The 144,179-nt window shown below is 48.3% G+C and overlaps 1 protein-coding gene across 1 annotated transcript; it reads right to left on the minus strand.

Annotated features, from left to right (window-relative positions):
* Window positions 1–21,294: 21,294 nt before the first annotated feature.
* On the minus strand, window positions 21,295–114,159 carry LOC117056871 (heparan sulfate glucosamine 3-O-sulfotransferase 4-like). The gene is made up of 3 exons (XM_033167559.1): window positions 113,548–114,159; window positions 26,222–26,897; window positions 21,295–22,497 (listed from the first exon to the last, which is right to left on the minus strand). The coding sequence occupies exons 1-2, from the start codon at window positions 114,117–114,119 to the stop codon at window positions 26,261–26,263; spliced, it is 1,209 nt and encodes a 402-aa protein (XP_033023450.1). The 5' UTR covers window positions 114,120–114,159; the 3' UTR covers window positions 21,295–22,497; window positions 26,222–26,260.
* Window positions 114,160–144,179: the final 30,020 nt, after the last annotated feature.

A 144,179-nucleotide genomic window follows, 5' to 3' on the forward strand; every position in this document is an offset into this window, starting at 1 on the left:
ATCTTTGGGGGTATTTCAGGAGCACAGTATCCAGAAAACTGAAATGTCTGTGTTGAGCCTAAAGGAGAGGAGGGTGCCCAAGGCAAATGGTTGCAAAAAGTATTTTGGATGGATTGACAATGTGGGGTGAATCAGGAACGGTTTTTCTTTTCTTTTCCCTAGTTCTAGTCCCCATCCCAGCAGGAGGGTGTGAGATGCTGCTGGGAGTTGTTAACTGACAATAAATTAGGCAAGCACCTTTCGCTAGCAATCAATGTAAAATCCCAGAGCCATGGCTTCTACTTTAGTATCTACACTCTGTCTTCCCCAACTTGGTGCCCTCCAGATGTTTTGAATGACAGCTCCCACCAGCCCCAGCCAGCACAGCTGTATGAGGCTGGTGCTGGTGGGAGCTGTAGCCCAAAACATCTGGCTGTCACACAAGGCTTGGGAAAGCTGACTGCATCCAGCCTCCTTTTTCATCTCTTTCCTGACATTGGCATTCCAGTGGTGTTCCCTCTTTGTCTCCTTGCTAAGTGCCAGAAGTTATTTGAGAAGAGTCTCTTCCTGCTCCGGAGGACTCCTGCCTGTCTGACCCCCTTCCCCTTCCCCCGGCCTGTGGTCTCATCCTATTTCTCCCCCTGCCAATGCCTTTCCCCTTTATTTACTTCTGCTTTAATCTGCATATTATCAGCCAGTGCAAAAGTCCTCCAGAGGAATGCCTGACAAATGATGCCGGTTTTTACAAAACCCTCCATACTCTCCTCTCTTGCTGCCTTCTAATTTGTGCTGGCATTATAACTATGCATCAATAGACAGGCAATATTATGTTAAGAACATGATAAAATGCCAGCAGCTTCATAATGGCACCAGCCAAATGGTAATTTCTGCTTCAGAAATTGGTCATTTATTTTGCCTGGTCCGTTCCTATGTTCAAATTAGATGAAGTTTAATATACTGTAAAATTGAATGTATTCTATCCTTTTCAACCAGCCTGGCATGTGTGCTGTGATTTATGGTCCCCACAAACCTTCAAATGTTAAATAACCTCCTTTCTGAGGTGTTGCCTCTCGTGCCAAACACTTTAAGTAACAGGCAGGCACAATTTTATGAGCTTCCTCTGCTCAGCCGCCACTTTCCTTGGCCCACATCTCAAACACCAACACCACCAGAAGCAGCATTTAACACACGAGATGGAGCTTTAAAAGCAGCTATATTAATTGGTACATTAATTTTCTCCTATTAACTGTAATTGGGAGGGAAGCAATTCTTTCCCAAGCAAGGGCTGTGATTTGTGATTTACATGTTTAATGGTGTCACGAGAAAATGGAAAGTGCCTGGAATATGTGAGTTCTTTCCCCAAGAACTTGGGGTATGAAGTGGTGAGGGATGTGAGGCTTGTAGCACTTTCCCCAGGTGTGCCCTTTGAGCTTTCTTCACTCACTGTAGGTGGCACTACCTGCCCCTGGGCAACAACTACACTAGAAGTGCCATCTAGGAGAAGCAAGCAGGAGATTTAAATGGAAGCGAGTGGAAAGAGTGTGTGGGATAAAGTGGTGAGAAATAGCAACAGTGAGCATCCTGCCTCTCTTGCTTCTAGCAGAAGATGTCTGCAAGGAGATGTGGAGATGCTGTGCAGTCAACTCTCCTCTGCTGGACCAGGCAGTCAGGGCTTGCACTAAAAGGCTGTCTTTCCTTTCCCAGCAGGATGGGAGAGATTTGGGTGTATGTACAGTCCCTGCCACCCCTGTCAAAACTAACAAACACCCATCCAAGTCCACCTGGAGGAAACCTGAATGAAACCTATAATTAACCCACCTGGTGTGCAGGAAGGCCTTACATTATGGCCTTCTTAGCAATGTGCTCCTCAACTTATTTTTTAGCATCCCTTCTTGCCTTCTTGCATTGCGCTGGCCATAGACTGGGCAAAATGTCATTCAGACAAAATGAAGGAAGCCTTCTTGGCTCAAATAAAGTGGTACTTTGGGTTACATACGCTTCAGGTTACATACTCCGCTAACCCAGAAACAACGCTTCAGGTTAAGAACTTTGCTTCAGGATAAGAACAGAAATCGTGCTCTGGTGGCGCAGCGGCAGCGGGAAGTCCCATTAGCTAAAGTGGTGCTTCAGGTTAAGAACAGCTTCAGGTTAAGAATGGACCTCAGGAACGAATTAAGTACGTAACCAGAGGTACCACTGTAGCTTATTTGCCTCTGCTCATCAACCATACTGACGTCCTCTTGGCCCTGGTGGTACTTTTCCCAATCTGTTGTTTCCTTTCCCACTGAGCTGCTCTTATTGTGGTTTGATAACAACACCCAAACATTTGGGAGAGATTTGTCTGTCTTTCTCTTTCAGTTTCCTTTTTTACCGATCCCCTCATTTCTTTTAAAGGAAAATGTGACCACATTGGATTTTCTTGGCAGTTGACCATTTGCATATATTTTGGGTTTGATAGCAGTAATATTGCCTATTCCCAATTGGATCAACAACACTTACATCTTGCACCAGGTCCTGGGCACCACTTAATATTAATTCCAATGTCACTGCACCTCTGGTGAGTTCTAGGGCACAGCCATTTATGGTATTCAGAGACTTTACCTCTTTGTCATGACTGGAACACATAAGTAGCCAGTCTATGCTACTGAAAGACTGCACTGTGAAGGTCCCACTCCTCATTTCCCTCACGCAGCAACAACATTGCGAAGTAGGCTAGCCTGAGAGACAGGGAGTGGCTCAGTGTCATCTGGTGAGCTTCATGGCTAAGAGAGGATTTGAACTCTGGTCAATGAGGGGAGACTGTTGGGATTCCCAGGCAGGGTGTGTGTTCAAGGCTGGCTCTAGGAGGGCCCTACAGGTTGCCACTGTGGACACAATCCACTCTTGCTACAAGGCATGCCTGGTCTGGTGATCAGCCCATCCCCAGGAAGACTCCTCGCACTAACAGGTAAATCGCTGGGGGATTGCAAGACCTTCGTTCCCCCTCAGGCCTTCTCAGTTGTGGCACCCAAATCCTGGAACTGACTCCATCCACCATGAGACCCTTCCTTGCCTGTCTTTAGAAAAAAGATGATGCTCACCCTGTTCCGATGGGCTTAACACTACTGGATGACATGCTTCCATGACCATTGTTTTCCTGATCCCTTGTTTTAATGTCCCTTTCTTTGGAATCATGTTGTTTTAAATTAGTATTATTATAGTATCGTTGTGAATTGCATGCACATTTTAAAACATTTGTTTATTTCTGAAAATGACGCCTGATCCTTCCCAGGGTGGTCCTCAAGAGAGTGAAAATACCACTGCCCCCCCACCCCCATCTAAAACAGCAGAAAAATAGAACTCCAGGAAGTAGGCATTCAGAACAATGCAGGAGAGTTAATAAATTAGCATTGCTCACAGGCCTGGGGGAGCGGGGAAAGAAAAGTATTTGCCCGGCAATGCCATGGTGGCAAAGTGGGCATCAGGAGCAAGAAGGGCATCAACACAGTTGGGAAACCATCACTGCAAGTGTCTCTCCCTGTCTGCCACCTGCTTTGCTGCCAGTGTTGGGGACACCCTAAAAAGAGCCTCAGACGTAGATCTCCTCACACAGGGCAAGGCAGTCCAGCACATACCTGATTCCTAAGCCAGGCCAGTCTTTAAAGGCAAGCAGAACCAATAACTTGAACTGAGCCATAGTTGATGGTGCTGAACTCAGCTGAGGGAGCCCCTGTGCTGCTCATAAGAACATTGGAAAAACCTGGTCACAACTGGATCAGGCCAAAGAGGGAACCATTGATACCCTTATCCTCCTCCATTGTCTAATTCATATTGGGCTAAGTTGGATCTTCCCTTCCCTTGTCCTTGTCCTTGCATAGCCATCTCTAATTGACCAGATTTAAATGCCTTGAACTTACAAATTGCAGTATTCAAAACGTCCAGATAAGAATCTCTCTGCATGAGAGATTGAAACAAGACACCTCAGTCCAGCAGGAATTAACATGTGCATGAAGATAAAGACAGCACAGGCGTCAAATGGGGTTTACGAGAAGACAAGGGGAAAGATGCAATGCCAAGAATTAAGCAATGCTGCAGCCTTCACCAAGCTGATCCCCAACCTGATACCAGAAGTTGTGGGTTACTACAACTCCCATCAGCCACAACAAATAGGACTGCGTGATGCTGGGGCTGATGGGCACATCAAGTTGGGGGAGGCTGAAGTTGGTTTCCAAAGGGGTCCCTCAAAAAGCAAAGGCAGCCAAGTTGCTCCCTAAGAAAGTGTGTGTGTGTGTGTGTGTGTGTGTGTGTAACAAATCAATCATCAGACAACATCTTTATTAGGACCATCTGAAATGTCCCAGAATAGTGAGCCAACTCTTCCAGTGACAGTTTCACAGTGATGCCTTCTGAGCGTATCACTTCTCTGGGCCAGGTACACATTTAGAACAGGGGCCTTTGTCCTCCCTCCCTGTTTGTTTTTTAAAATTGGATAATTGATTGGTGACCTTTACCTGCTTTTTGTTCTGTTTGTTCAGGCTCCTCATATTTCTGGCTGCCTGATTTGTATTTCTGGCCAGACTTGGCTGTGTAGCATGTGCCTGTATGTTGATTTCCACCTGAGTGCACTAGCAAATGCCCTTTCGGGTGCCCCACCCTGTCCCTGGGGACAGTTCCCCAATACACCATTCCATCCTAGAAACCAGAAACCAAACTCATTTGTGCACCTGAGATGGGGCCTGGAAAACTCCTGTTATTTTATTGGTGCCCCTGGGACTTCAGGAGCTCTGGTTGTTGAGGGGCTCCTCCCTCACTCCTTGTCATGACAACCCAGGAGACCAGCAGTGACCAGGAGCCACAGTCAGGACTTCCGGTTTGCCGCGGAACGCTCCCGGTCGCTTGCTACGGAGCTCCGATAGCAAGCACTCTCTGGCAGGGTTAGAAAAGGGGGCAGCTAGGCTTCGCAACCCCCCTAGGGGTCCAGGGGGGCTCCCTGGATCTAATAAGGACCTGCTGAGGCGTTGGAGGGGTTCCCGAAGTGAAGGGGACCATAGACGCCGAGTCAGCGTTCCTACCCCGGAGAGGAAGCCTGTTTCTGGGAGAACTCAGGCGGTCAAGCCCCCAAGGAAAAACTCGCTGGAAAAGGTTAGTTTTGGAGGAGCCCGGTGACGTTGGAATCTCCCCCCCCCAAAAATAAGAACAAGCTAAAAGCTTTGGCTGAGCTGACGGGAGAGGAGCAACAAGGCGACCAAAGCCGATTTTTGTGGACTCCAAATAGCGGAAAAAAGACTATCTATCCGGCGTTAACACTATGATTTGTGAGCGGGGGAAAATCTCTGGGCTTTTTTTCGTGTAATGCTCCAGAAAATAGTGGGGAAATTGTCGTTTCATGGTTGAAGTGGACAAAATGCTTGCATGGTACGTGCTTACAAGTATACATCTTGGGAAGAGTGGCGATACGACCAATGAATAAATAAACGGTAAATTTTGGGGATACCCAGTCAAATAGACTTAACTTTCGCCAGTAAGGAGTGCAATGGAACTTATTAATGGATGAGCTTGAAATGCCTTAGTCTGTCCTAATTCCCGGCAGCACTTTTTGATGACCCCAACTCTGGGAAAGTAATATTTTATCCCCTAAAAAGATATTGGAGGAAGAGTCATACCTTGGCAAAGGAAAGCCCCAGAGGACAATATATTTAATACTACTTCTGGATCATCGGGGCCGGTATAAGGGGCAGCATTTGGGAAGAGAAGGGGGGAGTAAGAAGAGTTGGATGTGGGGAAGATAAAGTGTTCCCTCCAGAATAATAATAATATTAAAAAAAAAGGAACAGACGGAATATCTGGATGAAGGCGACGACAATAGTGACTTTGCGATTTCTTTTTGAATGGTGATGCCATTGACTCATAAAGACACCAGAAGGGCCTAGTAAGAAGTAAATGCTGCCTCCACAGGAAAGAAAGTGAACAGCAGTGGGGGCGAAAAGGTCTCTCTGGAAAGAGGTGGAAGATAGAGAGGGGCCAGCCGGCAAGGAATACTTATATGCTGTGTTTGACTCTTATGGGCTGATTTGGGTAGTTCTGGCTGAAAGTGGACGTTTATACAAGACTGTACTAGGACCTCCATCTTTGTTACCCTCCGCCATCCTCGGGGATTACAGGGTTTTCGTTATTGATTCTTGCACTATATTGTCTCTTATTTTTAAGTGCCGAGGTCAAACCTTTTTCCTAATATATTGATGATATGTCGAATTTGAATAAGAAATCTACAAATCCAGCACAAGCGACGGGAATTTCGAACCTTAACAGAAGAAACTCGACGCAAGAACAGGAAATGAATTTAGAAATGAAAGAACTCCTTTTGAGTCTGAAAAAAGACTTAGCGGATATAAAAAAAGAGATGAATGAGAATACAAGGTCAACAGACCAAAAGCTGGATAAAATGGGTCAAAAGATAGATGATAATGCAAGAATGGTTACAGAAATGACGGGAAAAATTAACGAATTGGTTGTAAAAAACTTAGAAATATCTAAGTCAGTACAAGACCTAAAAGGGAAAACAGGGGCCTTGGAAGAGGGAGTAAAGAAAATCCAGAAGGAAAATCGAGAGAAAAAGGGGGAAACAGAGAAAATTAAAAAGAGATCGCAGATATGAAAGAGACTCATGAGGCGGTGCTGGATGCAATTTCGATGATCGAAATGCATCGCAGAGAAAAAACACTGAGGTTCAGATCTATTCCAGAAGAACCCGACGAAGCATTACAACAGAAAGTGATTACAGAATTAGCTAAGTGGATGGGAATGGAGGAGGGGAGATGGAGGGTAAAATCGAGAGGGCATTTAGAATTAAATCAAGATCGCAAAGGAAAATAACTGGCCGGGGGATTGTCTGGTAACATTTGTCAGCATGGAGATTAGAGACAGAATCTTACAGACATGTAGTAAGAAAAAATTTAGAATTCAAGAGTCTGAAGTGATTATACATAAGATAGTCCCATCTAGACTTTTGAGGAAGAGGGACAAATATAAACCCTTAGTCGAAGCTCTTAGGAAAAAATCAATAGTACATAGATGGGAATTCCCTGAGGGAATCTCGTTTTTCTTTAAGGGCAAGAGGAGGAGATTCGTTACTTGGGCCGACGCCGAGAGATTCTGGAGGACTTATAGAGAGGAGTTGGGTGGTAAACGACAATTGGGAGGAGGGACAGATGAGGCTAAAAAGTCATCAGAGGAAGAAGAGCCTTAAATCTCGTCCAGATGGACTTCCGGCTGGCGACGCCATAGCGGGTGGTCGGGGCTGCTTCGGCTGCGAGGCGCCCGATCCATCCCGGGGGTTAGGAGCCCCGCAACCGCAAAGCGGGGCTCCGGTTGGGGTGCGGGAAGAGCGTCCCGCACCCTGGGCTCCCCGGCTGCGCCCACGGAGGCTCCGAACCCTTCCCTTGCCCCCCCTGTAAAGGGGGAGTGGGGGTGAAGGGACAACGGAGCCGGGCTTACGGGGATATGCCCCAACCGGGATGTAAATGCGGCGACAAAGCCCGCGGTGAGCGTCTTAGTTCTACCTTTGAAGAATGGAGCCAAAGGAACCCGGTGGTCGTGAGTAACTAATTTGACCAGAAATCGAGCTTTTGGAACGATCCGGGGGGAAGGAGAAAGGCAGCCTGCCTTCTTCCCTTCGAGTTAAAGAAGCTAACCAATTTGAGCAACTGCTGCTACAGGACTGCTACAATGTGCTTAAAATTGATACATGAGACTGGCAAACTTTTTTCTTGGGAAGTAAATTAGTGGAAAATATCTCCATTTAAAGTTGCGGTATCTGCGCTCCAGTTTAGGAAAATGGCGATGAACAGAGAGGCAGGAGTAGAAATTTGATACCCACTTCCTCCCCCTCTACCAGTATGCTGGGCTTCGTCCTTGAACTGGTACTGAACTCTGGACTAACGGACGAACAGAGGCTCACTGCTTTGAAGGTGGAACTGCTGTACAGGAAAGTCAAAGTCTTGTGTGGGGGTCTGAAAGAGAACCAATTGCCCACAGAGGAGGCTTTTAAAACTTTTAACACTTTGGAAGAAAGTCTTGCCAAAGAGCTGAGAGGATGTCTGGGAAGATGGAGAGAAATGAGTGAGCTACTTCGGAGAAGAAACTCGCCTTTTGGGGGTGGCAGTCCCAAGGCGACGGTAAGATTTGTTATATCCAGTCCCCGAGGTGTGAGCTCGGGGGCCAGGGACAGAGAATTATGGTTTTTACAAGAAGAAAAGGAATGCTACAAAGAACCGGAGAAGCTGAGAGACGACGAGATGGACATCCTGGAGCTCGTGGCAAGGAGAGTTTTGGACTGTGCCTGGATCTGTGGACGCTTGGAGAGGGAAGCCACAGGGAAATTCAGTGTTGATGCCACCAGGAGAAGAATAATGGACAGAGGGGGTGTGGGGTGAAACACTAAGTAAAATTTGAAGTAGCCTGTCATGGAATTTTGAAATCGGAGGGTGAATACTGTCAACATCTTTCTGTTTTATTTTTTGTTTGAATATGAAAGGAGATATTTGTTAGTACTATGTTATTAGCAGCAGTTTAAAGGATAGAAGAGATATGATATAAATGATTGTGAAGATTTCAATGGAAGAAGAATTATGATGAGATATTACTACGGGATGCATTGTTAGTTAAATGTTGAATATATATTGTGTGTAACTATTAATTAAATTTGAATTTCAGGAGAAATGGTTATAAAATAGATTAAGGATATGAACTCGAAGGAGAAAGGGCAGGGGAAGTCAATGGTCAAGATATGGAAATAGAAATTTTCTTTTTAAAGAAAAGATGCAACAAGAAACTTGACACTGTTGTATTTGTTTTATCAATGTATTCGTTTTGTATTTGTTTAATTGTAGGTGTGGGTGTGGGTATATGTTGTTTAGAAAAAGGTCAATAAATTCTTATAAAAAAAAAAAATTAAATCTCGTCCAGATATAGTGTCTGGTTGAGCAGAGATCAACCTAGTGGTTGCTTCTTCTTGATTCTTTCCTTTTTCTTTTTCTACTATTTTTTTTTCTTTCGTTTACCTCATTTTTTTAATACCTTACTTGCCTTTAACGCTCCTTACTCTCATTATTCTGATTTTACCTCTTTAAAAAAAAAAAAAAAGTTGTTTACTCAATAAAGGAATTAATGGAGTTAAAGATTGTTATGTGGAATGTAAATGCTTGAACGAAAAAAAGAAAAGGAACAAGGTAGAGCACATTCTCAGTAAACAGAAATATGATTTGATTTGCTTACAAGAGACGCATATTAAAAACAACATATCAGAGTTTATCCAGCAAAAAACTTGGAATTGATTTTGTGGCCTCAGGTACGTCTAAAAAAATGGCGTGGTAATTTATGCAAAACCATATCTGGAACCTAAACTAATACATACAGATGTGCAAGGGAGAGTTGTGATTGTAGAGATAACAGTTCAGGGGGAGAGAATTAAAGTAATTGGGTTCTATGCACCAAATGAAAAAAAAGTCAATTTTTCCATAAACTTAGTAAGGAGCTGGAAGGATGCATTGGAGAAAAATTATTTTTTTGGGAGACCAAAATGGAGTGGTGTATCCAGAATTGGACAGATCCGTAAAGACACCAAAAAAAAAGCAAATCAAATTACCAACATCTTTTTTTTTAATTGATTTGCTAAGTTTAGAAGATGCATGGAGAATTAAAAACCCATTAAACAAAGATTTTACATACTTCTCATACCCCAACAAATCAGCAGGAAGGATCGACGCTATTTGGTTAACTAAAGACCTGACAATCAAAATTCGCAAAACGGAAATACAGCCCAGGACATTATCGGACCACAGTGCAGTACAGGCAGTCCTTAGTTGGGAGAAAAGAAAAGTAACTAGATGGAGGCTAAACGAGTCATTAATCAAGGATGAAAAATAATCGAAATGCAAAAAAGACATTAAAAGAATTCTTTGAATTTAATTTGAATCAAGGCACAGAGTTAAAAATTGTATGGGATACCAGCAAGGCTGTACTGAGAGGTTTTTTCATTCAGCAAAGTATAATCCAAAGAAATTAAGGAAAAAGAAGCAAGAGTTAGTGGATATATAAAAAAGAAGGAGAGGGAACTGTATGAGAAACCAGATAGTGCAGAGATCCAAAGAGATATAAAAGTTATGCAATCACAATACTCAATGTTAATCAATGAAGAACTAGATTGGAAATTAAGATACTTAAAGCAAAAATATTTTGAACACGCTAACAAACCAGGAAAGTTATTAGCCTGGCAACTTAAAAAGAGAGGCAGAGAGAATCATAAACAGAATTAAAGTGGAGGGGGAAACAGTTACAAATCCCAAAGGAATTGAGGATGGATTTGTTAAATTCTACAGAAGAATATAGTGAAGGGAAGGAGACACCCCTGGAGATTAAAAATTACTTAAAGCAGAACTGTTTACAAAAACTTACTAAAGAACAAAGAGAACTATTAGATGCCCCAATAACACCGTATGAGTTGCAAGTGGCAATAAAAGAAAATTAGGAAAGTCACCGGGACCTGATGGCCTATCACTTATATTATAAAAAACTAGAGGATATTCTATCTGAGCCGTTAAAAAACGTTATGAACAATATTTTAATAGAGGGATCTATGCCGGAATCCTGGAGCCATAGTTATATAGCTCTAATCCCTAAACAGGGAGGTGATCCTGAAATGATGAGCAATTATAGACCAATTGCCCTTCTGAATAACGATTATAAACTCTTCGCAAGTATAATGGCAGAAAGAACAAAGAAAATTCTATTGACATCAATCCACGAAGACCAGGCCGGATTCCTACCAGGGAGGCACATATATACCAATACTAGAAATAATAAACCTACTGGAGTATTTAGACTTAAATATCAATAACAAGCAGCCTTCATGGCCGTAGACGCGGAAAAAGCGTTTGACAGGGTATCGTGGAGATTTATGCTAGAATATTGAATCACATGGAATTTGGAGAAGGCTATGTGAAGGGAATAGAGGCAATCTATTCTAAACAGAAGGCCAAGATTATAATAAACGGCAATCTTACACAAGATTGTGAAATAAAAAAGGGGTTAGACAAGGATGCCCCTTGTCTCCATTGATTTTTATATTAACATTGGAAATCTTATGTAAACGAATAAGGGAGGAAAAAGATGTAAAAGGAATAACACTGGGGCAGAGAAGCTATAAACTTAGGGCTTTTGCAGACGACTTAATAATCACCACGGAGTATCCAATCCAAAGTTTGACGAAGGTCCTAGAATAATACAAGAAATGGCAGGGTTTCTGGCTTTAGATTGAACATAAATAAGACCAAACTACTTGTTAAAAACCTATCGAAGGCTCAAAAGGAAGAATTGGAAAGGGTAACACAGATCAAAATCTATCCCAAAATAAAATACTTAGGAATATTGATAACGGCAAAAAATAAACTTATATAACGACAACTATATTAAATGCTGGATTGAAATTCAAAAACAGATGGAGATATGGAACAGGTTGAATCTATCTTTTTTGGGCCGTATTGCAGCAATTAAAATGAACGCGTTGCCAAAATTAATGTTTTTGTTTCAGACAATCCCAATTATAGGTAAAACTAATAATATCGAGAAGTGGCAAAAGGAAATCTCAAAATTCTTGTGGAAGGGCAAAAGACCGCGAATAAAACATAAGATATTGATTAATACGATTGATAAAGGCGGTTTTGGCTTGCCAGACCTCAAGATTTATTACGAAGCGGCATGTTTGGTATGGTTAAAGGACTGGTGCTTGTTAAGAAATTGGGAAATCCTGGACCTAGAGGGACACGACCTACGTTTGGCTGGCACGCGTATCTGAATTATGGTAAAGTAAAGGTACACAGAGGCTTCTGCAGTCATATTATAAGGAACGCACTCTTCAGAGTTTGGGATAAATACCAAAGATATTTAGAAAGGGCAACACCAAAATGGATCTCCCCGCTCGAGGCCACAGCATTAAAAAGAATAAATAATCAAAAGGAAGAGTGGATCACATACAATAATCTGTTAACAGAAAGGCAAGGGAAATTAGCACTTAAAAACTATGAGGAGATTAAAGACCAACTCTCAACCTGGCTGGATTACTTTCAAATTAACGAAACTTTTAAAAAAGACAAGATTTGCGGGTTGGGAAAGAACCTTCTATATTTGAAAAGGAAGTGTTAAATAGGAAAATAAGCTAATTTCCCGCATATAAGATCTTGCTAGACTACGAAGTAATGGACGAGATGGTAACGGCTGCCATGACTAAATGGGCCCAAGACTTTGGGTATCCAATTTTGTTCGAGCAGTGGGAAAAGCTGTGGCAGGTCAATTTAAGATTCACCGCAAACTATAATATAAGAGAAAATATGATGAAGATGGCACATAGGTGGTATCTTACACCAGCCAGACTTGCCAAAATGAATAGAAGTCTTGCAAATGTCTGCTGGAGATGCGGATCTGAATATGGAGACCTAATGCATATGTGGTGGCGATGTGTAAAAATCAAAGTTTTTGGGGGGAGGTATACAGTGAAATGAAAAAAATGATGGCAATTTCTTTTGTGAAAAGACCAGAAATTTTTTTATTAAGTATGGTTGACAAGGTGATCCCAAACAAGTTGAAAGAAGTCTTTTGTATGCAGTTGCAGCGGCAAGAACAGTTATAGCAAAAAGATGGAAAGAGCAAGAAGCGCCAACGGTTACTGAGTGGCAAATCAAACTACAAGAATATGCAGAGATGGCTCTGTTGACAAACAATCTGAGAGGAAATACAAAGCAGAACTTTACTGGCAAATGGGAGGTGTATAAAAATACGTGTTAAAATACAATAAAAGTACTGGTATCATGCCTGCATTCGAGGAGTGAAGGGAATGAAAACAGCCTGAAGGAAAAGAGATGGGAGCAATGTAATGTCTAAGAATGCATGGTAGAAGGGAGTCAAGGAAGTGTGCAGGGTTGTAAGCATTCACATTTATAGCGGTTTAAGCAAAGGGATTTCTCAGGAAGACGGGGAATTTCCCCCCTTTTTTTTTTTCTTCCTTTTTTTTCCATTATTTTTTACTTTCTTTTTTTTTTTTTTTTTTTTTTTTTTCTTTCTTCTTCTTTCTTTTTCTTCTTTTTTCACGGTGTGTATCTAACTTCTTATTTGTTTGCTAGATGGTTGTATAGTATTGTATATGTATAACAAGTACATTATATTGTGTTCAAAATCGGAAAATAAGACGCATACAAGCAAAATGATTACTGTATGTAACTTTATTCAAGATTGTACTTATGGTGGAGTTTTCCTTTTTTGGTTGTATCTGTAAAATCTATAATAAAAAAAAAATTAAAAAAAAAAGGAGCCACAGTCAGAGGCTACTGTGTTCCTGGCTAATGAGCTGGTTCCTGGCCCTGATCCTGATGCTCACAACCTGAGGCCAGTAGACAGGACCCCACTTACATCAAACCCCACAGCACCCAGGTCCATAGAACTGGGGTACAGACACCTAGGGGAACCTTTCCCTGGGCCTCAAGGTGCCAAGTACACCAACACTCCTGTGCCAGTCTAATGTTGCAGGGATCACACCAGACAAGAGGTCCTTGAGCACAGAAGTGACTGTCCTTAAGCCAGACTTTAGTTTGTCTAACGTGATCAGAGCTTGAGGCTGAGGTTTAGAAGGGCTCAGTTTGCTTCCAACCCTTGTCAGAGGAAGTTGATCTCTTGGAGCTCTCCAAGGTCCTGCTTTGCTGATACTGCACTTCCTTGACCTTCAGCTGTTTCACTGGATCAGAACCGGGCACTCCTGTTGCACCCATCTCATGTCTCCTTCTGCCTCTGCACAGCACAGGCAATGCCAGCAGGAACCCAGAACCATACATACCATTCAACGTTCCAGTCCCAGAGCTTCCTTGACCTTTTCTCTGTGTTTCCCACCACCTGAGATTCTGGGCCAGCAACTGCTTGTTCAACCTCTTCCTAGTTCTGTCCTGATGCTGCTTCTGTGCAGCTCCAGCAAATCTCACAAGACCTGGTTGCCACATATAGAAATGAACCACAAGTCAGGTATGACCCCCCTCCCCTTGTGGTGTTGGGCTTGCAGCCCCAGCCTGGCTCCTTGGATTCCCCATCCTTCCCCTCTGACCAGCAGAGTCACCCCTCATTTGTGAAGAGAGAGAGTCCACGAGACATTTCAAGAGAGCCAGTTAAGTATTGTGGTTGGTCTAGAGTGTTAGACTTGGACCTCAAAGACCAGGTTCAAATCCTCTCCTAGCCATGAAGTTCACTGGATGACATTGAGTCACTCACTGTCTCTCAGGCTAGCCTACTTCACAGTGTTGTTGTAGTGAGGGGGAAATGAGGAGTGGGACCTCAAAAGAAAGTGGAGGGTGTCTGTCTATAAATAATGAGAAAAAAAGGAAGTTGCCCCAGAGTTTCCCTGTACAATCCTTTTGCTGCTGGGAAGAAACCAAATGAAATACAACCCAAGGGGAGCTTCTTCTCTAAGGGATATTTGGGGTGTGTGCAAGGGATCTTCATTGGCATTATGGCTGGGGAGGGAGTGGGTAAACCTCCCCTCCCCCTGGATGGTGGCCCCGATACAAATTGCCACCCTGCATCAAAAGGATCCTTTTCAAGTATGCCAAGAAAGTCATGCCCCTCCTTCTCTTGTGGTTGGTCCCATCAGGTTCCAGAATATCCATCTCCCCCACTCCCCACATGGCCAGGTATGGGGCTGTCTGTGGGCTCTGAGCTGGAGCTGTGCTGGTGCCTTTGCAACCCTTCCACAGAAACATCTTGCATCCAGTTAGTAAAATATGCAGATTAGCTGCATAACTGAAGAGCTGCACATTAATTAATTCAGGAGGTTCACTGTTCCATAACATTAGAAAACCCACATGGCAAGACGGAGCTAAAAATTAGCTGGTGCCGAGAAGTGTTTCCTTTGGGGAAAGGAGACAGCGCGAATGGACTAAATATTTTACAAAAGATCAAATTTGTCTGTTGCTCATCTCAAAAACTTTCAAGTCAGTTGCAGCAGCCGGTTGAGTTCCTCCGCTCATCAGCCCACCCCAAGGGATAAACCTCATGAGTGGAGAAGGCTGGCTGGGAGCAACAGGGTTTTGACTGAAGAGTAAGCAGCTACTTCTTGAGGACGAGGAGGCTAAGAGGTGCACTCCAGAAAATGATCCAGGGGCAGAGTTGGAAAAGAGTTTACACACACACACACAGAAGAGAGAGGAGAGAGAGAGGAGAGAGAGAGAGAGAGAGAGGGGGCCTGGGACCCCTTTGCTGCATGTGTTGAGAGAGAGAGAGAGAGAGAGAGAGAGGAGAGAGAGAGAGAGAGAGAGAGAGAGGCCTGGGACCCCTTTGCTGCATGTGTTGTCTCCTCCCAGCACTCTCTTGGATGGGTTTTTAAAATGTTTTCATTGCAATAAGTGGCCAACTCCCAGGAAACTGCGATCTACTCACAGAGTTAAAAACTGGCAGTGATCTCCCCCCCCCTTGGGGGGTTCAGGTCAAAGTTGTTGAACTTTTTCAGGGGGGAGGTAAGATGTTGAGCTTTTTTTAAACAGCTTCTTTGGGGGGGAACCAATGATCTACCAGTGATCTACTGCAGACTTCCAGTGATCTACCGGTAGATCATGATCTATGGGGTGATGCCAAGGATGAAGGGCAAGAACCCAGCTGCCTTTGATAGCTCAACTACTAGAAGGCCAGGAAAAAGGCTGTCAATGAACGGACATTTTGAGGGGCTTCACTCAGGCACAGAGGGCCACATCTTGAGCAAGCCAAGGAGAGGCAAGCCCAAAGCAACCAGGATGGGTTCAGAGGGTCAGCCAGCACCAGTTCTAGGTAAAGCATCTCTCTCTGTCATACCCACCAACATGCCACAGAGGAAAATCAGAACGTACAACTTTGGGGCTGTGCTCTTGCTGGAGCCAAGTGGACTTGCATGAGAGCATATCCCCCCAAACACATGTCTTTTGGGACTGCACTCCCACATGAGTTATGTAACTTGCATGAGGGCAACATTCTAGCAGGGGCCAGGTGACTCATCCATGAGCACAGACCAGAAATGGGCATCTTTGGGGGCCATCCCAGGATCCAATCAGAAACTGGGATGGCTTCTGTAATTCTGGGGTGACCTGCTTAAAGCAGGACATTTGAGGGGTATGTTCTCTTGACCTCTTTGCCAGCAGGCTGGAGGCAAGAGCTGTCCCTAAATTCTCATAAGCAGGAGGAAGCAGGAGACCTACCCCAAATATCAATATAACCCTGGGAGTGATGGAACGCAGATGAGGGGCACTGTATGCCCCCCTGAGCCAAGACCTCTTATTAATCCCTGGGCAACTCACTGGCAGGCCCTTCTCTAACAAGAGGACTCAACGTACTTTGTTCTGATCAGTAGCCACACCTTTTGCTTTGAATGCCGAGTTGCCCCTTTGGCCTCACTGAAATGATCATAGTTGTGAAAATCCTCCCGCTGATCGCGCAAATACATCTGGTGACGAGCCTGGCACCCCCCTGGCGGTCGGTGTTTGCAACCCCCGGCGGGCGGCGCTCGCATGCCCAGTGGGCGGTTTAATGCAATGGCGGTCAGATCTTCACGATTGGCAGGCAGTGGGTGCAGTCAACAACTTTGGGTTAAACAACTCTGGACAACATTCCCAAATATTGCAATGTGGGGTGTGTGTGTGACAAAAAAATAAAGATTCGCACTGGGTACCACCTGACCTTGCTACACCTCTGCCCAAATGGCAGAGGGGTTGGCTCCGATCAGACCACCCTCTGGTGCAGGACACACCTATCAGCTGCACTGGCTAGGAGCACCAGTCTATTTCCAGGCCAGTTTAAAGTGCTGGTTTAAACCTTCAATACCCTATCTGTACAGCTTTGAGGCCAGGGTACGCAGGGGTATGCATACCCCTAAACATTTTGTGAATCTAAGTTTGGCCTCATTGAGGGGCAGTATTTCAATATGAGTAGGAAAATGAGAGTACCCCTAAACATTTTTTTAAAGAAAAAAAAAGCACAGATGATGATGATTATAATATCTGCCTGCCTATCGAGGGAAAGAGGGTGGAGATTTCCATTTCTCCTCCTGCCTCTCAGCTCCCTGCAACAAGCTAGCCCTTTAGCTTCCTGGTTGCTGGGGTTCCTGAGGGTGACGATAGCCCTAGCTAGTTCAGAGGATCCTTTAGAAAAAGATGAAGGTATTGTAGGATCCCTTCTGACAAAACCAAGGCAAAAGCCTTTCTGTTCCCTGAATGTAGGCACAAGATGGTTCTGTTTCTGCTGCCTCTGCTATGGTACTTAAAGCACAGAGAGTTGCTTGTTGGTGTTGCTGTACAGGCTTGCACCTGCTGCATATGCGCCCACCAGGGCTGAATCCATCTGGCCACTCATATATGGACTCAATGGATTTTAGGGGCTGGTGTGCTGGTCTGGGATTGCAAAAACTGAGCGGGGGTGGGGGTGGGGTCTCAAGCTTCTGGCAGACCACATCCCATGGAGACAGGGATGTATTCCATTTGGTGCATCACAAATTGTGAAGATCTGCTCTCCAAGAAATTCTGCTAAGATGCTTGACACAACTCCCTGAATTCTTTGCTTTTCTCACAAGCTGCATTTCTGTACAGCAGCAGACAGCATTTTCCCTTAGGCTCAAGTTCAGGAGCAAGTGGAAATGCCCAATCAATCATCATCATAGAGTTGGAAGGGACTTCAAAGTTCCTCCAGTCCAACCTTACCTGCTCAGTACTTGTGTACATCTAATGAAGTTGAGTATTATAAAATACAAGACAGACAAAAGAAAGTACTTCTTTATGCAGTTCAGAGTTAAAGTATGGATCTCGTTCCCACAGGAGGCACTAAAGGCCAACAGCTTTAAAAGAGGATTAGACAAATTCATGGAGGGGAAGGCTATCCATGGTTATTGAGCCATGATGGCTATGCTCTGCCTCCATGGTCAGAGGCAGCAATGCTTCTAATTACCAGTTGCTGAAAACCACAGGCAGGAGAAATGCTCTTGTGCTCAGGTCTTGTTTGCTGGTTTCCCACAGGCCACACAGCCACTGTGAGAACAGCAATCTGGACTAGATGGGCCATTGGTCTCATCCAGCAGGCTTTTCTTGTGTTCTTAGTTCATGAGATCCACTGATAGAACGCCTCTACTTACAACCTCTGAAGAGGGAGAACTGGCCAACTTCCCAGGCTTCCCTGCTCCACAGCTTGTACCATTAGGACATCCTTCCTCATGTTTTGCCTCAATCCCCTTCCTAGCAACTGAGGCCCTCCAGATCAGGACCTGCCCTCTGGAGCAGCAGAAAACAAATTTGCTCCTTCAACTTCCTGATATTACTTCAGATTTCTGAAGACAGCTATTGCACTTCTTAATCGCCTCTTTTCTGGGCTAAATATACCAAACTCTTTCAACCTTTTCTCATAGGACTTTGTCTCCAGATGAAAGGGAATAGAGAAGTCTTGTGACTCACCATCCTATTAAGGAGAAGAGACACTATTTCTGAAAGGAATTTGTCATTTGAAAGCTTGTTAGGCAGGAAGCACGGCCAGTCCTGCTCCATTTTTGCAAGCTCTAAATCAGGGGTAGCCAACCAAGTGACTTCCAGATTTTTGGACTACAACTCCCATCATCCCTCATGCTTACTGAGGCTGATGGCAGTTGCAGCCAAGCCTGCTCTAAATCATAGGCAGATTTAGGGCAGTGTGAGCACACACCAGGCGTGCAGCTGAGGAGGGTGCCTTCCCAAAGCCCAGTAAGTGCTTGTCTGGCTTTAGGAAGGAGGCATGATGGCTCTGACAGGGTCCTAAAGTCTTCCTTCCTCCTTTCCAAAGCCGGGCATGCACTTACAGGCTTTGGGAAGGAGGTGTGAGGGCTCTAGAACCCTGTCAGAGCCTCATGCCTTCTTCTCAAAGCCTTGCTTGGCTTAAGCCAGGGCTGCAAGGGCTGTGGGGAGGGCATCAAATAGCCCCACACAGGGTGGCATATTACAAATTTCCATTCTACCCTTTTGCATTTGGCTCCCAGGCCTGAGATTCCCCCAACCCTGATCTATACTGAGCGCTCAATTATCTGAGGCTTATACCATAAGCATCTGGCAATGCTCAAATGGAAAGAAAGAGAGGGTGGTGATGTATCTGCATTGGATAGGACAAATATCACGGGAAACATCCATCCCAATCCTGACTGAGTGGCTGAGCAAGGTATGTACTTCTTCATAAGTGTGGTTCATGCCATGCATGAATCAATTCAACAGACATTCTGAGTCTTGTGGCCTTTGTCATTCAAGCTCAAATGTACACAGATTTCACTTCCCACTTCTCAGGACTCTGTTGCTGTCTCACCCAAGGCTGGTGCTCTTTGTGGGAGGTGGGGGAAGAAGCTTTCCTTATAGCAACACCCACACTTTATTTTGGCCAGCGGCTCCAACTGTGGGGCACCAGCCTAGGCAGGAGGGGGAAGGGAGCCAGCTTTCTGCTTGGCACACTGATGGCAGAGCCCTGCAAAGCTTTCAAGGGAACAGCAGGTGGGCACAGCCCTCTGTCTGATTATCTAAAAGTACAACGGCCCTTGCATCTTCAAAGGGCACACAAAGAGGAGCGTTTTCTGACTTTTCCTTGCTTTCATCTTAATTCTGGTGATTATTTTGTACAATTGCAAGGATCCGTCCGACTGAAGCTGAAAACCTTACTGAAAATATTTATTCTGAGGGGGTGTGCCTGTTTGCCTAACAATGCCACCACATCATCATTAGATATCTAATTGAACCTCTGGTGACTTTTTAAATGTGTGGCAGAGGTGTGGAGTGGCTGCAAGGAGAGTGAGTGCCCTCAGAGATGCTACCTGAGCAGGAAGGGCTTTGGCACCGAAACCTTTCTCTTTTGCCTAATGAATATTCCACCCTGCCTTGGTAACACCCACCGCTAATGGTGCTTAATGGTGCCTGTAATTGGTGTCTCAAGTTATTCAAAAGTAAATTTACTAGAAAATAATTAGCAATTTTATAGTTCACTACTTCTTCATTTTGTTGATTAAAAAAAAAAAGAGGGGGAGGGAAACCCAGTTGCTTTTTATCAGATGACACAATAGCATGAGGTTGTGAAATAGCTAATCCCAGCTTCCTGAACCAGGCTGTGTGGATGCCAGACAGGAAACCTCCAAACCTGACCTTACCCACCTGACCTTACCCACTTTCCTTTTAGCCAGGAAGTCCAGGCAAAGGCATCACCACAGCTGCAATCAGATGCCCCACAAAACCCAGCTGTGGAAGATTTTGCATGCCTAAACTTCCATCAGCTTCAGAGTGGACAGTTCATGAAGGACCTGCTAAACCACAATTCCAGAGCTGGTTGGCAGGTGGAGTCACAAGTCACCATTATGGCCATGGCTCCTCCTCACATGGATTTATGAAGCTGAACAGATGGAGAGCAAAAGCGGGCAAGCAGCCACCACCATCTACCCATTGCACTCTGGGAAGCTCAGATCATGCAGAACTGTGGTTAGTGCCAATCATAGCTTGGTGTGATGTCAGAGTTGAGTCTCACTGAGATGAGGTGCCCTTTCCTGTGCAGGGCAAGGAGGCAAGCAGCTCCATTGCTTGCATCAGGAGCTGAAGAGGCAAGATAAGGCAGCTGAGAGGCTGAGGTGGCCAGGACTGGGTTCTGATCTCCACTTGGCAATGAAACTCACAGTGCTCCCCCCTGGTTACAAAGGAGTCCCAGTCTTTTATTCTTGTTGCCCTGTCTCACAGGGTTAGTGGCAAGAACGAAGAAGGAAACTTTCCTGAGCACTTTTAGAATGTAAAAAGAGCCTGCTGGATCAGGCCAAATGGGCCCATTTAGTCCAGCACTCTGTTTTCACAGTGACCAACTAGATGCCCTCCCGTGGTTTCTAGCAACTGGCATTCAGAAGCACTGCAGACTTTGGGAGAAATAAGAGGATGGAGACGTGAGACATATGTAGGATCAGTGCCATGGTTCCTCCTTGGACCTCTCCTCCTGCCTCTCCCCACACCTGTGGTTCTGCAATCAAGGTCCAGCTCTGTCTAGCAGAAAGGGCAACAAGGCTTCCTTCTGTTGACACAAATAGCCCCAGCTAAAATTAAAAAGGGTGTGTGTGTCTGTTGTGCTCTGTACTCTTTCGCTACCTCATATTTCGCTACCTCCCTTCCTCAGGTAAAACAGAGAGTGGCTTTGTCAGTTTTCCTGCTGGCCGATTAAATCCCACCCCTCCCTGGAAACAACAGTGGCAAATGCAGCAAGCCCAGCCCTCACCCACCCCCTGCCCACCTCATAAAGGGAGCAGAGAAAGGCAACTGCCATGACAAGGTTTTTATTGTTTAGTCAGGTTTGGCTCCAGATTCACGCTTGGTATTTCCATATCTCTCAGGTAGAGGGTGATGACACAGAGGAGTGGGGGAGCCGTGAAGACAGCGAATGGATGGAAGGGGGAGGCAGCTTAAGCAATTTAGCTCCTGGGCGATGAATGCTCCCATTGTCAATCTCTGAACTCCCCCCCTCCCCCAGCTTTCCAGGACAATGACTCATCCAGTCTCTGTGAGTAGAAAATTAAATATAATTTATGCTTTGCTAATTGAAATCAAATACAAAATTCAATCTTCTGTGTGCTGGGAATGCTGACATTTAAAGAGGGGAGGCAAAAGCCCAAATCCAAGGGAGCGCTTTCTGAGCTGGTGGCGGATGAGGAGGTCTTCTAGCGTAGCAAAAGCGGATGGGTGGAGCTGAGGACTTTCACCAGTGTGGCTGATGCAGGCCAACTGCCTGGAAGAATAAATCCCCCAGATGCCACCAGCTCTTTGCACTGGGAGCTCACCAGTATGCTCAGACTCCAGGCCAGCAACTTCTCCACAGAGGTGGAGGGTGGGTCACATGAACGGTAAAAAAAACAACAACACACACACACACACGCACGTAAATAGCCCCACGTTTTTTTGTGCTTGGGAAGAACACTGGGATGCTAGTCAGATTTCCTGAATCTCTGGGTGGGCGAGACCCAGGCCTTCCCTTCCCTTTGGCCTTGTGGGGCCGCTCCCGAAATCAGTCTCAGGGGTTCCACCCATATCAAAAATAAACATCTGAATGTATGGTGCAGGATGCAGGGTGTGTGTGGAATGGCTCTTGCCCTTCACTCTCATCAACTGGGTGTTTCCCCAGCACAGTGGCCACCTCCTGCTGCAATGGGGACCCTGGACAGGAAGAAGCTCCTAGCATTTCTTGCCAAGGTCTCAGTCACTCCTCCTTCCGCTCTGGATGCACAAAGAGGATCAGTTGACTCCACCAAGAGTGGCCAAAGAGGGTCTTCCCTTGGCATGTCCTTTATGCTCAGGATCCTGCTGGTCTGGAAATGTGGGGCAGAAGGAGGCGATTGTCCAGGTGCAAAAGGGATGGTGTTGCCCCCATCTTTGTCCATTGAGCAAATTCCCTTCAATTGTGGTGGCCAGTTCTGGACCCAGATTTCAGGCTAGGCAAGTCCAGCCCTTTCCCCAACTCAGGCAGATTCTGTGTGGAGTGAGGAGAAAGGCAGCAGTTAGAGACAGCCAAGACATAAAATCATAGAACTGCAGAGTCAGAAGGAATCTCAAGGGTCATCTAGGCTAACCCCACACAATGCAGCAATCACAGCTAAAGAATCCCTGACAGGTGACCATCCAAACTGTTGGAAAACCTCCAGTGAAGGAGAGCATTCACCACCTCTTGAGGGAGTCTGTTCTACTGTTGAATAGCCCCTACTGTCAGAAAGTTCTTCCTAATGTCAGAAACTCCTTTCTGGTCATTCAAACCCACTGGTTCAGACCCTAGCCTCTGGAGCAGCAGAAAACAAGCTTGCTCCATCTTCCATGTGACAGCCTATCAGGTATTTGAAGATGGCTATCATACCATGCTCTCAGTCTTCTCTTCTCATCCCCAACTCCCCCAACCGTTTCTCATAAGGCTTGGTTTCCAGACCCTTTGTCATCTGGGTCACCCTCCTCTGCACACCTTCCAGCTTGTCTATGGCTCCAAAGTCCCACACATGAGGATCTCTTGGGCTTTGCAAAGAGCAACGGCTACCTTGCTGTAGCTGGTGTGTTTAGTTTGAATAGCTGTGGCTGGCAGGCCACTCCACTTTTAAAGTTATTCTCCTATTTGTTTTTCTTATGGTCCTGATCTTGCCCTCTTGTAACCTGAATGTTCCCCCTCCATCAGCTGATCTCCAATTGTCATTTTTCACCTAGAGGAAGAACCAAAGAAACTTTGTCACAGTTTTGTTCTGGCTGGTGCTGTGGGATGTAAACACAGAGTAGTCAAACACAACATTGCTAGAGTGGACATGAAGGTGTCTCAGTCCTCCAGCCTTAACATTCTGTTTACCTGGACTGACACAACTTCCTCTATGTAACTGGAGATGGGTGTGGTTTCACCTGGGGAGGTTTACACAAAACCACAGGAAACAGACCCCATCTTTCCCTCTTTTGCATCATCTTTTGAACAAGCAACATCTTAGGAGAAGATGCTCTCAGCCAAGAGAGCACAAAGAGGCTTTCCTCCCTTATGGAGTTAGCTTCTATATGTAAATACATTTATCTAAGCCTGCCTGCCTTTCTGAGACTGTATGCTGTAACTCAGGATGCCTGTAAGTAAACTCTTTTATATCTTATAAACAGTACTGTGTTGTGTCTTTACTTTTAAGAGGGAAGAAGGGGAATATACCAGGAATATATATTTCTTATAGAGGCTTTAGCAAGCCTATGCAACCGTTTTCTGCTGTGTTTTAGAAAGGGAATGGAACCCTGCTAAGTTTGGAGCTTGTTAATACAAGCTGGGATGAGATATATAAAGTAATATATCATCATCCACACTCCTAAGCATTCCCACAGGTGCAATATGACAAAGGAGCAGCAGGTGAGTGACATTGCTCCAGTTTTACAGCAAAGTCCAACTCCCACTTGACTAGCAAACTGTCTTGGTCCTGAGCAGAGGGGTGGCTACACGACTCCCGTTGTTTTGCCCAACATGCTTGATTTTACCATGGGGTCAGGATTGTGGGGGGTGGGGAATCATGCTGAGCTGCGTGATGAGGGCACAGTTGTGCCCAATGATTTCCCCTCCACTGAACACTGTCCCCCCCCCCCAATGAGGGGCATCCCCCAGCTAGTCAATGAGGAGCTCAAACCTGGTAAGAGTTAAAAATGAGTCCTTCACCTGAATCCATTCATCACTGTGAATTAAATTGCACAACATGGCTCTCATTTAGCAGAGGAAATGACAGTTTAATAACATGTGAAACAATTTAAAGTCGGCCCTGGTGCAGATTTCCAATTTTCATGCAATAATAATTTGAGTGGGGGTGGAGAATGTGGGGTGGGGTGGGGGGGAGGAAAGAGTGTTTTATGTCAAATGCTGTTTTTACTCCTAATCGGGCTAATATGAACCGACATTTACTTGTGTGGAAACAAATGGTCCCATCCTGGAGCCCAGCCTCCTGCCAAAAGTTGACAAATGAATTTAGCACCTTCTTCCTAATCCCAAGCTCGGGTGCCACTTGACTGGGTAATGAAGCGCATGACGTGCTCTCAGCCCCGGGGTGGCTTTGCCTCGTTACGGAGCCATAGCTGCCTTCCGTGGCATTTCCAGTATTTAGCTTGATCAAGAGGGCGTCTGCATGCCAGAATCAAAGCTGAGCCTGGAGTTTGGCAACAGACACCATGCACATGCATCTGTGGCAATGAAGCCAGGCTGACAGATGTGGGGAAAGAAAAACAGCTGCGAAAATGGCTCTAAAAATGGACTGATGTGGAAACGAACTGCCTCAAACACATACATACACACACCCCTAATTCATGAATGGCAGTGGAATGGACTGCCTCGGAAGGTGGTCAACTCTCCTTCCTTGGAGGTTTTTATATGGAGGTTGGATGGCAAGCTGTCATGGATTCTTAATAATAATAATAATAATAATAATAATAATAATAATAATTTATACACTGCCCATCTGAGTGGCTCCCAACAGATTATTATTATTATTATTATTATTATTATTATTATTATTATTAAAGCAATAAAACATCAAACATTAAAAACTTCCTTAAATGGGGCTGCCTTCAGATGTCTTCTAAAAGTCAGATAGCTGATTATTTCCTTGACATCTGATGGGAGGGCATTCCACAGGGCGGGCGCCACTACCGAGAAGGCCCTTGCCTGGTTCCCTGTGGCTTCACTTCTCACAGTGAGGGAACCGCCAGAAGGCCGTCAGAACTGGACCTCAGTGTCCGGGCTGGGTGATGGAGGTGGAGATGTTCCTTCAGGTATACTAGGCTGAGGCCATTTTGGGCTTTAAAGGTCAGCACCAACAATTTGAATTGAGCTCAGAAGCATACTGGGAGCCAAGGTAGGTCTGTGACTCCTGTATGACAGGGGGTTGGACTAGATGACACTTTGGGTCCCTACAGTTCTATGATTCTAAACTTTCTTCTTTACAAAGCTTTGTTTTCATACCCACTTACATGGGCTGAAGGGAGACCAGGGAGGTAGCTGTGACAGGCAGGAAACTGGGCAGTCTGGCTTGAACTTAGGAAGGCTAGAGGAAGCTGCCTTACACTAAGCCAGACCACTGGTCCATCAAGCTCAGTGTCGTCCACAATCAGTAGCAGCAAAGGCTCTCCAGGGTTTCAGGCAGGGTGTTTTCCCCAGCCCTACCTGGAGATGCCACCAGGGGGGATTGAACAAGAACCTTCTTCATGCCAAGCCTCTGAGCTATGATGCGCCTTCCCCAGAAGCGGTACAGTTTCAACTAACCCTAGCAAAAAAAAAAAAACTTTTTGGGGAGGGCTGTCTCCAAGGGAAGGAGAAATTCTCCAACTGTGTTCTGGAGCCCCTCCCTTTTGTTGCAGTCAATGGACAGTGAGTCACTGATGGAAGCCCTAAGGCAAGGGTAGCCAGCATAGTGACCCCCTTCAGACATTGCTGGACTCCAAACTTTCATCATCCCCAACCATTGCCCAAGCTGGCCACTGGGGTTGTTAGGAACTGGAATCTAACCACACCCAGAGTCCAACCACACCTGGTTGTCTCCCCCTGCCCTAAGGAGTGCATCTTGAGAAATCCCAGGCAGAATCTTAGAGGTTCTTTTCCATTGGGAAAGCCTTGCAGGAACCTAAAGTCCAGTTTTGCAACCCTATCAGGCCCTACAGAAGAGTTTCATCACATGCACACACATGCACACTGCTGATGACAATTCATTTACCTCTGGATAGGAGGCAACTTCTTTCTGCCTTCCACAGCATCACTTATCCCCCTCTTCCTGCTCCCACTGGAAATCCTGGCCTGTCATTTGGTAAAACATGACATTGAAGGGCTTGTAAAATTTCCGGAGCCTCTGGATTACATCCCGATCAATTTTGGGGTGAGTTCGGCCCTTGGACTTGCCGAGGCACCGGGGGGCGCTGCTGTCCTCTGGCTTCTTCAGGCAAGGGAACCCCTTGGTCTTATTGAAATAGAAATATTTCTCCGACACCACCTTCTTGAGGCCCAGGAAGTCCTGCACTTTGGCCATTTCTCCGGCAGGGTCCGTGATGAGCCGTTCCCCGCTGACAAAGTGGATCTGGGAGAGCGGGAAGTACTGGAGCCAGCTCTCCAGGTGCAGAGCATAGATCCCAATGCGGATGGCGCTCCAAGAGGCATCGATCAGCCCGAGAGTCCGGTTCTTGAAAGCCAGCACTTCAAAGGTGGGGATCTCAGGCTTCTTGGAGAGCGTCTGGGTGTAGTCGGAGATGGCCCTGGTGACGGGGTTCCTGACCACCACAATCAGCTTGGTGTCCTTGGCCATGGAGTGGATGCGCTTGGGGGCCTCATTGGTGACAAAATAGCTGGGCGTCTTCTCCATGGTGAGCTGACCCTCCAGAGTCTTGGGCATCACATCCCTAGAGGGCAAGAGAAAGGAGGAGTTTTGTTGGCCACAGACAAAAGCAGTGCCTGGATGTCCCACCCACCTGCCAAAGGATCGGCCTGAGCAAAACATCAGAGTTGGAAGAGCTTCAGAAAGAGCAACTAAAATGATAAGGGGGGTGGAATGGTTCACCCTGTGAAGAAATGTTGCAGCATTTGGGGCTGTTTAGAGAAAAGGCGAGTAAGCAGTGACATCATAGAGGTTTATACAGTTATGCATGGCATATCTGGTGACACTAGAACTCTTGGACATGAAATGAAGCTGTAGGTTCAGGACAGATAAAAGAAATACCTTCTTAACACAGCACATAGTTAAATTGCAGAACTCAACCTTCCACAGAAGGCAGTGATGGCCACTAACTACTTGAATTGTTTTAAAAGAGCATTAGAACAATTCATGGAGGAGAGGGCTATCAATGGCTACTAGCCATGGTGGCCATGCTCTGGGTCCACAATCAGAGGCGTTAATGCTTCTGAATCCCAGTTGCTGGAAACCACAGGAGAGGAGAGAGCTTTTGTGCTCAAATTCTGTTTGTGAGTTTCCCATGGAGGCATCTGGTTGGCCACAGTGAGAACAGAATGCTGGACTAGATGGGCCATTGATCCAACAGGCTCTTCTAAGGCTCTCAGCCCTTCGCTGCAACAGAACATAGAGCCTGGCCACCCCTTGCCTTTGAGCTCCAGGGCATGGCAAGTGTTAAAAGCACCCTCAGGAAGCTATTATACAGTCAATTTGCCATAGGCATATGTAGACAAAAGTTAATTGACAATAAACCTGTCCCATACCTGCCTGAGCAGCAAGCCATCTGCTCAATTAAGCCTATTCACTTCAGAGCCTTGTACCAAAGTGGTACATTTAGGATTACACAAGACCTTTTTGTTATGATGACATGCTTTTAAATGTCTCTGCTAATAAAACTTAATACAGACGAAGATCCCCTGCCTCTTGTCCCATAATTAAATTTATTTACTATCTTGCTTGCAAAGGAGGGATGACTTTTCTTTTATCTCTAATTCACATGCTCTGTCAATAATTAACTGCTGCTGGGTTTTGAGGTTCCTCTGCAAAGTGTTTTTTATGAGGCAGGAGGAACTTGCTTGCCACTTCACTAGTCGCGGAGCTGCACTGAGCTCCTTGGCAAGGCGGTTGCCTGCGCACCACGGCAGCTGCAAAGCAAAGGCTGGCCCGGCCCACCAGGGAAGGGTAGAGCAGGAGGGGGTCCACCAGCATTCCAGATGCCCCCTTTGGCCCCAGCCCTGAAGCTCTGGAGGGTGGAGCAAACTGGAATGTTTATGATGACACTCTGTGGGTTCCCATTTGGACCTAGCCAGCTGCTCAGACGTAACTGGCAGCAACCAGAGAAAATGGCTACTGGCATGGCCAGTTTGGTAGTGTCAGACTAGGACTTAGGAGAGACCAGGGTTTGAATCCCCACTCAGTCATGAAGCTCACTGAGGGCCAGTCGCTGCCTCGAAGCCAAACTTACTTCACAGGATTGTTGTGGGATTAAATGAGGAAGGGGAGAACTCCTTGGAGAAAAAGGTGGAATATAAATGGAAATAGATAGATGGACGGACAGACACACCAGACAGACAGACAGACAGACAGTCACCCCCCAGATCCAGCTCTGCTCTGGTAGCTTCTGGGGTTTGTTTTTGGGGTGGAGGTGGGGAGCCTAAGCTGCAGGATAGGAAGACCCTCAAGATTTTGCTGAAAAATGAGGAGCTATCTGGCTCCAAAATGCCCAGCTTTTTTTCCGAGAGGAAGATGGTGTGGAGGCATCCATATGAAAGGCATTTTGCTACCAGAGGCTGCTTCTGCTGCCACCCATCAAGCTATATCACCCACCAGACTTTATAAGTTCATTTTAGTGGGGTAATTCGTTAATTTCTGTGGCATTGTGTCAGGATTTGTCTTGTCTTATAAAATTGATAAACAATGTATAGCATCTAGATTATAATAGTTTGTATTATCTCGCATCATGTTGCTTGGGTTGCACCATTATCTTTGTTGGCAACCAGGGGCGTCGCTAGGGGGAGCGGGCCACCCCAGGTTCCAGGGGAGGGGGGTAACTCTCAGCATGCCCACCCCACAACTCATAGGTTGCTCAGTGCAGCAGCTGGCTTACACAGCACACACTTTGCTTTTTCTTCCTGCTGGAAGAGCCACAGAAGCACAGCTCTGCCCAGCAAGGGCTCCACCCAGCAGCCCTGGCACATTTCATCAGGGCATCTGCCTTCTCAGGGAACACAAAGGTGCCATCTTCAAGGGGTGACATTTGGCACCTCCACCTACAGCCTCAAGCAGAAGCCAGAGCAAATCCAGTGGCTTTGGGCTTAGGACTCATCACAGCACTGCAAATTAGCTGTGCTTGCTTTACCTCAGTCCACCTGGACCTGGGGTACCATCCGCCCACACCCCTTCAAGTCACAGTGAGCGTTTTGCGTTTTCCCCAAAATGCTTTGCGGCACCTCACTTGCATTGTGGGGGAATGCAAAACGCTCACTGTGACTTGAAGGGGTGTGGTGGATGTGGGGGGGGGGGTGACGACAGAAAAAAAAATACGCACCTGGTACCACTTGGGCTTGCTACGCCTCTGTTGGCAACACAGGTTTCATTTTCTAGTACTAGCACCCACCACAGCTGGCTCTTCCATGCTCCCCCCTTTTCCTATCACTGCCTCCACCACCTTTGGCTCCACTCAGTCTGAGGCTCTCAGGGTCCTTCCTCAGAGTGAGGCATTGCTGATCACATGTCTTTGCGCTGCACCTTCGCCATTTCTGCAGTGGCAAATACTGTTAGAGGTTGAATTAACTGTTTGGTTTTACATTATTGATATACTACTGCTGGGCATTTCCAAAAGGAAAATCTCTAAGTGGTCTGGAGACATCACAGCCCAGAAAGCAAAACCCCATAAATTAAAAGACCATTTAAAAAAATTACAGGTAAAATCAATGCCAGTCAATAAATAGCAGAAATTCCATCATTTAAATCAATGCAGTCGGGAACCACAACCACAAGGGTGAAACTTTGAACAAGTGCTGTCTGTGGCCACCTCGCCTATAACGCCTCCTTCTGGAGAAGAACCCTTGGTGTTAGGAGCACTGCAAGCATTTTACTGCAGTGACCAAGTGGCAGTGGTGCTCCTGGGGAGCCTCTGCTGGCCCTGGGTCATCCTCCCTGGCTGACTGGGGTGTCAGCAGGAGCAGCAGCAACCTCTAGCTGGGTACAATGGAATAGTGGCAGGCAGCAATGAAAGCATAGGAAGCAATAGGCCAGAGACAGCAGAGGGCGTATCTAACAGTTGGTCCTGGAGGAGCCTTGTGAGCTCAGCATTTCCTCCCAGCAAAGCCCCCACTCTTCCTGCTGTCTGTGATGCAATAAGAGGAAGGAGAGGGAAGGACTCTCACCAACATCAAGGGATGATGCTAATGCCAAAGACAAAATCATTCGAGTCAGCCACTAAGCAACATTACAGTAGGGAAACATGGGCAGCAGCCATTTTTTCAGTGAAATTAGCGGGGGGGGGGGGCCTTGTTTCCTTTCTGTCACTACAGTATTTTTCGCTCCATAAGACGCACTTTTTTCCTCCTAAAAAGTAAGGGGAAATATCTGTGCGTCTTATGGAGTGACTGGTGGTCCCTGGAGCCGAATTGCCCAGGGGCCAAAAGCAGATCATGCTTTTTTTTTTTTACAAAAAGAAAAGGGGGTGTTGAAAGGAACCCACTCAGCAGCTGATCGCCCCGCCCCCTTGCCCAGGCCTCCATTGTTGAATGTGCTGCAGAGGGAGGTTGTTTGTTTCCCCAGCGACATGTGACTGGCTGATTAGATTATCTGTCTGGAAACTGTAGAAATGGCTCCCTTTCCTTAAGATTTTTTCAGAAATGTGAGTTGAACCCCATAAAAATGGGGCTTTTCCTCTTTGCTTTTCCCCCTTTGCAAAAAAAGCTGCAAAACTTTTAGCTGATCCTCAAAAAAACAGGGCTTTTCCCTTTGCAAAAAAGCTGCAAAACTTTTAGCTGATCCTCAAAAAAACAGGGCTTTTAGAGGAGGAAAACCAGAAAAATATTTTTTGCCTTGTTTCCTCTTCTAAAAATGAGGTGCGCCCTATGGTCCGGTGCACCCTATGAAGTGAAAAATACTGTATTCCTTTTGAATGTTGTGGAGGTCTGGATCCCATATCTGTTTGCAAACAGCAAAGCTGGCCAAGTGAGGTCCAGCTTGCTCTCCACTCCCCTAAATGAAGCCAGCGCTTCCGTGCAAAAGGGAGGGTGCCACCCAGGAGTGCCAGCTTGGTCCCATGCCCATGACTGTGGGTACCCAGGGCCATGGGTGCCATGCAGCGTACAGGGCCCTGGCACCGAAATTTGTGGGTGCCCAGCCCTTTCATGGGGAATTTTGTGGGTGCTTGGGCACCCAGGGCCCAAGAAAGTAGGCACCTGTGCTGCCACCTTTTCCAGAAAGGGAGCAACATAGCTCAGGCAGGTCATCTTGGCTGTGCATCTTGAGGACTGATGCAAGGACTGTGTGTGTGCACGTGCGCTGGGGAGGGCATTTTGGGGACCCATCACACAGTGTCCCACCAAGTCTGGCTCTCCCTCACTCCTGGGGCCACAGAGGCAGGGCTCATGAATAAAAGGGAGAGGCCAGCAGAGCAGAAAAAAACCCTCATGCTCTTCCCTTCTCACCGCATCCCTCCTTGTAATTTTCATGAGTTATTGGAGAAGGTCATTGGCTGCTCTGGCTGGCCAAATATTTGATTAGCTGGCACTGCAATCCAAATGCAGGAGCTGGTGGGCACTCAAGCCTTCTCCTTGGCAAGCAGAACCCCCCCCCAGCCCTCTGCACCCATTGCTATGGGCTCTGGGAAGCCTGACGCTGGTGCCCCCAGAGGCTGCTGCTCCTCTGCATCAAAATGGGGCCCAGAAGTCTCTTGGTATATTGGGAGTATTCCTGGGGTGCTCAGAGGGGCTGGTGGTGCCTCCAGCCTCTATATGCGAAGCTCCGATCCCTCCCTGGATTATGACCCTGCCTCAGGCAGGAAAACTTGATGGGATAATTCCTCTCCTGTCGGAACAGCCCACCTCTCTGTTCCATTTAGGGCACATATTATTTATCTGCAAGCGGGAGGAAATTTGTCTCCCGTCCCTGGTTGCGGCAGTGAAGGCTGGCTCCGAAATGCCTTTGAGGGGGGGGGGGGAAGAAGGTGGCTGAATAATGGCTCTTAACTGCTGGCTTCAAACAAGCTCTTAATTCTGAAAGGATACATTTTATAAATTTGCGAATTTGCATGTTGCCAACCCCCACCCCCACCCCTTTGTGACTTATTTAAATCCAGATTATCCTGTTTATTCCTTCAGTCACAGCTGTCATTTATCTCTGCGTAGGCTGCTTGTTCATTACACGGGCGGGAGCTTCCTGCAATCCTGCACGGAAAGGCACCTTTTGTTGGCTGTGTTCTGATGCTTTTGCTGCAGAAGTTTTAACAGGAACTCCCGCAGATCAGGACCACTGAAGCGAAGGTGTCCAATGGGTGCCTCACCAGGGGTGGCCTCTGAGGAGAAACTGTCTCCTCTGAGCGGAGTGGAGCCAGCTGCTCACCAACATAGCATGGGAGAAACACCTGTTTTCATCTTTAAACAAGAAGCTTGTGGCTTCCTCCTCCTCCTCCTTCCCCCTTTGTACATTAACACATCCGGCTGTAATTGCTTGGCCTCTCAACTGTGCCCTGTTAGTATCCCAGTCAGACAAGCTAGGAATTTTCAAGGGGATTGAGCCTGCCTGCCTGCCTGCCATTAAAGGCAGCAATCTGCATGAAAACCAAAGTCTATTTGCTGTAAGCCCCCGAGTCAAATCTCTTGTTGAATTTGCTCAACAAAAAAAGAAGAAAAAAAGAAAGAATGAAAGAAGGGAAAGGGGGGGGGGGGACACACTCACCCTTGGTTTCTGCTGGAATTTGCATAGAAGTAATGTCTTGTAAATCTCTTTCTGCTCTCCGAATCCATATTCAAGACCAAAAGCATTAACTTTGAAATGTTGTGCTTAATGCTGAAAATAATTTTAATCTCTCCAAAGCCCCATCACCAAAGTGTGCCCTCCAATCCCTTTGAATAAGCAACGCAGACCCCACAGCTGCCACTCCATAATGGGGGCATATTGCTTTAATTCCCTGGGGTTTTTAACAAATTTTAAACACGGCTCGTAAAGAGCTTTACTGAGGAACATCCTGGTTGCCCATATGCTCCTCATGAAACAGGAACTAGCCCACACCAGGGAAATGTGGAAGCCGTCTTCCGCAGGGTGTTGCTGTGTGCTGAAGGTGCTTGATGGGTTGGGGGGGCAGCAGAGGGGGGCCTGCAGATGTGGCAGGAAGGAGGGGGGTACAGTCTGGCCTCCAAGGAACTGCCCTATGTGGACAGAAGGTGATCCAGGTTGTATGGAGGTGACCTCGACACTGGAGGGCAGCAGAGGATGCCTTGTGTGAGGCAGACCAATAGTTCAGTATTGTCTGCACTGACTGGCAGCAGCTCTCTGGGGTTTCAGAGAGGAATCTTCCTTGGAGAAGACATTGGGGATTGAATCTGGGACCTCCTGCACACACAAAAAGAGGCCATTCCTGCTACAGGTGACAGCAAGGAACATCCCACCATGGAGAGAGGCCTTTGCAGTTCAACCACCACCCCTTGCAAGAGATATGGGGCTGCCCTGTGAGTGAAAAGTCATTTCCCCTCTGGGTCTCTTTTGCTCTGCTTAAGGGAACATCCCAATGTTGGAAGAAGTCTGTCCTGCTGCTCAGCAGGTGCTTCCAAGGAAGTTGACACATTTTCCTTTAAAAAAATAGTAATCAATGTCTAACATTAAAACATTACAGTATTTTTGAAACGGCACAATAATAACAAAAACAGCAGTAAGAGCAGCAATAAAGACCGAGAAAGTACAGGAATAAAATTAACCATCCATGAAAAGCTATGGGGATTATCGTTGTCTTCTTCACTATCCTCCCAAAGGCTGTCCATCACAGGGAACAGCACTTCTGAAGTCAGAGGAACCGAAAGCAAGATTCCTGCCACAGATCTTAAAATCTGGGCAGAGTCACACAGGAGTCCCAAACTGCAGAGGGCACTTGTGCTTCCAAAACCCAAAGTCGGTAGTTTGTGTCCCCTGGAACAGAATCAGTGGTGTACCATGTGTTGCCAGTGCCCAGGGCCACACCGAGTGGAAACGGATGGGGTATGCATGTGTATTCAACTGCCTAATGGTGTCCACACCACCCAGAAGATTGCAGTCACAAAGATAAGAAGAGTTGTTCCATTGTCTGGAGAGGTCACTTCCTGGTTCATATGCAGAAGCTGTTTTCACCAGAGCCCAGTGATGGAAACATTCAGCTGTATTGTGTTAGCATTGGGTGTTGGAATTTTGTGCCCTAACAATTCTGCACCTGGGGCAACTGCACCTGTGCCCCTCTCCCAGCTATGCCACTGCACAGAATAGAACCTTAGAACAAAACCAGACATATCTTTACTCAGAAGTGGTTCCCTTTCATATTGATGGGACACCCCTCCTAGGAAATCCTGTTTAGGAGTGCAGCCTCCAATTGGGCAAGGTCTCCTTGCCACTGCCACTCAGGACAAGCACCAGGTTATCCTTGCAGCACTGGTGGGGGAAATAGGGACATTCTGGGATCAAATCTGGGTGGGGGGGTTTGATTTCTTTGGGAGAGGCAAATATCCAATTTTTCCAGTTTTGAAAGGTGTCCACAGGCCTCTAAAGGCCATATCCGGCTGAAGGCCCCCATATCTGGCTGAAGGCAGGAATCTAAGCCTGGACACCCCACCCTGAGCAAGTGTTTCTTTTCAAACAGGGCAGCAGGGCAGCTTCTTTCTCTGTGACCACCTGAAACTTGCATTTGGTAGACTTCAGAAAAGTGTGGATGCTTCTCTCTCCCCCCCTGCCACCCCCACCGCCCCATAATACCATGTCAATGGAATGTGTTTGTGAGTATTACCATAACAACCAAGGTGCCAACGTCAGCTACAACCTGATAGGATCAGGAGAAGCAGAGGATGGAAAGAAAGGAGTGAAGTTGCTACAGCAACCAGACCCGTGGATTTGGAGACTGTGTCAACAGACAAGTAACAGAGGAAATCTCCATCCGCCACTATGTGAACAGCAGTGTTGCTGCTCAGGCATTCATAGAACATGTGCAGAGGGTGAAGAGGGTGTATGCGCTGTGGTGCATTTGCAGCACCTCCCCACAAAGCCCTGCTCCTGGCCTGCAATGGCTTCCCCAAATTGAGCAGGAAAGGCTGAGAGCGGCTCATCAGTGTATCCACCTGAACATGCTTAGAAGCCCTGGCGGGGGTGGGGCTCATAATGCAAGGCTCCTGATTGTGTGCCAGTGTGCATGGGGCGTGTGTCTATACGTGCATTCAGCTTTCTCCAGACCTGCACTCTTGAATCCTTTCATTCCCCTGCCCAAATATTATTCTTCCCCATACAACTTCCCCATCCCTGCCTCAGCTCTGAGCCTGGGATACCCCTGGAGCATGGGTAGGCAAACTAAGGCCTGGGGGCCGGATCTGGCCCAATCGCCTTCTAAATCCACCCTGCAGATGGTCCGGTAATCAGCATGTTTTTACATGAGTAGAATGTGTGCTTTTATTTAAAATGCATCTCTGGGTTATTTGTGGGGTATAGGAATTTGTTCATCCCCCCCCCTAAAACATAGTTTGGACCCCACAAGATCTGAGGGACAGTGGACCGGCCCCCTGTTGAAAAAGTTTGCTGACCCCTGCCCTGGAATATCCTCAGTGCTGGTGAGTTCCAGACAGGCACTTTCTGCAAGACCAGGATCAGGAATAGGTCCTAAAGTGCTTGAAGGCAGCCTGAACAATGTGCCTGGTTGAAGACATTGAAAACATCCTCCATCCCTTTTAATCTGGCTATGTGACAGAGATGGCATCCCCAGTCCAACACCCCTTAGCCTCTCACTAAGCGAGGCAAAGAGGTCGTTCCCGACCCCTCCCAATGGATGCCCAACTTTCTCAATCACTCTGGCTGCGTCTTTCCTTCTCCCTGCCTGCTGCTTCTGCCAGCAAAGCAGGGGAAGATCTCAGCACAGCAATTCACCCAGATTGCAAAGAGGCCACTCAGAACTCCCCTGGGGTGGGGAAGGAGTTCATCAGTGGAGAGGAAATAAGGAGAGTGCGTGAGCGAGAGATAGAGATGTGACCAGGCAATCTGAAGAAGTGTCAGAGATAACAATCATCAGGGCCACAGCAGACACTGTGAGGTGGCGCAAGGCCCAAAGGCTGCTCTCCACAGAGAGAGCTCAAGAGGTCTCTGCTGCATGGCAGGACGAAATAAGGGAGTACCTGGGAATTGGGGGGGGGGGTCTGGGTCAAGGAACTCCCCCCCCACCTGTCTCCTCCTCCCCTTACTTTGCTCCCAGGGACGTGGGCGGTGCTTTGGTCTAAACCACTGAGCCTCTTGGGCTTACTGTTCGGAAGGTCAGTGGTTCGAATCCCCTTGATATGGGGTGAGCTCCTGTTGCTCTTTCCCAGCCCCTGCCAACCTAGCAGTTTGAAAGCATGCCAGTGAAAGTAGATAAATAGGTACCGGTGCGGTGGGAAGGTAAATGGCGTTTCTGTGCACCCTGGCACTCGTCACGGTCCTCCGTGCAGCAGTAGTGGTTTAGTCATGCTGGCCACATGACCTGGAAAACTGTCTGTGGACAAACGTCGACTCCCTTGGCCTGAAAGTGAGATGAGCACCGCAACCCCATGGTCGCTTTTGACTGGACTTAACCATCCAGGGGTCCTTCACTTTCACCTTACTTTGCTCCCATCTCCAAGAGGAGAGAGGAGGTAAAGACTGCCCCCCACCCCAGTCAACAAGTTGGGTGAGGGATGGAATCACACTCTGTGTTTGCGTGTGTGCTAGGGTTGCCATATTTCAAAAAGTGTTGAGCTTTTTCTTTTCTTTTTTACACTACCAACATGTGCCGTCATATGTCCAGATTTTCCCAGAGATTTCAGCGATTTCTGCCCAGATGCTGCTTAAGAGGGCTGAATACCAGATGTGCCCAGAAAATTCCAGACGTATGGCAACCCTAGGTGTGTTTGCGGGGGGGGGGGAAGGTGCATTCCCAAGCAAACCCTCCTCCCAGAAATCTTCTCCCAGAAATGATGCAGTGGTCATCTGAAAAGCAGCCCCAGTTCTGGGCACCGCCATCCATGTTCAGAGGAAAATGCATAAATGGCCCAAAAACATTTAGCAGAGCTGCTGACAAATGTCCCTCAAAATAATTTCAATGTGTTTAAAGAAACAAACAAACAAACCATCAAGAACTTCCCTATGTGAGGGAAAGTGGAGACAAGCATTCTGAGTGCTACCTGCACCCCCTTTCGGGAGAACAGCACAGTAGATCATCGGGGGGGGGGGAAGCACCCCAGGTTTAATCCCCATGGGTGTAATCTCCAGGCTGGCTGGGAAAAGACTCCTAGCTGAGAAACTTGATTGTAGGACAACCCTAAATGCTCTCTGTTCAGTCAGTTTTGGACACTTAGCTCTGTCCTCTCTCTCTCTCTCTCTCTGTGTGTGTGTGTGTGTTGTGCCTGGGTCCTGCTAGCAAGTTTCCCACAGCCATCTGGTCAGCCATCCTGTAAGAAAAATGGCCTGGCCTGATCCAGCAGGCATCTTCTGTTCTTATATTTTGCTGGTGTTTTGCTGCTACTGTGTTTTTGTTTTTTTTACACGTCTTGCACTTTACATTACGAATTTATGATTTTTTGGTCCTTAATATTCTGAGTTTGAGTACATTCTATTCTGCCTCGGAAGGGGCCCTCTAAACAGCGAGAGATAAGGTAAACACAATAAGGAGGGTATTATGCTGAAAGTGGTTCACAGAAGACAGTAAGTCCAATAGCCATAACAGCTAAAAAAGAGAGAAAGATGTCCTGCCATGTACCATTGACATTTCAACCATTACAATTCATTTAAAACATAACAACAGTTTAAACAAGGATGAAGCCATATCCCCAACACCAATAATATCAACATTATATCCACAAGGAGCAATTCATTTAGTGGTTCCTATTAAGAGACTGAACAATCAGATAACTCACCCACGGCAAACCAGCAAAAGAGACCCTCCTACGGTTTCCAGCAACTGGGATTCGGAAGAATTGCTGCCTCCAGCTATGGAGGCAGATCATAGCCATCATGGCTAGGAGCCATCAGTAGCCCTCTCCCCCTTGAATTTGTCCAGTCCTCTTTTAAAGTCATCTAGAGCAGTGTTTTTCAACCACTGTTCCGTGGCACACTAGTGTGCCGCGAGATGTTGCCTGGTGTGCCGTGGGAAAAATTGAAAAATTACTTTATATATAGTCAATATAGGCACAGAGTTAAATTTTTTAACATTTTCTAATGGTGGTGTGCCTCGTGATTTTTTTCATGAAACAAGTGTGCCTTTGCCCAAAAAAGGTTGAAAAACACTGATCTAGAGGTTGGTGGCTATCACTGCCTCCGTTGGCAATGAGTTTCATCATTTAAATATGCACTGTGTGAAGAAGGATTTCTTTTTCTCTGTCCTGAATCTACCAACCTTCAGCTTCATTGGATCTCCAAAAGTTCTAGCCTTTTGCGAGAGGGAGAAAAACTTTCCTTCTATCCACTTTCTCCATGCACTGCATAATTTTATAAACAGAAGTTTACAGCCTTTCCCCACTAGGAATGCTGGAAAATTCCAAGAGAAATGGAAACGGGAGAAGAAATTGCAGGTGCTCACTTTCCCCCCCCCCCCATGCCCAGAATGGAAATTAATCCAGTAAGTAAGATCGGGATTTGCTGTTTTTGTTGTTTTCATTCTATAAATCATACGCAATTTATGAAGTTTCCCCTCCCCCATCTGCACTGTGTTTCCTTTGTGCCAAAATGGATGGTGTGGAGTGTAACAATAATGTAATTAGTAAGATGAAATTCTACCACAACAGACAGTGAGATGAATAAAGTACGTTTTGTCAGAAGCTGGACTGCAGGGTAAGAGAAACAGCACTGCTTGCGATGGAGATGGATTCGAATGGAAACTGATGCCTTCTCACATCTCAATTTCTGCCCCCACATTTTTACGTCTGAGCAATGCAGGAGCCTCCCATTCCTGCCATCTCAGCCAGGCAGACCCGCCCTGTGAGGTAGCCAAGAATGGCTCTGGAAAGCTGTACCCTCTTGTAAGTGCCTCAAAGGCTTTGGGGGAAGAGAAAGACACTGTGGGGAGGGGGAAAGCAATGCAGCTCCAGGGACTGGTAACTGCCAGTCATTGTGGCTGTTGCAGCATAAGAATATAAGACCCCTGCAGTGGGATCAGGATAAAGAGGGACCCCCCGTCTTCTGCTCCTACAGTGGCCAACCAGATGTAACAAAGGGAAGCCCAGGCAGGATCTGAGAACAGCAGCCTTGTTCTCCAGCATTCTAAAGTAGACTGGCTCTGTCCATGGGGGTTCCATTTAGGAATAATAAGAAACGAAGAAGAGCTCTGAGGCAGCTCAGTCAGGCCAAAGGGGATGCGTCTCATCCAGCATAGTCTTCTGCTCACAGTGGCCATCCAAAAGAAGCTCACAAACAGGGCCTGAGCACAACAGCAGCAACTCTCCCCACTTGCAATACCCAGCAACTGGCATTATTCAAAGGCATTTCCCACTTCCAACAGTGGAGGTAGAGTACAGCCACCAGGCATGCCTCCCCCCAGTGAACAGAAAGAGAGGAGTTGGGGAAGGCGCTCTTGGCCTCAAATAAGCTGTGTGGATCAGCTTGCATTGTGACTAAGGGTGTGTGTGGAATGCAGGGAATCTGGGCTAAGAGTTTTTAAAGCCAGTTCTCTTCTTTTGTTAAACCTCTAAGGAGCTTTGAGAAGCCTTCCTGCTCTCATTTGCCTGCGTTGGTTTTGGATGGGGGGGGGGGCTGGGACTGAGCAGTGTGTCTCGAGTGGGGTACTCTCTGCCTTTTAATGCCATCTCTGAAGGGCCTGGAGGAAAATGCCTTGACCGTCTTGATCCCTTTGCTCCCTGGATGCTCCCTTCTGGGCCCATTTCCCAGCTACTCATAACACAAGGAAATAAGAAGAGCCTTGCCAGATCACGTCAAAAGAAGCCCATCCTGTTACAGGTAGGTAGCTGTTTTGGTCTGCCATAGTTGAAACAAAATAAAAAATTAAAAAATTCCTTCCAGTAGCACCTTGTTGTTGTTGTTCAGTCGTTCAGTCATGTCCGACTCTTTGTGTGACCCCATGGACCAGAGCACGCCAGGCACGCCTATCCTTCACTGCCTCCCGCAGTTTGGCCAAACTCATGTTAGTAGCTTCGAGAACACTGTCCAACCATCTCATCCTCTGTCGTCCCCTTCACCTTGTGCCCTCCATCTTTCCCAACATCAGGGTCTTTTCCAGGGAGTCTTCTCTTCTCATGAGGTGGCCAAAGTACTGGAGCCTCAACTTCAGGATCTGTCCTTCTAGTGAGCACTCAGGGCCGATTTCCTTGAGAATGGATAGGTTTGATCTTCTTGCAGTCCATGGGACTCTGAAGAGTCTCCTCCAGCACCATAATTCAAAAGCATCAATTCTTCGGCGATCAGCCTTCTTTATGGTCCAGCTCTCACTTCTGTACATTACTACTGGGAAAACCATAGCTTTAACTATACGGACCTTTGTCGGCAAGGTGATGTCTTTGCTTTTTAAGATGCTTACCAAGAACAAACTTAGTTGGTCTCTAAGGTGCTACTGGAAGGAAGCCCATCCTGTACTCACAGAGGCCAGCCAGATGCCCATTATAGGAAACCCTTAAGCAGGATCTGAGCACCAGAGCCCTCTCCCCTCCTCTGGTTTCCAGCAACTCGGATTCAGAAGCACTGCTGTCTTCCACTGTGGAGGCAGAGCGTAGTTATCAGGACTAGTAGCCATCACTTTCCTCCATGAATTTGTCTTATCCTCTTTTAAAGCCATCCAAGTGGATGGTGGCCATCACTGCCACCTGTGGGATCGAGTTCCATAGATTAACTCTGCACTATGTGAAGAAGGCGTTTTTCATCCCAGATACTCCTTGCAAGCCCAAGTAAAGTCCTTCCACTGTGGCACTGAGGGGCACAGGGTCTCTTCGTTGCTAAGCTGAGGGTTTATGCTAAAGGAAGAGAGAACTGGGTAGGGGGCACAGGAGGGGGTCGTGGGATTTCAGGGAGCAGAGAGGGAGAAACAAAGATGGAATCCCTTTTTCTTCCTGGGTAACGGATGCCAGGAATCACAAACCTCCAGGAGAGCCGCCTTCCTCTGTGGATCCTGCAGAAGTGTCAAGGGGTTTGCTAATTCCCAATATTAATATTATGGGTTTCAATTGCCGGTGTGAATCTGCAAAGTGAGCCAGCAAAGGGAAACCAGGTGGCTTCAGCCAAACCATGGGAAATAAAAAATTGACTCATCTGTGCAATTTAGGGCTATCTCACCCTGCACCCCCGCCCCCCAAAAAGAGAGCAGTTGGTGTTTCTGAGGAAGAGAGGGAGGCTGTCAAAATGGAATGTTTAAAATATAATGCAGTAGGTCTCTGTGGTGACGAGTTCGGTTTCATCATTGGGGGAATTTACTCCCACCCAAAAGAACAGATGAGAAATAATGGCCCTCTAAATGAAGCCCCCACCCCCCACTGGATCAGCTTAAAAAGCTTTTAGGAGGAAAAAAGGTAAATAAATTCCACTGCTGAGCTGTGGATATGGATGTTATCCTAACCCAGCACGAATAGCCAGAGCGATAGTAATGGGGGAGTCATCAACAGCTAAGAAGATTGCAACTCTTAAGGGAGAGTGGCAGCTATGATTGAGCTGGAAGAGAGGGTGGGGGGACTACACGCATACACACATCCTGCTTCTCCCCCCCCCCTATTGTCTTCCCATTTCAGGAGGAATTTAGGCAGGGGTGCTAAATAGAAATTTCCTTTTTATTGGCAAAGGGGAGGAAGCACCACCCCGGTCCTGGTTTCAAAATCAAATCTGATGGGCCCTCTTCATGCATTATTCATAGGCTGGGCACCATTGTGCAGTCTGTGGAGTGGGTCCTGATGTTGCATGCAGTTGTCTGTACAAGAAAGACCAACCTGGGAGCACCTGGGAGCGTCAGTTCGGAGGGGATCCCTGCATCCGGGATGCCCACAGAGTCAGGTGCCACAATGATTTGGGAGTCCCTACTTGGGAGCAGGCGCCTGCGTGTTGTACTTTCTTTTCCGATCATCTGCACACAGCACAAGGTTGCTGAAGGAAGATGTGATGTGGAGGCTGTGCCAGAAGCTGGTCTATGCAGTTATGCCACATGGTTGAGCAGAATGCGAGTAGGGCTGCTGTGACATCATGACACTGGTGCCAGGATCCCTGACTGGCTGGATCACACAGCCAGCAAGAAGGGCAAGCAGCAGCAGCAGCAGCAGCAGGGTAGGCGTGGTGGTGAAGTTGGGTGACATAGAGTGAAAATGGCAATGTTTGGAAAAGTCATCTGGATAATGTTTTGAAGACCCAGAACTCTCCCTTTAACCACCTACAAGGTTCTGCCTGCAAAAATGTAACTTGGTCCTCGTAGCAGCTAGAGAGAGAGAGTCACTCATGGTGGTGGGTTTTGCACCACAAAGCTCAAACAGCAAAAATACAAGGCCCTTATAAAATATGATAGGCTTGCAGAGAGAAGAAGATGGAGCATGTGGTCCTTTCCCCTTGGCCTCGAAGGGAATTCCCAGACATTTCAATGATTACAGGTAGGTGTAATATAGAATCATAGAATTCTACAGTTGGCAAGCACCCCAAGGACCATCTAGTCCAGCCCCCTGCAATTAGCTAAAAAATCCCATCCAACCTCAGTTTAAAAACCTCCAAGGAAGGAGAGCCCACCACTTTCTAAGTTAGTCCATTTCACCGTCAAGCAGCTTTTACCCTCAGAATGTTCTTCCTAATGTTGTCAGAATCTCATTTACTGTAGTTTGAATCCATTGGTTCAGGTCCTCCTCTTTGCCTGCTCTGGTCTCTTGCCAGCCCACAGACCAGATGCATACCCCTCAACTGTACTGATTAAATTGGGACATCCAATTTTGGGGGGCCATGCTCTCACACAGGTCATGCAAGTCATGCAGGAGTGTGGCCCAAAAAGACGGGTGTCCAGGTTTTCAACTGCAACATGTTGGAAGGTATGCAGATGGACCAGACCAGCCTACCCAGAGCACCCAGGAGGCTTCATGGAGAGAACTCTTTTCCTGGGAAGCACCCCCTATTTGGGCACTTGCCCTGCACCAACTAAGAGTAGGCTGCCTGCTCCCTTCACACCAGAAACTGCTCTTGTGGTGGGAAAATGGATCAGCATTGCTCAGCTTGCCAGTGCCTCTTCACCACCACCAATGACATCTGTGCACACAAAAGATCCCAGCTTCAGCACCTGCAGAGCCATTGCTGCCAGTCAGTGTAGACAGTACTGAGCTAGATGGAGCAAGGCAAGTTCCTGTGTTCTCTTTTCGGCAGCTGCTAAGTTTGCGTGGCCTCCCACTGAGTTGCTTGCCCCCACTCAAACAGTCTGCCCTTTGGCGAAGTCTGCACCTTGTCATGGGCCAAGCAGGATCCGAGCCTGCCCTGAATCTTCCAACATTCAGCTTCATTGGATGTCATGTTGCAGTAAGCTCAGTATCATGAGAGAGAGTTCTGCTACCAGCACCCTGGTGGTCAGATGTGCTTTAGAGAACCTTCCTTCTCCTCCCCATTCTGAGTACTAGCTGTGAACAAGCAAAGGTTGCCACCCTGAGCCAGGCCACTGGCCCATGTGGTTGACAATAAATCTTAACAACAACAACCCCTTTGCCCAGCACTGACTGCTCTGAGTTACGTCAGCCCTCAAGGGTGGGAAGAACTTTTAAAGCCTCCTGTCGCCTAAGGCAGTCAGTCAGTTGACCCTAAGGACACCACAACACCCACCCACCTAATATTGAGCCAGAAGGAGGCAGCTGTCACCCAGGCCAACACCCAAGGGCACTCCTGCTGTTTGTGCCTTCCCTGACTTGCTCGTGCCAGGACTGAATTTCATTCATTATGCATGCAAATATGGTAATTCCCCCCTCCCCCTGCATCTGCCTGTGTAGCATCCAGCATCCTTATTATTCCAAGCATTTCCCCCTCCCATAATTTACTGGCTGGCCTTATTATGGTCCCTGCACCCTCCCTGTTCTGTAGGGTGCTTAATTGCAACAGAGGTGCAATCAGAGCCAGCCATGTGGCTGGTAATTGACTGAATTCTAATAACCGCCAGCCCAGCAGAGCCACAGTGGCAGGCAGAGCCGGTTGGAGGGGGCAAGGAGAGAGATGCCTGCCCCCCAGGCCCATGGGCAGTGCCAGCAAAACAGACCCGCTCACGCACTGGCATACCGGGTGACAGTTTGGGCATTAACATAGATAGAGTGCTATTTATATCAGTTTGTACATTTAATCAGATTTTTTGCAGTTTTCAGCAAGATGTGGACTCCATCCCTGTCCAAGGCATTTGGTTCAAATCAGTTGAGACAGAGAATAATCAAGATTTATGATGCTCATTCTGAGTCCGGATCACACAGTCAGTGCAGCTGGAACGGCTCCGGTGCTGCCTCTCCCAGAGCCTGGCTGGCTGGCCAAGGCTTCACTCTCCCTTGTGCAGGAGATTTAATGTCCATCTTGCAAACTGTCAAAACACGTCAGCTGCTGCAGATAAGGGCAAAACAACACACACACACACACACACACACACACACACACACACACACTGTTTCTGATCGGCACTTTCCCTCTGACTAAGGTGGGCATCTGTGCCCAGGAGCCATCTACCTCCAACACATCTAACAGAGGCTGAGAGGGCAATAGAGTCTTCCTGGAGGTGATGCTTTTAAGAAGCAAAGCCAGTGGGAAGGATCCAGCCCACCTGACGTCATCACACGAATGCTGCTTCACACATCATCAGAGTACCTGTCCATCTGGCTCAGTATTGTCTACACAGGCTGGCAGCAAAGCCTATCCAGTGTTTCAGGCAGGGGACTTCCCCAACCCAACCTGGAAATGCCACTGGGGATTTCCCATATGCAAAGCACTTGCTGTATCGTTGAGCCATGCCTCCTTCTATCACAAGTAGCTATGGTGGTCTCTGCTAGTTGTGAGCCAAATCTGTGCAGGCCATCACAGGCTGATAGCAATGGCTGGAGGGAAGGGGAGGTGCTGCAGGTCTCCACTTCAAGATGCTCATTGCCACCCGAAAGGCCAGGACTGTCCTGGCGGGGGAGAAAGAAGGGAAGCTCAGTGAAGCCACTTTTCAGACTGGGCCACATAAATGCCATTGAATTTCCTTTTAAAAACTGTGGTGGTAGTGGGTTTTATGGTTGTTTTCACCATGAGGTCACTGGGAAGGATGTAACAATTTAAGAAGACAACATTAAAACAAGGGAATAGGATGGGCCTCTCTCTCTCTCTCTCTCTTCCAAGGCCAGAGGAAATTCCACAGCTCAGGGTATGACACAGATAATGTCATTTCCTGGGCCACTCCCAAAAAACTTATGAGGATGCAACTACCACCAACCTCATGAAAACAAAGCCCCTAAAAAGGGCTGTGTTCAGCATATGCGCTGCCGGGGTGCAAAGATCCGCCCAGCGCTCCCCAATTTAGTTTAGCCCCCAAATTAACTTTTATTATGCTTATGAACTGTAAGTGAGTAAATTAAAACGCAGTTTGCAGTGTTTCACCCGGGTCAAAAGTGCCGCTGACTCTGCTGCCGCATAGCAGCTCAATACAATACGTACATTTTATTAGAAGATTGGTCAATATTACAAACAAAACCTTACATACACTCATTCACACACACACACACACAGTGGTGGTGGGGTAAATGAATGAGTGGATATGTATAATTGGCATAATTATTGTTATGTATATGTTTTTATTGTCATTATGTGTGTACGTAACATAATATTTTGATGCAAGAGTTAATTTCGCATGCATGGCGCCGTTGAGAATGACAAGCGCCGCCGTTGTGAATGACAACTGCTGCTGCTGCTAGCGCAGCGCGGCTTTGGTAAATGAGCGCACAAAGTCGAAAGCCCTTTAGTGAAACACTAGGTATACATTTCAGTAATGCCTAGGTATATATGTATTTTGTTTTTCTAGCTTGATCAAAATTATTTATTATTTCATAACAGGTAGATTAGTTAAGAGCTTAGGTGGCTTCAGTGGTGGGTGCCTGGTGCCCCCCCCCCGAATTCAGTGCCCGGGTGCCCCACGCCTCTTGCACCCCTGGGTAAAGATGGCCCTGCCTCTAAACCTCAGAAAAACCCAGTGGTGGCAATTTTATTTATTTATATAATTCAGACATTTATATACCACTTAATGGTTTGCATTTCTAAGCAGTGGACATACAAACAATCCACAGCAAATGGCATAATAAAACAATAAGAAATTATCATAAAACTGAATGGAGCACCACCCCACCAGTCCCAGTGTCTCCTCAGCCAGCCCCTGCCTGCCTTCTGACTCCTATCTAAGGGATGGTGGTCCTGGCTGTCAGCTTCCTCCTCCTCAGTCTCAGCAGCAGGGAGGAGGATGAGGATGCAGACAACATTCACTCATCATTGGTTCTGGTTCCACCTACCGGTACTACTGGGCCCCCTGATTCCTGACTTCCTAGTCCAAGTGGGCACCAGCTACCACTGGAGAAACCCATGCAAGAAATCCCTGGGCCCTGCCCTGGGGTGGATTTCTAGTATCACTGGGTGGAAAAGGGCTCAGCATCCTTTAGAGAGGCAGCCAAATGGATACACTACCTGGAAAGTCTTGGGCACAGTCATCTTATTTTCCTTCCTTAGGAATGTAGAAAGCTGCCTTGTACAGAGTCAGAACCTTGAACCACGTAACTCAATGCTACCTACACAAAGTGGCAGTGGCTGCCCAGCGTTTTAGATGGGGCATCTTTCCCCACCCTGCCTGGAGATGCCATTGGGGATTGAGCCGTAGGGGTTAAAATGTCAGATTAGGGCCTTGGGAGATGGGTTCAAATCCCCACTCAGACATGCATGAAGCTCACCTTGGGCCAGCCACCACCTCTCAGGCTAACCTACCACACAGGGCTATGGAGATTGATGGAAGAGAGGGAGAACCATGTTCGCCACCTTGAGCTCCATGGTTAGGATAGGTGGGCTATAAATGCAATAAATAAAAAAAAACCATGCTCAGCAGGTGCTCTACCATAAAGCTATGGACCTTCCCACAAATCCTGCCCATTGTTGGTGCTGGTGTGTGAAGCTGCTTGGAATGAAAGAGGGTTCAACTCACAGCTTCCTCCCAATGTGTGAAACCCAAGAGCAATTCCCCATCAAGTCAATAAGGTAAACAGAGCCCAATTTGGGTAAACAGAATTAGTGGTGCTGAAGAGCTGTGGGCATTGCTGCACATACTGATTAGCATAAATGCTCAGCACAAACCAATTAACACTCTCCAGTCAGCTTATCCCATGTCACTTTGCACAAACACAAAGCCCGACACTAAACACACATTGATTTCTTCGTAAAGCCCAGCAAAACTGAAGGCAACTACTCCTTCCAAAGCTCACATTTCCTGAGCAGAAGCTGATGAAGGTGTGCTGAGTGAAGACCCAACCTGCCCCGAGGGGGTGGGCTGCAGCAGGTGTCTCCCCTCTCCTCAAAAAGGATGTTCAGAAAAGGGCAACCCAAATCATCAAGGGGAGGCAACGACTCCCCTGTGAAGAAAGGTTGCAGTGTTTGAGACTTTTTCGTTTAGAGAATGGACAAGTAAGGCAACATGGTAGAAGTTTATAAAATTATGTGTGGCATATCTGCATAGAGTCTGACACAGCAGACTCTTCTTATGTTCTCTCTTCCTGAGGCAAGTGGTAAATCACCTTTGAAAGCCCAGCCCCAGAAGACACATATTGCTTTCTGGCCAGGGACCTTGCTAAAGAGCCTGTTGGCATTCCAAACAAGGCAGCACTGGCTGGGAGCTTTATTGAAAGGGGTTGCTGAAATCATCTTCCCCCCCCCCCACACCCTACTGATGGCTCTCAGCAATGGTTGCATTAAAGAATGTGGGTCCCTCAAATTGACTCATGTTCAGGTTCCCAACAACTTGCAGTCCCTGCTCCTCTCACTAAATCAAGCAGCCCGGAACAGCTGCAGTGGTTGTTTGTTTAAGGACCCTGTGTTCCAAAAGACGACCCTTGGGCATTTTTACACAAACCCTTTAGCACAAAGCCTCCAAGTGTCCCTATTTTCCAGGTACAGTGGTGCCTCGCAAGACGAAATTAATTCATTCCGCGAGTCGCTTCGTCTTGCGATAATGTCATCTTGCGAAGCGCGGCTTGCATTGAAACGGCTGTGCGGGGAAAAAATAACAACCACAAAAGGTTTTCGTCTTGGGAAAAATGGCCATAGAAAAAAAGTCGTCTTGCGAGTCACCACTGCGATCGCAAAACCCTTTCGTCTAGCGGGTTTTTCGTTTCGCAAGGCATTTGTCTTGCGAGGTACCACTGTATAGTCCCAAATTGACAGAAGCCATCCTGGTTTCTGATTTGACCCTGGAATGTCCCATTTTTCCTTAGGATGTCCCTATTTTCATTGGAGAGATGATGGGGGGGAAAAATTATTGCCCAATAGCTTGTTAGAGGAGGAGAACTTCCTTAGACCAGAGTATGGTACCGAGGATAGCCTGGTGGGGTAAAAGATGATCAGCACTAGTTGGTTGTTGGAAAAGACAACAGTGGCCTGGAGAGCAGCACTGATCTCTTGTCTCTGCAGTTTCTTCCACACATTTAGTCTGGAATACGAATAATTCATTCACGCAATTTTTATGGAGAATCCAGATTATGTTGTTGCCAGGTTATTGCATTACACTCTGCTTCTGTTGTCATATATATATATATATATATATATATATATATATATATATAATCTGATTTGTCATGGTCTTTTGTGTGTGTGTTGAAATGCAGCTGCAGCACCAGCCTGCCCACTGTGGCCTGCAAAGCAGTACTGAGGCTTTCCAGGGTTACTGTCCCTTTAGTTTTCTATCCCTTGGTTTGTTTCAGCCTCTTAACTCATGACATTCCTGAACCAGCCCCTTATTCAGTAAATTCCTGGAATGGTGGCTCTAATTACTAGATGCCTCTTGCGTGGACAGAGCAATTACTTACTTTTTAGGACTAAACAGAAATCCTCCACCTGCTTTTTGTGGTTCCATTCATGGACCATGAGAGGGGAGGGCATTTTTTTGCTATTTTTGGTGGGTGGTGGCATCAAAGTCACCGTTGCTCCCCTGGCACCTTGGTTGCTGCTGGCTGACATTTAAATCTCCACAGTGGCTCAGGAATGCATCATCCACAAGGAGTTGGGCAAGTGACAGTGAGCCTCATCCTCAAAATCCAACCCCACCCCTGAAATATGAAAGTGGGGAGGCTGCTTTGAACTCCCCTTTCACCACGACCCATCCCCTTTCAGGATTCTGAAAGTTCAGCCCAACACTATTTTATTTTATTTGTAAGGATCAATCAGAGCTGTACAGCTGCAATTAATTTTAAAAATGCAAAGAGGAAACTAGATTTTAAAGCTGCCATTGCCATGATCCCCCCCGGGAAGGAACAGGAACTGACTGAGAGCTCGCCCACACTTACCATTGCTTCGCATTTCTAGGCACAAGTCCTGGCTTTCCAGGTCTGTGTCCTGGGTTTTGTTTTGTTTTCCCCCAATGCTTTCCCTGCAAAAATCCTCTCTTTGCCACTGAATCAGAGCAATCCGTGAAAAACCTGAATTGCTATTTGCTCTGATTCAATGGTAAAGACCAGGTTTTCCTTGCGAAAGCGGGGTGGGGTGGGGGGTAGGGGGAGGGTGGACCTGTAGGGCAAAGGAAAGTGTGAATGAGCCAGGATTAAGGATGGATGCAAGAACACTGCAAGTGAACAGGAAGCACTTAAATAGCAGAGCTGATTTCAGAGAAAATTGGGCAACGAATACACAGGGACAGTTGCAAGGAGAAGCAGGATGCGAGATTACTCCTGCACTGCAGCAGGTGGACCAGATGACCCTTTGGTTCCCTTCCAGCTCTACAGTTCTATGATTCTGAAGAAAAGATGGTGGGGTCTCTTGCTCGTGAAGAAAGGGTGCTGCTGGATTTGTAAGAGGAAGTTAACACTCCATTAGGAGCTTTCTGAACTGCTGTTTTAATTCTGCTTCCAGCTGTGTGTGGAAGAGCAACACTTTTATCATTGCTAACGTGCCCTCCAACATTTCTCCAATGAAAATAGGGACACCCAGTGTTGTTGTTTTTCAAGAAAAAGAGGTGCTGGAACTCACCACGAACACCTCCCCCATTCTAAAAAGGTAAAGGTACCCCTGGCCATTAGGTCCAGTCACGGACGACTCTGGGGTTGTGGCGCTCATCTTGCTTTACTGGCCGAGGGAGCCGACGTTTGTCCGCAGACAGCTTCTGGGTCATGTGGCCAGCATGACTAAGCTGCTTCTGGCAAACCAGAAACACCGTTTACCTTCCCGCCAGAGTGGTACCTATTTGTCTACTTGCACTTTGATGTGCTTTTGAACTGCTAGGTGTGCAGGAGCTGGGACCGAACAACAGGAGCTCACCCTGTTGCGGGTATTCAAACCGCTGACCTTCCAATCAGCAAGCTCTAGGCTCTGTGGTTTAGACCACAGCGCCACCCGCATCCCCTCCCTCATTCTAAGAGTGTGCAATGGCACCCACCTGAGAAGTGCTGGAACAGAGTTCCAATGAGTTCCAGCTGAAAAAAAGCCCTGAGGTTTGGATCCAACCTGGTGGGGCAGTGCCTGAGCTGCTCCCTTTTCAGAGGAGGGGCAGGACAGCCAGATGCATGAGTGGGAGCTGAGAGAGCCATCTGCTAACATGCCTAATTGCATGAGCTAATTCCAGTGCCATCCAGGTGTTGCCGCCATCAACAAGGTTAATAAAAGATGAGGGGGGCACAGCTGGCTCTGTGGCATGCAAGGTGGACAGGCCAGGAGAGCCAGCTTGGAGCAAGGCACAGACAGTATGGCTCCAGCCCTCAGCAAGCATTGATTAAAAATAAATCTCCTTTTCGTTTTGGAATCTGCCTGTCAGCGCCTCCTTGTAGGTGGAATCCATTAAAAAATTATCCTTTGCAAAGGTGCTCAAGTCTTTTTGACGGTTAGCAGCAGCAACAGCCTGCATCAAGGAAGGTGGAGGGGAGAGAGTCAGGGGAGCTAATTGGTGCCAACCTGCCTCCATTGTGGGCCAGCATCAATAAGCAAGGCTGTGCCAACAGGCCGCTGACTCAGGCAGAGCCCATTCAAGCTCTCCTGCTGTGGTCGGGAAGGAACGACTTCTACGCTTCATGCTAATGAAAGGTAATTGAAGCTCCAGTCATGACTGCATCTTGCCAAGCAAAGTCTGGCTGCTGCAAACTCAGGGTGGGCCAGTGAGTAACTAGCTAGCAAGGTCTCATTATCTCCGCAGAACCAAGCCATGGAGGGGGAGGGGGAGGGGGGAGGACAAAGGGAGAGAGAATTCCTCTCCATAAAAATTAACACTTTAGCAGGGAGCCAAATGGTGACAGCTAATGCACTTTTGAGCGAGATCTAAATTTTATTCATAAGCTTCAGTGTCAGGCCTAAAATAACATTTTTACAGACACTCTGAGCATAAACAGCCCCGCTGACTCCAAATCAGGGAAACTGGGCCTCGGAATGAGGCAACTCAGTCATTTGGAACAAGGAGAGGCGCGTTTTGAGCCATTGCTCCCGATAACAAAGGAGGCCGATGTGCTCCTCACACCATCTGCTTGCCTGCAAGGAAGCCTGTCTGCTGGAGGGATTGCAGCCCAGGGCTCCAGCTGAGGAGGAGGCGGCCGCGGCAGCAGCACACTAAGGCTTACACAGGGTCCTCAAAGGGAGCTAAGCCCACAGCAGGTTCTGAGACTTTGATGCCCAGAGGGGCACCAGCCAGCCATCCAGCCATGGCATCATCCCCACACCTCTGGCCAACGGAGGAACCCATAGGCAGGAGAGCACCCACACCGTCCAGAGCTGCCTCCACGCATCAGGAACTCTAAAGCAGCACTCTAAAGCCTTCAGACTACAATTCCCTGCCAGCACTGTCATTGGCCATGCTGACTAGGGCTGATGAGAGCCGTAGTCCAAAATGTGTGTGGGGCACCAAGCTGGGCATGGCTGCTCTCCAGGCTTCCAGGTGAGGGATGCTCAGAGTCCATTCCAGCTGCTCCCCAGCCCTGGTCCATGGCTTCACCAGGAATAGGTCCTGCTTGGAGCCCCTCTGACTTCACCTCTCAGTGTCTTGGCCCCACAGCAGGGTTTTCCTAAGACCATTTGTGGAGACAATATCCTCAGCACACTGGCTTGAGTGAACCACGAGTGCCCAGGATGGAGGGGAAGCCTTCGGAAAGACTTGGGCCCCACTCTGGTCCCTGCTTCCACTTTCATATATTTATTTTAAGTCTATTTATTTAGAGAAGCTGGCAAATCTCAGTCATAATAAAAAAAAAGGTTCAAGGGGCAGGGAAGTGTTCCCGACACATAGGAGACACCTCTCCTGGGAAACAAGACACCCCAGGGCTTCTTCATAAGAAACTTTGAGCCCTCCCATTGGGCAGCTTTTCTGCCACTCAAGTCTGGAATGGATCAAGCTGGGGAGGGACGCACACATACAAAGAAAACCCAAACAAACGTGGGAGCAGAGACAGGCAGAAGGGAAGCCCAGCAGCACCCACAGCACCCAGCTCTTCCTGCCAAACTAAATCTGTCTCCCAAGGAAGCCTGGGTCACCCTACCAAGCTGCCACCTACAGTTGCCATTGGGATGTTTCCCAGAAAGGGCGGTGATGGGTGGGCGGCCACAAGCCTTCAATCAATATTTACTCAACACGTAGGCTACCCTTTGGAGACCCTTAATTGCAAATTAATCATCATTAACTGACAGTAATTGAATTTGCTTAAAGGCAAGTCTCCCGCTTGCTCCCATCAGCAAATGAGGCATTCAGGATGCTGCTGCTGCTGCTGCTCTCAAGGGTCTGCAGAGGGACATGGTGCCTTCTGCTGAGTCAGACAATTGGTCCATCCACTTCGGTAATGTCTACACTGACTGGCAGCAGTGGCTCTCCTGGGTTCAGGCAGGGTTTGCTCCCAGCCAGCCCTACCTAGATATGCTGCCAGTGAGGACTGAATGGGGGACCTTCTGGATGCAAAGCAGCTGTCTGGCATTGAGCCACAACCTTTCCCCAAACATGGAGAGTCAGCAGAACCTGGACCAGGCAGATGCCCAGCTGAGCTCAACTTGGACTAAGCTTGAACCCTCGCCTTGTGGCTCCGTCTCTGGCAGCCACCCTGGTACAAAGCATCCCAGGGAACTCAGAGCACCAAATCAGGAGGAGAAGGAGGAGGAAGGAGGGCACAATTTTTCCAAAGGGGCTTGTGCTTCAAAAGGCACCTCCACCAAACAAGTCGGGGAGCATTTCAAGAGAGTCCTCTGGGACCGTCATGGCAAGGGTGCCTGCAGAAGGAGCAAGATGGGACTCTGATCTGGAGAGACAGCAGATCTGTGAGCTGATGACTGAAGCCATGAAGACACAGAGAGTTCCTGTCTCATGTCAGCACTGCTGGGCAGAGGCACTGAAATGGCACTGTAGCCACCCATCCAGCCACACTGAAAGGGAACTTATTTTTCCTGCCATGCCCAAGAAACAGAATGTCTGTTTCACCAGTCCTCATGGCAGGTTTGGCATATATAATCACAGAATTGTAGAGTTGGGAGGGACCTCAAGGGCCATATACCGGTAGTTCAACCCCCTGCAAGGCAGGAATCACAACTATAGAATCCCTGACAGATGGCCATTCTGTGGGGAAATCTGCAGTCAAAATGACAATTAGGTTGGCTAAAAAAGCATACAAAGCGGTTAAGACTTTCAGAGTTCCTGTATTGCTGGTGAAGACAGGAATACAGGGACAGAATGAGGTCTGTGTGATGTCATATCCCCTACTTCCTGTGGCAAAAATTGGGACAAATGATCTTAATCTTTTCTCCTTCCTCCTTGCCTCACTTCATCTTTTTCTTTCAAGCCAGACATCCATGACTAGGGTTGGCTTAGAGCCCAGACTCTATTTTGTATTTTGCAAGTAAGAGGGATTTTTACCTGTATACTAATTTAATATATATGCTGCCTGCATTGGAATGTAAGTAAACCTTTTAGTTTTTACTAAAATGTGTGGCTCATTCTTAGCAAAGGGGACAGAAAGGGGAAAGCTCAGCAGACCACAAATAAATAGGGATAATTCTTAGCTTTCAGTAAGCTGCAAGAGCGCATAAGTGTTTTTACTCTGCTAAAAGGGCTTCAGAATACAAATACTCTTGTATTTCTACCATACATGTGGGACAGGAGGTTTAAATTTTAATTTACAGATTTAATCCGCAATCCATCTCCATCATATCTGACCTCTGTTTAAAAGCCTCCAATGAAGGAGAGTCCACCACCTTCTGAGGGCATCCATTCCACCAGCAAACAGCTCTTACCACCAGAAAGTTCTTCCTAATATTTGATCAGAATCTACTTCCTTGTCATTTGAATCCATTGATTTGGGTCCTACCCTCTGGAGCAGCAGGAAAAAAAGCTTGCTCCATCTTCGATGGGACAGCCCTTCAGATATATGAAGGCTGCTGTCATATCACCTCTCTGTCTTCTCATTCCCAGGCTGAGCATCCCCAACTCCCTCAACCATTCCTCATAAGGCTTGGTTTCCAGAAATGAGAGATCCTCTAAGCTCAGTGCAGGGGTAGCAGCCAATATCTAGCCCTCCAGGTGCTGCTGTTGGACTCCAGTGCCTATAAGCCCCAGGAGCCAGCATGCACAATTGTCAGGGATGAGGATGGGAGTGGGAGTTGCAATAACATTGGGGGTGGGGGTAATCAGACTGACTACCCCTGATTTGGGACAAATACCTTTGGGGACACCTGGCCTGCAGTGGGAGAAATGATAGAAAGTGGGGAGATGTGCAGTTCTGCTTCACAAAACAGTCAAGGAGCCAACACGGCTCCTTGGGGCTGGTAGGGAGGAAAGCAGGGAAGCCAATTGTAGATGGCACCAGAGCAAAAACAACCAAATCGTGTTTGTCAAAATGAGATAAATCTCATTTCTTTTTTGATGGAGTTACAAGCTTGGTGGATCAGGGAAATGCATTAGTGTATCTTGATTTCAGTAAGTCTTTTGACAAAATCCCCCATGATATTCTTGTGAGGAAGCTGGTAAAATGTGGGTTGAATGAGGTAACTATTAGGTGGATTTGTAGCTGGTTGACTGACTGAAATGAACTCAAAGAGTACTTATTAATGGTTCCTCATCATCCTGGAAAAAAGTAACAAGTGGGGGTGTTGCAGGGTTCGGTCTTGGGCCCATTGTTGTTCAATGTCTTTCTAAACAATTGAATCAAGGAATTGAGGGGATGCTCATCAAATTTGCAGGTGACACCAAACTGGGAGGGGTAGCTAATGCCACAGAAGACAGAATTGGGATTCAAAATGACCTTAACAGATTAGAGACCTGGGCCCAAACTAAATGAGATTAGTTGTGATACCTGCACTACAGGGGGTTGAACCAGATGACCTTTAGGGACCAGCTACCAGTGGCTCCAAGTCTTTTAGAAGTGAAGAGCCAGATGTGTGCAAGATCCCCAAAGCACAGGTTGGAAGAGCTTCCAACTCTTCTCTTCTGAGCCAAGGACTAAGCGGCTGAAAAGCCATTTCATCTTGGTCAGCCAACCACTCAGCCAACCATTCAGCCGTTCTGCTGATGATCTGGATCCCATCCTTGGCTCTAGGCAGCAGAAAGTCTGCTCTCTTTCCTCTGCCTCCCTGGATGATGCCCTTCCACCTTTGCTTAGGAGCTGCTGGGGCAATGAATGATTTACAGCTGAGCCAGGAATGGAGCCTTGGAGGATCTTCATAAATTCTCCCCACCACCATCACCACTAGGGAGTGACTGCCATATGTCATCGGGGAGCATGTCATCTCGGTGTCTTCTCCTTTGCTGCGAGCCACACAGAGCCTCAGCGGTTGTGTGATGTGGGCGAGGAGGGCAGCCCCTCCTGTGTCTGCCTTTTTCCATGGGACTTGACAATGTCATTTCAAAGGGAGCAACCACTGTTTAAAGATGAGGCCGCGTGTTTTTCACCAGCTCTCGCTCTCCCTGGCAAGCTCGTTTTATTTTTCTGAAGGGAAGCAGCGGCTGGGGGATATCAGCATGCAGGCCTCTGCACATGTTGAGCTAGGGCGGGGAGGGGGGGTGTACAGGGGCGAAAGGGGAAGCTGGTTTGCATGCAGCAATGGCAGCAGGAGCCAGCCGGAAAGCAGTCGCCTCCTCTGCCTTTTGTAATGTCAACAAAAGAGCCCAGCTGCAGGGCAGCCCAAGACAAACTGCTGCTCCTGGGAGACATGGAGCACCCAGCCAGCCCCTGAGCATCCAGCAAGCCAGAGGGACATAGAGTAATAGAACTGTAGAGTTGGAAGGGACTCCAAGGATCATCCAGCCCAACCCCTTGCAATGCAGGAATCACAGCTAATCTTACATACACCCTTCTTCCGCACAATCAACCTAGAAGGTTGCTTCCTTCTCCTTAGCTTCAGTGTTGTCATTGGAGACTTCAGAGGAGGGTGGGGAGGAGGACAAAGTCTGAATCCACGGGCTCTGCTTAGAATCTCAGAATTGTCGTTGGAAGGGACCTTAAGGGTCTTCTAGTCCAACCCTCTGCAATGCAGGAATCTCAGCTAAAGCATCCGTGACAGATGGCCATCCAACCTCTGCTTAAAAAGGAGAGTCCACAACCTCTTGAGGGAGTCTGTTTTTAAATATCTAAAGGGCTGTCACATGCAAGCATATCATATGTCCTCTCAATCTTCTCTCCTCCAAGCTAAACATACCCAACACCACCCTTGGCTAATCTGTGCAGGTCAGTTGGGCAGAGAGGGGCTATTGCCCCCCACCCTGCTCATTAAATTACCAATCTGATGGCCAGGGAATGAGCAGGTGGCATGGGCTCTGCCCACCCCCTCAGCTTGGTGTCTATCCTATATTCCTTTCTCCCCCTTTTTTGCTGCCACTGTTAAATTCAGAGGTGATACCTCCAGGTAGAGCTGGCTTGGGAAAAGAGTCCCTGCTGAAACTCTGGAGAGCCACTGCTGCCAGTCAGTGTAGACAATACTGAGCAAGATGGATCAATGGACTAACATGGTATAAGACAGCTTCCGATGTTCCTATGTGCTTAGCAGGCTGGGTAGTTAACCAGGAGTAGCCAAGATACAAGGGCAAGGAAACTTTTTCATCCCAGGGGCCACATACGCTTCTGGGGAACTTTCTCAGGACCAATCTCTATCCTCTATCCAGGCAAGGAAGAGCAGTCTGGATGCCCCCTGAGGATGTGTATGAGCTCAGAGGGCAACTTCTGAGAATTCCCACATCATGTCTGGCTGTTGATGCAGATCTGCCTGGAGCCTCCAGGTACCGTACCTCTGCAGATGGGCAGGTCAGGTGGACCTGGGGAAGCAATAGTCCTACCAAGTAGAGGGGTGTAAAAAAAGCAACTTGCCTCCCTGTTCCTGAACCGAGCAACCTTGGGAAAAGCAAACCACTGGCTTTTAGAGACTTATAATCTAGGTGATGAGGGTGGGGGGTGGAGAGAAAGCCCAGAGAGCAAAAAGTGGCTTCTAGGTACCAAGTGCCTTCTTTAAAGAGATACCCAGATGCCCTCCTGAACCATTTTCTTGCCCCTCACCTCTGTCTTGGAAAGGCAGCTACAAGGGAGCCAAATCTCAAATCACTGCAGAGATTCCCTTTGCCTACCTGGGCATGGAAGATGCAGTTTACCTGAGAGCAAGAGCAGCGCACTGGGGTGAGCCACAGCTCAAGTGCCAATGACAAATTAGACCTTCCCCCCAAGATGAAGCAATCACAGATTTACGATTTCATCTGCAAGGGCCTCAACACCTCCTTCTGTGCAGTTATGTGGCCATTATGAGGGCGATTTAGCAATAAAATGTGACTGACTTCATTAAGGGCAAAGAAAAAGAGCACGGCGGCTCTTAAATCACAGGCAGGCCACACACAGGAGGAGTGGGACACCCACGCTGGCTTTGCACAAGGACCCTGGTGCTGCAAGGGTCTGGGTGTGGGTGTGGGTGTGCAGTGATAGTGCTGCATTTTAAAACAAAAAGCCAGTTCCTGAATCCTGCTCCCTAGTCCAGACCCCAAAGGAGGAAAAGGTTCTCCCTGGGCAGGGGACTGCTTCAGGCTCTAGTGTGTGCTGTGCTGGATTCGAAATGGCTACCAGTGGCTACTAACCACAATGGCTATGTTTTGCTTCCACTGTCAGAGGCACTGATGCTTCTGAATACCAGTTGCTGGAAACCACAGGAGTAGAGAGGCCCCTTGTGCCTGTGGGCTTCCAGTTGGGGCATCTGGTTGGTCACTGTGAGAACAGGATGCTGGACCAGATAGCTCATTGACCTGATCCGTCAGGCTCTTCTTAAGTTCTTAAGGCTGGGGGAGGGAGTGGTCATTGTCAGTATTGTGCTAAGGCCACCCCTCCCCCCCCTCAAGCCCAGAGCAGAAGGAGAGCAAAATCTGAAGGTTTGGCAAATGGGGCAAAGGGAAGGATACACTGAGGCACAAGATCACAGCAGAGGAGGCCACAATAGTGTCCTGCTTGTGGGTTTCTTCCCATTGGGGCATCTGAATGGCCACTGTGAGAACAGGATGCTGGACTGAATGGGTCCCCTTTGGTCTGATTCAGCAGAGCTGGATGGGTCCCCTTTGGTGCCTGTAGATTCAGTGGTTACCAGATGACCCCTGGTACCACCAGCAGAGAGGGAATCTGCTTTCCATCTCCCAGCTACTGCTGCCTCTTAATTTTGTTGTTGAAGGGTTCACACCAGGGGTTTTGGTGTTAGGCATTTCTTCCCTGGGGGTTGCCCTCACCCTGCCACTGGTGCAGAATCCAAGGCCGCCAACAGCCAGGGCTGCATCCAGTAATGTCTCTTTATAGCTGTGGCACGTGTTGGGGGGTGGCGGGGGCAGGGGAGGAAGTTGGCAGGCTGTGCCAGCAAAGGAAGAGACTGACTTTCTGTTCTTGGATATATTTAGACACGTGCTAAATAGGAAAACCTAGAAAGTTTAGGCAGAGCTCATAGGTGGAGGACAGCTGGATGAATGGCTCTCCTGCAGAGATGGCAGACCGGCAGGCCAGCAGGAGGCTTGGACCAATGGAAGGTTTCCCCTTTCACAGAGGCAGGTTCTCTTTGCAGAGGGATTTGAGGATGGTTCCCTGGGCACTTTGTGTGGCTTCCCTTCTCCCCTCTCACCACGGGGGGGGGGGACTCAAGAGATGAAGCAAGTCCTCCAAATTCTTCGCTGCAAATCCAGCCTGAAGTCATAGCCCACCACCAACTCAGGAGATGGAACCCCGATGGCAAAACACTGGCCCTGTTTTCCATCCATGCTGACAGTAACAACAAAAGGTTGTGTGAACCAAGGACCTGGTGCTCTCTGTGTAGCTGATGCAGCTTCATAACTGAGACAGAGCCAAAAAGGGAAGGGGGGGCGCAGATGGGGAAACCCAGGAAATGTAGTAGGCAGAGCCCACAGGAGGAGAACAGTTGGGCGAGAGGCTTTCCTGCAGAGATGGCAGGCAGGCAAACCACTGTGCGCCCAGCAGTTTCAGCTGAGAAGTGGCTGTTGAGGCTGCCTCCTCTTTGCAATCCCCGCTGGCTTCCCTGCTGTGCTTGGAATGTGGGGGTGTCAGGATTCCCACCTGGCATTCCTGGAAGCAGATACCAAATAGGCTGGAGAAGGGATGCCATCTGCCCAGCAGCACCCTTGCCGCATCTTCCTCCCCATTCAGGGTTCATTAATTAAAAAAGCCAAGGAAAGAGGTGGTTGCCAAGTGGGGAGAGGCTCCAGCATCTCTAACCCATCAGCCCCCCAAATGACACCCAAGAACCCTTCCCAGGTAGCAAAGACAGGTTGAATCAATATGCATAATAGGTTCCGCCCTACTCCCTCCACCCCAACCTCTCCTGCACTGCTAAGGGTCATCTGGACAGAACTGCCACCACCTCTTTCTGCTCTCTCTGCATTGCAGGGGGTTAGACTTGATGACTTCTTGGGTCCCTTCCAACTCTACCATTCAGCTGGGCTCAGCTGCCAGCATCTTGAATACTCCTCCATGCTTATCTGAAACGGGCAGGAAGGGAACTTGAGATGGGGGAGGCAGAAGACATCTGCCCTTCCCAAACAGCAGATGCACATCTTGAGACAAGTGAAACTCCTGCTGGGTAAGGGGAGATGTTGCAATGAGCAGCAAACCCCACAAGAGCAGTGGAGTGGACGACAGTTCCCAACGAAGCAAGGTGAACTCTCAAGGCAGGATGACACCAAGGAAACTCAAGAGAGAGAGAGGCCCTCCTTCTGATGAGGAGAGTGTGTGTCTGTGTGGAGGTGGCAAGATGAGTGGGAGCCAACCCTGCCTTGCCAAGGCATCCAAGGCAGGAGGGAGTGGTGTAGCGTGGGTTGCCAGTACCCAGGGCTGTGCAGAGGGGAGTGGAAGGGAGGAAAATGGATGGAGTACACATGCACATTCAACTGCCTAATGGTATCTGCATCACTCAGGTGATTGCAGCCACAGAGATAAGAAAGGAAGAGTCATTCTGTTGTCTGGAGAGGTCACTTCCTGGTTTGCATGGAGAAGCCGTTTTCAATGGAGCCCAGCGATGGTAGCACACAGCTGTAATGAGGCAGCACTGGGGGTTGAAATTTTGTGCCCCCAACAATTTTGTGCCTGGGGTAATCACCCCCTGTGGCTCCCCCAAACTACGCTACTGGCAGGAGCAGAAAAAGCCTGCCCAGGCCATCTTTTCACACCCGGACGCTTGTGATAGGGATGTTGAAGGAAAAGGGCTACTTGCTTCTTTGTCCCCTCCCTTACCCTCTGTCTTAAGCCTGGTTTCTTGCAGAAGGGTGGCAGCTCAGTGGCAGAGCATTTGCTCTGCATGTAGGAAGTCCCAGCTCCAACCCCTGACAGCATCTCCAGGTGGGGCGAGGAGAGGAAACCCTAGAGAGCTGCTGCCAGTCCTAAGAACATAAGGCAGGACCTGCTGGATAAAGTCAAAGGGGACCAAGCAGATGCCTCTTCCAGGAAGCCCACAAGCAGAACCTGACTGCAGCAGCAGCAGTAGCAGCACTCCCAACCTGTGATCCCCAGCAACTGGCATTCAGGGACACCATGCCTCTTACAGCAGAGGGAGGACACGGCTATGGGGGCTACTCAGCGTAGACGATGCAATGAATGTTCCAACTCGGTACAAGCCAGCTTCTCGGCTGCTGCTCTGTTCAATGCCCATCTGTGCCGAGAGCACAACCAGGCACACAGAAGCAAGCAGCCCCCAGCCTCTTCCCCGCCTCTCCTCCGCATTAAGAGCTGTGAAATCCTAAATGTGCTTGTTAAATGGAGAGCCTTCTCTGCACTCGGGCAGCTCCGCTGTTATCTCAGATAAGTCAGAGCCAAAATCAATTTTGCTTGACAGGTGATGCACTTCAAGTAAACCTGCTCTACAGGCCTCGGGGCGCAGCTGACTAGCTGAAGCATCTTGGCTTCTGTGAAGAGAATATAGAGTGGGGTGGGCTGCTGTGGGCACGGAGGCAGTGAGCAGGGTTGGAGGGGGCAAAGGGGGCCTTGAGCGAGCAGCAGAGCACCCAGATCCAGCCAACACTCTGCAAAAAAGAGGAGGGGGCGCTGTGGACAGGGCCCTGCTCTCCCAGCCCAGGAGCCTGACCTGGCCCTTCTGCTGCAGAGAGAGATGTTGAATCGAATCTGCAGGCAAAGGGCAGGGCTGGTGCAACAGGGATGCAGCTGGCTTGCGCAGCCACATAGGGTGTGTGTACGCATGAATAAGGTAGGGGGAACTTGTCCTTTCAGATTATGAGGGGAGGAGAATGCACAAGAGGGTAGAGGGGATTCCTGGAGAACATCCCACTTGAATTCTGCCTTGGGCCCCCTTTACAGCTGCTTGCAAGCTCCTGGTTTTGTTTTTTTTTAATCAGGGTTAAATAACAATGGCAAGGAGAAGAGAGGCTGGAACTGAGGCCTGGGCCCTGATCCCAGCAAAAGGGTCTGTGTCATTTTCCTGCCCTTAGAATCCGCTTGCACATTGCTGCCTGGGGATCAGGGGATGCTACTGGAGGGCTCAGTTTTTCCTACATTTTTCAAATCAATAGTGCCTCTGTTCCTGCAGTGAGGCTACTACAAAACCAGGAGTCTGCAATTGCATGGGCTCCAGTGAGTCTTCTGCTGCCCTCGGTGAGCATTAGGAGGCCCCAGCCCTTGGCAGTGCAAGGCAGAAATGGCAAACTTTGCTGGCGATGTGCAGGGGAAGTGCTCTCTTTGGAGCTGCACTTCCAAGGCACTCCATGGATCAGGGGTGGGGATCCCCTCCATCACTGTGCTGTGCTCCAGAAGGGCTCCATGCTAGAAGCAAAGGAGGGGAGTTGGCAACGCTCCCTATCCCCCTTGCACTCCCCTCTTGAGGCACAGAGCAAAGTGAGGGAGATGTCTTGGTAACACAAAATGTTGTTCAGCTACCAAGGCTCCTGCACAACACCTTTGCATGACATGGGCCTGATTCAGCTCTTGCCTAGGGAAGGATCCTGCCCACTCAGAGCATCTTGCAAAGCAGCAGGTGCAGGGACTGTGCTATGGAAGGAGCAACAGTCACCAACTGTCAGGTTTCCCTGTCGGATGCCCTGGATCTCCACTAGGCAGACTGAGGTGGCTGCCTCAGGTGGCAGAAGCCCGCAAAGCATCAGCCCTGCAGGCTCCTCACCTGCTCTGCAGAAGCAGCACCAGTATTGGCTGAAATTGCATCCTAAATCACAAAGGATCCTGCAATGCTCAAAGATCTCATGCAATTTAGGTGAGATTTCACAAAAATAGGTGGGATCTCACTCCAAACTGGTGCCAATGGAGGCACCACTTCTCCACCAGCAGTGGAGACAGCAGGGTGGGCGGAGAAATGGCGCTGGCCCCTGCAGGTATGCTGGCAGTGGCAAGGCAAGGTGGCACTTCTCATTTCGTCTCAAGTGACATCCTATCACTGGTGGGCAGGGCTTGTCTTCCAGAACCCTCTGCAACCAGATCAGCCCCACCATGAGGCAGGGAGAGTCCGGGGTGTGATTGAAAAGCAGCAAGTGGTTATTGATGTGTCACTGTTAATTGTTTAGACTTACTAGATTTCTTAGTCACCTACTGCAAACAAGTCCTCAGGTGACTTGCAGAAAATGCAAAGCATACAAAAGAGAAGAAATATGTAAAAGGGAATAATATTCTCAACACAGAATCCTAAAAAAATGACAACATCTTACAATGTGGCAAAGACAAGTGTAGTTAACAGATACAAAACACAGCTTGATATCCATCACTCGGATACCATCAGATACCGCCAAATGCCTTCAATGCCTGGGAGCAGAGAAAAGTCTTATCCTGGTGCTGCAAAGACGATAAAGTTGGCACCAGGCAGACCTCTCACTGGGAAGGACATTCCACCAATGTGGTTCAGAGACAACTGAAAAGGCCCTTGAATTTTTACTGCCAGGAAGGGGAGAGGTGCATGCAGGATTTTCTGCTTCAGGGGCCAAAAGAACTTGGCTGGCCACTTTGGGTACTAACATGCACCTTGATCAGGGGGCTGGGGATCATTTGCAGCTCTGCTTCAGGCAGTTGCCGCTCGAGCAGCCACTGCACAGACAGGCTGCCTGCCGCTCGTGCCTGACAGCCCACACGGACTGCTCAAGTGTGGACATGCGCAGTCCGTCCAGGCTGCTGCACATGCACAGTCCGGCCGTGTGGCAACTCACAAGGCTGCCAGGCACAAGCAGCAGCATGGACGGGGTGCCAGGCGGCGGGGCTCAGCTTGGGCATTGCGGGGGGGCAGAGTGTCACCCCCTCCAGGGTGGAACCGGGGGCAGCGGGAACCTAACGCCCCCACCTTGCTACGCCACTGGGTCTGTGGCAGCAGTGGCAGCAGCTAAGCCCCCCGCCCCCCACCCCTAGCACACCAGAGCCCTCTGAGGAAGAAACCCTTCTTCAGATCAAGGGCAAAAGGAGCCCCAAACCTTTACAAGCCAATTTGCCAATGACACCTCTGCCTCCCGCAGCCGTAAATCCTACCGGCACTGCGGGGGAACAGCTGGCTTTGCCAGTCAGATTTGTAAGTCACTTTTATAGTAGCCACAACTCTGATATATCTGTTTTACTGCGGCTCCATTTCCACCCCCTTAAGGCAGGCCTGACTCAGCACTTCTCACCTGGAACGCTGCTGCTGCTGCTGCTGCTGCTGCTGCTGCTGCTGCTGCTGCTAGGACTTTATGGCTCAGGAATTAACCCTGGCAGGAAAGATGGGGGGTTGGGAGGTGGTGGGGAGAAGGAAGGAAGGAGGAGGAGGAGGAAGGAGCCTGGATCCCATCCCTATCCCCCCATAATAGTCCACTGTGGCTCACACAAACTGCCACTCATTGCACCCTACCCCACAGAGGCCACTCCAACGGCAGGTGAGCAAGGCAGGAGTGGGAGGCTCTTTCTTCACTGCCCACATCTGCTTATTCACCCTGTCGGAGTCCAGGCACAGTTGCCCCCATCCCAGCTTTGGGCTGCGGCCTCTGTCTCCCTCTCTTGACCTTTCTTCCTGGAGTCCACCTAGGCAGATACTGTCATTATGCAGTTTAGTCACTAGGTGGCACTAGACTGAGTTGCTCCTGCGTTGGGGTGTTTTGTTGGAGGGGGAGGTGTTGCTGTTCTCTCTCTCTCTCTTTTTTGAACCTTTATTTTATATCTTGTTGTGATTTACGTTGAAATTCATAGAATAATACAACTGAAGAGTTGGAAGGGACCCCGGGAGTCATCTAGTCCAACCCCCTGCAATGTAGGAGCCTCAACCAGGTCATATATGACAGGTGGTCATCCAACCTCTGCTTAAAAAGCTCCAAGGAAGGAGAGTCCACAACCTCCGGAGGGAGACCATTCCACTGTCAAACAGCCCTTAGTGTCGGAAAGTTTTCCCTGATGTTTAGTCAGAATCTCATTTCTTGTAAATGGAATCCATTGGTATGGGTCCTAGCCTCCGGGGCAGGAGAAAACAAACTTGCTCCATCTTCCATGTGACAGCCCTTAAGATACTTGAAGATGGCTATCATGTCTCCTCTCAGTCTCCTCTTCTCCAGGCTAAACTTACCCAGCTCCTTCAACCTTATAAGGCTTGGGTTCCAGATCATGGATCATGTTGGCTGCCCTCTGCACACATTCTAGCTTGTTCGGTTTGGTGTATTTTTTAATGTCTTATTTATTGTTTATGACTACTAGTTACGTGTTTTTTTCATGTTGTGACCCACCTTAAGTATGGTTTGAACTGTGGAAAGGCGCCATACAAATGTCTATATGTATGTTATGACCCCCGGGGTGGTCATGCCGAGAGAGCCCCAGCCTTTACCCCAGGGTCCATAAGCAACTCTTCTACACCTGGCTCTGGTTGCTGGACTTTGGGGTTGTAGCAAGAAACAAGGTAGATCCTGCAAGGCTAGAGCCTCCCCACTACTGGCTTAGAAGGCAGCCCAGTCAGGAGGCTGGATAAGGACATCATACCCAACAAGTGTCCCATTTTAAGTGGGACACTCCAGATCACAGAAGCCTGGCTTCTGTTTGGATCCTGAAATGTCCCATTTGTTGGCCTAGCACTCTGGCGTGAGTCTTCATGCGAGAACAGCAGACAGAAAGATGTTCATTCTGGCACGAGTCGGCAGGGTCACTCCAGCTCTGACTTGCACCAGAGTGCTGGACCAGAAGGTGCTCTAGTGTGACCATGCTGAGGAGCACCAGAGCTCCTTCTGCTCTGGCACTCTGGTGCAAGTCAGCAGGGTTGCACCAAGGAGCCTTCCCTCCAGCTCCCTGAGATGACGCTGCAGGCGATCAGCAGAGCACCAGACTGAAAGGCGCCCCCTTCCTGACAGTCTGATTTGGGGAACGAAAATGTTGGGAGGTATGTAACTTTACTGTCTCTTCTTAAAGGAGAACAGAACAGACTGGCCACCCTCTGCATGCAATGCAGATACTCTGTAAATGAGCTACACTGCCTTCTATTGAATGAGGCCATTGCTCCATCCAGCTACTGTCTGCATTGAATGACAGTGGCTCTGCAGGGCTCCAGGCAAGGGAAATTCATAGCCCTGCCCAGAGGCTGAACCTAGGATCTTCCGCATGCAGTGTGTGTTCTCTGCCTGTGAGAGCACAATCCTTCTGTAGGCTGATGGAGGGTGTGTGCCTGCCCCACCCAGCCCCCATCTAGCTGACAGGGCAGCTCTCCAGGCTGGAGTTGGACTGTGGGTGGGGGTGGGGGTGGGGGTGGGGCAAGAAAGGCCCCATTTTAGCCAAGTGTAAGCCTCCTCCTTAATGTGCTTCCTGGAGGGCAGGTGTTTGGCAAGAGCACTGCCCATTAAAGAAATCAATGGCCTTCGACTTTCCTTCCTGTGGCCCACCCTCCAGGGAGATTTGACAATGATGGAAAACAGATTTGTGTTAAATACTGCCAATAGGGCTTCATTGTTCAAGGTTACACAGGCTCTGTGGGAGCACTAGCGGCTTCTAATCCACTGTATGCACCGGGAAAGGCTGCTTTGCACCATCAATTACGGGGGGGGGGGGGGTGATGGGGGAGGGGGCTCAGAAGCTGAAAGAAAGACAAGATGGATATATGTAGAGTCCAGCTCTCACTACATGCAGAAGGCTGGATGTGTTGAGGGTGGGGTGGTCTGCAGCACCTCACTGGGACCCAGTCCACCTGGGGAGGCACAAGACCTATGTAGGGTGCTCATGGATGACACCAAAGCTCATCCTTCTGCAGCACATCCTCGAGATCTGCATATTTCAGATCAGAATTTATTACCACCTGTTCCGAAAAAGCTGATGGGTGTCAGGCCATTTCTCTCTCTCTGCTCAGTGAAGTCCAAATTGCAGGGTTTGGATTGACCAATTTAGCCTGGATTTTCAATAGTCTCCACCTCCAAATTTCTCAGTTTGCTAAGTGCCCTAAATGCCAGCTCTGGTCTCAGATAAAAAAAAAAAAAAAACACCTCGATCCTGCTTTGAAAAACAAAGCTAAAATGGGAGGGAGTGGTTTTGGCCTTCCTATATGCAAATAGAAGCTGTGGGGTGGGGAGTGGGGATGGGGATGCCCACAAAGAACACCAGAAGACCTCTGTAGTGCTGGACTGGGCCAAAAGGGGGGAGGCATCAAGTCTAGCATCCTGTCCTCACAGTGGCCAGCCATATGCCCGGCCTAATGGGAAATCTGCAAGGGGAGCAGGATGACAATAGCAACCTTCTCCTGACTGGTAGAATAGAGCCATCATGACTTGTAGTAGCCAATGGCTAGTAGGAAGAAAAGGACTGGCTCCATAAGGGGAATGAGATGGGGACAGGACAAAGGGGTACCTCAAAGGCTAATGCTACTCAGGATAGGCCCATTGAAATTAATGGACAAGATTAACTTAGGTCCAATCATTTCAACAAGTCTATTCAAGTTATAATGGTAAAGGTAAAGGGACCCCTGACCATTACCGGTAGGTCGAGCCATGAACAACTCAGGGGTTGCGGCGCTCATCTCACTTTACTGGCCGAGGGAGCCGGCGTACAGCTTCTGGGTCATGTGGCCAGCATGACTAAGCCACTTCTGGCGAACCAGAGCAGCACACGGAAACGCCGTTTACCTTCCTGCAGGAGCAGTACCTATTTATCTACTTGCACTTTGACGCGCTTTCAAACTGCTAGGTTGGCAGGAGCAGGGACTGAGCAACGGGAGCTCACCCCACCGCGGGGATTTGAACTGCTGACCTTCTGATCAGCAAGCCCTAGACTCTGTGGTTAAACCCACAGCGCCACCCACGTCCTTATATACAATCCCAAATCTCCAGACAATGGCAAAATGCAGCTGCTCAAGGAGTTGGTGATAGGGAGAACTTCACAGCTTCATAGGCAAGATGCAAGTGTTCATATTGCAGGCTGGCTCAGGACCACACCAGAGAAGGTGCTCAGGACCTGCCTCTCAGCAGGACCAGTTGCTGCCCCCCACAGGACTCTTCTGTACAAGCCAGAAAGATCATCCAGGAACCACTGTAGCAGCCACTGCTTCTGGTTCTTCAATGGAATAGAGAGCTAGGTGCTCAGCCATGAGAGATTGTCACTGCACCATGCTCCTAAAGGCTGAACACCAGAAAAGGAAAGGAGCATCAGGAGATGCCTAGGAGTGTGTGTGTGTTGAGGGGGCGGGGAAGGCTGGAGCATGCAGTACCAAAAACCCACAAATAATTTTTGTTTGATAAGCTCAAAACTCGAGGAGTGATATTTGCATCAAACTCCATTTACACAATCCAGAGAGAAATGGGATGGGTGTAGGATACACCTGGATGCAATTTTCCCAAAACAATTATTAATGTCACATTTTTAAATTATTGTGACCAGCCCTGCGACCTAAGGGTGAAGGGCAGGTAATAAACTAAATTATCAATATCATTAATATTAATAATAGCAGCACATTTATTTTACTTATTATTTATTTATAGTTTGTACTGTATATTTTTATATGGCCCTTCAGTCAAAGTGTCTTGAGGTGGGACACCAGGAATAATAATAAAAAAGACAACGTACCGGGAATGCAAGTTTCTCAAGTTGGAATAGAGAAAGTAACACGGAAAGCCATTTTATGGGACATAGAAAGTCAGACCGTGGATCCTTCTAGTCCAGTATTTAGGAAGCTTGGTCCATCAGGCTCAGTGTTGTCAACACTGACTGACAGTGGCTCTCCAGGGGTTCAGACAAGAGAAATTCCGAGCTTTCCCCAGAGATGCTGGGGATTGAACCTGGGACATTCAAGGCAGGTGCTCTCCTTCCCTTTAGGAACATAGAAATCTGCCTTATATACCAACCATTGTCCCATCTAGCTCAGTATGGTCTACACTTGCCTGGCAGCATCTCTCCAGGGTTTCAGGCCCTTGCATCCCTGTGGATTTAGCCTGGCACCTTTTGCATGCAGAGCAGGTGTTCTCTCGCTGAACTCCAATGTCTCTTCCAAAACGCTTTGTCCTCTGAGTGATCACAAAAAGCCTTGTCCCCATTCAAGCCAATGTGTCTGCTTTGCCAGGGCCTTTGTGCCAGAGCTCATAGAGTTCAAGTTGAAAGCACTGGCTGCAGCAGCCCAGCACCAAAGCATCATTAGCCCTTGGATGGAAAATGGGAGCCCATGGCAAAAGGATGCGGAGCCGGATAAGAGCAAGCTGTGGCAGCCAAGACCAGCAGGAAGCCACTCGCCCCCAGTCTCACTGCAAGCTACCAATGAGGGAGAGATCAGGGTTATAGGAACAGGTCCAGAGAGTGGGGTTTGGTGGAGGTGGGGGTGGGAGATGCTCTTGCCCACCACCCAAGGAAACCTCTTAGGGCATAGCTTCTTAATCCCCCTCTGTGCTGCCAGATCCATTATTTATTTGCTCTGTTCCCATGAATAATGCAGGCATCTCTATAACAAGCAGCAGCTGCTCAGAATAAGGAAACAGAACAAGGATTCAGAGCAAACTTAGGTAACAGATCCTTTTGAGCTTAGCTTCAGCTCTAGTGTGTGTGCGTGCGTATGCATTCCTGCACTCACATGGGAATCTAACTGAAGAGAAACCCCCTTTTGACAGAGACACCTGCCCACGCACAAGATTACCCATGGCTAGTGTCATCCTGGTGGCCAAATTACTACCTAATGAATGTAAGAAGAGCCTGCTGGATCAGGCCAAAGGGGGCCATCGAGTCCTACATCCTGTTCTCACAGTAGCCCAGTGTTTTTCAACCTTTTTTGGGCAAAGGCACACTTGTTTCATGAAAAAAATCACGAGGCACACCACCATTAGAAAATGTTAAAATTTTTAACTCTGTGCCTATATTGACTATATATAAAGTAATTCTCTTGAATAGGAATCAAATAAACACAAAGAAAGTATTTTATAATTACTTTATTATGAAATAGTAAGTAAACAGAAATATGAAAAATTATAAAATACTTTATTCAGTGCACAACCAGGGCCTGTTTGGCTGAACACAAAGCTGATATTCTGGCTGGAATTTTTCCCACGGCACACCAGGCAACATCTAGTGTGCCGCGGAACAGTGGTTGAAAAACACTGCAGTAGCCAACCAGATGTTGCTTCTGAAAAGACCAGAAGCAGGACTTGACCACAGCAGCAGCACTTTCTCCACACTCAGAAACTTGGATTCAGAAACATCCTGCCTCTAACTTTGGAGTAACCCTTGATAGCCTCCTCCTCTTCCTCCAAGGATTTTGTGGGATATTTAAAATGTAGTCAAAACCAACCATTCATGTTTTGCTAGAAAGGCACATGATAGGAGCTGAAACTCACAGAGTTTTCCTGTAAACTTGCTAGAGAAAACTCTGTGAGAGATACTCCCACGGTGACCTGACAGTCGGAGGGGATAGCTATATATTGTCCTACCTTCCTGGACACACCCTCTTACTCTTTCCATCTTTTTCCGCTCTGCCAGCAATGGAAGAACACCAAGCTTAGTCCACTATTTTAAGCTAGACTTAAGTATGTCTTTATAATTGAATTACCGTTTTATGATTGCCTGAACAAAGCTGTTGTATCTGTTTCTCTTCAACAAGTATTCCGAGTGGGTAAATGTTATTTTTACCTTTTACAAGTCTATTTGTGAGATTATTGTTTTAAGGGGGAAATAGCAGAAGAATCCAGTCCGCCTAAAAACAGAGGTGTAGGAAGGTCAGGTGGTACCCGGTGCAGAAAATTTATTGTCAACCCCCCCCATTGATTTCCCCCCCTTTGCAAAAATGGTTTTACGTTATTTCATAGCAAGTCACAGACATGGCTAAGAGGCAGACAGACAACATTTAACAGTTAAGAACAAACTGGGGGTGCTGGAAGGAGTTGTTCTGTGAAGGGGGCGCATGCAAATAGACGGGGAAGCCTTTCCTGAGTGCTGGGGTGGAGGTGGTCTCCTTTGCAGCTCAGAATCCACAGGGTGATATTAATTAGGATCAGATGAAGCATTTCCACAACCACTCCAATCCCGAAGGATGGTTTGAAGCCCTTAATAAGGGGTAGGGAATTCTGCCCCACAGGGTGAGCCGGTGACACTCCCGCCCCCCGCAAAACTCCCATGGCTTCTGTGCTGGCTGCAGGCAGGTGGAGTGGTCTTTCTTCCTCTCTGCCCAACTCCGGAGCTGAGAGAGCTGCCAGGAGATGCTCAGGATGATCTACGAGCATCATTGTGTAACCACCTGGGGGAAGAGAACGGCCTGGAAGCGCAAGGACGGCTCTGCCACTTAGCTTATCACGTTCAGAGCCCAGTGGGAGAATTCAGGCAGTGGAATCCAATACTTTGAAGCCCCGTTAACTTCAGCTGGCTTCCGTCCCTCTTAGGCAGACCTCGCAGACTTGGAACTTCAAGTTCCTTGGCTTGAGGGGAAGGGGGCAGTGAGAGAGAGGGAGGGGGAGATTGTTGGGGTGTCTCGTGCTTTTCAAAATTCTGCATCTTTATATATTTGTTCTTGTTAGAGTCTTGTCTCTGAGGAACATTTCATTATTGATTGCATTTATATCCAATCTTCTTCCTCCAAGGAATTCAAGGTGCCATACATGGTTCTCTCCTTCCTCACTTAATCTCCACAACAACCCTGCGAGGAAGGTTAGGTTCATAGAATCATAGAATCTATGAAGAGACCACAAGGGCCATCCAGTCCAACCCCCTGCCAAGCAGGAAACACCATCAAAGCATTCCTGACAGATGGCTGTAAAGCCTCTGCTTAAAGACCTCCAAAGAAGGAGACACCACCACACTCCTTGGTAGCAAATTCCACTGCCGAACAGCTCTCACTGTCAGGAAGTTCTTCCTAATGTTTAGGTGGAATCTTCTTTCTTGTAGTTTGAATCCATTGCTCCGTGTCCGCTTCTCTGGAGCAGCAGAGTTGACAGTGATTGGCCCAAGGTCACTCAGTGAGCTTCATGGCCAAGTGAGGAGTCGAACCCTGTTCTCCCCGGTCCTAGTCTGACACTTTAACCACCAGGGGTGCCAACTTGAATAAAATATTGTGGGGGGCCAGGTAAGCCCCACCCCACAAAATCACATGACACAGTGTACAAACACCATTTGAATGGGAATGCCTATCAACTTTGTGGTGGCCCAACTCCCTCAAATGTTTTATTGTGGGGGCTGAAGCCCCCAGAGCCCCTAGGAGTTAACCACTATGTCAAACTGGTGCTTAAGAAAGATGTGAGTTGGTCAGATGGACAGAAGGCATTTTGTTGCTGGATGCAAAGGACAAAAGGGGGTCCCCTTCCATCACCCCACAGGCAACTTGGTTGGCTGTTGAATCTTTATTCAAGGGAGGGGTGGTTTGTTGTTGTTGTTGTTGTTGTTGTTGTTGTTGTTGTTGTTGTTGTTGTTTTTGTCAGAACAGCACCCGTCCCCTCCCCAGGGGGAGCAAGAGTGTGAAACTCATGGCCAGTCCCTCCCCACCACTTTCTGCCACCTGAGAAGAGCTGGCCCAATACATTTTGGTACATTTTGAGGTGACTCGCAAAGTGACACCCCCTCTCCCACCAGGGAAGAAGCAGTGAGTGAAGGTCAACATCAGGAACAAAGGCAGGGAATCAGATAAACTTTGCCTGATGGTTAAACTGGGAATCAAAGGCCATCAGAGGGGAGGAAGTGGCTTGCTCTGAATGAATCATGTCAGGTGAGGGGCATAGACTAGGAGACCCAAGAAGGCAGCTCCTCCATTCCTCCCTAGGGGTGGGAGGTGACCAGCAGTGCCTCCTATTCACTGAGAGGCCACTGTAGATGTGGCATGGTGGTGGGGGCGGGGGCAGTGGCAGGGGCTGCCCCTATGCCCGAGGCATTTGCTTCACTTTGCCTCATGGGTGGGCCGGCCCTGCACCTGAGTCAGCTGCCTGACTTTGCCTGATATATTTGAGTTTAAATGATTCTGCAGAAAAGTTGCCTGGCAGGGTGATTCCTGGCAACACATCTGCACTTGCTCCTAGCCACCAAGACCCTCATTTCTGCTATTCCAGAAGTCTTAGTGGGCCACATGTAAAGAAGAGGACACAAGGGCCAAAACAGAACTGCCTTCCCCCTACCCTTCCATGTGCTTAAGGTAGCCTAAGGTGCATATTGACGAGCCTCATGCCTCCCCCTCCCCCTCCAAAGGTGCTGCATGGGGGAGAATGATTCACACAGATGCAGCACAATGCAGATGAAGAGGAGGCAAAGGAGGGGTGTGAAGCTGTGCTCGGAGGAGAAAAATGGTGGACCCTATAAGATGCCCAAGATGTTTCCAACATGACATCCCTCGGGGCAAGAGAAACTCGCTCTCTTGTTCTAATAGTGTCAGCTCAAAGAGTTCACTTGCAGAAGTCACTCCCTGCGAAAGCGAGATTGAAATGCACCTGGGATATGTGGCAATTCTGTTTCCATTCCAAGTCCTGGGTTGGGGCTTTGCCTCTCCATTAGCCCCCAAACAAAATGGACCCCCGGAAGCCCTTGGAGGCCTCACCCCATCTCCAAGGCTCCTTCTCTGCCAAACGTTCTTTGCAAACTGGAATAGAGGAGGGCAGGAGCAACTCCAGGGAAGGGCAGCAAAGTGCACAAGCTCTGCAAAGACCCGGTGTGGTTGGCACTGGCCGCATTGCAGGCTGGCACTGGCCCCAGTGTTTCATCCGCGCAAAGCCTCAGAGTCACTTTGGGGTGCTCGGCTCAGCTCCAGGCTGCGATGTTCAGCAGCGTATTAAGGGCCCATTAGCATTAAGCCAACTGATGAGAATCAGCTCAGAGGCTGCTCCTGCCTTTATCTCCTGCAGGCTAGATTACCCTAAGACTTTGCAGTTTGCCAGGAGGACCAGCATCTCCAGCTTTGCCTTTATTAAAACCAAAAGGGGAAGTGTGTATTGAGTATGCTCTGCATCAGGGGCAGAGACCCACTGGCCTATGGGCCAGCTCTGACCCACCACACATTTTCTGATAGCCCCCCAGCGCTCTACCCAACTTACTGGTGGTAGCATTGGCAGCAGCTGCCATTGCATCAGCAGGGGAGGGGCATCTGCAGTGGCATCAAAGGAAAGAAGCAGCCATCAGATGCCTCCCCCAGTGCCATGACACAACGTATCACTAGCAGAGCTGCGTAGAGTCCAATGGCCATGGCCAACACTCAGGAAATATTGCAGCGGATCAGCAGTTGGAAGCTCAGTGTCTGATCAAATGGTTCAGTTTGGGGACCAGATCCAAAGTCTGGGACTCCAAATATTCTCAGCAACTACTTGAAACAGGTGGGGCATAATCCATCACACACTTGGTATTTTTTGGCAGCCATTCGGAGCTCAAGGGCATGTTCAGAGTTTCCTAAGGACATAAGAACAGCTTGCTGGATCAGGCCAATGGCCCATCTAGTTCAGCATCCTGTTCTGACCGTGGCCAACCCTGTGGGAAACCAGCAAGCAGAACTTGCACACAAGAATCACATCTCCACTAGGTTCAGAATTGGAGGTTAAAAACCTTAACCCTCCACTTGAGAGTAAATTGAACTTGCTGGGAACTTCAAGCAACCTGGAGCATGAGAGGGGCCTTGTACCAGCAAGACGACTATATAGGTTCCTACTGAACTCATTGTGGGGCTTCTACCAAGGGCAAGAAGAATGCTGGCTCTCCTTGCAAAGTTTCTGGAAGAATATGATGGACAGGAAGCACTTAGCGCTGCATAAATTCTGAGCATTGTTGTTTTGGGGGCCCAGGACTCACCCAGCAGGTTACATCTGCTCAGAAACCATTTTTGGGTTCATTCAGCGGGAGCCGGCAAACCGGCGTGTGAATGACAGAACTGAGATGAGTTGAAAAGGAACGGAGGAGATTTAATAAAGGAACATTTTCAAATGCATAATTTACACACATGGAAGATGTATCGTGATGAGGCCAAATATCTCATGTCAAGCAAATCACTTGGCAGCGTCAGCCGTCATGCCTTCAAAACGGAAGATGGCAGGAGCGATACCCAGAACAGGGAGAAGATGAGGAGAAGGGCTGCCGGGGAGCGTGTTCACATTTCAAGGGCTAGCCTGAGCTGCTGGAAAGGGGAGGACAGGCTCCCTACATAGACACACACACACACACACACAGAGAGAGAGAGAGAGAGAGAGAGAGAGAACGAACTTCTGAGATCTGACCCTTCCTGAAGCTCTTTGGGCATGAGAGAGATTTAGCCAAAGTCCCTGCCGCGTGCAACTTGACTGATCTGCTCAAATCTTTTGGAGCAATTGTTTGCATTACAAGGGAGATTTTCAGGCAAGGTGGCAGCTTGTTACTTGGATGAGGGGGCCTCCAACCATAGTGGCAGAGCTTAAGCCAGGGGTCAGCAAACTTTTTCAGCAGGGGGCCGGTCCACTGTCCCTCAGACCTTGTGGGGGGACGGCTATATTTTGAAAAAAATAATAATGAATGAATTCCTAAGCCCCACAAATAACCCAGAGATGCATATTAAATAAAAGCACACATTCTACTCATGGAAAAACACCAGGCAGGCCCCACAAATAACCCAGAGATGAATTTTAAATGAAAGGACACATTCTGCTCATGTAAAAACACGCTGATTCTGGATTTAGAAGGCGATTGGGCCGCATCCGGCCCCCGGGCCTTAGTTTGGGGACCCCTGGCTTAACCACCATGGCTAGTAGCCATCAATAACCATCTCTTCCATGAATTTGTCTATTCCTCTGTTAAAGCCATGCAAGTTGGTGGCCATTACTGCCTCCTTTGAGAGCAAGTTCCATAGTTTAATTATGTGCTGCATGAACCAATGGATTCAAATGACAGTAAAGGAGATTCCAACTAAACATTAGGAAGAACTTTCTGACAGTAAGGGTTGTTCGACAGTGGAACAGACTCCCTCGGGAGGTTGTGGACTCTCCTTCACTGGTGCTTTTTAAGCACAAGGGGTTGGACTAGATGACCCTTCAGGTCCCTTCCAACTCTACAATTCTATGATTCTATTATTATCTCTCAGACCTGTACTTGACTTCCTGCTGTCTTTGCAACAAATCCAGCTTCTTGCTTTCCAGATCTCTCCTTCCCCAGTCACCACTCTAATAAATTTCTAGCTTGTTTCTACAATCATTAGAATTGTTAGTGCCAAGTGCTCTAAAGGGATGGTAAATTGAGCTAACAAGTCAGTTCCAAGGAGACAAAACAGCGAAGATAATGGTGGCCAATCCTGAGTGTGTTGTGAGTAAATTGAGGCCGATTTGACAAGGACCCTGGAGAGGGACCTGCCTGGTTATGAGAAGGGCTCACTGTTTCCAGGAGATCCTCACAAGGAAATCAAAAGAATCAGTCAGAATTCAGGGTGCCCTCCAAGCTGAGAGGCAGGAACACACTGCACTGGAACCCTGTGGTGGGGAGGGAGTCTGAATACCCAAAGCCTGGGTAGAAGAGGCATGGGCATAGCCAAGATTTTTGTGGGGGGGCAGGATTTTTGTTAGGGGGTGCAGAACTGACGTGATTTGTAAGTTAGTTAAGTACGCCGACTCCCTCAGCCAATAAAGCGAGATGAGCGCCGCAACCCCAGAGTCGTCTGTGACTGGACCTTATGGTCAGGGGTCCCTTTACCTTTACCTTTTAAGTATTTTTTATTGTTTTACTTGATCTGGAGGGGGGAGAAGCTGCTCCCCCCCCCCCCCCGCTATGGACCATGACAAGAGGTGCCTTCAGTGCTTGAGTATTCCATGAAGGATATTGGGTTTACCCTCACACCATCCGTATGGTGCTACAAAAGAGCTCTGCCCCACCACCAGTCTAAATACCACAGGCACATGTACAGAAGTCACACAGGAACAGGAGGAGGAGAATTCTGTCATTTTGCACATGGAATCATAGAATTGTAGAGTTGGAAGGGACCTGAAGGTTTCATCTAGTCCAACCCGCTGCAATGCAGGAATCTCAGCTGAAGCATCCATGGCAGATGGCCATCCAACCTCTGCTTAAAAACCTCCAATGAAGGAGAGTCCACCACCTCCTGAGGGGGTCCATTCCACTATTGAACAGCTCTGTCTCATCTGTTGTGTGCAGCCAATGCAAAGGCAGATTTCTGGCACATGAGAGCTGCTGTAGAGTAGAGCTGCATCATCTGTGAACAGGTGTGTGAATCTGAACTTTCTTCTATGGTTTATCTCTGTAGATCATAGCATAGGTGAAAAGATTGACATACCGGTAACTTAAATATGACATAGTTACAGGTAGTTGGTGTTACCATGTTACCGTGTTGGTCTGCCATAGTTGAAACAAAATTTAAAAATTCCTTCCAGTAGCACCTTAGAGACCAACTAAGTTTGTGATTGGTATGAGCTTTTGTGTGCATGCACACTTCTTCAAAAGTGCACATGAAAGCTCATACCAATCACAAACTTAGTTGGTCTCTAAGGTGTTACTGGAAGGATTTTTATTATTATTTGTTTTAAATATGACATGAGATTCTCCATTGTGAACCACATCTCAAAATGGGTCCTGAAGGCATTCAGGGAGATATTCTGAGTTCCTCACACCTTATAAAGGTCAACATGCAAATTTAGTTGTCAAATAAAGTCTATTCAAACTTCTAAATGGGGCCCTCAAGGTAATGGTCAGGCAGACAGCAGACAAAGAGATGACCAGTTTCAGTCAATAGTTTACTAAGGTCACAGTTTTTCACTCTTTTATTAAGCAAAACACCAGCATGGGAAGCAATTAGGGTGTCCAGTTTTAGTCATTTTCTCACTAGGAAATTAAGAGTTCTTCCAAACTCTTAATTTGCAAGGTGGGCAGGGGTAGAAATGGACAGGAATTGCTTATTTCAGAGGCCCTTTCTTCCCCACTAAGATGGAAAAAATATTACAAAAAAACCCTGGTTTTCAGTAGTGAGTTGGCTGTCAGTAGCTATCCTAGCTCCAATGAGGAACTGTCTTTTCTCAGCCCTCTCAAGAAACAGTGCACACACACATTTTGCTTTAAGGACGGTATATTCTTCCCTTTCTATTTCTTGATCTTAGCACAGGTCCTGCTGGCAAAATGGTCCCTGTAGGCTTTTTAAAACAGGGAATCTTTCACTCTACAAATCAAGTTGTGTGCGCATTATAGGAGTGCAACCTGCTTAAATTGTGATTTCTCTATCTGAAGCAGCATTTCTATATTCTGTCACCTCTATTTCATATAATAAATCTAGATTTCTTTATTCCTTTGGTGTGATAAATTCTTGTGGGAATAAGGTTAAGGGTTAACATGTATTCATAACAAGCACATGTCATAACTCAAGGAAAAGATCCCCAACCCCTTGTTGGTGTGTGCGCAACCCTGCTCCCAGAGCAACTGTACACACAGACTGAGAAACACCTTTCATTGTCATAGACACATTTCACAGAGTGGCACTGAAATGGCAGGTGATAGTAAAGGTAAAGGACCCCTGACAGTTAAGTCCAGTCGTGAACGACTCTGGGGTTGTGGTGCTCATCTCGCTTTATTGGCCGAGGGAGCCAGCGTACACCTTCTGGGTCATGTGGCCAGCATGACTAAGCAGCTTCTGGTGAACCAGAGCAGCGCACAGAAATGCCCTTTACCTTCCCACCACAGGGGTACCTATTTATCTACTTTCACTTTGACGTGCTTTTGAACTGCTAGGGTGGCAGGAGCAGGGACCGAACAACGGGAGATCACCCTGTCGCAGGGTTTCGAACCACCGACCTTCTGATTGTTAAGCCCAAGGCTCAGTGGTTTACACCACAGCGCCACACACAGACTGAGAAACACCTTTCATTATCGTAGACACAATTCACAGAGTGGCACTGAAATGACAGATGATGGTGCCAGCCCCTTATTCTCTGATGCCACAACCAAGTCAGGTTGGGTTGAGGGTTTAAGCTTTGGGACATCTGGGAGGACAAAGCTGCCCATCTCAGGCTCCAGGATAAAGCTTTTGTGATATATAAAGCTTCTCCTTCTTGCTTATTTTTTTATAAAAAAAAACACTTGTGGGTTGTTGTTTTTCATTCCAGAACTTGGCATGGAACCAGCAAGGCTTGGGGAGATATTAAGCAGGGCAAATGTTAAGATAAACCATTAGGCAGAGAGAAGCTTCTAAATCCAGGGTGGGAGGCTTACCCTCTCCAATTGGCATGCGGGCAGCAGTGGGGCGGAGCGGGGGGGGGGCTGTCAGGTGCAAAACACACTCACGGAAACACAAACGAAACAATAGCCGGGGAAGGAAGGAACCTTTCCAGAGTCCACAGTGGCAAACCGTTTCAATCAACGCCCTTCAACGTGTGAAAAGAATTGAAAGTGGGCTGTGTAATTATTAATTAGAAGGATGGGAGGCCGAGGGGGAGTGGGGAACCTGCTACTAGTTTGCACAAAAGCAACACTGGAACGAAGGCACCATCAAAGGCGTGGAGAACAAAGGGCTCCACTTGATTGCTCAGCGCTGGAGGAGGCAGGACGAGGCGGAGGAGGCAGGGTGTTTAATGAACAAGTGAGGGATGGCTTAAAAGCATGCAAGAGAGTAATTAAGTGGATCCATGTCCACATTAACAAGCTATCAGTTAAAAGGGGGCTGGAGAACACAGGTCCAATTCAGTCGGCTTTCCAAAGCTGAATTCCAGGGAAAGCTGTTCAAACAACGAAGAGGTTGTGGTGGACTCCTCCTTCTATCAGGATGGATGAAAGAAAGTCCTTCACTCAGAGCGTCATTAAACTAATGGAACTCTGCGTTTGAAAAAGGACCGGGAAAATGCATGGAGGTGAAGGCTATTGGTGTCATGGCTCTGCTTTGCCCTTGTAGTTGGAGGCAGCAATCCCCGTTGCTGGAAACCACAGGAGGGTGCTGTAAGAAAAAACTCCTGCTCAAATCCTGCTTCCAGGTTTCCCATAACAGGCATCTATTTGGTCACTGTCAGAACAGGAGGCCAAACTAGATGGGCTCCCTTTGCCCTGGTTTAGATTACTGCAATGCGTTGTTTGTGGGGCTGCCTTTAAAGATGGTCCAGAAACGGCAGCTTCTAACAGATGTCGCTGCAAGGGACCTGGGGGATGATCAGATGACCACAGGATTTGATCCCCTTCACTGGCTTCCAAGTTTCCAAGCCCAGTTCAAAGTGCTGGTTTTGACTCTAAAAGCCATTCTGGCTTGCAGGACAGTTTGGCAGGGAGGGGAGAGTTGGTTGTTACATGCAGACACTTTTTTGTACATGAGTTTATGAGTGGCCACCACAAGACGTAGTGGACATCCTGCCACACCCTAGTTCTGTCCACATGCCTTGACCAGTTTCTGAGCCATGTTTCCCAGAACCCTGCCTCTCCTTCAGCCTCTTTCCAGGGAAAACAACAAAGAATCAGAGAGAGGAGCTGTAACGACGTGAATGTTTTAGTTCACAGTTGCTGTTCTCTGGATCCCACCAGGCAGCATGAAAATAGTGGCATATAATTATAATTAATTGAATTTATATACAGCCCTATACCCGGAGGTCTCAGGGTGGTCCACAGAACAAAATCAAAATATAAAACCACAATTTATATAATCAAAATAAAAACAATACCCCCCAAAGTCCACATTTTAAAGGGGTATGCCCTCCAAAATTTCTCTGCTGAAAAGAGGGGCATCCTGTCTCCAACATTTCTCCAATGACAATAGAGACATCCTAAGGAAAAGTGGGATATTCTGGGATCAAATCAGAAACTGAGACAGCTTCTGTAAATCTGGGCCTGGAAACAGTGCCTTATGAGGAAGGGCTTAGTGAGCTGGGTATGTTTAGCCTGGAGAAGAGAAGGTTAAGGGGTGATATGATAGCCATGTTCAAATATATAAAAGGATGTCATATAGAGGAGGGTGAAAGGCTGTTTTCTGCTACTCCAGAGAAGCGGACACAGAGCAATGGATTCAAACTACAAGAAAGAAGATTCCACCTAAACATTAGGAAGAACTTCCTGACAGTGAGAGCTGTTCGGCAGTGGAATTTGCTACCAAGGAGTGTGGTGGAGTCTCCTTCTTTGGAAGTCTTTAAGCAGAGGCTTGACAGCCATCTGTCAGGAATGCTTTGATGGTGTTTCCTGCTTGGCAGGGGGTTGGACTGGATGGCCCTTGTGGTCTCTTCCAACTCTATGATTCCATGATTCTATGACTTTCCTTGGAAAACAGGGACATTTGGAGGGCCTGCATCCTACTGGATGAAGCCAGTGGCCCATGTAGTCCAGTATCCTGTTCTCACAGTGGATAGCCAGGTGCATGTTGGAGACCAGCAGGCAGGATCTGAGAATGAGAGCAATTCTCCCCTCCTGTGGTTTCCAGCAACTGGTATCCAGAAGCATTTCTGCCTCTGACCATGGAGACAGATCATAGCCCTTGTGGCTAGTAGCCATTGAAAGCCTTCCCCTCCATGAATTTGCCCACTCCTCTTTTGAAGCCATCTAAGTTGATGGCCATCACTGCCTCCTGCGGGAGTGAGTTCCATAGTTTAACTATGCACTGCGTGAAGAGGCACTTTCTTCCCCAGGTAAGTATTTCACACACAATATACTTATGTATGAAGCACAAGCCTTGGGCAGTTTGGGAAAACCAGATGCCAGGCAGATAAATCAGCTTCTCTAGCCCCATCTCCCCCCTGACATTGCTTTGCTTCATCCTATAAAGGAAAAAACCTAGACAGATCTTAAAAAGCAAAGACATCACCTTGCCGACAAAGGTCCGTATAGTTAAAGCTATGGTTTTCCCCGTAATGTACGGAAGTGAGAGCTGGACCATAAAGAAGGCTGATCGCCGAAGAATTGATGCTTTTGAATTATGGTGCTGGAGGAGACTCTTGAGAGTCCCATGGACTGCAAGAAGATCAAACCTATCCATTCTCAAAGAATCAGCCCTGAGTGCTCACTAGAAGGACAGATCCTGAAGTTGAGGCTCCAGTACTTTGGCCACCTCATGAGAGAGAAGACTCCCTGGAAAAGACCCTGATGTTGGGAAAGATGGAGGGCACAAGGAGGGGGACGACAGAGGATGAGATGGTTCAGTGTTCTCGAAGCTACTAACATGAGTTTGGCCAAACTGCGAGAGGCAGTGAAGGATAGGCGTGCCTGGCGTGCTCTGGTCCATGGGGTCACGAAGAGTCGGACACGACTGAACGACTGAACACACAACAACATAAAGGAAAAACTCCTTTCTTCATCCTATAAAGGAAAAAGGGTTTACTACAATATGGCCACAACACCCCCGTGAAGGAGTCTATTCCTGCACAGGGCTGGCAGCAGCTTGTGTCACAGCAACTAGCCTTAAGGGAGATTGGTGCTGGATCAGAGGCAGGAACAAATCTTTAACAGGGGGCAGAAAGGAGGACCAGCTCTAAGAACTCAGCCTCAGCATTTTCCTGCTTTGGAATCCATAATCCACCACAGTCATATCAATTCCATCAATACATTGGATCTTTTGAAAAATGGCTGCAGCAGGATGTGCATAACTTTCAGCAAAAACAGCACCTGAAAGACTAACAGATTTATTTTGAAGCAAGCTTTAGCAGACTCCTGATGAAGTGGACTGTAGTACATGAATGTTTGTGCTGTAATGAATTTGCTAATGTTTAAGTGGGGGGCCAGGGCTCTTTGCTGCTTTTGCAGCTAATGGCTAACAGTCATTGACACCTCTCTGGAAATGACGACTTTAAGACAATTGTCACTGCTAGCATTATAATATCACACAGCACAGATGCAAATTGTGTTTGGGCTGCAACATAAATTTTATATTTTGTAAACCTGCCGTTGTATATATAATGATATTGTGCTCTGCTTGTGGGTTGAAGCAAATACATAAATAACTTTTTTAGCCATCAAAAGAAAAGGAAGGAAACCAGTCAAGAAGGGCAGAATGTGGAGAAAGAGGCAGCCATGGAGAGCCACCGACCCAAGAAGAGAATTTGGACACTGGGAGAACCTCAGTGCAAGGCTTGCTGTATCACTTCAGAAGGAAGGTGAGGAGCCAGGGGGAGAAGAAACAGAAGCCCCTAAGCCAGCAGCTTGGAGAGAAACAAGGGCAAAATTGCTGCCTGAAGAGTCTCTGTGGGTCAGATCTTGCCACTCAACCCCAGTGCCCAGGAAACCCTGGACCAAACAAAGAAGCAGTTTGGGTTTCAGCATCCACCAGGCATGATGCAACTCCTGGGTGCCCCATGATGAGGGAGGAGGGCCCTGACAACCCTGCCTCCAAAGAGGAAACGCAAGAGGGGGTACAGATTTGCATAAGGCTTGCATGTGCTCATTTATATGTACTGATGCACAAGTAGAAATAAGGGCTAGGATTCAAACAGAGACGTTGGAGACAGAGCCATAACACAGTGGAAGCAAAGTGTTTGCTCACTTTCCTTTCCCTGGGGATGGGCAACTCCCAAGCAGCCCTCCTGCTGTCCCTTCTGATGGCTCTTGGACCAGAGGACTGTCCTCTGCAAACCAGGGCACATGGCTACCTTTGCCCATGGCTCAATCCTGGTCTACATTAGTTAATAGCTCTATGGATGCCTTGGAGGCACTGAGAGTGATGTGGGGGATCTCCAGCAGCAGAGTTGGTCCCCAACCACTGCAACCCCATATTCCAGCATCACATTATCTTTTCTGCCATCCTCCTGGAACCTCCTCCTCCTTTGGGGTTCCCATTGCTCAGCCCTGTACTTGGACTCCTGAGAAAGGCAGGCAGGCAGGTGTGAGTTTGTGTGTGAGTTTGTGTGTGTGTTTGTTTGTGTTTGTATGTGTATGTGCAAGGAAGGACCAAGGCTATGCAAAATGACTGTGCCTTTATGTGCCTGCAGGAAAGAAGTAGGTGCTTCTAATACAGTCTCCCCTTCTCACGGCCCTCCCCTCCCCCTTCCAAACTCCTCTGCCCCCCCCCACCTCTCCTTCCTCCTTCTGCTCTGTGTCAGGTGGGCGGTTTGCCTTAGACTATTTTCTCCACAAGCACCTGCAGGCTTTCCCAATTAGGCATTTGTTCTGTGCCTGGTTCCCCCCCCCCAGGCTACTCCCCCTCCCCTTTTTCACACACTAAAAAAAAGCTCAGGGTGAAGAACATACCCTACAACATATCTCTGATGAAAATAGGGACGTTCTATTCCTCTTCCTCTTCCTCTTCCTCCTCCTTACCCCACCCATCTGACTGGGTTTCCCCAGCCACTCTGGGCAGCTTCCTTTACATATATAAAAACATTAAACATTAAATAAAACCTTCCCTACACCAGGCTGCCTACAGATATCTTCTAAATGTTGTTTAGTTACTTATCTCCTTGGCTGGGGGGGGGGAGTCACACAATTCCATACCCTCCAACATTTCTCCAATGAAAATAGGGACATTCTAAGGAAAAGCTGGACATTCCCGAATCAAATCAGAAACAGGGACGGTTTTTGTACATCCAGGACTGTCCTTGGAAAATAGGGACACTTGGAAGGTTTGGGGAAAGGGATTAGTTTTGTGATGACTGACACAAAGGGACAGCCAACAGGTGCTGGGCAACTCCCACCCCAATCTCCCCGCCACCCAGAAATGCAGACAAGGACATAAGAACATTAGCAGAGCCTGCTGGATCAGGCCAAAGGGGACCCATCTACTCCAGCATCACAAGCAGGGTTCAAGGACAAGAGCAACTCTCCCTTCCTGTGGTTTCCAGGAGAATTGCAGCCTCCATACAGGTTCCATAATAACAGTCTGCACATAAACTACAATGTCTGACAAAACACCCTTGAAACCAGAGGTGTGTGGTCAATGGACTTGGGGAACTAGGTTGGTCCCCAAAATGTTCCCCTGGCACCTTCTTCCCACAGGCTAGGAAGCTCCTGCCTGGCTTGAGGAGAGAGGCACAATGCCCCAACAGGTTCAGCAGTCCTCCCGCCACCTTCCCAAAACCTGCCTGGCTTTGGGAAGGAGGCAGGAGGGCTCCAGCATTCTATCAAACATCTGACACCACTTTCCTTAAGCCTGGGGAGCTTCTGCCCAGCTTAAGGAGGGAGGCATGATGCTCATGTGTGTGATGTTATGATGTCACGTGTGTGGTGTAACCCCCCTCCCCATCACCCTCACAAGCTAGTGCTTCTGGCTCAAACTGTGCCCCTACACAAAATTTCACCACATGCCACTGCTTGAAACCATCACCTTCCTTCTCGGGTCCCCAGAGGTGAACAAACCTGTCCATTGGGTTTTCCTTCCCTGGATTGCAACTCTCTCATGCTGCCCCCTCTGGAGGTGTGGGGGGGAGAGTCTGCCCCATGCCAGGCCCCTCCTTCTCCAGCCAGCTTCCACACCTCCAATTTAGGGAACTCCCTTGGCATTGAGAAATTAAGTAGGGCCCCAGCAGTCCTGCATTTGTAAACAGGTCGCATTTCCCAGCCTGCCAATTCTTCCCTACAACTGGATCTATTCGGTCATGTTATTATAGATTGCAAACTCCCTTTAAAGGTCAGATAACACAATACAATTGAATCATATTAGGGGGCAAAGCGTATCTCCACTTGGTATTTTACTGCAAAACCCTATAAAGCAGGCGAGTGGCTGCGGTGAAACATACATCGTATAATAAAGTCGGCGTAATTGTCTCAAGAAACAAACAATCAGTTTATGAGAAAAGCCAGATGTAATTGCAAGCTTTCCCCCGCCACCTGCACAGCTGCTTTTGGCACCAGGGGGCCAGGAGGGAGAATATTGAACGCAGGAGGTGATATTCCACAGCACGCATCCTGGAGAATTTAGGTACAGTGCTGAAACGCCTAGCAGAAGGACTAGCCAGGAAATAAACAACTTACAAGAGCATTGTTGTGAGACAAATATTCAATATGCAGTTTAATGTATGGATTGCTGTTAGCGGTTAATTTAAGACAATAGGGACAGGGGGCTCCTTCTCTTTCGCAGGCAGCTATTAAGGAAATGCAGAATTGATTGCAGGAATGATTGAAGATTTCGGAGGAGGGCAATTCCCAAGCCAGCCATGCCCTGCGTGGCACTCCTGAAAATTTGTCTGTAATCTGCTCTAGCAAATCCTTTTTATCACGTTTATTTCCTTCCTGCGTTCCCATCGCTTTGATTAATTGCTTAACTTGGACGTCTTTCTCATCCCATTCTACAGTCTAATTTTTCATCTGGCTGTTAAACGGTTTTCCATCCTAAATGGACATCATTTCTTTGTGGGCTTTGTCACTCTGTTAGATTATTAACAGGAGCTTCCAATCAGCTAAAACTTAGTCCTAAAGATAGTACTGTATTGTATCTGGGGAGTCTGCAGGAGGCCAACCTACCGGTAATTTGTCACCGCAATGTCTGTTATAGAAGGGCTTGCAATCCTTCTCCATATGCGGTCGGGCTCTTCCTAGATCCAGGGGACGACAGACTCCAAAGCACAGCCAAGCAAGGGTTCCACTCTGGAAATTCCCAAGCCAGGCCACAAGAGAGGAACAAGGAACACATGTCTACACCATGATTATTGGCCTGATCCTGCACAATAGCTCAGTCAGTAAGGCAGGAGACTCTTAATCTCGGGGTTGTGAGTTCAAGCCCCATGGTGGATAAAAGATTCCTGCATTGCACCGGGTTGGACTAGATAATCCTGGTGCTCTCTTCCAACTCTACAATTCTATGATTCTGCAATTAAAGGTATAGCTCATATTCACACACTGCTCACCTTGGCAGACACAGGTGTACATACAAGGCCAACAGCCCTGCAAAGAAGGTCCCAGGTTCAATTCCCAACAGCATCTCCAGGAAGGGTTGGAAAAGATTCCTAGATTTCAATTGGATATGTAGTAATAAAAAGATATAGAATAAGTAGCCACAGAAAGGAGGGGAGGGAAGTCGAAGGGAAAGCAAACTGGATTCGTAAAGATTTTGTTAAAATATTTGTAAAAGTGGTGAAAATGAAAAATAAATTATAAAAAAAGGAAGTATTCCTATCTGAAACCCTGGAGAGCTGTTGCTGCTGACAGGCAGTGTAGACATACTGAGCTAGATGGACTAATGGTCTGACTTCTATACCCTGGCACAGTCAAACCATTTACACAGGGAACTGTGGCTAGCTAAAGTAAATCAAAGCATTCTGCATTCATTCACTTAGTGATGTCCACAGCAACCTTCTAAGAAGTGTTGTCAAAATTGCAGACAGGGACTCGGGCGGAGATTGTGGCTGGTCAAGGCTCAGCTTTGTACATGTCTACCCTCTATCCAGGACACTGTTCTGCCAGGTAAGCCACCTCAACAGGAGTGTAAATGCACTCCTAGGGTGGCCCCTTCACCGCCACCATTCCCATGCACAAATTTGAAGGTTCACCCAATAAACCCATGAGCCTACCAGTTTGACCACGGGCTCGTTCACAACCTCCATTTGCCCCACGGCTTCCCCACCAAACTTGAGGTTTATTGTTGAATTGGACCAATCAGCATTGGGTTTCCAGTGATATTTCCGCGCAAAATGGCTTGGACCCATGCTTTCTAGCACAAGACAAGTGGAAGTGGATGAACCCCAAACTCTTTTTTAATTGTAAAGTAGCCTTCCAAACATGATTCCCTCGATGCTTTGACTACAGCTCCCTGACCTCCACCCAGTGTGGTCATTTTGTACTACAACTCCATCAGTCTCAACCACAGTTGTTTAGCACAGTGTGAAACAACAGGAATATTTATGGGTTGCCTAAAGCGTCGGTGCCCAGCCTGATGCCACAGATCTAAATCTAAAATGGTAAGTGGGGGAAAAGGAAACTCCTAAATGTAAGTGAAAGGAAGGCGTTAGTAGCTGGCGGGAAAAGACCTTTCATTGGCCTTGGAATGCCATTAAACCCAAGGAGGAGTGAGGAGGGGAATTATTCCCTAGGCTGGATGGAAGTCATGTGGCCCTTTGTGAAATCACATTGTCTTGTTGCAAACCCTACTGGAGACATATGAGGAAAGCAGGTGGTGCCAAAGAGATGTTTGCATTAAACTGACACCTCCTTCCCTCCCTTTCTCATGCAATAGCAAATGCAGGGAGTAACAACTCGAGGTTGCCTTTCCCAAGACCTTCCACATTACAAGCCAACACTTTGCTTTCTAATGTTCATGATGAATTAAAATTAATTTCATTGTAGCGTAGATCGAAGGAATTCATAAACAGAACACTTCCTGTCCACACACACCTTAATTTGCTGACACCCCTTTGGATTATTTTTTAATTCCCATAAACTAAAATAAATTAAACTTAATTAATTCATTATTACTACACGCACACATACACAACCCAACATTGATTGGCTTCCTAAAGATCACATGCATGAATTAGGCTAATTTGCATTATTACAACACAGCACCCCGACAGTGATTAGTTTCGTAAAGATCACGAACACATAAATTAAGCTAATTTGCGATTTTCCAGTTCGGAATTATCCGATAAAAACCCATATCGATGCCAGCTTCTGAGATGGCCCCTCCAGGAAGGGCCACCTCAGCCGCATCCACCTCCTAATACAAACGTGTTCACGTGGTCCAGAACAGCAACATGGCAGATAGTACAGAATGCCACCGAGAGGCCATAGAATCATAGAACTGTAGTTAGCTGGAAAGTACACCGAGGATCACCATACCCCCTGCAATGTAGGAACCACAGCTAAAGAATCCTTGACAGGTGGCCATCCAATCACTGCTCAAAAAGCTCCAATGAAGGAGAGCCTGCCACCTTCCGAGGGTGCCTGTTTCACTGTCAAACAGCTCTTATTGTCAGGAAGTTATTCCTAAAGCTTAGTCAGAATCTCCTTTCTTATAATGTGAATCCATTGGTTTGGGCCATGCCCTCTGGGCCAGCAGAAAATGAGCTTGCTCCTTCTACCATGTGACAGGTCCAAGGGAACCATCAGGGCAGCATCCATTCTACAGTATAAGCCTACAGCCCAGGTGACCAAGGCAGTTTCTCATCCATAACTAGACCTGGATTGAAATGTACCCAAACGTTCCGAATCCGCTTCAGACAATACTTTTTGATCAAGCTAAATATGAAAACAACAGAACCAAGTCCCAAGAGATACTCTTCTGGGGGGCTACCTCATAGCAGAGAGTCCCCAGGGCCCTGGAGAGTCAAAGGCTGGACCTGTTTTTCTGGAGGTTCTGCAAGACATTCACCTCCAATAGCTAAGATAAACAACTCTCCCTCACCCCACTGTAGTTGCTTAAAAAATAATTGGCTAAAGTCGAGTTGTAGGTTCAGATCAGTTTCCTGCTCTGAGCGCTCAAAGAAGAGCACTTGCAGTCTCAGGGGAAAACGCCTACATGCAAATCCACATCTCAGAGGTCCTGTGGCTAAAAGCAGTCTCTAGAGAAAGACATTTAGAACAGAGAAAGTGCCCTTTTCCAGCCAGCCGTTTCTCTACCCCAAATCGCACACACACTGCAATGACTTCTCACCATCGGTCTTCAATTTGCCTGGGGAAGTTTTGCTTGTGCCTTGCAGGGTGGAGCCCATCAGCAGCGACCTCAGGGTGCTGTGACCTCATGTGTAAGGGTGCATGCACACCATACATTTAAAGTGCTCCCCCCAAGACTCCTGGGAATCATAGTTTGTTAGGGGTGCTAGGAGCGCATTTTAAAATGCAGCCAAAAGCAATGATTCATGCTAGATAGGCACATGATAGGAGCTGAATCTCTCAGAGGTTTCCTGTGCCCTGACAGTGGGATAGTGCAGCTATATATATTCCCATACCTGCCTGGGCAAACACTCTCTTTCTTCTCTTCCTCTGCAACTCATCACCAAGCCAGAAATGTGAAGAACATCTGCTGTGTCTAAGCTCTAATGCTCAGACACCATTTTAAACGAGACTAAAGGATGTCTTTGGAAATGAATTGCCATGTTAAGCCTGCCTAAACAAAGCTGCTGTATCTGCTACTCTTCAACAAATATTCTGAGTGAGCAAATGTTATTTTTACCTCTTACAAGACTGTTTGTGTGATTATTGTTTAAAGGGGGAGAAAGGGGGGAAATATTGGGAGAAACCAGTCTGCCTTAAAGCATCCTGGATTAGTTACAGGCTAAAACTAGCCTATCTAAGCTTCCCTTTCAAGCTGCAAAGCGATGGCACTCTGCTGAACTCACAAACATGAGCAAGGAAGGATAATATCTGATAAATATGTCCTCTCCTAGCATCTATTCATATCCCTATGAACTGTAGCTCTCTGAGGAGGAAGCTACAGTTCCCAGGATTCATTTTTGGGGAGTGTGTGTGTTCTTTCAATATAAGGAGTGTACACAGCCTAAGTTCCTAAAACTGAATATAGGCTAGTTAGAAAAATAATGTTCATGTTTATTTTAGGGCACCCTCCACAGCTGTGCTGAGCAGGACTCTTTTTTGGGGGGGGGCAGCAGCCTCCAGGCCCCCCCCTAAGAGTATTGGAATACTGGAGTATTGTTTGTTCAGAGCAGGAGTGGGCCCCCCACTGTGGCTCTTCAGGGGCTCTTGAATTAAAACTCCCATCAGCCCCAAAAGTCAACAGAGCCAGTGGGCAGGGCTGACTGGTGCAACAGTCTGGCACCACCTGAAGGGACACAACTGCACCGCCACATTACCACATATAGTACACTACCACCACACTCTTATAAAGGATCTCAAAGCTGCTTACTAAGATCTGGAGTAAGACAGTCCCTGTCTTCAGGCTTGGAGTCTAAAAGGCATGACACAAGAGAAAAAGGGGATCTGGAGGGTGGAGGAAAAATGTGAGCTCAGGCTCTGGTTCTTAAAACCGCAGCTCTTGACTGGCCGGGGTGGAAACAATTCAGGTTATTTTATATACCCATTAGCGTTTATAGCCTTACTCATGCCAAAGTTTTGTGTCCTGTAACAGTGAAGCAAAAACAGGTACAGAAATCCTGAATCAATCCTTGAGTTATGCTGGATACTAAAATGCCTGTCCTCCCATGGCTTGCACTAGCCGAAATGGAAAGGTCTTGCAAGACTCCCAGAAGGCATGCAGGCTTAGGCTTAGGTGAGCTTTGAAGGAAGAAGAGTAGAAGAAGAGTTTGGATTTGATATCCCGCTTTTCACTACCCCAAGGAGTCTCAAAGCGGCTAACATTCTCCTTTCCCTTCCTCCCCCACAACAAACACTCTGTGAGGTGAGTGGGGCTGAGAGACTTCAGAGAAGTGTGACTAGCCCAAGGTCACCCAGCAGCTGCATGTGGAGGAGCGGAGACGCGAACCCAGTTCCCCAGATAACGAGTCTACCGCTCTTAACCACTACACCACACTGGCTCTCAGGAAGGAGGAAGATTGGGGGGGGAACCGCCCTCAAGCTACCCACCCCTGCACACACTGGCTGCTTTCTCCCCCTTGGGCAAAGATGGTACTGCCCATCTTTGAACAGGCACTCCTGTTCAATCCATCTTGAAGAGTTGGTCCTCTGGAGCCAAGAGCCTTCTCAGCAGTAAGAGCCGTTCAGCAGTGGTCTGGACCCCTTGGGAGGTTGTGGACTCTCCTTCTTGGAGGTTTTCAAGCAGAGGTTGGATGGCCATCTGTCATGGCTGCTTTAGTTGTGATTCCTGCATTGCAGGGGGTTGGACTGCATGACTCTTGGTGTCCCTTCCAACTTGACAATTCCATGATGCCTATTCCTATACTTGCCTTCACCTAAAAAACCATTTTGAGAAAATATCTTACAATAGAAGCCTGCGGTTGGCCGACTTTGTGCTAGTTCAAGATCTGTCTCACCAATGTGCCTTCACTGGCTTGGGTCCAAGCGATAGGTTTGGAAGAGAGAAGAACAGGAATAGCAAGATTGCATTTGGCTGGCAATACCCAGTGGGCTTGTGGAGCATCCCTGACCTGCTCTCAGGAAGTCTCATAGCTTTGGCTTCAAAGTCTGTGGGAGATCCAGGAGAGGATAGTGTTGTACGATATTTACTTACCGTATTTTTCGCTCCATAAGACACACTTTTTTCCTCCTAAAAAGTAAGGGGAAATACCTGTGCGTCTTATGGATCGAATGGTGGTCCCTGGAGCTGAATTGCCCAGGGGCCAAAAGCAGATCCTGCTTTTTACTTCTCAAAGAGAAAAGGGGGTGTTGAAAGGACCCTGCTCAGCAGCTGACCAGCAAGAATTGGGAGAGAGATAAGAGTCCCGGCTCCCTTTCGGCCTGCCCCCTTGCCCAGGCCTCCTTTGTTGAATGTGCTGCAGAGGGAGGTTGTTTGTTTCCCCAGCGACATGTGACTGGCTGATTAGATTATCTATCTTGAAACAGTAGAAATGGCTCCCTTTCCTTAAGATTTTCAGAATGTGAGTTGAACCCATAAAACGGGGCTTTCCTCTTGCTTTTCCCCCTTTGCAAAAGGAGCTTTGCTTTCGTCCCCCTTGTAAAAAAGGCTGCAAAACTTTTGGCTGATCCTCAAAAAACAGGGCTTTTCCCTTTGCAAAAAAAAGCTGCAAAACTTTTAGCTGATCCTCAAAAATACAGGGCTTTTAGAGGAGGAAAACCAGAATATTTTGTTTTCTTGTTTCCTCCTCTAAAAACGAGGTGCGCCCCTATGGTCTGGTGTGCCCTATGGAGTGAAAAAATACGGTAGTATTCATATAGCGCCCTTCATAACTTTTTGTTTAATTTTTTCTTGATTTATGCATGCATCGAGCAGAGAGTACTTCTTTGTCCAAGAACCCTCCTCCCGTATTTAATTCTCGTGCTACACACCTTTATTGGCACTACTCCCTCCTCCTCCTATTACGCACTGGTGGAGAAGCCTGCAAGCTGCTCCACCTCAAAGGCCTTCCTTTACCCACTTTTAAAAAGTGTACATGAGCCAAATGAAATAATGAGAGAAGCTCATTTAATGCCACAGAGGTAATTGGTTTTATTACTAAAGCAGCAAATAGAACTAATTGAATCCGCAGTTTAAGAAGAAGAGGAAGAAGAGAGAAGAGGGGGGTGGGGAGAGGAATGAGGATGGCACATATATGGAGGGGGCAGCAGTGCCGGGGGAGGGGGCGCACAAAGTGGGTCCTGAATATTCATTGGCCAAGAAGCTGCAAATCTTGGGATGCAAAACATCTTCATAAATGGGAATGTTGCCAGAGGCAAACCATGCTGAATCCGCAGAGGAAGCAAGTCTGTCACAACTAAGGCATTGTTAAGAGGAATGTGCAATGGCGGGGGGGGGGAGCCCTTTCCCACTGGCACAGCAATGCCAAGCTGCAGGGAGTTCATGCCCTTGACTGGGAGATGTGGAGAGGCCATAGTTCAATGGTAGAACATCAGTGTTGTACACAGAAGGCCCCAAGTTCAATCCCTGATGGCATCTCCAATTTGGGCTGAAAGACACTTCTGCCTGAGACCCTAGCTCAGTATTGTCTACACGGACTGGCAGCAATGGCACTCAGGGGTTTCAGACACTGGGCTCTCTCTCAGTCCTGCCTGGAGGTGCCATTGGGGTTTGAACCTCAATGCATGTGAAATGGATGCTATACCCACTGAGCTACAGTGACCCTCCTTGTGCCCACAGAATGCCTAGCTCTTAGGATCTCCTTGGAAGGTGAGGTGAGCAGCAACAGGTGAGAGACCTGCACAGCTGGGCTGGCACAAGGCATTTTAGCACCTGAGGCAAACCACAAAATGGTGCCCACTCACCACTAGGGAAGAAAAATATATATCTACTTCAGGATCTGCTGTCCCTGTGAATCCTGCTGCCTGAGGCAGTCACTTCACCCTGCCTCATGGGTGGGCCGGCACTGCTGCACAGGGGGTGCCAGGATGAGGCCAAGATTCACCCACTCAAATGGGACAATTCGGAAATGCCACAAGGGAGCCACAAGAACATGGATCCCAAGAGCAGAGCCACACTGCCCAACTTCCTTTGGCCGTGCCACCACAACTCACCATGGAGAAGAGGAAGGAAGAACCAGGACTTCCCGTGACATGCCACAGATTTTGCCACAAAATGTATTAGCCACCCACAAGAGCTTGGGCATTTTGTGGCAGTCTGATAGAAAAGAAGAGCTGCCTCTGAAACCCCAGAAGCTGTGCTCAAATGAAGGGGAAAGGCCACCTGCGCTGTGCCTTGCCTGTGTGTTTTCAGAGGTGCCTGACTGGCGACTCTTGGAAACAGAACCTGGACTGGGTCACAGCTAAGCCACAAAGAGGAAAGCAGCTCTACAGAAGAGTCAGTGACATGGCTTGCCAGGGGCTGGACAAGGATCCAGTGGACAGTGGCATTGCAGGCAGGCAGCAACAGCAGCAGTGAATTCTTGCCTCAACAGCATCACAAAATTATAGAGTTGGAAGGGACCATGAGAGTCATCTTGTCCAACCTCCTGCAATGCAGGAATCTTTTGCCCAAGGTAGGGTTTGAATCCACAACCCTGAGATTATGAATCTCATGCTGTACCAACTGAGCTGTTTACATACAGACCTGGAGATTGACTGTTTTTGCAGCCTGGACAGTCCTCTTCATCCAAATGGATCCTAACTCTCTTTTCTTTCTTTTTTTAGCCTCTCCAGCTCTTGGCTTTCATCTCAGCATAGGCAGACCTTTGGTCTCATGCAGCTAATGGTAGTGCTTATATGTCAATCCACAAGGTAAGGTAAAGGTAAAGGACCCCTGGATGGTTAAGTACTGTCAAACGTGACTATGAGGTGCAGCGCTCATCTCGCTTTTCAGGCCAATGGAGTCAGTGTTTGTCCACAGACAGCTTTCATGGTCATGTGACCAGCATGACTAAACTGCTACTGGTACATGGAGGACTCTGATAAAATGAATAGAAATGTTGTTTACCTTCCTGCCGCAGGGGTACCTATTTATCTACTTGCACTGGTATGCTTTTGAACTGCTAGGTTGGCAGAAGCTGGGACAGAGCAATGGGAGCTCACCCTGTTGCACGAACTGCCAACCTTTTGATCAGCAAGCCCAAGAGGATCATTGGTTTAGACCACAGCACTTACCGCATCCCTGCAAGTTAGCCCACAGATGCTTCCCAGACCCACCATGGTTGCCTGGCAAGGATTCTTACTTTAGAGCGGTAGACTCGTAATCTGGGGAACCGGGTTTGTGTCTCCGCTCCTCCACATGCAGCTGCTGGGTGACCTTGGGCTAGTCACACTTCTTGAAGTCTCCCAGCCCCACTCACCTCACAGAGTGTTTGTTGTGGGGGAGGAAGGGAAAGGAGAATGTTAGCTTCTTTGAGACCCCTTCGGGTAGTGAAAAGCGGGATATCAAATCCAAACTCTTCTACTACTACTACTACTACTACTACTACTACTACTACTACTGTAAGTGACCAAGACAGGGGCTATATTATATACAGATTGGTATTGATGAGCCTACTCAGGTCCTTAAAGAAATTGCCTAGCAAATCCATGTCTGCCCTAGAGCAAAAGTGGCAAACCCAGGGGCTGAATGCAACCTTCCAGGCCTCTCTGCCTGGCCCTTGGAACTCTCCCCAGGCCTCACCCCTCATTGGCCCTGTTTTCCACCCTCCTTGAGTGTTTTTGCCTGGCTGGAATGCTGCCCATGAATTCTAGTGAAGCCTCTTGCTTCCCTGGATGGAGGCTAGAAATTGGTGTGTGGGTGTTGGTAGGTGTGTAAACTAGGGTTGCCATACGTCCAGAATAGAAAACAGTGCCTGGGAACTGAAATGCCTGGGGAAATCCGGACATATGGCAACCCATGTCAGAAATGTAGAATATGGCAAATTTAATTAAAAATAGCTCTAAAACTCCACCCAGTTTTTTTATTTGACACTGCCCACCACTGGAATGTGGCCCTTGGAAGCTTGCCTAGAAGGAAATGTGGCCCTTGGGTTGGAAAAGTTTCCCCAACCCTGCCCCAGAGGGAGCACTGAGCCTCTGCTTTTGGCCTTTTGTGACCAAACTCCCCATCTCATTTGCTGGTGGGCAGGGAAATAAAAAGGGGCCTGTCCCTGGTTGCTCTATGACTTCATACCTGGGGTTTGGAGTAAGGTTACCGGACGTCCCCATTTCCCAGGGACAGTCTCCGGATTTACAAATCAGTCCTCATACAAAATCCATTGAAGTTGAAAAGTGTCCCTGGATTCACTGAAAAAAACCTGGAAACCTGAGTTTGGAGACCACCAAGATTTTAGCACCCTGCAAAATTACTTCCTGCCACCTCCACCTGAGGCTGACCTGGTGGGTGGAGGAATCCAGCCAACCCCATCATTCTGCAGCTGAGCGTTTAATGGCTCCATCCTTTCAGCGCTGCACGCAATTCAATTAAACTTGCCCCGGCTCTTCCCTGACTCACCACCATTTCCAATGGCAACACAAATATTAATTACAACACAAAAACCTGCATTAATGTAACACCGAGGTTATTCATTAAACGCCAAAGAGTCAAGCAATAAACACGCACGGGGGCTCACAAAGAGGAATTGGTGCTCCAGGAGGTCGGAGTGGCAGAAGAGCTTCGCCTGCATCGAGGAATATTTGAATGCAAGGGGGATCAGGAGCCTTGCCGGAACAGGGTGAGTACCTAGGAGAGTGAGGGCAGCCAGGCCAGCACAACCATTATGGCACACCCAAGGAGCAGTGGCACTCAGTCCAGCCCCCCTCCTCACTTCTTTGCCTTCCAGCACCAGGCAAAAGGCTTCCTGACAGCACACCATGACTGGGCTCACACAAGCATTTCACCGAATCATAAAACTAAGAGGCTGAAGGAACCCAGGGATCATCTAGGCCAACCCTCTGCAGCACAGGTATTTCACATCCCAATCTATCAAACCCTCCACATGTTTTAGCTAATGGGAACCAAACCAGTGCAGGAAAGAACAGATTCTCTCCCTCCTCTCCTTTAAAAGTATTGTGTCACACTTCTGAACTTGCCCATGCTGTGCTTGCAAGTGCATCTTGGGAGATCCCCCATAACCAATGCTACACACCCATTCCCATCCCAGAGTATTCACAGCTGGCTGCCTTCAGAGGCTCGTATTATTCTATTTTACTGATTGGAAAGCATCTCTGTCCCACTGTTCCATGCTGGACATGAGAGAAACAAAACAAAACAGCAACCTATTGCCAACGTAGCAATAAATAATACAGATCAGAAAATATATGAAGCGGAACAGCAGGCGGTAATGAAACAATGCAGGGTAAAGAAATCTGTTTTTACAATTGCAGTGGAACATAAGATTGTAAGGCAAGACTGCTGGATCAGGCCAATGGCCCATCTAGTCCAACATCCTGTTCTCACAGTGGCCAAACAGATGCCCCAATGGGAAACCTGCAGCAGGATTCAAGCAACCAGAGCCCTCTCCCCTCCTGTGATTCCAGCAACTAGTATTCAGAAGCATGCTGCCTCCAGCTGTGGAGGCAGAGCATAACCACCATGGCTAATAGCGCACCAGGGCAGATGCTGGCAAGAAAAGATGCCACGCTATAAACTGGGGTGCCTGGGGAGTGATGGGAGATGTGATGCCCCTTGGTCTGTGTCACCATTAAGAAAAAGAGGTCATAATAGGCAATATATTGTGGACTGTCCCTGGAGGAAGTGACTTTCTTCTTTCAGTTCTCAGAGTCTAACCTAGCACAAATATGTCATCTGAACTAAGCCAGATGTTTAACTGATAATCGATTACCGTCAGCCCATCAGCTAAGAAACAAGAATTTCGAGACGCATTGCCCCAAAATGACAACTAGACATTCCGTTTTGGCTACTGTAACCTTGGTTTACAGAGTCATTTGGTGTCCAGCTTATATCTCTGAGTTTCTAACACTGCCTGGTGGCCAAGTAGGAAGGCTTAGAGGGCAAACGTTGGCACCAGGCCCAGGATTCCCCACTCCTCATCCAGAATTATATCACTGCTTTTTAAAAGTGATGCCTCAGCTCTGGAATTGCTGCCAAGACCCAGGACAGTTCAGCTCACGTCAGCGCGCACCCAGCAGTGATGTGAGACCTACTTCCGTGGCCCAAAAAGTGTGCAAAGCTGCCCTCGGTATGAAACTTTAACAAACCTTAATGGAGAGCCTAACAACATTTGCTCTAACATCATCTGTACAATTTAGGAGCAATAAGCATCAGGCCCAAGTCTGCACAAATAAGCTTTCAGCCTCAGGTTGCAAAGTTCAGCCCATTAAACAAGGCCAGCCATCACCTCCCTGCAATGAGTAATGATGCCGAATAGCATTTAGAGAGATAAAAACCCTTTTTGCATAGGAATGAGATGCGTGACTCGCTGGATCTTCCAGCTCTGTGGCCGGAGGTGCTGCTTTGCCAACGAAGTCGTGGCTCCAGGCACTCCTCCCTGGCGCTTTGATTTGTTCAGACTTCCAGAGGGATTTTGAGCTGAGTAAGGAACCTTGGCTCCTCTTCATCTAGGTGTGCGCCGAGGGTGCCCATAGTATCAGACATGCCCCTTTTCATCCCGCAAAGGGGCTGGCTGATGAAGTTCAGGCATTGCACAGCTCCACAGACCACCACCCCCCTCTCCCCTTCTTCCATCCAAAGGCAACTGCTGGGAATTATCATGACTGTGTGTTCATGCACGCACACACAAACCAGCATACATTTTCCCACTGTACATCTGACAAAGAAAGAGAAGACCGGTACAAAAGCTTCTTTGACAACCAAGCAAACTGACACTGTGACAAGTTTTCAGAAATGCCAAATTTTCAGAGCAAGGCAGCAATGCATTAGTAATGGCGCTGGGCTGAAATTGCTGAGAATGTTCTCAAAAAACAGTCATGTAAACAGAAATAATAACAGTCCTCCTCTTCCAGCCATTTGCCTGCAGTGGCAGTGAGAACGCCGCTCCTCTCTCAGTGAAGTCATAATGAACCATAAAGCTGATTGGCTATATACCCTCATGACATTGGCCCTTTCATGGCGTGATCCCCAATTGGTTGGGATCAGCCAAGTGACTATTCCTGGGAACATGATAGCAACACCAGCAGCAAAAAGCATCAATGAAGGTTTGATTATTTGGATTTAAGGCCTTTTCAGGAAAACTTCTTCCCCCTGACCCTGCACTATTTCCAGTCAAACACAAGAGAATATTTGGTGCAGTCCCATTAATTAACACATCAGTCTCCAAGATAATAGTGACAAGACAAATTGGCTCCTGTGATCTTATGCAAATAGGAAAACAAATCGTTAACCACTTTAGGATAGAGTGCTCCGGGCCCTTTGTTTTTTATAGATATTTGCTTGATCTTATTGTTTTAAAAGTTGTATTAGGTCGCCTTCCTCAGCCTAGTGCCTTCCAGATATTTTGGACTACAACTCCAGCAATCCCAGCTAGCCCTGCCCATAAGATGCTCTGGTGGTTGGGAACATGCCCATGATGGCTGGGGGCTGATGGGAGTTGTTGTTGTCGTTCAGTCGTGTCCGACTCTTCGTGACCCCATGGACCAGAGCACGCCAGGCACGCCTATCTTTCACTGCCTCCCGCAGTTTGGCCAAAGTCATGCTAGTCACTTCGAGAACACTGTCCAACCATCTCATCCTCTGTCATCCCCTTCTCCTTGTGCCCTCCATCTTTCCCAACATCAGGGTCTTTTCTAGGGAGTCTTCTCTTCTCATGAGGTGGCCAAAGTACTGGAGCCTCAACTTCAGGATCTGTCCTTCCAGTGAGCACTCAGGGCTGATTTCTTTAAGGATAGATAAGTTTGATCTTTTTGCAGTCCATGGGACTCTCAAGAGTCTCCTCCAGCACCATAATTGCAGTTGTAGTTCAAACATATGGAGGACAGCAGTGTGGAGAAGTCTGTGCTAGGCAAAGACACAGCTTTGGAGATGGAACCCAATGCAGAAGGTACCATAGACACTAGACTTCAACCTTGGGCCAGCCCCCAGACCTGCCAAAGCCTCCTGGGTTTCTTGACTCTACTTCCAAACTGCTCCAGCAAAGTGGATTTCACAAATTGACAACCCTATTTCTTCTGGAAGGGGCACTTCTTGTGTGACATCATCATACCTATGCAGGGAGCAACAGGACAGACAGAGAGCCCCAATTCTAGCAAAAGCCAATTTCATTTTACTTTTTTAAAAATGGTGGGGGTGCATGACTCTCTAATAGCACAGACATAAGAGGAGGAAGTGGTGGGAACTCTATCGCTACCTTCCTCTAGTCTTCTCACATACTCAGAAACGGACCAGCAGCCAGCAAGGACAGGAGCATTCAAGGCAGTTGATGATATCACCAAAAACACCTACAAATCCAGTCTCTCTTAAGTATGAGAGAGAGCCAGAGTGGTGCTCACTGGGGTATCATGGGCCAGTCACAGTCTCTCAACCTAACCTACTTCACAGGGTTGTTGCGAGGATAGAACAGAGGGGAGATAAGTACCAGTATGTACACCACTTTGTTGGAGGAAAGGTGGGATATAAATAATGTAGTAGTAATAGTAATTCTAGAAGAACCAGGTGGTTCCTGGAAGACCAAGCAGGAATCTGTTCGATTCAATGGGATTGGATTGAGTGCAGTGGGATTTTTCTCACCAACTCTGCACGGGAAAGACACCCTCTTGAAATAGCAAGCATCAAATCAGGGGGATGCTTCGTAAGAAAGGAATAGGAAGGAGATAGTGTTAGCAAACACACCAAGACATCCAACAGAGTAACAGAGGCTTCCCTAGACTAAGGATGGATAGGGACAGAGATTTTCTTGTAGCATTTCTGACTCACACACCTAAAACTATTGAGCCTGAAAGCAGGGTGCAATTCAGGCATGGCTCTTCCCTTGTAGGTGGCAGCAAGGATCTGCACAGCAGTTATGGCAACTGTTCTCTGGGTCGGTGCCGGAATGGGGCTTGCCTGGGATTGTGAGATGAAGACACACTCAGCCCAAGTGAGGCTCCCACATCCACACTGTGGGCTGAAGCTTTTAGCCTGATATCGATCCTTTCTCAAAATGGATTGGGAAGCCATGGCTCTGTTTGGTGACCCAGTCCTATACCTTGCCTCCTTCTTACCTGGCCTGGGTCCTTTCCTGCAGGCCGCTTCAGCCAACAGCACACCCCAAGGCACCTGGTAAAACACCTAATGAAAATAAGTGGCTGAGGCATGTTAAACGTACGTGCTGAGAGGTCCTGAATGAGGCTGGGATTCATTTAGTTCAAATAAATAGTTGGGAAATTAGCCAAAGGGGAGAGAGCTGACTTGCATGCAAAATAGGGCAAGATCGATGCCTGGCTGTATCCTCTGAGGGAACTGCCCATCGTCAATCAGAGACCACCTCCAGGAGTGCCAGAGAACCATCTGGAAGCTACCAGCTCTTTCTTGGGGAAGCTTACACAGCTTAAATGGAGCTGGAGGGACACATCAACTCTTCCATGGAAGTGTGATGGCCTGGGACTCGGGCTCGGGCTCGGAACCAGAGGAGTCTCAGTCTGCACTGGATCCTCTGCCCCAGACATTGTCTGGGGCCTGATCCTGAAGAGCCCCAGTCTGCACAGGTTCTCCTGCAACAAGCACCAGCTGGGCCAAGTCATGGGCCTGAACCTGTCCTGGCTCCAGATGCAGAGAATACCTCGTTGCTGTCAACTGGGTCATCACTAACAGCTGCTCCACTACTGGGTGGGTCAGGAGAGGCTGAGGCGGCCCCTGGGTCTAGTAACCCACCGACATCTCCCGAGCTGCAGAGACTCAGGTCTGAGAGAAGGAGAGACCTGAGTACTCGCAGGAGGAGTGCTTGCCTTCGGGTGAGACAGGGTGGTGAGTCATCGGGGGATTGGGACAGGCCATTACATCATCAGAAATAAAAGGTTGCCGGACCCCACCCCAGGTTGCGGGAGCAACATTGCTGTTTGCCAGATTCTGTCTGTGTTCCTGTACCTGACCCTGCCTGGTTTTCTGCCTTGACTCTTTTGGACTGACTGCTCGCTGGCTCTTCAAACTCCAGACTGGACCTGGACCTCACTTCCTGGATTACTCCCAGGCCCAGCACAGGAATGACTGGTGGACTCCCCAAGGAGGAGGTTGCACCAGGCAGACAGGTGGAACCGGGGGGCCTCTTTAGGAAGCTGGGATTGAGGCAGGGACTATTTTATTCCTGGAAGGGGCCTCCCTGATCTCGGCAGGCAGATCTCTCTCCTATGATTTTGCATGCTGGGGGCATGATGAGGGGTCAACACTGTGCCTGGGTGCTGGAGACCACCAGTCCTAACCCATTAGCGGATTCACTGCTTACTTAACTGGACCAGCTGTTAGCTCTTCCATCCTCATCACAACTTCCATATGACCACTTCCATATGACCACACACCCTTCCATGCACACCACTTCCATATGACCACACACCCTTCAGTCACCCCTTCCCCTGAAGAACACACACAAAAGCACAAGTGAGCCTACACTTTTTGTTGGTGGTGGAGGTAGAACTCCAGACATGGAAGAGGGTAGTAATTACCCAAGTATGTAAACTTTATGCTATCTTACTCAGTTGAGTATCTTGACCAACAGAGAAGATGACGCCATTTTTATCCCTTTCTGCACATGTGGCACCCTCCAGATATTTAGGACTACAACTCCCATCAGACCCAGCCAGCATAGCCTAGTTGGGGAAGGATGGTCAGGTGCAGAGGTGGGAGCCTCAGATCTGAGGGCCAAATGTTGGCCTCTATCTGGTGCTTGGGACTCTGTCAAGACCACACCCCTCTCCTAGCCACACCCCCTTTTGTCAGGCCACACCCCTCACTGTCCCTGCTTCACATCCCCTTTGAGTGTTTCGCCAGGCTGAAATGTGCCAAATTGGACTCTGACCTTGCCTCTTGCTTGCCTGTATGAAGGACAGAGAGGGTATGTGTGAAGAAACTGTGGGAATGTTTAGGAATGTGGGGGAGGATATATTGTTTAAGATATCCTATCCTGACTTGTGTTTACAAGTTCAGCAATATCAGCAGAGCTAACAGTACCCTTTTAAAGTCACACAGCGAAAGCTTGCTTAGATTTGTTTGAATCTCCTGAAAATAATGTCCTGGTATTTTCCCCTTTATCCCTCTCAGAATAAGACAATACACAGTCTTCTATAAAAGATATAAAAAGAGTTTACTTACAATCATCAACTGATCACAATAAGATCCCAGTAGAGGCAGACTTAAACTTAGTAAAAGTTACATGTCGTGGCTTATCTCCATAAGGGAGAAGGCCTCTTTGTCTTCTCTTGGCTGGAAGCCAAGAGGAGCATCTTTGCTCTAGATGTTGCTCTGTTGAGAACGTCATAAGAAAGAGAGAGATGGAGTCTGACCCTTGTGCTTTTGTTAACCTGCACAGGTGAGGCCACACCCATCTCCAGTTACCCACAGTAAGTTGTCTCGGTCTAGGTAAACAGGAAATTATGGCTGGAGGACTGAGACACCCTTCATGTCCACTCTAGGAATGTTGTATTTGACTGCTCCCGTGTTTCACATCCCACAGAAACTAGCCTCCTGTATAAAGGTAAAATTTACACCTGTTGCTTCGCCCACTTTTGCCTTGGGCCCCACCCATCACTGGCACGTGGCCCTCAGAATGTTGCTCAGAAGAGAATGTGGCTCTTGGGCTGAAAAGGGTTCCCCACCCCTTATCTAGTGGAATTCCAACTCTCTTTGTCTGGCTTGACTTTGTGGGTGCCTTTGCTGCTCACCTCTCAGCCCCCTCCCAAGCCACCCTCAAAACTGCACATGCACCACAGCCTTGAAGGCACACATGGCTTTAAAGCCTACAATGAATTTTAGGTACGCTCTCTCCTGTTTATGTAGCAAAATAAATTCTTCAGAGAAGCTGGCACACTTCATGGGAGAGCTTGTGGAGGTAAATACCTTCATTTGCATAAAATGTGCCTGGCGATTGTAATGCTGAAGTCATAAAGAGCTGAGGGGTTTATGATCCATACTTTGATGCTTGCAGGATGTAAAATCTGACACGACGGAGGGAGGAGAGAGACAACATTTACCAAACTAGTTCTAAGGAAAGGGGGAAATGGATGATTTACAGAAATAGCCAATTCTTTTTATATAACTACAAATTCTGTCTCCATGTTTCAAAAGAGTTTTCCTTTTTTTTAAAAAAAAGGAAGGGGGTTCTTTCTACCACTTTTGATAAATTACATTGAAAGGAAACAGCAGCATTAAGCATGTAACAGGATTGGAATGAAGAGTTCCCAGGCTGAATACTGGGAAGAAGAAGGGCCTGCAATGGGCAGGTTTGCCCCCAGCAGCTCAGATTCCTCTGGAGGTGCAGAAGGTTTTGCAAAGCCTGCTGCAGCATGACAGCCTTTTTGCGCCTGACAGAAGCCAAGAGGAAAGGTATGCAGGAGGATCCCAGCAATATCATAGAATCATAGAACTGTATGATTCTATGGAAGAGTTGGAAGAGACCCAAAGAGTCATCTTGTTTGATCCCCGGCAACGCAGGAATCACAGCTAAACTATATCTGACTGATGGCCATGGGCGTCATGAGGGGGGGTGGGGGCGGTCCGCCCCAGGTTTCAGGGGAAGGGGGGTGACCCTTGGGCCTGCCGTGCCCCGCCAGTGGGCTTTGAGCAAGCCGCAGAGCGAAGCCGCTCCGCCCTGTGGCCTGTCCGGGGTCCGCCCGCCGGCGCCACTATGGGGCTGCCCCACACTATCGGTGGCTCGTGGGGCTGCCCCTTCAGTGCTGTTTTAAAGCAGCAGGGATGGGGAAGCCCCAGGAGCCAGCGCTCGCTCGGCGGGTCGCCACTGGAGCAGCAGCGCCGGCAGGATGGACAGTCTGTCCTGACGCATGCGTCGTGACGCCCCGCCCCCGGGGGGTGCCTCCACACGGCAACACAGCCCCGGGCACCCAAGAGGCTCCCTACGAGGCTGCTGATGGCCATCCAACCTCTCTTGACAAACCTCCAAGGAAGGAGAGTCTACACCTTCCAAGGGAGTCCACTTCACTGGTGAGCAGCTCTTACCATCAGAAAGTTCTTTCTAAGGTTTAGTCAGAATGACCTTTTTTGCCATTAGTTTGGGTCCTACCAGCAGAAAACAAGCCTGCTCCATCTTCCATGTGAAGGCCCTTCAGATATTTGAAGACAGGAATCTTATTGCCTTTTTATCTTCTCTTCTCCAGGCTAAACATTCCCAACTCCCTCAGCTGTTCCTCATATGTCCAACAGCATCCTGTCCTTACAGTGGTCAACCTGATGTCTCTTCTAGGAATCCCACAAGCGGAATCCAAGCACTCTCCCCATCTGCAATTCCCAGCAATGGGTATGCAGAGGCATTTACTTCTTCCAGATGTTTTGGGTGACAGCTCTCACTACCACATACTCACTGGCTCACTTAGATGAAGGAAAGCTGCTTCCAGTAGGGTGACCAGAATTGGCTAAGGGGGCAGAACCTTCTCTCCACTCATTTCCTCATTCCACAGCAGTGGTTTTAGACCTGCATGGCAAATATGCAAGAGCATGCATAGCTCTAAATTATTCCCATTTTGCAGATGAGGAACAGAGGCTAGGAGAATGATAGACTGATCTACCCAGGGGCAATGGCCAAGAATGGGCAGAGGGGTTCAAGTCTTCCAGATCAAAGCCTACCTCTACATCCACCAGACCTCAGTAGCTCTCATGGGGTGTGAAGTGGGGCGGAAGCAGGTATCTCAAGCCTTTATGTGGAAATGGCTGCAGGTACCCCATTGGCACACAATACTAAAGATTTCCAGCAGGCAAAAGGGCCAACCTATCTCCTACATGGCTGGAAAGAGGCAGAGGCAATGGACTATGGGACCCATCAGTAGGGGAGGTCCCCAGGTGGCACCATCCTCAGGCACCTCCTTTCAGTGGGTTGGGAAATATCTGTCAACCTGAGGGCCAAATTTCCTCATGGGCCATATGCCAGTGTTGGCAGGGTAACAGGTGTGACTATACTGAAGCTGCAGTTCATCTATGCAGGGCACAGAGCTCTCTTAAGTGTACACCTCTCTGCCCAGGCAAGCACGATTGTGACAATCCAAGGACACATTCCAGCCAGGCAGGGGCACTGGAGGAGCATGTGGAGCAGGACCAGGGATTGGACATGGCCTGGGAAACGTCCCCAGGGCTACAGAGAGGGCCTGGAGGGTTGCACTAAGGCCACTTTGCCCACCCCTTGAAGATCTAAGGCAAGAGGCAAGTTCCCAGCTTCTTACAGCCTAATCTTTACAGCAGCAGGCGGAAAGGGCTTGGATAACAGGATGAAGGTTAAAACTTTGGATAGTGGAAATAAATTGCCAATGAAACTTTGGGGGTCATTGGGGACTCCATGCAATACATTACAAAGAGGATAGAAAAGCAGATTTCAAAGAAGATTTTAAATTACGGTGGCCCGCTGCCTATTTATGTAGTGCCAGCAAAATTATAATATCCACAGTGAATGCTCAAGGAAGTTTGATGGTGTGTGTCCCTCCGCTGGATTCGGTGCTAAAAGCTTAGCCATTCATTCATACTCATACCCTTCTCAATTCATTGAAACCACTTCAAGCAAAAATCATTTGAAAGAAATTACCACTGCACCATGAGCAGTGAAAAATGTCCCACATGAGCCCCACCAGCCCCAAAAGCAATAAAATTTCTGCTGAAGTGCACAGTATAATAACTCAGGGAAAAAGGGGGAAGGTCCCCATGACAACAAGAGGAAGAAAGAAAGCCACAGAGCAATGCAGGAGATTCAGTCCTCCCTCAATACAAGGTGTCACCAATTTGTGTTGCCGTGTGCCGCCGCCACAGCTCTCACTTGGAGCATTCAAGGCCTTCGCCTCCAGTTCTCCTAGGAAGCAAGTCATTTGGCTGTTCCCAGGGAGCAGTGAATGCTGCTTTTTCTCCAGCACGCAGGGGGCCTGGGAGGGGACCTGCTTTTTGCATATCTATAGACCCGCTAATTCACCTAACTGTACCCACTGCTGACTTTCCCCTTGCCTAAACCAGAGAATAGTCTTTTTATTTAGTGTATGACTATTCCACCCTTCTCCCGTGGGAGCCTATGGGTGATGGAGTAGGAGGTGCAATGAGCCTAAAAATGGGTGCCTGCTTCACACTCAAGGTGCCTCTCACAGTCACAAAAAAGGGAGCAGGAAAGCCAAATTGGACATGCAGCTCAGCCCACATGCGAAACTTCAGATTTCCCATTGAGTAGAGCTCCTTTTGGCCAGTTAGGAGCTCATTGAGCTATCTCTACTGCAGTCCCAAGACCTTGGCACTGCCCATATTTGGCATGAGATATGCCATACTGCAGAGGTAGAAAACCTAAGGCCCGTGGGCCAGATGCACCCCAATCACCTTCTCAATCCAGCCCATGGATGGTCCAGGAATCAACATGTTTTTACATGAGTAGAATGTGTCCTTTTATTTAAAATGCATCTCTGGGTTATTTGTGGGGCATAGGAATTTGTTCACCCCCCCCCCAATATAGTCCAGCCCACCGCATGGTCTGAAGGATGGTGGACCGGCCCACAGCTTAAAAAGGTTGCTGACCCCTGCATACTGGGCAATGAATAAACCCTCAGATTACCTAACTCAGAAATTAAGGCAGCCAGGGCCAGCTGGCTGGTGCTAATGAGTGTTGTAGTCAAAAACCTCTGGCTCCAGGTAGGGGACAGGTGCAATTCTGGCCCGACTGCACTGGCTGCCAATTAGTTTCAGGGCCCAATTCAAAGTGCTGGTTCTGACCTGTAAAGTCTTAAATAGCTCAGGGCTGCAGTACCTCAAGGACCACCTCTCTCCAATATGAACTGACTAGGATCCTGCTGAGATCATAATCTGAGGTCCTTCTTTGTGTGCCTCCCCCATGAGAGGTCTGGAGGGTGGCAACACGAAAACGGGCCTTTTCTGCAGTGGCTCCCCACTTGCGGAATGCTATTCCTTGTAAGACTCAACAGGCACCTTTGTTACATATATGTGGGTGCCAGGCAAAAGCATTCCTCTTCTCCCAGACCTTTGGCTAATTAAACAATCTATGACCTTTTAAACTGTGTATGGGGGGGGTTATTGTTTTTGTTTGCTATTATGTTATGTAGTTTTTGTCTTTTTATATTGCAAAGTACCCCGTGCTCTTCAGAGGAAAGGTGGTAGAGAAACTTTAATCATCATCATCTGTTGGCATTGTGTCTGGGTTGCCCATTCATAAGCATGGCACAAGGGGAACAACCTTCCCCTGCAGCTGGTGTTCTTCAAAGGATGGGCCCTGGCAAGATCATGGCCAATAGGTTGGAAGTTTGGCTGCAAATCAGCTTGCAGAAGAGGGCATGGCATGGGGTTAAGACAGATAAAGCGAGGGACCTCCACATTCCCAGAATATCCTTGTACCTTTAACCTGTCACCTGCCTCTACAGACAGAGGCTGTTTAGACTGATACAGTATATCTTAAATTACATCATGCTTACAACCTCCTCCTCCTGCTTCTCTCTCATACCCAAAGATGGGTTGGTCCTTAGATGAGGAGACCTCACTGAAAGGAGCCCCACCCTAGCACCACCTTGAAGAAAAAAGGTGGGATCAAAAGGTAATAAGTAAGAGCAGGGATGCACATGTGTTCCCATGGATCTTTGGGGCAGTTTGTTTTCCTTCACAGCCCAAGACATCCTCAGCGCAACGGATTCACGATGCACCTGAAAGGCCCCCCCCCTCAGCGATACAGAACAGCACTCAGCAGGAGCCAAGAAAATCAATAGCCCTTCCCAAAGATATAAGAAGCGAGTGGATATAGAACACACCTTCCCCCTCCAGACACACAAGAAGCATCTGCCAAAATGCAGGAACTGCCAAGGGGTTGGAATGGTTTATATCACCAGGCAGGAAGAAAAACACACTACCCCAGTCCAAATGCTTTCAAAATCTCTCCAATGTTAACAGGAAGGAGCAGGCGTTGCGGATGCCAGCTCTCCTGGCTGCTGAGAGCCCAAAGGCTTCCAAGTCTGTCCTGCAGCCCAAGCCATCAAAAGGGGCCTGCAGAAAATGAACTCCATTTCGCAACCACACCCATTGCATTTCTATGTTTATGACTATATTCAAAGTAAATTATCTGGTCAATGAAGGAGAGAGTCATTCAGTGAGCCAAGCACACAGAGTCTGCGAAGCAGCATTTCAGGCACCAAGGACTGGTTGAAGCAAGCTTTCAGATCGCACAGGGTTATTCTTTAAGACTGAAGGCTTGGAGAAAATAGATGTCCTTGCGCCAGGCAGGGGTGGCACTTGCCCAGTTTTGTATGCTGAACTTCTGTAGTTGTTGCTGATATAGCAAACAGAAAGGATAAAAGGTGTGGTTTTTTAAGCCAGCTTACATGAACAAGAAGACCTTCCCATCTGTTCTAATTTAAACAAATAGATTAATATAAGAAGTCCATATGTCCAAATAGGCATCTCAATGAGAGTGATGATTATAAGCTGTGGAAGGGGCAGTGAGATTTTCTGACTCCTGAGTAGGAGATGATGAGGAGTGTGTCTTTCTGCCCTCACAGCAGAAGTTTCTTGGTCACCATAAAGGCAAGCAAAATCTATTTTTATTTTTGTTGTTCCCATACAGCAAGGATGTAATTTAAGTGCAGGTGAACACCCCCAAATACTAGGGATTTCTGCAAAACAAATCATTTTCTGACCAGAAAGAAGAAGATGCCACAGGACATGCCCACATCAGAGAGCATTATGTCACCAGTGTCTATCAGAAGTAGCCAATTCCTTCCTGTAGAGACAGTGTGGAGCCCAACATACCCAAAGTATCAGGATGGACTCTGCTGATATGTGTGCAGAGCTTTCATTCAAAAAGCTGGTCTGCTTTTCTGGTCCTAATTTTTTGAAGAAGAAGAAGAAGAAGAAGAAGAAGAAGAAGAAGAAGAAGAAGAAACTCTGCTCTACTGTGTGGTGTCAACTATAAGACAAAAAGAACCATCACATAGCACAACCTTCTGTGCAGATAACTCAGGACTGTCAACAGTCAGCAAGCACTTGAGCCTCCAAAACAGAGAGTTGTGTAGGCAGCTGAACTGATTGTCTTTTATTCTGTTCTTGAGTCATTTCCCCTCTGCCTATTGCCATCTTCCTCTGCTAATTCACCTTCTCCACCTGGGAGCAACCTCAAGTGACTCCTACCATGCACACTTTCCCCTGGTCACCAAAATCAGAGCTGTGGGTAAAACAAATGCATGAAAACAGGCCACTGGAACAGACACCAAAACTGAATGCCGCAGCCAACCTCACTATTCTTGGGGTGCTCAATATGCAAGCCGATAGCACGCGAACACCTTGAGATGATTTTGAATAACAAAACACTCTAGACGGGAAGCGTTGCAGCCAACTAAGTCCTACTCAGAGTAGACCTATTGGAATGTGTCTGTCTCAGCTTAGCTGTGAGTAAGTGGTGTAGCCCACCCACCTGCATGTAAGGTTGATCCATTGCTCACATGTCTTTAGACAGACATAGTCTGACAGGTAACTTTAGGATTAGTAATTTTTTAAAAAAAAACCTGGAAAAAGCAGCAGCTTGAAAGGAATCTGTTGCAAGTTTGCATCAGAAGAACAGGCCTTACACATTTAACTAGCTTTGAATTAAAAGGTTGTGCATCTTGAAAAGCTGTTTTGTGATATTATAGGCTGCACAAATGTGGAAGAAAGAGCTAACATTTACCTCCTTCAAATAAACCAGGTAAATGTATCTGTGCCATCATTTGGGGCAGCACTTTCTTGCAACAACCTTACTCAGTATAACAACCTTCTAAGCAGGTTGTTTGGTGACAAGGAGGGTGGAGGGTGGCGAGGAGAGAACTATTGGAGGATACAGCCAGTTCTGCTTTATCACACACACTAAGAAGCAGCCTGTTAATATGCATGGGTGGCACCCCAGCTTAAATCCCTGGCCCAGGCATAACACTTTGGCACAGCAAGCCCAAGGCTCCAACAAACCTTGGAAAAGCATTGCCTGTCTAGAAAGGGACTCCATTGATTTCTCTGCAACGTGCAAGGAAAGCCATACAGACACAATCAGATATCTTAGACTCGGAGACACACAATTATAATTGGCTCTGAACTGAACCGGATTAGCCACACACAGAGCAAATGACAGAGAATGTGGGATCAACAGCCTGGAGGAAGCATCGGTGTTCTCGTTGCCCAGGCGGGGATGGGGGAGGGGAGGAGGAGGGGCCGGCTGCAGAGCCGATCAGGCACCTTGTGGCTCCTCCATCCACTCCGTTGCGCAAGGAGAGCAAAGGGTCCTGTGCAGCAGATGGTGGAACTGTCCGCTGGAAGGGGTCTGGGGGCCGGAGCTGCAAACTACCATTCCAAAGAGATTCGCGCACGCCCGACAGAAAGACATGAGCCTCCCCTTTACACGTAAGGCGATGTGCTGCCGGGAGAAACCCCCCTCCTGGAAACACCAACGGGAGTGTCGTGTCACTGTAAGGTTTCTTCCGGGGCATCCACCAATTGCTCCTGTTCTCGGATGCCCCAGAGGAAGATTTCAAGTTGCCCAAGAGAAGCGGGAGCTCAGGCACAGCTGCACCCGCGGTGGGTCTGGGTGCCCTAGACCCCTCTGGGGCATTCCCACCGTCCCACGCACGCACCCCCAGCTGCTATTGCTGCTGCTGTTCTGGCACCATAATCGGTCTAAAACATCTTTCTTCAGGAGAAGGAGGCTATTGCCGAGCGAGCTCCCAAGGCGTCCCCCATTTCTGGCACTCGCAAAGCAGGAAGGCCCCAGAGCAAAGCCGCTTCTGTGGACCCCGCCCGCAACAAACTGGCTGCCTCGCACTGGCCCTTCCAGCCCATCTATTCATTATATTTCTTAATGAACTGCATGCACTTTGCGTAAGTTTTATAGTGCCTTTTTATTTAAGCTTTCAAATATGTTGCAAGTCACATGGAGACCTCTGTGCGTAACAAGAGACTAACGAACTAAAGGTAATAATAATAATTTACACCTCAGCAAAAACACATGAGGGGGCCCCTCAATAATATGAAGCCTTGGCTATTTGAGGACGCCCCATCCGAGAGGGTCCCCATCCCTCCTCCTGCCCGCTCCTCTCACCTTCACAGCTCAGGCAAGTGGCTGCGGGGATCTCCTTTCCCATCAGCAACCCGGTTCTCCTCGGACTCCTTGGCACCTGAATAAGGCGAGGCTTAGCGCTCAGGCACAGAAACCTGAGAGGCGGCTGAAGCCTTCAAATCTTCCTCAGAAAACTTGCCTAGAGGCGTAGAAGTCCCTGCTCGACAGGGCAACACTTCGCACGGAGCTCATAACTCTGCCCTCAGCCTACCTTGAGGAATTTCTGCTTTCTGCCCAGGAAGAGATTCAGAAGAGCCCGTTTTGGAGAGCATTATACTGCAAAACCGGGTGCTGGTGGTAATCACTCCGAGCGTTTCAACACAAAGTTCTTATCCCAGGGGATCAGGATTGAGTTTTCAGGGGTTCCCCTCAATTGCACAGGGGCACGGGGGCGCTTTCCAACCCCAAATTCGACCAGGTCTAAGACTTTGCTGCTCTTGGAACAGGGGTGAGTGGGAGGGTGCAACGCAGCATGGCTTTGTTTGGGGACATCTCCGAAATATTGTGCACAGCTTTGAATAGCTGGACAATCTTATTAAAATGAAAGGGATAGGCGCACGCGGCTCTCAGGAGGAGAGCTGAGCTGAGCGCCCCTGTGCCACTACAAGGACTCCTGACTCCCTAACTGCGTTTTGACAATCAAGGAGCCACCTGCGGCTCATGGGCAGGGAGAGTCGCTCGGGTCTTTTGGCCCGTCACAAGCCAAGCACTCGGCCCTCGGCTCTCCCAAGCATTGCTGGTCCCTTCTCCACAACAGGGCAGCTTTCAGGACCATGGACAGCGCTGCGTAAACAAGCTCCGCGCCTCGCTTGCTTTGACACCCTTCCGCGGCGGGAGCAGCTCTTAGACCACACCACCTAGCCTCTCGGGGAGATTGTCTTTTCCCAACCTAGGTTCCTGGCTTGCAGGGTGAGACGTCTAAGCAAGTGGGGGCGAGAGGCTGCCCTAAAGCGCCCGGAGAGAACGAACTTTCTCCCTTGGGATTCCCAAGCCAAGGGTGTAGGGCAACACGTGCCGTGTAGGGCAACACGTGAACTGCCCCCAGGAGAAATCGAACCCTCGCAGGCGACATTCCTGTCCCGGAGGCACGGAGCCCGCCACCCACCCAGGGCCAAGCTTGGCTCCGGAGGGGGCAAGCTCCAATCGCCCTGGCCCAGGGGCCTTTCGGCGACATGTGCAGCCCCGCTTTCTGGCCACCACCAGGAGGCTCAAGGCTGGCCGCCGGAAAGTCCGGACCTAGCCATTACTCCGTGCCAGAGCAGAAAGGCCCCGTTTCAGTCCGCGGCAGCATCTATGGGTCAGGTTGCAAAACGGACCCTGTCTCTGGATCACCGGAGAGCCGCCGCCAGCCCGTGTAGACAATACTGAGTGAGGTGGACCCCCATGTTCGCTCTTCCTCGGTGCCAGCGCAACCTCTGGGCGCCTTTACCCGGCGAGTGCCCCCTTCCCGCGCCCGCGCGCTGCTTACCTGTACCAGTCGAGGCCCTTGTCGTAGTTGCGGTCGAAGAAGTGGGGTTCGGTGCCCACGGCGCGGACGTCGGGGTGCGCTCGGAGCGCCTCCAGCAGGGCGCGGGTGCCCCCCTTCTTCACGCCGATAATGAGCGCCTGCGGCAGCCGCTTCTCCCCATAGTCCGGCGTGGCGGTAGCAGCGGCGGCGGAGGCGGCAGCTTCGGAGCCCGCGGCGGAAGCGACGCTGGCGCTGCTACTGCTACTGTCGCCGCCAACACCGAGGTCCCGGTCCGGGGCGCTGCTGGGGCTGCTGGCTGAGGGTGGGTCTGTCTCGGTCCAGGCGCGGCTGGGCTCGGTGACCGCGGAGACAGAGGGCGACGAAGGGGTACGTAGCCACGCGGGGCTCCCGTTGCGCGGCGGAGGGGTGTCGGCGGCAGAGGGGCTGAGCGGGGAACCCTGCGGGGCGAGTGGGGACGAGGGGAGGGCGCCGGGGCCGCCCATGAGGCTGTAGCAGGCGTAGGTGAGGCAGAGCGAGAGGCTGCACATGCAGAGCAGCTTGCGGGCGGGGGGGCCCTTAGGCGGGGGGGCCATGCCGCCTGCCCGTGCCCAGCCCCGGCCGCATCCTGTCAGCCGCCCGTCGGCCGCCGCCCCCCCGGCCGCACGGCCCGCCGCTGCTGCTCCTGCTGCTGCTCCTGCCGGCCCCCGGCCCCCCCGCCGCCGCCTCTGCTCGGGGGGAGCCCCGCATGGCACAGCCGCCCGGGCGGGCCCCGCGTCTGCCCAGCCGAGGCTGCTGCTGCTCCTGCTGCTCCTGCTGCTGCTGCTTCCGAGCGAGGGAGTCCCCGACGAAAGTTTGTGCTGGGTGCTGAGCAAGAGGCGGGGCAGCGGCGGGGCGGGGCGGGACGAGGGAGGGAGGGAGGGATGGACGGAGGATGGACGCGGCGAGGGCTGTCTGCTGGGGCGGGGACGAAGCAGCGGGCCCGGCAGCTACTAGCTCCGGCAGCCCACCACCCAGAGAGCCCCTGCCCTGCTAGGAAGGGTCTACCGGGTCCGGAGCTTTCTCGGCCAGCCCAGTCCCAGGAGGCGCCTACGGAGATGGAGGCTCAAGGACAGCCAGCCGCTTCTCCAGCGATGCCGGACGCAGTGAGGGGGTTCAGAGCCGTTTGCCTCTAGAATGGGGTACACTCGGTCCCAAAGCGGCCGGCTTCTACCTTTCGATTCGCTGGTTGACTCGGAACACGTGGCTTCCTCTCTGCCCCAGTTTCCTCCTTGGGAACAACAGTGGCCTACCTGGCCTGGTTGCTCTGTGTGTGTTTGTGTGACGGAATTAGCGGTGTCACCTCCGTGTGATGCGCCTATCTGATCCTTGGGCCGGTCTTTCCGCGAGCAATGCTCTGGCCATGCTGCGTCGGAAGTGGCATTTGGACATGCCCCACCCCTCCTCAGCGCTCCCGCTCTTGACCGCTACTCTCTTCCGGGCCGAGGCAGGTTGCACAGCCCGAAAGTTGAGAAGGGGAGCCAGAGACCCGAGTTCACGAATCACTTGGGAAGAGGCTCCTTGCATGGAGGAGGCTTTCCATCCAGGTCCTGCTCGCCTAGCCCAGTGTTTTTCAACCACTGTTCCGTGGCACACTAGTGTGCCGCGAGATGTTGCTTGGTGTGCCGTGGGAAAAATTGAAAAATTACTTTATATATAGTCAATATAGGCACAGAGTTAATTTTTTTAACATTTTCTAATGGTGGTGTGCCTCGTGATTTTTTTCATGAAACAAGTGTGCCTTTGCCCAAAAAAGGTTGAAAAACACTGGCCTAGCCAGGCGGCGGCGATGGCACTCGAGTCGCGGGCTGACTCTGAGCATCTGACAGGCACGTTGTTTGGAGAAGGGAATGGTGGCGTGTGGTGATCCGAGGCGTCCATAAACCCTTCCCAGGATTCCTGCCCGACCTGGCTGCCCAAGAGCGGCAGCAAGCGAGATTTCAGCTCGCTGCTGCTCTCCGCTGGACAAGCGGCTCTGCTCGCAGCTCCAGTCCAGATAAAGATTATTCCTTTCTAATATATTTTTATGGTCCACATGAGACCGCTGAAATGGAGAGCCTGGGCGTTCCTGTAAATCATTTTCTGTAACTGGTGGGTTCCCTCGGCTCCCTTAAGGGCGTCAGGGAAACGCAAGACTGGGACTGACAGGCCTAGCCAGGAGGCTCTGCTCCGCCTTTGACAAGTCCTGGATGGAGTAAGCAAGCCTGGCTCAACCTGGTGTTTTTGCAGAGGTTATTCCTGGAAAGTGTGTGGTGTGTGCGTGTGTGTTTGTGTCTTTCTCTTGCCCCTCTTTCTCTCTGCAGGACTGCCTTGCAAGGGGACAGCACTGCTCCAGCTCCCTTAGCACAGGTTAATTACTCCCTTGATACCCTTTACCTGTTCTATCTGTACATTACAGGCCAAACTCCCATTTAGCCCAGCACCCTCTTTTCACTGTAGCCAGCCAAGTGCCACCATCCACTGGGAAGTCCCCAAGCAGGATTTGAGTGCAACAGCAGCAGCAGGAGGACTCTCCCCATTTAGGATTCCCAGCAACTGGTATCACTCAGAGGCATATTGCCTCTGATAGGGGAAAGAGTCACTGTGGCTTGGAGCCTTCAATAGCCTTCTCCTCCAGGAATTCTTCTCATCCTCTTTTGAAGCCATCCAAGTTGGTGGCCATCACTGCCTCCTGGGAAAGTGGTTTCCATTGTTTAACAATATGTTGCATGAACAAGGACTTTCTTTTATCTTTCCTGAATCTCCCTGTGGGAATGTTTAGGAGTGTGGATGAGTATATATTATTTATATATCTCAATCCCAGCTTGTGTGAGCAAGCTCCAAACTTAGCAGAGTTTACATTCCCTTTTAAAACACAGCAGAAAAATGTTTGCATAGGCTTGCTTAAGCCAGCTATATTCCTGGTATATTCCCCTTGTTCCCTCTTAAAAGTAGAAAGACACAATACTGATTATAAGATATAAAAGGAGTTTACTTACAGACATCCATGAGTTACAGTACATGCTTCAAGGAGGCAGACAAACTTAGATAAATGTATTTACATGCAGTGAAGCTGCTTCCATGAGGGAACAGGCTTCACCTCTGCTTCTCTCAGCTGCAGGCTGAGAGAGAGCATGCTGCTTCTTCAAAGGATGAGGCAAAATGGAGAGTCTTCTTTGGGATCTTCCTCCCAGGTAAGACCACATCTACTTCTGGTTCCTGTAACTCAGTCCAGGTAAACAGGAAGTTAAGCCTGGAGGACTGAGTTACCTTCATGTCCTCTCTAGGAGTGTTGTGTTTGGCTGCTCTGTGTTTACATCCCACAAACCCCTTCTCAGACGAACACAACATACAAACATATACAACTTTATTCAACCACCCAGAGTCCCAGCTTGACACGTAGATTCTGGAAACTCTCTCTTGGGAGGGGCTTCGTCAGGATGTCCGCAGCCATCTCATTGGTGCAGCAGTACGACAGTTCCACAAGTCCATCCTGGACTGCCTGACGTATATAATGGTACCTCACACCTATGTGTTTTGTCCTGGCAAGGAACTTTTCACTCTGTGTCAGTTTTATGCAACTCTGATTGTCCTCCAGCAAACTGACAGGTTCCTTTCTCACCAAACCAAAGTCCTTGATGAGTTCATCCAGCCAGGCAATCTCTCGGCACGATTCCGATGCAGAAATATATTCAGCTTCTGTGGAAGATAATGCTACACAGTTCTGTTTATAACTGCCCCACACAACAGGTCCATCCCCAAACATAAAAACATGACCACTTGTTGATTTATAACCAGCATTATCCCCAGCCCAATCTGCATCAGTGTACCCCACCAACTTAGGGTCACTGACAGCTGGCAACCTTAATTTACAGTTCACTGTACCCTTCAGATAACGCACCACCCTCTTCACGCCAGCCCAATCATGCTCAGTGGGAGAACTCACTTTCCTGCTAAGAATCCCCACTGCATTGGCTATGTCAGGTCTACATGTGGTAACTAAATACAAAAGTTTACCAATTACCGACCTATATTCACTGTTATCTGGCAACAGCTTCGAATCCTGCTGATTCTTCAGGAAGTCTGTGGCCATGGGCGTTGCAACTGTGTTTGCATCTTGCAACTGCATGCATTCAATCAGTTCATTTATTTTCTGTCGCTGGCTGAGAAGAAATGATCCGTCTTCTTCTCTTTCCACTTGGATTCCTAGGTAGTACTTGACGTCTCCTAGTTCTTTGACTCCCACCTCTTTGCTGAGGTGTTTCACAATTTGCACATAGTCTCTGTTATTAGATGTTGCGATAATCAAGTCATCAACGAAAGCCAATATATAAGAAAATTGTCCATTACTTGACTTACTGTACAAGCACTTGTCAGCGTTTCCTTGCTTGTATCCAAGTTGCACCAGCATACTGTGCAATTTCTGATTCCAAGCTCTAGCAGCCTGCCTTAATCCATAAAGTCCTTTTTCTAATTTGCAGACTAGATGAGCCTCATTCGGTTTTATAAAACCCTTAGGCTGTTTCATATAAATCTGTTCTGTAATCTCGCCATGCAAAAACGCAGTCGAAATATCGATGTGACGCACGTCCATTTGCTTAGAGGCTGCTATGCTCAAAAGCATTCTTACGCTACTGTATCTTACAGTTGGTGCAAACGTTTCATCATAATCTTCACCATATTTCTGCGAAAATCCTTGTGCTACTAGCCTTGCTTTGTAGCGTTGCACTTCCCCTTCTGACCCCTTCTTAACCTTGAAAACCCACTTGCAGCCAATGGCTTTCTTACCCGGAGGTAGTTCTGTGAGGGTCCAAGTCTTATTTTGATGCAGTGCATCCATCTCCTCCTGCGCGGCCTTCTTCCAGAGACTGGCTTCTGCAGTTGGCATCCGCTGAATCTCTTCCCATGTGGAAGGTTCCTGTGGTGACGCCGACCCTGCAAGGTAGGACAACCTTACCGGTGGAACACCTCTGTTGGTTCTGGATGAGCGTCTGACCTCTGGTTCTGGTTCCTGAACCGCATCAGCTTCTTCATCATCCTCCAACGCTGGCATGTCCCCTTCTGGATCCTCTTCGTCTCTGGAGCCGCCAGGATTCTGGTCCTCTGCGTCTTCTGGTGCATCACCTGTAGGGGGCGCTATGACACTAGAAGGCAGATTAGTACTTTGTGGGGTTACAGAAGGAAAGTGTATAAGTTCTTGAGTCCATTCTGACTCCTTGGAACAGTCAATGACAGTCTTCCTTGTGTCAACCTTTGCATGCTCATCAAAATAGATTGCATGTTGTGCGCTGACCTTACCAGTTCGTAAGTCCATCACTCTGTATCCTTTTCCTCCAGAGGCGTACCCAACCAGGATACCTGCCTGTGCTCTGGAGTCTAGCTTGTGTCTGTGTTCCTTGGGCACGTGATAGTAACACAGACTACCAAACACACGTATGTGTGACAAATTAGGCGTTCTTCCATGCCAAAGTTCAAATGGTGTGCGCTCTGCCCCCTTGGTGGGCAATCTATTCTGGAGATAAACGGCTGTATGGGCTGCATTTCCCCATAGCCTTTGGGGCAAGGATGCTTCCTTTAGCATGCATCTTGTCATTTCCATAATGGATCTGAATTTCCTTTCGGCTATCGAATTCTGTTGTGGGGTATATGCGACTGTGGTTACATGTATGATACCTTCCTTGGACATGAGATCTTGCATTTCACGTGAGCAGTACTCACCTCCATTGTCACTCATCAACACACCTGGAGCTCTCTGGAACTTGTTCTTGACCATGGCAATGTAGTCTCTGAACATTTCTACTGTCTCACATTTCTCTCTGATGAAGTATGCAACACAATATCTCGAAAAATCATCAAGAAATATCAATATATATTTGTTGTTTCCAAGTGATGGAACATTGATTGGTCCACATAGATCTGAATGCACAATGTCCAAAACTTTAGTACTTCTTTGCTCTGCACAACGTGGAAAAGAAGGTTTTACAGCCTTTTCAGTTATACAACTTATGCATTTTGTTGGATCCTGGTTGTTGCTCCCTTTTACCTGCAAACCTCTTACAAGATCCTTCTTTTGTAGATCCAGAATGACGTTTCTGTCTCTGTGTCCCAATCTTCGGTGCCACAGCGTTAAATCTGCTTCATCCTTCTGGCTGGAATGGGCGACTTTTGCAGACTGCTTTTCTGAAACATTAAGCTCATAAACCCCATTTGTTAGTCTGGCTTCAGCATACACTTCACCATCTTTGGTTACACTACATTGTCCATTCTCAAATGTGATCTTGAAGCCTTTCTTGTCCAAAGCGGACACACTGAGTAAATTGCAGTTCAATTCTGGCACATACTGAACATCAGACACTCTGGTTCTAAAAGACTCATTATCTACATTGAATTCCAAATGCACAGAACCTGCACCTTCCGACTTCAAAATGCGGCCATCAGCTATTTCGATCTCAGATTCTTGATCATTTAATTCATTAAAATATTCTTTTAAAAAACAGTAATGGGAGCTCGCTCCAGAATCTAAAATCCACGTATTATGCACATTTTCATAATTCTGGACAGCTAAACTCCTCTCTTGTAACAGCATGGAGCACTTAAATCTTTCCTTCCTTTCTGCCTTTTGCTGAAAGGTCTGGGAATTCTTTGCTTTAGAAGCATAATTACAGTCACTTCTCCTAGAGTTGCGTTCTTGAGAATCCAAGCTTTCTCTGCATTCCTCTCTTAAGTGGCTGATTAATTCATTAAAAGTCAGATCTTTTGTGTGATCCATTAGGCTTCTAAATGAAGAAAATGCTGGTCCTAGCGATGCTAGCAAGAAAGTCACCTTAGTGTGCTGGCCCCAAGGGTTTGTCCATGAAGCGAGGTCCAAGTCCAGTCCTGGGTCTAGGGGTCCAAAGGAGGTCAATCCGGCGGGGAGCAAGGCAGGGAGCAGGTCAAGGTCCAAGGCAGGTTCAGGCACAAGGTTGCAGGTTGAGCACACGCTTGCAACTAAGTTGCTCACGCAACTTGGGCTGGGTCTGGCTGGCTTTTATCTGGCCCTATGCTTAGGGCGGTCCCGATCCTCCGGAGACTCGCCTCTCCTCCGGGCCTGGAGGCGAGCACTCCTCCTGCAGACACTTAACTCCCTTCGCCTCTCTGCCCTGAGCCTCTGTAGCTCAGGAGAGGCTGGTGGGTTACTGGACCCAGGGGATGCCTCAGCTTCCTCTGAAGAGGCTGGGAGTGGAGCACCTGCAGGCAATGGGTCCTCCCTCCCATCAGGAGCCAGAGCAGACTCTGCTGATGCCTGCACCTGGGGATCCAGCACAGGTGGGGATCCTTCAGGCTCAAGCCCTGGCCCCGGCTCAGCTGGTTCTGGAGGCGGGGAATCCTGTGCAGGCTGGGATCCCTCAGGTTCAGCATCAGAGTCTGACTCCCAGGCCATCACACCATCCCCCCTCCCAGGCCTCCCCCTCAACCGAGGGGCCGGACCAGGCTTGCTGGGGTAAGTTGCATGGAAATCACGGAGGCAGGCAGGTGCGTGGACGTTTCCCGCTGGTTCCCATGAACGATCCTCAGGCCCATACCCCTTCCAGTCGATGAGGTATTGGAGCTTCCCCCTGCGGTATCGTGAGTCGAGAATGCGCTCCACCTCGTACTCAGGCTCCCCCTCAACCAAAACTGGCTGCGGTCGTGGATTGTCCGGGTGGAACTCGTCGGGCGGGGCGACTGGACTAAGTAGGGACCGGTGGAATACTGGGTGAACCTTGAGCGATGGAGGTAACTGGAGGCGAAACGCCACCGGCGACACCTGCGCAGTGATGGTGAATGGGCCGGCAAACCGTGCATCCAGCTTTCGTGAGGGCCGAGAAGGATGCAGGTGACGGGTAGAGAGCCACACCCGATCGCCAACATGGAGTTCTGGCCCCTCCTGACGATGTCGGTCAGCCTGGGCCTTGTATGCGTCCTTGGCCTGGCGCAGTTGCTCCATCAATAATTGTTGCTGGGACTGAAGCTCCTGAAGCCAGTCTGTCACTGCGGGGACCGCGGAAGCTGGCAGCACGTCCGGGAACAAACGTGGATGGTAGCCGTAGGAGGCCTGGAACGGGGTCTGCTGGGTGGAGGCGTTCACTGCATTGTTGTAGGCGAACTCCGCCAATGGCAAGTGATCGACCCAGTCATCCTGCTGAAAGCTGCAGTAACACCGGAGGTACTGCTCCAGCACCGCATTTGCCCTTTCCGTCTGGCCATCGGTCTGCGGGTGGTGGGCCGAAGATAGACAGACCTCCGTCCCAAGGGTCTGGTGCAGGGCTCGCCAGAAGTGGGATGTGAACTGGACGCCGCGGTCAGAAACCACACGCTCGGGCAGGCCATGCAGGCGGAAGATGTGCTGCAAGTACAGCTGAGCCGTTTCCTTAGCTGTGGGTATGGACGGGCAGGGGGCACAGTGCACCATCTTAGTGAAATGGTCCGTGAAAACCAGGAGGCAGGTACAGTGACGAGATGGGGGCAAGTCCACCACAAAGTCCAGCGAGACCGTGTGCCAGGGACGCGGTGGGACTGGTAATGGCTGGAGCAGACCGGGGGGTCGCCCGGTAGGACCCTTGGCCCGCCGGCAGACGTCGCAACCAGCAACATAGCGTGCCACATCAGCCTTCAGGCGGGGCCACCAGAACTCCCGGCTTACCAGATGGGTGGTCCGGTACCGCCCAAAGTGCCCTGCTGCTGGGGCATCGTGGGACATCTGGAGAACCTCAGCCCGCAATGGTCCTGGTGGGATGTATAGACGACCCTGGTGCAGCAGTAGGCCCTGGTGCAGGGCCAGCCCCGGATATCGAGAGCATGACCCGTCAGACAGTTCCCGGAGCCGTTCCTGTGCCCAAGCATCGACCCGTTGCTGTTCTCGCACCCGAGCCTGCAGCGGCTTGGCCTCCTGAGTGGCCAGGAATGCGGCTGGTGGTAAGATAGTCGTCGGTACTGCCTGCTGTACAGTGTCTGTGACGTCCTCAGGTTTCCGGGACAGGGCATCCGCTTTCCGGTTTTGGGAGCTAGGGATGTAGCGGATCCGGAACTGGAACCGGGAGAAAAACAGCGCCCACCGGATCTGCCTTTGGTTCAACTTGCGGGTGGTCTGGAGGTACTCCAGATTCCGGTGGTCCGTTCTCACTTCCACCGGGTGTCGTGCCCCCTCCAGATGATGGCGCCAGACCTCAAAGGCCACCTTGATGGCCAGTAGTTCCCGCTCCCACACGGTATAGTTACGCTCCGCCAGAAGGAGCTGCCGGGAGTAGTAAGCGCAGGGTAACAGTGGCGCATCGGGTCCGTGTTGCTGAGACAGGATGGCACCGAGAGCCGTACTGGAGGCATCAGTCTCCACCACGAAGGGACGAGAGGGATCAGGGTGCTGTAAAATCGGCGCCCTCTGGAAACAGGCTTTCAACCCCTGAAATGCCACTTCAGCCTCCTCATCCCAGGAGAAGGGCGTCTTGGGGCGCAGCAGTCGGGTTAATGGGGTGGTGCGATGAGCATAATCTGCAATGAAGGTCCGGTAATAGTTGGCGAACCCTAGGAACCGCTGTAAGTCCTTGCGGTTCCGGGGCGCTGCCCACTCTCGAACCGCAGCCACCTTCCCAGGGTCCATCTGCACCCCATCAGGGGAGAGTCGGTGTCCAAGGAAGTCCACTGACCGCTGGTGGAACTCGCACTTGCTGAGCTTGGCGTACAGGCGGTGCTCCCGCAAGCACTGCAACACGGACCGAACATGACTCTCGTGACGGGCTGGGTCACGGGAATAAATCAGAATATCATCTAGGTACACCACCACGTATTTGTCTAGCAAGTCCTGGAACACGTGGTTGATGTACCGTTGAAACACGGCGGGCGCGTTGCATAATCCGAACGGCATAACCAGGTATTCAAACTGCCCATACCGGGTCCCGAATGCAGTCTTCCACTCGTCCCCAGCACGGATCCGAATCAAGTTGTAGGCCCCTCGGAGGTCCAGTTTGGTGAACATCTGCGCCCCCTGCACCCGCTCCAGCAATTCTGCAATAAGGGGCAAGGGGTACCGGTCTGGGATGGTGATCTTATTCAGGGCCCGGTAGTCATGGCAGAGGCGAAGCTCCCCACACTTCTTCTTAACGAAGAGTACAGGAGCGGCAGTGGGTGAGGTAGAGGGTCTAATGAACCCACGTTCCAGGTTCTTGCGAAGGAAGTCCTGCAAGGCTTCACGCTCTGGCTCCGAAAGAGAATATAGGCGGCTCACAGGCAGGGGCGCCCCAGGCTGTAGGTCTATGCCGCAGTCGAAGGACCGATGAGGCGGCAGCTTGTCGGCTCCCTGTTCCTCGAACACGTCTAAATAGTCCTGGTACACGGCAGGGAGCGTTGACACAGCCTGCCCCATGGGGGCAGCTGCTACTAACTCGGACTGAGCACGGGAACCCGGGTCTGGGAAGCGTACAGTCCGATTGACCCAGTCGATCTGAACATTGTGTGACTCCAGCCAGTCCATCCCAAGCACCAGGGGAAACCGGGGCATGGTGGCAATGTCCAGGGTTCGCACCTCCCGGTGCTGCTGGTAGCACAGGACCAAGGGCTGGGTCTCCCGAGTAACAGCGCCCGAGCGTAGGAGCCGTCCGTCAATTGCCTCCACCTGTACTGGTTCCGGCTTGTTCTGAAGCGGCACCTGATGCTGAGTGGCGAAGGCAGAGTCCATATAGGAGCGGGTTGCCCCCGAATCCACCAGAGCGTGGGTGAGAATCCAGGGCCCACCGGGGGGGTATAGACGCACCGGTATCATGAGGTGTTGCAATTCCACTGGTGAGGGCCCATCATGCGATGCTTGGGTCCCCAGGTAGCCTGGGCCATCGGCTACTGGGGTTGGCAGTTTTCCCTGCGGCTGGCGTTTCTCAGGGCAGGTTCGGGCGTAGTGTCCACTCCCACCGCAGTAGAGACACAGGTTCCCCTCCCGACGCCGAGTCTTTTCCGAGGGGGAGAGGCGAGGCCGCGCTGCCCCGAGCTGCATCGGCTCCTCCAATGACTCAGCTCTGGCCACGGAACTGCAGGGAAGCACCGGCGCCGGGAGCCCGGAGTGCCGGCGGCCCCGGGCCTGGCGACGGTCCTCCAACCGATCGTCTATCTGCAGACTCCGTTGGATGAGGGCATCCAGTGTGGCAGGGCGATCCAACGTGGCCAGCTGATCCAGTATCTCGTCTGAAAGTCCCTCGAGATACTGGTCCCGCAGGGCAGAGTCGTTCCAGGTCAAGTCCTGCGCCAGCAGCCGAAATTCCGTGGCGTAGGTGGCCACTGTGGACTTGCCCTGTTTCAACCGCCGAATTGCCCGATTGGCTTGACTCCCCTTCTGAGGGTTGGCGAACGTGGTTTCCAGATGATTGCAAAACCCCGTATAGTCTGTCAGCAAGGGGGAGTCTTGCCGGAGCAGCGGCAACGCCCACTTGGCCGCCTGGTCCTTCAGCAAGCTGATCAGGAAGTGCACCTTGGTGCGGTCGTCAGGGAAATCCCGAGCTCGCCCCTGAATATACAGCTTGGCCTGGGCGAGAAACATGGGAAAGCTGGCTGGGGACCCATCAAATTTCTCTGGCAGGGCCACTGGGTACTTGCCAGGAGCTGGGGCGGCGGCCCCAGGAGCCGGTAGGGCATCCAAACGCTGCTGAAGCGCCGTAACCGCATTGCTTAGCTGCTGCACGGTGTGGGTCAAGGCCTGGTTCTCCTGGGCCAATGCCACTAGCGCAGCCGCCTGGTCAGCCATGGCTACTAGTTCCTCCCGAACGCACCCCAGCGAAGGGGGAGTGCGGGTGTGGCGTGAGCAAACTGTGCTGGCCCCAAGGGTTTGTCCATGAAGCGAGGTCCAAGTCCAGTCCTGGGTCTAGGGGTCCAAAGGAGGTCAATCCGGCGGGGAGCAAGGCAGGGAGCAGGTCAAGGTCCAAGGCAGGTTCAGGCACAAGGTTGCAGGTTGAGCACACGCTTGCAACTAAGTTGCTCACGCAACTTGGGCTGGGTCTGGCTGGCTTTTATCTGGCCCTATGCTTAGGGCGGTCCCGATCCTCCGGAGACTCGCCTCTCCTCCGGGCCTGGAGGCGAGCACTCCTCCTGCAGACACTTAACTCCCTTCGCCTCTCTGCCCTGAGCCTCTGTAGCTCAGGAGAGGCTGGTGGGTTACTGGACCCAGGGGATGCCTCAGCTTCCTCTGAAGAGGCTGGGAGTGGAGCACCTGCAGGCAATGGGTCCTCCCTCCCATCAGGAGCCAGAGCAGACTCTGCTGATGCCTGCACCTGGGGATCCAGCACAGGTGGGGATCCTTCAGGCTCAAGCCCTGGCCCCGGCTCAGCTGGTTCTGGAGGCGGGGAATCCTGTGCAGGCTGGGATCCCTCAGGTTCAGCATCAGAGTCTGACTCCCAGGCCATCACACTTAGTCACTTCATTAAGAGCTTCAGGAGTGAGAGCAATTCTTTGCACAATCTCTGAAAAACTCTTAACATGCTCTGTGAACTGCTCTCTGGAGTTCATCTTTAACTTGAGCAATTTATCTAGCAAATGCCTGTAGGAGTTCTGTGTAGATGCTCCATAAATCCGCTCAATGTCTTTTAAAATCTGGGATGCATCATCCTCAATGTTTATTAAGGATAGATGCTCATCGCGAAGTGCACTTAAAATTATGTGCTTGGCTTCGCTATTCTTCCTTTCCCAGGCTTCAATTTTGGCTAAATCTTCTTCTTTATCTCCTGTAGGCTTTTCATCTTTTATAGCCTGCAGAACGTTCCTTGCACTCAGATATACCATTAAGCGTTGCTTCCAGTGCACAAAATTATGGTCGTTCAGCAGCATATAGTTTGGCCTTGCTTCACTAACAAAAGCTACACTAGCCATCTTAAAATTCAAAAAGTTGAAAAATTTTCAAAAATCCAAAAAATTGTCAAAAATTCCAAAAATCAAAACCTCAAAAATGCTCAAAAATACAAAAACCTCAAATAAATCTTCACTGCCTCTGAGTACTGTAAACTCTGAGGGAGGGGAGGGGGTTAATCCCTTTTCAGCACAAAGAACAAAGACAAAGAAACATGTGCTCACCAGGAAGTACTTTAAAAAAAAAAATCCAACTCAACTCAAAAACACAATCCAATGCAATCCTTCAAAAATACACAAAAATATGCAATTCTGGGCCCATAACCCTTTGTGGGAATGTTTAGGAGTGTGGATGAGTATATATTATTTATATATCTCAATCCCAGCTTGTGTGAGCAAGCTCCAAACTTAGCAGAGTTTACATTCCCTTTTAAAACACAGCAGAAAAATGTTTGCATAGGCTTGCTTAAGCCAGCTATATTCCTGGTATATTCCCCTTGTTCCCTCTTAAAAGTAGAAAGACACAATACTGATTATAAGATATAAAAGGAGTTTACTTACAGACATCCATGAGTTACAGTACATGCTTCAAGGAGGCAGACAAACTTAGATAAATGTATTTACATGCAGTGAAGCTGCTTCCATGAGGGAACAGGCTTCACCTCTGCTTCTCTCAGCTGCAGGCTGAGAGAGAGCATGCTGCTTCTTCAAAGGATGAGGCAAAATGGAGAGTCTTCTTTGGGATCTTCCTCCCAGGTAAGACCACATCTACTTCTGGTTCCTGTAACTCAGTCCAGGTAAACAGGAAGTTAAGCCTGGAGGACTGAGTTACCTTCATGTCCTCTCTAGGAGTGTTGTGTTTGGCTGCTCTGTGTTTACATCCCACACTCCCAACATTCACTATACATTTTCACCACACCATGGAAAGCTGCAGAGTTGTTGGCATATGTCACAAGAGACAGTGGTGTGTGCCTCCAGGTGTGAAGTCAAACGACTGTGTTAGCAGCACCGGAGTGACCTTTCTGGGGCACATGCCCGGGCAATGCCTAGAAGGCACAACTCCTCACTCAGTCTTACTGATGTGATCCAAAAGAAAGCAGAGCAATATGTTTGGCACTAGCTTGACTGCAGGAGTAGCTGGAAGGAGGCGTACAAGGTGCCATCCAACTGTCTTGAGGAATCCACTCTGGATTTGTGTAGGGTTAGCCCTTAGCCCTTTCTTCTTCCTTATCCCTTTCTTCTTCCAAAGATATCCCACAAGGCAGCAGGACTTTAGGATCAGAGTTGTCCTCCTAGATGGGCTTTCTTCCCAGGTTGATGAGCCCCATCTGCCCCTCACCTCCCTCTACAGCATGTACAGAAACTGCCTTCTTGACCATTGGACCCACTATTGGTTTTGTCTGCTCAACCCACCGGAGCCTGTCTTTGCATGCAGGGGAAGTCCCTAACTCACCAAGGGTTTGAGACCTATTGGCTACTCTCACCTGGTTTCAGTTGAAGCCATTCCTAATGTGTGGCCACTGTCACATGCTGACAGCTTCTAGGAGCCACAGGTGAGAGCCATGGGCATGGCCAGGATTTTTTGTTGGGGTGGGCAGGACTTTTGTTAGAGGGGCAGAACTGATGTGAATTGTCAGTTAGTTATTTCTATTGTTTTACTTGACCCAGGGGGGCAGCTGCCCCCTGCCCCGTGCCCCTGGCTATGCCCATAGTGAGACCTGAGTGCAGGGAGGGGACCAAACATGGAGAAACTACACCTGAAGGAGCACAATGTGCCCCTGAGAGGTACTACCCCTCAGCTGCAGGGCAGTCTCATTATTCTTAGGTTGCTGCACAGTTGGTGTGTGGGGCATCAGTGGCAGTGCGCCCATCAGTGATTCACACACTGCAGGGAGCAAGGAAGGGGGGAACATTCATGTGTGAACCAAACTCTGGGGGTGCCTTTTTTGTCTGTAAAGAATAAACCCTCATAGAAATGTCAGGTGTTTCCCACAGAGGGTGTAGCTCATTTGGCCCCAAACTCATTTGTCAACCAGTTTTCCGGGCCTGAACAACAAGGATGGCCTTGGGCATACAAAGATTGCTGAGGCCTATTTGGGCCTATTTGGGATTCAACAACTGCCAGAGCCCCAGCCTTGCTCAGATCCTCCACACCTGGCAATGCTGTGGGGATGGGAGGGAGGGGTGTGGTTCCCAGTCCAGAAGAAAGGCAATGGGGTCAAGCCATGGCAAGGTGTGGTGAGCAACTGTGGTTTGGAGGAGCCATAGCGAAGCTCTGCTAGCAGTTGGCTGTCTCCCCCACCCCTGCTCATGGCCGTTCACAGCTTACATGCAAACGGGCAAAATATATTCCATTTCCATGCCTCAGGACTGCCATTTCCCAGCTCCCTTTCATGGTGAAATGATGAGAGTGGCCCTCCTTGGCATTTCCTCCTCCATGATATGTTGAGTGACAGATCGTAAACCTGAAAGAACATCACTATTAGGGAAGAAAGTGAGAAGCACCCGCCACCTGGAAATGAAGAGGGATCAGGCTAGGCTTGGTGCCTGGTGTTTTGTGATTCCCAGATCCATCACACGGGGGGGGGGGGGGCTGGAAGCCAAGATCCTTCCCAATGAGCTCAACTAGGCCCATTCTGGCTCGATCCAGGCCCTCCTCACTTGGAAAGGTAGAAAAGAGACCGCTAGCAGAGAGAGAAAGAGGTGGGGGGGGGGGAAGGCGGGCTGTGATGGAGAGCCCCTGCCTGGCATAATACGATGGAAATAGATAGTGTAAGTTATTCCATCTCCTGCCTCAGAGATATCAGGGCGAGAGGAGGCAGGTCATTTGCAGAGAGGGCTTGGCTCCCAGGCCTCCTTCAGCTAAGTGGATTTTGAAAGTTTAAATGCAGCATAAATCAGGAAAATAGGAAGATCTTCACACTCCAATAAGAAGCTATTACTCACCAGCCCAACGCATCGCAGCTCGTGGCCTGAACTTGCCAGCGCGTGGCAGCTGTCCGGGGTCAGGGAGGGCCGAGAGGCAGGCAGGAGCTGAGTGGAGAATTGCTATCTGAGGGGCCCCAGGGCAGCTCCCACAAGCTGATGTTTCACTCCGTCCCCCCCAAAATTATCCCATGTTCCTTCCCATAAAAAGAAAAGACCTCCCTTGAAACATCACACAGCAAAGCAAAACGTGAGATGTACAGAACAGGAAGAAAACATGGCAATTGCAAAAACTAAAGACTACTGTTGCACACCACCCCAATCTCTAGTGGTAAGAGATTCCAGGGGGTCCAGGTTCAGTTTCCTTTGAATGAAGGCCAGCAGAGACCATGGTGTCTTCGGGATATGTGGATTTGTTTACATATATATAATACCCAAGCACAAGATGGAGGGGCTCACAGCATTAACTCCCCAACAGAATCCCCCCTTCTTTCTCCCCCATCTCCTCAATTATCTCCATGCAAGCTCACAAAGCTCATGACAACAGTGTCTCACACCGAATGTAACTGACCTGTAGAAAGGATTCTATGAATTGAAAACAGAGATGTTGTGTATACTGTACCTTTGTTACCCAAGAAAATATTTCAATGAAAACAAATTGCATTGAAGTATTTGTTGCCTGCATTGAAATGTAAGTAAACTTCTTTGTTTTTATTAAAACATGTGGTTCATTCTTAGCAATGGGGACAGAGAGGGGAAAGGCCAGCAGGCCACACACACACAAAAAACAGGGATAAGAGATGTAATTGCCTCATTCCTAGTTTACAGTAAAAACGTATGCAAAAGTGCATAAATGTTTTTATTCTACTAAAAAGGGCTTCACAGGCTGCTTACCCTCATATTTCTCCCACACACATGGGACAGGAGGTTTATATTTTAATTTACAGTTTTAATCCTCAATCCATCTCCTCCTCATGGTAAGCTCACAATCAGGACCTGCATGGAGGAGTCTTCCTGTGGTTTCCAGCAACTGGTATTCTGAAGTACTGCCACATCCAACTGTGGAAGCAAAGCATAGCCATCTGCCCAGACACTGAGGTCTAGCACCAAGGGCCTTCTGGCAGTTCCCTCACTGTGAGAAGTGAGGTTACAGGGAACCAGGCAGGGGGTCTAATAGCTATCGATAGCCCTCTCCTCCATGAATTTGTCCAACCCTCTTTTACAGCCATCTAGGTTGGTAGCTGTCCTTGCCTCCTGTGAGTGCATGTCCCACAGTTTAAGTGCCAAATTGAATAAAATATTGGGGGGGAGGAGGTAAGCCTAGCCCATATAATTGATCACATGATATGGTGAATGTACACTATTTAAATGGCAATGCCAATCGACTGGGGGGGGGGGAGTGGCGGCAGCAGCAAAATCTTTTATTGGGGGGGGGGGCAAAGACTCCTCAGCCCCTAGGAATTGGCTCCTATGCACTGTGTGAAGAAGGACTTTTCTTTTGTCTGCCCTGAATCTTCCGACATCCAGTTTCGTGGGATATCCACAAGTTCTAATGTTAAGGCACTTGACACACACACACCCCCCCAGAGACATGAAGTACGGTTGTTAATTTTTCTTGATTTTATAATTTTCTCTTTTCATAAACTGGTCTGAGGGCTTTTCTTACAATCAAGCGGCGTGTAAATTTTATGCAACAAACAGACAAATGAGGAGGGGGCAATAGAGTGGGAGATGAACATGCCGTGGCCCTGCCTCCAGGAGGGGAGGCATCTTTGGGCGGCAGGCATGCCAAGCGTTGCGATCTGATTAATTTTTCCTTAATGCAGCGATGGCTGGCTGCTCTTTTCGCCATCCCGATAAATATACAGAAGCCTTTCCCAGCTCCAGCAACGGGAGGGAGCCTCACTAAGTCTTGTTTCTGCCTTTGATTTATGACACGGCTGGTAATTTAAACATCTCTGGAGGTCTCTGCCTTTCCTGAGTGATGCTGGAGTTACTGCCTTGATGTGGAAGGAGAGGGAACCACTTTGCCTCGCACAGAAAACAAGGCAGCAATCCGGAATGCGAGGGGCGGCTGGGCAGGGAGCTGTGAGCTGGCAGAAGCAGCCAACACATGACGTTAATCACATTTTAAAATGGGGAGGGGGGGTGATCATGCTGAGAACTACCAGCTTTGATTTGAAGGGAAAGCAGCAATAAAGGACCCTATCCAGGTCTGGAGTGCAGGGCCAGATTTTGCTTTCCCTACAAAGTAAAAAAAATAAGCATGCTTTTTAAAAATAAAATAAAAACCATTATTAACAATACATGTTGTGTTGGGGCTACAGAGGAAAACAAACATAAGAAGAGCCTGCTGGATGAAACCAATGGTCCATCTAATCCAGCATCTTGTTCTCACAGTGGCCAACCAGATGCCTATGGGGAACCAGCAAGCAAGATTTGAGCACTAGAGCACTCTCCCCTCCTGCAGTTTCTGTGGGAATGTTCAGGGGGGCAGGAGAGGATATATTGTTTATTAATATCCTTCCTAACTTGCGCTAGCAAATTCTATAACTTAGCAGAGTTTTAACATTCCCCTTTAAACGCACAGCGGGTAGCTGGTTGCAAACTTGTTTAAGCTTCTCAATATAGATTCCTGGTAAGATCCCTTATTTCCCTCTTGAAAGAATAAACATGCCACAATCTTATTTAAGATATATAAAAGTAGTTTACTCACAGTGTCATCAGTTCACAGATTGATCCCTGAAGGCAGACTTAGTTACAGATGTATATATACATGTGAGTCTATCCCATATGGAGATATTCTCTTTGTCCTCTCAAAAAATAATAATACTTCCAGTAGCACCTTAGAGACCAACTAAGTTTGTTACTGGTATGAGCTTTCATGTGCATGCACACTTCTTCAGATACATGCACACGAAAGCTCATACCAATAACAAACTTAGTTGGTCTCTAAGGTGCTACTGGAAGTAATTTTTTATTTTGTTTCAACTATGGCAGACCAGCGTGGCTACCTACATGTAACTAGATCTTTGTCCTTTGTTGGCTGAAAGCTAACAGAGCATCTCTGGCTAAAAAGCTGCTCCAATGAAGAGAGGAAGCCAAAAAGAGAGAAAGATGGCTGCATGCCTTGTGCTTTTGTTACCTGCACAGGTAAGGTCACTCCCACCTCTAGTCACATGCAAGAGGAAGGATGGTCCAGGCCAGGAGGAAACAGGAAGTTTTTGACTGGCTGGAACAAACATCCCCTTTTCATGTCCACTCTAGGAAAACAAGGAATGTTATACTTGACTGCTACTTATGTATCACATCCCACAGTTTCCAGCAGCTGGTCCAACCCTAATAGATACTGATAACCCTACCTGCCATGAATTTGTCTAATCCTCATTGAAAGCCATGTAGGTTGGTTGACATCATGGCCTCCAGTGGGAGTGAGTTCCATAGTTTAACAATGCACTGCATCAAAAGCTGGCTGTTCCTTTCTATGCAGTCATCCTGCAGGCTGGCAATCTGGGTGGAGTCCCTCCCCCAGTTATGTGTTAGTTAACAAAAGACAATAGCAGAGTTGGGAGGGGGAGGTTGCCAAGGTTATAGGAGGCATGATGTCACCACAGGGGGGGAATGGCCTTTTATGTGAGGCACAGGTTGCAATTTTAGCAAGGGTTTTTGGAAGAAGGGTGGGGCAATAGGCCATGCAGGCTGTGGGATGACACACCGTGTGGAGGAGACCCAGAGATGGCATTTTGGCTGCTTTTGAATCCAATGCTGTGGAGAGCATGACTCTCTTGAGATGTGATGCTTGGAACCTTCTCTCCATCCAGACTAAGGGGTAAATATGTGTAAATAAACCATATTTCATAAAGACACTACAGTCTCCGCTGTGCCTCATTTTCCCCAAAGCAAACACAAACCCTGGTTGACTGCCAAGACCCCTGGAATCTTGCGCTGCTCAGCAGAGATTGGGGTGGCTGGTAACTATATGTTCTCAATACCCCCTGAATAATATCAGCACCACAGAGACACAATGTTAGTTCTGTTCTGGCTATGAGATGCGGATGTGACCTTCATTACGATGATTTTTTGCCAGTCACTTCAAGAGCCTCTCAGGACAATAGAGCTGGATACAGCCATTCTGAATGAATGAATGATGAATGAATGAATGAATGATCCTAGCAGGATGTGACTGGGAAGTTTCACCAAGAGGGAGGATTTGCTTTAAAAATGTTTACTGAACATATTATGATTCACATGATAGATACCCAACAATTATGGAGAACAATGTTTAAAGCTCAGTAAAAAGGGCAGCTCTAGAACAAAGGAGCAGTTCCCAGAACCAGGGAAGCATCAGAATAGATCAGGCATGCCCAAAGTCTGTTTCGGGGGCCTAATTCGGCCCGCCGGTTGATTAAATCTGGCCCCTGTATATGTCCTGGGGTAAAATCCTAAAAAAAAGCTCAACTTTGGTTGGCCCTCATGCATATTCACTTCATCAAATCTGGCCCTCTTTGAAAAAAAGTTTGGGCACCCCTGGAATAGATGAAGAGCCAGTGACCTATCTAGTCCAGCATCCTGTTCTCACAGTGGCTGGCCCAGGTCAGGCCAATATATTTTTGTGCCTGAAGTGAACTATAATATGATTTGTTCCTCCCCACCAACGAAGAAGGGGTAAGTGAAGATCTACATGAGTAACAAGAGGGGAATAAAGATCTCCATTGGGATCTGCTGACCCCATGGATCCTGTTGCCCGAGGTGGTCACCTCACCTTGGTTCCTGAGTGGGCCAGCCCTGAGACAACCAGACATCTGTGGGAATCTGGCAAGCAGGACCCAAACAGAAGAGCACTCTCACCTTCTGCCGTTTCCAACAACTGGTATTCAGAAGCATGGCTGCCTCCCTCCAACTGTGGAGTCAGAGCATAGCCATCGTGGTTAAAAGCCTTCAACGCACCAACCCCTTCATGAATGTGTCCAGTCCTGTTCTAAAGCCGTCTAGGTTGGCAGCCATCACTGCCTCCTGTGGGAACGAGTTCCATAGTTTAGCTACGCTCTGCAAAGTGTCCCAACTGGGAAAATTTGTTTCAGGATGAATTAATGAGAGATAGAAAAGAAATGGTTGCACTACTAACAGGGTTTATTCTTGGCTAATTGGGAGGGAAACATGAGAGATCTCATAAATGAATCATAGCTCTGGACTCCGAGGAACCCCACAAGGAGGGAGGGGAGCGGGGTTCTTTGGCAAATGATTATAGTACAGCATCAGATTCTGCTCCCTCTTCTCTTTTCCAAAGAAAAGAAATCTAGCAAAGGGTATTTCTCCAGCAGAGACCAGAGACAACATCAGAAGAGCAAGAGATGTAAGAAGAGGACTTTGATTTACAACTTTTCTGACTTTTTTTTTTTTTTGCCAAGCAGCCCTAGGAAGGCTTGAGCATTCCTGGACCAAGGCATGATCAGTTACCATATTTATTTTAAATTTTAGACTGAGAAAATAATTCACAGACTCGGTGAATGAGCTGCATGCCTGCAGCTACTCCTAAATGCAAGAGTCTCTAGAGCTGTTCCTCCAGGACTTGTGGGTGGGTGCATGAAAGACCCTTTCTGAAGGATGTAGATGAAGCTAAAAGGTGTTAGAGAAGATTTGCAGTCAACATATTTCTTTAATTTTAAGGGTGTTCTTAGTATTGTGTAACAATATGTTTTAACATAAATGTTGTGTTTTAATTGTTGTAAGTTGCCCTGGGACCTCAGGGTGATTGGTGAGTAATAAATTGTAATTATAATCAAAGACAGCTCATGGGGAGCTTGATAGGTTTGGGCATGGAGCTTCTGGGGCACCGCAGCAGGCACCACAAGTAGGAAGTCAGATTGCTCAGTTGGGTAGAGCATGGGGCCAATGACACCAAGGTTGTAGGTTCGGTCCCTGTATGAGACAGCTGCATATTCCTGCATTTCAGGGTGTTGGACTAGGTGGTCCCCAGGGTCCCTTCCAATGCTACAGTTCTATAATTCTATTATTCTAATGGAAGGTGAGAGGTGTGTGTGTGTGTCAGATTTTGGTGCCACACAGGGCACCACTTCAATTTGAGACACCAAGGTCTGCCTCTTGTAATAGTAGTAGTAATAATCATAATCATAATAATCTGAAAGATGGCTGTACTTGAAGATCCACAGCAAAGAAAGATGGTTTTCTTCTTAATACTAACTTCCACACTCCATATTTTTACATACTTCCAGAGATTTGCAGCGGGCCTCCCTTCCTCAGGGAGGCTAACAGGATCTGGGTGTAACTCTGTTTTGGACTCATTGTTGAAATATGCTGGAATCTCTTTGTTCTCTAGTTGCTGTTGCTTCTATAAAACAAAGAAGGCCCATGACATTGGCTCAAGTGACATCTCAGTAACGTTTGATATGGTGCCACATGGCGATACATCAGCGTTCCCCAATGTGAACTGTTGGCAAGGATGGGAAAAATGTTAAAGCCTAGAGAGAATGATCAGAGATCAGCTACTCCTCCTGGCAGGCAAGGAATGCATTGAACAGCAAAAGTGTCTCCCCCCCCCTCTTAGGACCAATTATTTTTAGCTAGTGCTGCGCCAAAAAATTCTCCTGCTTTTTAAATTCATTTTGGCCATTCTCTATCAATTTATGAGAAAATAAATTACACTTGGAAATTATGAAAGGAGAGAGGGTTTTCTTTGTGTGTGAAATACTCATGGATTGGGGTGCAGCGTTTTTGTTGTGCTTGCCATACTTTCAAGGTGGCTGTTTTGTGAGGTTCCTCTCCTTCGTCCTGCAGAGCATCTCTCCAGTGGGCTGCCCTCTGCAGCCTTCCTGGCTGTGGCCATTTCCTGAAAAACTCATGACCTCCTCAGTTGGGCTTTTCTGTTGGAATGGGAAGGTGGGGAGGCTGCCCACTAGTAGCCATGATGGCTATTCTCTGCCTCCACTGTTGGAAGTAGTACAGTAGTGCTTCTGAATAATACCGGTTTCTGGAAACTGCAGAGGGGAGAGGGCACCTGTGCTTAGTCCTGCTTGATTCTCTCCAACTTCCCCTTTTGTACAAGAAGAGAGCAGGAAGCCAATTAGCCTGAGCACATCAGAGGAGCAGGGTCCCCTGGGCTCGCCACAAGCTCACTCCAAACCTCAAAGCCAAATTAAAGAATGGTTTTTATTAAAATCCATGAACCAAGAAGGGAAAAGTCCCCCTGAACATTAAGAAAATAAGCATTAAAGAGCTAGTGAACCTCTGCAATGGCGGAGGAAGCCTCTTGGCTGCCCAGGGCGGCAAACACCACGCAGAGGCACCCCCTGTGGGCGGGGCACCCTGACGCATGCACGTGACATCATGACATACATTGGGATGGACTGCGCATGCGTGGAAATGCCGCACATGCACAGTCCATCCGGGGCCGGCGCTGCTGCTCCTGCACCGACCAAGCGAGCAGCGGCTCGTGGGGCTGTCCTGGCCATCTGTAAAACAGCACGGACATGGTGCCAGGCTGCGGGGCTCCACTTGGGGAGTGGCAGGAGGGGCCGCCGAGTATCACCCCCTCTCCCCTGGAACGCGGGGCTCCCTGCCCCCATCACCCCTCCCTTGCTACACCACTGAACCTCTGGAACATATGGGGGAGATGGCAGTGCTGTGCCAAAATCTGACCTTCAGCATCTGAGACATTTTCTTCTCCTGCAAAAGAGGCTCCAATATTTCTGCTTCATTCTTAGGGCACTTTAGATTTTTATTGCGTGTGGGGGGTCTTTCAGCTCACCTTGCCATTTTGAGGTGGCTGAGGGCAGAGGGATGCTTTTAATTTCCACTTATCAGATTTCCCTGCCCTCTTGAAGCCTGCCTGGGCTCCCTGCACTTCCTGATCTGATTGAAAAGCCTCCCTGTGGGAGGAGTTGGCTTACCATGTCTGGTTGCCTCACCTCGAAAAAGATATTGTAGAGTTGGAAAAGGTTTGAAAAGGTTTGAAAAGGTTCGAAAAGAAAAGGAAAGGAAAGGAAAGGAAAGGAAAGGAAAGGAAAGGAAAGGAAAGGAAAGGAAAGGAAAGGAAAGGAAAGAGCGACCAGAATGATTAAGGGCAATGGAGTGACTCTCCTATGAGGAAAGGTTTGGGGCCCTTTAGTTCAGAGAAAAGGCGAGGAAGAGGTGACATGATGAAATCATGCATGGCAGGGAAAAAATGGCTAGGGAAAAGTTTTCCTCCCTCTCTCCTAACACTAAAACATCCAATGAAGCTGAATGCTGGAAGATTCAGGACAGATAAAAGAAAGCACTTATTTATGCAGCACATGGTTAAACTATGAAAGTTGGTGGCCATGAAAAGAAGCAGTCATGGCCACCAACTTGGATGACTCTAAAACAGGACCAGACAAATTCATGGAGCAGAGGACTATCAAAGGCTACTTAGCTGTGATGGTTGCACTCTGGCTACATAGTTGGAGGCAGTAATGCTTCTGGATACCAGTGAAAGGAGCTGATGGCCAGCAAGGTGAGCTCTGTCAGGGCAGGCTGGCCTCACACGGTGGTGGCCTCAGTTGTAGTATTGCTGGTCTTCTGCAGAAGGAAGGTTATATTATTACAGCAGCTCCATCATGTGACAGCTACACCAAGTCCCTTAAGCCTTCCAAATTAGGCAACAGGAACACACACACACATTCTTATTATTTTAAAAATGTGAACAACGTGATACTCTGGAATACTAACGAAGCCAGCTTGAGAAAAGCCCCTGCCACTGGCAAAGGCCCCATTCCATATGGTCTGACATAAAAATTATGCAAATCCATGCAAATGCAACTTGGCACCAAGAGGATACGATAGAACCAGTGGCACCGTATGGCAGTCATTTCAAAACGTTGTTTTGCCTTTGCTCATTAAATTACTCCTTAAAAGGCTGCTCAGATCCATCCGCTCAAGGACTTTCCTTTCCCACCAAACAGACTCTGCTGCCCACTTGGGGCTGGCGGGGGTGGGGGAGCGGCTGCAGCCTGCTGGGGAGGTGTGTGTTTGTTTTGGGTGGGGAGATGCCAAACTGAATGCAAAAAGGGTTGCCTGCAGCAGGTCCTTCTTGCTTTCCTTCCGTTTCCACTCTTTCTTTCCACTTTCAACCACACAAGGCCAGACCCAATGAAGCTGAACATTTGAAGATTCGGAATAGACAGAAAAAAGTCCTTCTTAATGCAGTGCACAGTGGTACTATGGAACTCACTGCCACAGGAGGCAGGGATGGCCACCCACTTGGATGGCTTTAAAAGAGGACTCTCCTTCCTTTGAGGTTTTTAAGCAGAGGTTGGATGGCCATCTGTCATGGATGCTTTAGCTGAGATTCCTGCATTGCAGGACATTGGACTAGATGTCCCTTGGGGTCCCGTCCAACTCTACAATTCTATGATTCTATGATAGGGCTATTGGTAGGCATCTTTAGTCAGTCATTCAGTCAGTCAGTCAGGGCCCCACTCTCCTCAGCCAGGGAGAAAGAAGCTGGAAATGCAGAGAGCAGGTCTTGAAGGATGCACAGCCAAGATGGTCCTTCAAGATAGTCTCTATTGCATGTAGAAACCTGGAAGGGGAGCATGGATCAGTGAGAGGATTTGTGTGCATGAGGTGGGCATAAGCCAGTTGTTTGTGTACGTTCAAGGGTATAACACATAAGAAAAATACTTTGTGAATCTCAGATTCTTAGTTGTGGGGAATCTCCATATGGAGCCCTGTATTGTGCATTAACTACTGAACCTGCCCCATGGCATGAGAGAAAGGTAGACTCACACTTCTTCTTCACCTGTGTTTGCCCCCCTCCCCATAACTGGGAAATGACTAAAGCTTTGAGCACATGCTTTGAGGGCAGAAGGCCCCAGGTTCAGTCCCCAATAGCATCTTCAGGTAGGGCTAGGAGAGACTCCCTGTCTGAAACTCTGGAGGGCCATTGCTGGCTACCAGTTTATGTAGACAACCCTGAGCTAGATCAAGCAATGGGTCTGGCTCAGCATAAAACAGTATCCTATTTTCCTAAGTAACAGTGGGGTGACTCACAGGAATAAAAACCAGGACCAGCCCAACCAGGAACAAGGGCGGAAGAAAGATTTGCAGCCCCTGTGGATACTGCTTCCTGAGGCAGTTTCCCCACCATGCCTCATGGGTGAACTGGCCCTTATAAAAACCCACTAAGCAGTGGGCTCTGGGTTTCTCCTTCTTCCTTGGTTTCTCTCCTGCCTTCATCTCCAGCACCTGAACCTGCTCCCCAGCTGCATTTCTATCTGCTCTAGATAGGATGTGGGTTTTAAGGGCTTCTCCAGGCATCCTTTTTATTTCACGTTCATGAGGAGTTATGATCACGATGCTTTTGAGGCGGGTCCCACTTGCAATAAACTTTGCACCTGCAAATGTTTTGGAGCAATCACACCACTTCACCTCCAATCAGGGTATATCCCATAACTTCCTGCTGAAATCCTGTAACTGTCCATACCACAAATTTTGTTTTTTTTGGGGGGGGGGAGGAGGATTGTTCCACTTCTGTAGCACTACAGCCCCTCCACACAGCAATAACATTTTGGCATAGTCAGGTAAGCATCACAGAAGCAGCTAAAACAGAATATACGCACCACCAATACACTATTACAGTGGTACCTCTAGTTACGAACTTAATTCTTTCCGGAGGTCCGTTCTTGACCTGAAACTGTTCTTAACTAGAGCCGTGCTTTCGCAAATGGGGCCTCTTGCTACTGCTGCACCGCTGGCACACGATTTCTGTTCTCATCCCGGGGCAATGTTCTCAACTCGAGATGACTCTTCCAGGTTAGCAGAGTTTGTAACCTGAAGCGTTTATAAACTGAGGTGTTTGTAACTCGAGGTACCACTGTACTATGTCAAGAACATGTTGTGGGATTCACCCTCAATAAGAGCCCTGGCATTCTTCTTGGCCTATGCTGGGCACAGGGGGCATGTCAGTGTCAGGGTGTCCCATGGAGTCCAACTACCCAACTTTTAATACAGTGATATAAGGGTTGGCTGTGATTCCAACATTGCAGAGGGTTGAACCAGTTGACTCTTGGGGTCTCTTCCAACTCTAAAATTCCATGATTCTATTCTTTTTCTTCTTTTTTTTATAATTTTTTTTTTCAGTATAAGGAAAAAAACAATACACATACACAAATACACATAAAGAAAAACATAATAAACAATTACACACAAAAAACACAATAAACAAAGAAAAAACTTATACCTACCTAAATAAACACAAACTTACATTAATCCTTATCTCTTTCATGTTTCAATCTTCTTTACCCGGGGACCTCCCCCGCAAACTCGGCTGCATTCGCTATCAATATACTATGGTAACTTTGTATCTTTTCCCCATAAACATTAACCAAACTTCTTATAATATTTAAAACAATTAATCATATATATTTCATCACTTATACTGCATATTCTAAAATTCTTAAACAATTAAATCAATCATATCAATACTTCTTATACACAATTTTATCTAACATCAACTAGCTAAAGCCAATTAATCTAGCTAATTCTGCTCAGATATTCAATTTTACACACTTATTCCATGATTCTATTCTTCTTCTCCTCAGAGGTCCCCTCACTCCCTGTTGCTTTGAAAGTCTCATTATCCTCCCTAAAATGTGTGGTGTTTTCATTCAACCCAGAGTGCAGCTCATCTCATCTCAGAGGCGCTTCGTGTATTTTTATTTTTATATTTTATGCTAGTACAATTCTGATTCTGTATTCTCTCCTTGACATTTCCTCTAAAAACTAGTTCACACCGAAACATCTAATCTAATCCAGGAGTTCTGCCTTGATCAAATATGCATGTACTACACTCAGCTCACAGGGGCTGACAGGCTGATCCAGCCGTCCTGCTCCACTTGCTGAGTGCCTGCTTACACCAGCGTAACACCAGCACAATATTGTTACGAATACTTTGCACTTCCAGCAGCAAAAGGGAATAGCGAGAAACAAAACCACAGCAGATAATGTAACAAGACCAGCGGGCCTCAAAAAGTATATTGTAGAGTTGGAAAATCTTCCGAAAAGGGCCACCAAAATGATCAAGGGGACAGAGTGATTCCCCTATTAAGAAAAGCTGCAGTGTTTGGGACGTTTTAAGTTTAGAGAACAGGCGAGTAAGCAGTAACATGATAGAAGTTTATAAAATTACACATGGCTTGGAGAAAGGGGATTGATAAATACTTTTATTTCCCTCTCATAACACTAGAACTCGTGGACATCCAATGAAGCTGAATGTTGGAAGATTTAGGACGGATAAAAGAAAAGACAGTATTTCACATAGTGCAAAGTTAATCTATGGAACCCACTCCCCCAGGAGGCAGGGATGGCAACCAATTTGGATGGCTTCAAAAAAGAATTAGAAAAATTCATGGAGGTAAGGACTATTCATGGCTGCTTGTCATGATGGCTATGCTCTGCCTCCACAGCTGGATTTACAATTAATTCAACAATCACCTGTAACTCCAAAAATGTTGTCTATTGTGTTTGTTGCCCATGTGACAAATTATACATAGGAAATATGACACATCCCCTTAAATTGCGTATAGGTGAGCATAGATCAAGAATTCGTAACAAGGTAATTGAGGCTCCTTTTAACGCAGCACTATCTTAAAATGAAACATAGTGATACCGACTTATTGTTCTTTGGGATCTGGCAATTCGTTCCTAGGAAATATAGTAAACAGGACATTAAAAAAAACACTTAAATAACAAGTAGCAAGTTTAATATTTTTATTTAAAACACTACAGCTGGTAGGATTAAATTCCGAATTCGATCTTTCAGTTTTTATTTAATTACAGCAATGGGTATTGAGATGAGTATCTGTATGGGATGTAAGTATTGATAGTATCATTTCCATCCTCTCCTCCATTTCTTCTCCTCCTTGTTAATGTAAAACACCTGCTAAAAAGCCCACAATGAGAGTATATATGAAGGTAAAGGGACCCCTGACCATTAGGTCCAGTCGTGTCCGACTCTGAGGTTGCGGTGCTCATCTCACGTTACTGGCCGAGGGAGCCGGCGTACAGCTTCCGGGTCATGTGGCCAGCATGACAAAGCCACTTCTGGCGAACCAGAGCAGCGCACGGAAACGCCATTTACCTTCCCACCAGAGCAGTACCTATTTATCTATTTGCACTTTGATGTGCTTTCAAACTGCTAGGTTTGCAGGAGCGGGGACCGAGTAATGGGAGCTCACCCTGTCGCGGGGATTCGAACCGTTGACCTTCTGATCAGCAAGCCCTAGGCTCTGTGGTTTAACCCACAGCGCCACCCGCTTCCCGTGAGAGTATATATATCTGTAATCAAACATGGCTACCTTGCTAAGCTATGCATTTCTTTATGCTTAAGCCAAGAAATTGTTTGTATAACTACATGTAAATATATAATAATGAATCTTTGCACTATTTTTGTATTCAATTGTATTTAATCGAACATTTAGAAATGTATTATGATGATTCTAATGAGATTTTGCTTGGATTATTATTAGTTAGCACTAATAGATACATTAATGGCTCGAGACTACTGAGGAAGCCCAGAAAACTGTGCTCAGGGAGTAGGCTATCTGCCAACCCCAACAAATTGGCCATGTCGGGGATGAAATAGCAGCTCTTCAACTTTTTTGGACTGCCAGGGCGAAACGGGGATAGAATGCTAGCACCCTGTCTTCCATCTGCACTTCACAGCTACCGGTAACATCGTTGAACTTACCTACCTTCTTCTTGAACTTACTTAAAAAACAAGAAGAAACAAAAATTGAGTCAAGAAGTTGTAAGAACTTAGTAAAATCTGATATTGCAAGTTCACTTCATTTTAGATAACTTCTAAGTTTTCATAGCACGTTGTAAGTAGTTGTCTTATTCACACAAACTTGATAAATGGTGAAAAAATGTTTTTGAACAAGAATATTTATTGTGTGAATAATTGTCGCCTATGTGCTGCACGGGTTGTACTATCATTATTAACGGCACAGGTTGTACTTCTTCAGCATTCACAGCTGGAGGCAGGAATGCTTCTAAATATCACATGCCCTCCAACATTTATCCACTGAAAACAGGGACCTCCTAAGGAAAAGTGGGACGTTCTGGGATAAAATCAGAAACCGGGATGGCTTCTGTAAATCTAGGACTGTCCCTGGAAAATTGGGACACTTGGAGAGTTTGCCATCCTATACCTTTGGATTTGGATTTGCATTTGGATTTGGGTTTTGTTTTCATGAGTTTCAACCCAGCTTCCCGTTCTTTCAAGGGCATTTTGCATTTCACTCCTTACTTATTCAGTCTTAACTGTCCGTCCCAGTCTTTTGCCCCCTGCAAATCTGTAAAAGGCTTCTCTTCACCCCTTCATTTAAATCATTGATAAAAACGTTGATGAGTACCAGGCACAGCACTGACCCCTGAGGACCCCACTCAAAGCTGCTTCTATAGTGTGATGATTGAACAGAGTTTCTTTGAGCATTTTTGGAACAGAGGAATATAGACCACTAGACCATCCAGCTTTGTGTTGTCTGCACTGGCCTAACAGATCACTACAATTTCCCTGGGCAAGAACAACCTGTAGAAGATATATGAAGAGGAAGCAGTGCCCAGAGAGCTTGGTCTGCTCTCCTTCTTATACTTTTCAGTTTTCATTCAGCAGGTTGTTTATTGGTTGGGTTGTTTGACTTTTAAGGCACCTCCAAGGTACATAAAGCATTTAACTGCTGAGAGTTCAGACCCATTTACTTTGATCCCCTCAGAAATTATACTGCTCTCCTAGCCCTCCTCTGTTTAGCTTTTCTCCGTTTCCTTGATGTTGACAGAGGGAATGGGTTATTTAGACATGGGATGGGCTGGCCGTGGGGGTGGGGGAAGCAGGGGAG

This window comes from Lacerta agilis, chromosome 13 (assembly GCF_009819535.1).
Source record: "Lacerta agilis isolate rLacAgi1 chromosome 13, rLacAgi1.pri, whole genome shotgun sequence".
Taxonomy (NCBI): domain Eukaryota; kingdom Metazoa; phylum Chordata; class Lepidosauria; order Squamata; family Lacertidae; genus Lacerta; species Lacerta agilis.

Bases quoted from the DNA above. Each gene is read 5' to 3' on its own strand.
- LOC117056871 (XM_033167559.1), bottom strand. From the start codon at position 114,119: ATGGCCCCCCCGCCTAAGGGCCCCCCCGCCCGCAAGCTGCTCTGCATG. The intron at 26,898-113,547 runs GTAAGCAGCGCG...CTTGCCCTCTAG, and splicing joins AAGGGCCTCGACTGGTACAG to GGATGTGATGCCCAAGACTC.